This window comes from Vanellus vanellus (assembly GCF_965231255.1).
Source record: "Vanellus vanellus genome assembly, chromosome: 1".
In the NCBI taxonomy this organism is placed as follows: Eukaryota; Metazoa; Chordata; class Aves; order Charadriiformes; family Charadriidae; genus Vanellus; species Vanellus vanellus.
In genome coordinates, this window is record NC_138905.1 from 176,016,516 (window position 1) to 176,160,694 (window position 144,179).

Sequence of the window (144,179 nt, forward strand, 5' to 3'; positions counted from 1 at the left end):
GGTTTTATGACTTGACAGAATTACCCTGTATTAGATGTAGTTTAAGCAACACAATGTATAGATTTTGCCTTTTTATTCACGCATTTTTCATTCTGACACCATCCAGGACATTGACTTGCTCTCTACACACTATCTGAGAATATCTTACCCAGAACTGAGAAAAACCTTTTCACAATGATTAGTACAACTGAAATAAAGGTACCTACAAAAAGAGGATTTAAACAGTAAGATGAGTCTTCTATCTCTACAGTTATTCCTCCCATCTGCCATACCAGACTGTATGCATTAGATTCATGCTTGGGGGAAAAAACAAACCAAAACAATCACTGAGGTAAGATCTCTATGCAAATACAGGGAAGACATTGCTGCTAGACCTCTAGCTGCATTTGCAGAAGCCATAAAAATATACAGTAGAAATGCGGACTCGAACAGTTTCAACAAATAAAAACATTTGGTGACCACATGTCAGAGACCATCCGCTGGATTTGATTGCTGTGCCGTTGGTCCAAACCAAAACACTTCAGTAAGTAGTCCTGGCTCTCAAGTTTTATCCTCAAGCTGACTCCTTCTACCAAGCTATTCTGCAAATCTGCTTTTTTAATCTTCTGGGTGGGAGGGTGTGTGTCTGTGCCTGTGTGTATATACACATATTTGTTTTTTCCTGGAAAAAGGCAAAAACAAAAGCCCCCAAATAGTTTTCCAATATCAAAAAATGTAACAGATACTTTTAAATCACAACAGAAGATAGCTTTGGACTTTGAAAAGCACACTGTAACACAATCATAAATTAAGTTGTTAGCACACACAACAGTATTCAGATAAATTAGGCTATTTCACTACCTGTTTAATGGCCACGGCAGATATGAGCAGCAGAGGTATCTTTAGTTGCCATCCAGACATGCTAGGTTCTCTTCCCCTATCACTGCCTATCGGAAATGATAAAAACCTTATCTTGCTACAGAAATCCCAATGGTGAAACACCTCTCTCCATCAACACTGGGTAGTGTTAGCATGAGAAAGGACTTCTGATGTGCTGCAGTGTCCCTGCACGAGGAACAGTTCCAGGACTACAGGTTCCTGCTCGTGACTCCAAGACTGACGCTCTTGACAATGGTATCAGATGAAATTAGTAGCTCTCAGAACATCTGACTTTAACAACTCTAGATCAGTTATTAGGCGAAGAAATTCAGCTCCCAAGAGGCCCCATCACAGCTTGCGATATTAAGAGTTATTTGGCCCAACACCTACTTTTTCACTTCAGTGGATTTGTCAAGGTTGCTCCACGTGCTTTCCTACAGCTCTGCTGCTTCACTCCAACAATTCATTCAGGCACACGCTCTCTGCCCACCCTCCCTCAGACGGGATCTGTATATCTGACTACTTGGCGGGGGGGAGGAAATAAAATATTCAAGCATTATTTGCCTCAGGGTACTCTAACTAAAGATTTACAGACTTTGTGGGTCAGGTTTCAAGTTGCTTTAGCAAACAATTTCAAACCATAGACATTTACCTGAAGATTAGAGTTCATTTAAAACACAGAACAGGAATCAAAAGCTGAGATGTTTCACAAGAAAACGGCACACACCCTTCTTTCCTCTTGAACTCTTAGAGGGGGCATCCCCCCTTAAAATGGTGAAGGGTGCTTTGGGGGAGAGGGACCATGTCTCTCCCCTTCATTCACAAGGATGAACTTTGGTGGTGGACTGCAGAGAGGAAGAGGCAGACTGCCCTCCCACATCTCGAGGCAGGAAAACAGACTCGGCAGTCTGGGATATTTAATAGCTGGGGGAAGAACGCTTTGGTTTGGAGGAACAGCTTTTGGCTCACTTAAGTTATAATATGGAACAGAAACGCAGTAAAATAATTTTAACCCGGCTATTTCTAGCTTTGGCAAACGCAGCTCTACCTTAGAGAAACTATTTCTAAGTTGCGTTGTTTCAGTGGTTGGTTTTTTTCTGGTCTCAGTGCGCAGCATCTGCCCAGCGGAGGTGCTAAATAAAGGCTGAGCTGCACGTGAGTTTGACCAGCACCAGTTGTTACCGTCGGAGCTCAGAAGACTCCAGAAGTCCCAGATGTAAGAACCCAACACCACTAACCAGTGCTGGGTTCTGGATAAGGGACACCTGAGAAGAGCTCGGGTTTTGCACAGAAAATAACTACTCTTTCCTCAAAAGAAGATGACCTTGACAGCCAGCTCTTCCAGAGTGACGAACTCTCTCCAGCTAGAGCAACCAACACCAAGGCAAGCAACATTATCTCCCCTCCCAGTTCACCACAGCACACAAAACCCAAGAGGTTGGGGACTACACTTGAAGAGGTCTTTGCACCATAAAGACTACAGACCTGCCTTGTCCGCATTATCATAAACTATGACTCAACATGAATCTGAATTAAAGAACAAAGTCTTTCATTAACTAACACCAGGTATCAGACGCAACTTTTTGTTGTTATTGCTCTTAATCAAGTTGTTGGGGTTTTTGTTTTTGGTTTAGTCTTTTTGTGGGTTTAGGGTTTTTTTGTCGGGTTTTGGGGTTTTTTGTTTGTTGGTGTTTTTTTGTTTTGTTTTTTAATAGCGTAAGAACTAGGATCAAACGTTTGAGCTCCCACCAGCCAGTGGCTGCCATACAACATGGAGATTCCAGCTGGGAACAGGCGGAAGAGGGACCTGACCAGAACACAATTTTCTCTCACCAAAAGCTTCAAGAACAGATGGGGTGAAAACTTTTGATGTTTCGGGGTAGGGTTTTCCTCCCCCCTCCCTGAGATCTGACAAATACAGCTGCTCATTCCCGTTACAAAAACCCCTCAGCTTCAAGGTTTGAGCTCTGGTCTTCTGAGGTGTGTTTTTTTTTTTTAAATTTCAGAGCCCAAAAAGCTCTGTATTGAAATACAGAAATACGTTAACACAGATTTCATTAGCAAAGGGAAATAGTAACAGTTTACAAAGAGATTTTTGCTTGTTCTTTTAAATACATAGTAGCTGGTGTTTGTATGCTTTCATCTTCCTCTAATGTTAGGGGGAAGCTGTCACACAAAACCTTATCAAAACATAAGAACTTCAAGTTCATAAATATTTGGAAACCTGCCTCATCTTCAAAATTAATTGCTTAATCATTAGGACTTAACAAGTTTCACTCTCAATCATGTACACACCGCTGCATTTCAACCAAGACTCACAAAACCTTGAGACCATGTCTCATTACTCGAAAAATACCTTTACTCTCCTCATACAACAACGGAAATGGTTGGTCGTGGCTTTTTAATCCGTCTGGATTTAAAGAGTAGAGAAACACAACAGACTCTCTGAAAGGGAAACCTCATTTCACAGAGAAATAAACATTTACATTTTCCTTCAACGTTATGGAATTCTTAACATCCTGTTTATCAATACCTTCAGGTTTTTAAGTTACTTGATTTGCAGTAAAACGTTTCTCCAAGGGGTAAGTTTAAAAGGTACTTTAAAATGAGAACAGCTTTCATGTATCAGAAACAATGCATAGCCACACAAATTAGCTGGGGAGGGGGGCGGGGAGGGGGGAAAGCTGAACATATGTTTTTTCCACTATACAAACAGCGCACACTTTACACTTCCATCGCTTCGCCAGCGCTCCCATGTGCTACTGGCAGGCACAGAGGGAACCTTTTGTAGGAATGGTACAACCAGCCAGTATCAAATGCAAGTTAATACTAAGTAAAACAAATCCCCAAATCCTTAAAATAGGATTTTCAACGACAACATTACACATTAGGTCACCTCCACGAAACTATTCAAAGCAAGCTTTGCCAATTTAAAGAAAGCAAGGCAAGAAACATATATGCGAGAGAGGAATGCTTTAATTAACCTGAACTCACAGCTAGCTCTTACAAAATTGACACTTGGGGAAGCCAGGGCTGCTTTAATTACCGACCTTCACGGATGGCACTCACAGAATTGACACTTGTGGAAGTCATTTGCGATACCCTCGCCTACGGTGCTCTCGGTTCAAAATTGTCAATAGATTTTAAGCACTAGATGTCATCGTTTTACAGAGCAAACAAAGGAGCACAGACTCGGGGTCCTGACAAGCTGGCAAAGACGGGTGGTAAAAAGTAACGAACGCCCTTCTTCGAACGTTCACTCTTCCGAAAGTTACCGGGGTAGCAGCATTTCTGACAGTGGAAGTTTTGTCTCAAGCGACTGGGGAGGTGCGAAGGAAAGAAGCATATATACGTTAAAACATGTATAAACCGGTACGCAAAGACTCCAAGCGAGGCTGCTCAGGATTTCCAGCCTTCCTCACAACACCATCCACGCCATCAGCTACCCCGACTGTACTCGCACGTACCCACTCAGGTACAACTACGGGTAACCCCTTTTCCCCCCCGTGTTAACGTACCCCACGCCTCTGTGACTGCCTGCGATGACACACGAACACCGGATTATCGACATCAAGCGCCGTGTGCGGGCAGACACTCGTGTTTAAACACAGGAGGGAGAGAAAACGCCTGTAATTTCAGGTTACTCTCTGCCCTGAGCTCTTTCGAGCCGGGAAGATGAGGAGCGCCTTTAATTCGGATTGTCTCGGAGCGAAGAGCCGGAGAATAAGTCATTTACAAGACGGCAAGAAACTTATGAGCCTCAACGACCGGAGGGCAGCCCCTACCAGCCTTTAATTGGGATTTTTTTTTTTTGGGGGGGGAAACACCGCTGGCGATACTGTCGGGACAGATCTCCGCCAGCCTCCACGATACCTTCTTAAAACAGCGACCGGCGGAGCGGCTCACAAAGAAACCAAAGTTCGGGAGTTTTGGAGCCGCGTCCCCGGCGCCCGGCGGGGGGAGGAGAAGCGGGGTGTACCGCCGGGCCGCCCCAGGGGGTGAGGAGAGACCCCCCCACACACACACCCGACCCCCGACCCCCGCGGGGGCTGCGGGGCGACAAGGCCTCCCCGCGGGGAGGGGACAGGGGGTGACACCCCCCCACACACACACATACACGCGCGCGGGGACCGAGGGACGCCTCACCTCTACCCATCGCCGAGCTTCGGCGAAGGCCGCCTGGCAGTCGCACTCCGAGTCCTCTCTCCCCTCCATGGCCGGCAGAGAGTGCGTGAGGGAGGGGAGAACGTGGGGGGGTATGAGGGAAGCGGCGGCGAGCGGCCGGTCCTGCGGCGGGGTGGGGGCACGGGGAGCAGCCGCTGTCATTCAGCTGCCGCCTTTTAACGCTCCCCGCGCCGCCGCCTCCTCCTCCGCCTCCTCCTCCCCGCCGAGCTCCCCCTCCCGGGACCTGCCAGGCGCGCCGCGACCGCAAAGAATTTGAAGGAGCTGTAAAGCCACCCCGCCTCGTCTTCCCGCCCCCCCCCCCCCCTTCGCCCCGGTCCCCCTCCCGGGGGCAGCCGGACGCCCTGGAGCGGCTGCACCCCCCGCGGCGGCGGCGGTTTCGTCCCGCCGGGCCCCTCACCCTCCCGCCGCCCGGTGGAGGCCGCCCCCGGCAGCTCCCGCCCCGGCGCATACCAGGAATAGCTGGGGACAATCGCACCTTTGAGGGCCGGACACCCTCCGCCCCGACCCCCCGCCACCTGCCGCCCCGCGAACCGCCCCCCGCCCGGCCCGGGACTACCCTGCGGGCCGCCGCCGCCTGCCTCCCTCCCTCCCTGCGGTGGGAGCCCCGGGCCCCGCCGACTCCCGCACCTCCTCCTCCCTTGCGGCCACCGGCAGCGCCGTGAGGCGGGGGACGGAGACCACTCCGCGCTCTTCGGCGGCCTCGTCCCGCCTGGGGACGAGCTTAGGAGCCTTTTGGAAGACAGGAGAAGAGCTTTGGAAGACACGGGAGGTCCACACTTTGTTCTGAACGCTTTTCACCCAAAAATGACCTTAAGCAGAAGTGGTCGGAGACGCATGGCTCTGCCTCCACGCTTCCCTCCCACTCTCAACACCCTTCGTGACAATTCTGGTTTTGCTCATGGTTAGCCGTTGCTTTATTTCCACTCGTGTTTCTGCCCACCCCCACCACGCTGCAACAGTTTCTTGGTGACTTCCCCAATGCTGTCCTGGTCTCAGGCTGGGAGCTGATGGAAGCCCCGTCTTGGTGAGGCCATCTTCAGCCCCGCTCCTCCCCATCCCGGGTGGATGGCATGGTGGGCTCTGGGCCCCTGCGGCCACCACCATCGCTGGATCAGTCAGGATGATGATGGGCCACCTTTCTCCCACCTTGACCTCAGCACTTGAGGAGGCAGAGAGCAGGTGTGCTGATCCAACATGGCGAAACCCTTTTCTTCCAATACTGGAGTAGACCGTGGACACAGTCAGAGGAGAAAAATTAATGAAAAATCACAGAAAAAAAGCCATTTTCTGCAATATTCATGCACAGCATTAGAGGGTGGTATTTTTTTTTTTTTTTTAGGAAGTACTTGACTTTATTTTGACGTTGCATTTAATATGATCTTTTCCTACTTGAACTTTTTAATAGTATTTTTCTTTCCACCTCTTCTCTGTAAGCGAAACTGAGTCGCTGCACGTATCTTCTGCTTGTACGGCCCTGGGCAGAACATATCATGTAATTTTTTTAAAAGACTACTGAGAGAAGATAACTTAAAATTTGTACTGCACACAAATTAGCTTCTCCTAAGATGCCTACCTGGGAGCACATCTTATTTCTGCTCTGTAAACAACCTTCTTAGAATAGGAAATAAGATTTTAGGAGACAAATTCAACATACCAAGAACTATTAGACATCATTTTCTGCGGTAGGTGGGAGTTAGTGTTACTGGTGGTACACACAGGCAGGAAAACCCAGCGACTCTGGATGAAATAAGTTCCGTAGGAGATGTTTGACATTTATTGAAGTTACAAATGCATAGAAATGATGCAGTTAGCTCCTCACAGTGGTACGATTTGAGACATCTATGCTGTAGAGCCAGTGATGAACGAAACAATAATCAAAGCTGTAATTTTGAAAAATTTCCTACTCCTTTTTCCTGCTCCAAGCCAGATCAGCCACAAGACAAATGAAGAATCTGTCTTCTTCTTGAGTGGGAAGCCTGAGCATCAGAAAACAACCCTCTTGTCTCACTATTTAATATTCGTGACTACAAAGGCTAAAAAAAAAAAAAAGTCTAAAGCACGTATGTGCTGCTGGCTGATGTTAAGTCTGAGTTAGCTGTCATTACTAAACATTTTTCTGGAGAACTACTGCAGCTTTTCCCAGATTTTTAAGGTCTGCCTTTTCACTGCAGATAAAAATATGATGCTTGTCCCTAAGTAAGAGGAAGTAACTACGAATACTATAAAAGTTTAAATTTATTTGAGAATAAAATTCTATGAAACAGATTTCAAAAGAGGTCACGTTTAAAAAACAGTTTCCAAGTTCTCACTTATTTCTGGCTGGTTTATTTCACTTAGTGGCAAATCAAATCACTTTTCTTGTGAATCAAGTGTTTAATGTTTTAGATCAAATAATTCAAGTAATTTGAATAATCAAGTAATTTGATTAAATCCTCCTTTTAGTAAGTTGCACAACCATAGCAGCTTTCAAATCAAAGTTATTCACTGAGTAAAAAAAGTTCCACTGTGCAAATTTCTTCCTCAAAGTACATTTTAAATCGACTGTCATAGATAAATTATCCATGAAAGCCCAAAAAACCAAAATCGTTAAATATTCCGTTGCATTAACAAGGTAAGTCACCAGATTCCTAGATCAGAAAAAGACTCCATATACCAGAGATGACTGCTAATTGTTGGTGTCAAAAGTAGCAAACATAATATTGTTCTACTCAGCAACTGTGTGTGCTCCCAGGGATAAGTCAAGCAACAGTTTACGTCATATTCTTCTCATAGAGAGTTCTGCAAATATTTGATATAATAATAGTTTCTACCAAGGCAGGCCTCTTCCCTTAAGGAAAAACTGTATTTATTTTTTAAACGTGAGCTGTTAAGTGTGCTTGTTTTCTAAAACTACATTTCAATAACAGAAAACACTTCTTTCTCCTTTCCTTTACTGAATCACGCAGCCATGACAAAGGAAAGGGCATTGTACTGGTTATTAAATTCTTACAGTTTCTCAATAAAACGCTTGTAATAACATGGGAAAACTTACACCAATATACTTAAAAGAGCTTGAACAACCCCAAGTGCTTAATAGCACACCAGCTCCACTCAGCTAAAATTAATATAAGCACTGAGTGTGCATCATCTCTTCACTCCTACACGCGCCATTTCCATAGGATGATGTGTATGGCCAGCCCAGACTGCAGGAGCTGAAGAGGGATTTCCTGGCAGTCACTAGCACTGCGTGCCTGTGGCCAAACCATGCTCCACGCAAAGATGGCAAGGCTCTGGCAGGGCCGCACAAGTTTGGAAACACAGCATTATTTTCCCACGAAGCTTGAGCTAATAAGCACAGATTTTGTAGGTAAGGCAAATGTCTGCATGGGCACTGCAGAGCCAAAAGCATCGTGTGGTCTCGCGGGGCTCATCAGCCCCTGGTCAGGACTTTGCTGCACTATACAAGTCATCTGAGTGTTTGTACCTCACTCCTTGTACCCAAGTTACACAGGTTCTGTTAACGCCAGAGATATTCCAGCATCCTGTAGATCCCTTTGCTTCCTGTGCTCCTCAAGGTGGTGGCCAATGCGTGTGCCAGAGCGTGGTTTTATAAGCACTGCAAGGCCGTTACATCATACATGTTAGGTGAGAGAGTATTTCTGCAGTGCAGTCTTTCATATTTTCAATCTAACAATTTGTGCAGTGAGCAGATACTGTTCAGCATAAAAACTGGGGTGCTGCCTCTTCCTTTGTCATCTCAAACTTTTTGAGAACCTTTCCATGAGCAACGTTCACTAAAAAGTACCATCATATATATTAACAAACTGGAAAGTAACACTGAACATAAAAGAAAATAGAAGGAAACCTTACCCTGCAGGACAATTGATTGGAAGACTACGTAAAAAACACTGAGTAAAACTACCATACTGCCAAAATACTAAGACTTCTTGTAAGTTTTTACTTAAGATTCAAGATGTATTTTTCCAGTGTGACCATGAAAAATCCCACCCCAAGTTCTAACCTTGATTTCCTTTGTCATGAATTCACTTTAGTCCTAATGCTCAATTAAAGCTCCAGTTCTGAAGTGATTTTGCAATAAATAACTGCACAAAAACAGAGCTCCTCCATTTATTACCTAAACCCACCAAAATCTTCTGAACACTGAAGAGCATATATAGTGTGAATATCTCCCTAAAGCAGACAATATTTCCCCAATGTAGCTAGTTTAACAGCTTTGAATTGAACATCCTCTTCCTCCCTTTCCTTGCCCTCTTCCCTACCTTAAAAGCACCTTATCTATATTAACTATGCCTTACTTTAAATTTAATCCTCCAAGTCACCTTTAGTATAAAATATGCAATATCCAAACTGAATTGTGACAACTTTTATTTGATTTTTTTCTGACATTGGCAGGAAGACAATGCAGCTGCTTTGGTTACTAAAGCCTTCGATTTTTATTTAAAGGCAAGTTTCAGGGCTTTATTAATGAGCATGGCAACATAAAGCAAGCCTTAACGATGCTGCATTTTACTGGGGTGAAAAAGTGCTCAAAAATAGAAGCTCATTAGTGTTGTTCTGCCCCCTCACTTTTCCAACCAGCTCACTTATAGAAAACAGACTCTTCTTGCTAGCGGACTCTCCAGGTGACATGTTTTAGACAGACGCTTCGACTTTTTCTTTAGAGTGCAAAAAGATGTTCTTAAGCGATAAGACAGACTCCCAGGGCTCTTTCTTTTCTATACAGAAGGAAAACTCAGCCAGACTGCTTCTGGCATAACCCCATTCGTTTTTCCTGCAGTGACAATGAATGAAAGCACCCTCTGGGACATGGAGGGTTCAGTTTCCTTTGGCAGCGATCTTGATTGGAAGCAAACCTGAATTATTTTACTTCAAAGCAACAAATAAGGAATATTTTTCTGGAATGTACAAACATGGACATTAACCAAAACTAACCTTCAAAAGAATCCAAAAGCATAAGATTGCTTAGCCAAAAAAAAAAAAGAAAAAAAACCAAACAACCCCAAAAAACCAAACCATAACAACCAATTTGATACTAATTCAAGCGTAGAATGGTCAACAGTACCTTAAGATCCAGTGGGTGGGGTGGGAGGGATGGCACAGGGGAAGGGTATCACATAACATTCAGTAATGCCACCTGACAAACTTACAATAGATACTCCTAAAGGGAAAAAAAAGTATATGACCATCATGACTATCTTACAAGATATAGTCTGTTCTTGTTACACAAAACTTCATCACAACAATCATTACTTCTTTATCAAATTATTTCAGTTAAGTGAGATACTTCACATTGCTGTACTCACCTGTGTGTGCCCTCTGCAGTCCTACCATTTGAACTAGTATTAATTACTAGTGTGGCTTTTCTGGGTAAAAAAATCCATGTTGTTTTTCCACATATACAAATAGCCAACACTGGTTTACCTAAAGTTTTTTTTTTAACAATTTATTAACATTATTAGGCTTGAGAAACAAAATTAAGTTTTATTCAAAATGTAAAGATTAAGCTAATTTTAAAATGTTAGTGCTCACCAACAGTAAGAAGAAACAGTCCTTTTTCTGCCTTTTTTCTTCCATATATTTATTTACAAATAATGCACTGAAAAAAATGCCTTTGTCTTTTGAGGCACCTGCAAAAGTTCTAGTAATATTCTTGTATCATTACAATTAAAAGATGGAGATAGCCTCATATTTCAAGTTTTTACCCATTAACATACCACATACTCCACTCAAAATATTATCTGTGAATGATACAAAGGATAATCCTGATCTGAACTAGCTCATCATTATTATGGTGCAATATCACAGACAGTAATTCCCAAAACTTTTAAGGGGGTGGAAGGGGAAAAAACCACCAAATAGAAGTCTTGCACAAAATGCATGCGTGTATATAAATACCCAAAGTTGCTTTAGGAACAAGCAGCAAGATATAGCAAGGACAAATGCAAAGTTTATTCCACGTATGCTACAATTAATCAACATGTTAGGGAAGTATCAAAATTTGTACTATTAACATATGGCAACAGTTTTATTGTTACAATACATTGCAATAGATTAGCTCCACTGGAAAAGGCTTTTAAGCTGCAGACAGTGCAATTGCATTAAATCTTAATTCTTCTGGGTCACGTTCCATGAATTTCTTGCAAACTTCTATTGCATCCTAGGGGAAAAAAAAGTAAAAAACAAACAAACAAACCAACCAACCCAAACCAAAACAAAACCCACTATACTTATTAAAAAAACCCCACAACTGAAATATGAAGACATGCTCTATAGAAAATATGCTCAAAATGGATTTTTCCATAAAGGTTTACTAAATAGTGTGACAAATCTACATAAACTGTATGTCTGATCTGAGTTACCACGATTCAAGATTATTTACAGTGTGCATATGGGCAGCGTAAGAGAGCAAAAGTCGCATGCAGAACCTTAGCAACAATGACTGGAATATTCCTTTGTGCAACAGTTGTGTTGCTTGTCTGACTTTCTAAATGCATCTCTGAAGTTTGCCTTTACTGGTGCTGCTGCATTCAGAATTTTTTCCTTTGTCTCAAGATGAATCTAAGATGTGTGGGGTAAGCAAAAGATTATAAGTAATTCCTTCATCTAGCTTTAGGGTGCAATCTGGAGAACACATGTTATCAGTAAAACAGAAAAAAGCCACATATGAAAAACAGAAAGCTTTATCCAGCTTCTCCCCCTGCCCAAACAAGCACAAATTATATGCAATCTTTACAGACATTAGTATATGCTACTAAATTATAAAAGGTTGGGGTTTTTTTGGTCAGTTTCTTAGTTTCTCCGATTTCTTCCTTTTGTAAAGCTAATTCAGTCTGGATACCATTAAAGTCAGATCTATGCATTGCCTTCTCTCATCATTCTGTGGGGATGACAGTTTATCCTCCCAATTCAGTGTATTCCTTCCCAATTAATTTCTTAACTAAACAGCTCCTGACACAAAAAGCACCCAAGAGAAGCCATGAAATTGAAGAAGAATGATTGTTAGCAAGTGTCAGAAAAGAAATCAACTTCTGTCTAGCACAGCACCTATCAAACTATAACTAAACCAAAGAGAATGAAAAATTATCCTAAGTTTTCAATCTGATGACTTCATCTCATGTACAATTTGAAAGAAGCAGAGATATATGAAATTCTCAGCACAGAAGAAAAATCAGTCTGATTGTCTGTTATGGTCAACCCTTCCGACATTTCTTGTTACCATGTTATGATAGTCTGTCATTCAGTCACAACACAAGTGCTCTGAAATACCTGTTGTAAAACTGAGTAAACCTAATTTAGTCTCACCATCCCACTCGCTCTATTCCTTGTCCAACCATAAATACATCAAGACTTTTGTTTAAATATTTTTATAAGTATTTATTTAAAAATTTTGTGTAAATATAGCAAGAATTTTGTATAACACCATTTAAGAAGGTTTTCTATTCCTACCTCTAAAAAAGAATCATCACTAGTTTCCCCGTGGTTTATTGGAAATGGCTTGCGCCCATCTGTTGAAACACAAAGCAGGATTGAACAACACATTTATAAAATTAGAAAAGCTTCATTTTTCCAGTTAAAACTATCTGAACTATTTTTTTTTTTACTCTTCATTTACAAAAATGCTACCCCATTTTTCATAAAAGAATCCCACATGCCGCTAGCTATTCCCAGGTCTCTCCTCCACTGTTGACTGCTTCAACAGGTGTATTACGTACAGTCTATTACATTAAAAAAAATCCAATCAAACCAATTAAATACTTTTTAATATTTTATTTGAAAATTTTAAGGCTCTAAGTTGTGATTGCTTTGGTGCTGGTATAGTACTTCAGTTTTTCAAGCAGAGAAGTACAATTTCAACTGCACTTAATGGATTTACCCAGACAGGCAGCTGTACGTCTGTGGTCTTTGACAGCTGTGATCAGGGACTCCACAACAGACCAGAATACCAAACCCACCAGTTTGAAGAGTCTGGCATAACTGAAATGTTACTCTCACTTAAAATAAATGAGCAAACAAACCAAATAACTTTAAGTACTAAGTGCTTTCACAGCATTCAAAAATGGTTGCTATAGTTGATTGGTTTTCCTCCCATTTGCAATATAAAAATGCTGTAATTCTCAGCATTTTAAAAATAATTTTATTCATAGAAATATGTTTCAGGTTACTTGTGAAGAGCTTACAGTATGAGAACATACATCAGGATATTCTAAGTATTTGCTAGACCAAATTCCCTTTTGTCTCTGTCCTCCCTTTCAAAGGCTCTTTCCTCCCCAAAAATTCCATCAAAGTTGACAATAACTCCAAACTACATTTTCCACAACTAAAAATAGATTCGATGTTAGAAAAAATTTGGATTTACATCAACAAGAGATTGTTCATTATTGTAACAACCATGATTGAAGATACAACAATGCAAAACCCTCAGAACATGCCGGGGAAATAGAACTGAATGCCCTGTACTGTTGCAAGCTAAGTTTGATTCGATTATTTTTTATTTTTTTTAACATACATCTCAGCAGAACAGCATTTTAATTTCATGTGCCTATAAATAACGTGTTTTCTATGGCAAAAACATCATAAGTATTTAACATTCATGCTCTTCCTTAGCATCTCTGCCTGCCAAAGCCCACATGCTGGCCACAGTGACTGAAGCCAGTGAATTAATTGAAAAACCTTCTCCCATTTTCCTACTTTTAAGTATTTTTTTGCTTTCTTCTGCTGGTACAGAGAGAAGTTATTTTAAGAACAAAGGAAATAGTAGTATTAGCATTCCACTATACAGTGGAGCAAAATGCCTCTTTTCTTTTCTTTTAAATTAAAGAAAAAAATTCAAGTGGGTTTTATCTTGCATCGTACTTATAGAAAATAGCTAAACATGGTAATCATAGTCTGTAGTGTGCTTTTTAAACACTGCAAATTAATTCACAATGAAAAGGTAACATGAAAACAGTAGCACACAACTAGAAGAGCAGCGAGCCATCCATCACGCCTTAAAATTTAGAATCATAAAATATTTATATTGCATCCTACACTAGTTGCCTTACTATTTGATCTAGCTTGCTGACAGACATACAGCATCATAAAAATACAGAAATGTGTGCCTATTGTTCATGACCCGCCACTGATAATATCCCTTAGATCACCTTAATATTAACATAAGCACTTCTTATATACTACTTATGGCCCAGGTTATGATTAGTTGTCACCTGTTAAGGGCATTGCTTAATTACACGTTGATTTTCAAAAGACGAAAATGTTCTCACCATAAGATACTGAAAAAATTATGTTAGGAAGGACCAGTGACTTGCAGTTTTTTAATCCTGATTACTTGCTAGTTTTCTGAAGTGCCTGCAGCAAAACCTAGTTACCCAGCAACATGTTTAAGATTGGAGTCATTAGAGAATATCTGAGTAGGACTTGGTGCTACAATCTGAAGAGGGAAAAAATAGCTATAATTCAGAACAGACTACTGTTTCACAGTTAACTGTCTAGTGACCACAAAAAGGTAGAAGAAAAAATAACCAGCCTATAGCAAATGAGTTATATTTGTATCTGCTAATATTCTGACTACATAATTTCAGTTTGAACTGTATCACGCTATTTAATAATATAGCTAAAACTTCTCAAGTGGCATACAGTTCATTTATTAATTCTCCAAACAATTCAGGGACATAACAGTACTTTCCTCTCTGAAACTTTGAGTGTTTATCAATTCTTTCTTGCTTTCTGTCCTTGTAAATCATAAAGGAAGTTTGGAGGCAGCCTGGTATTCCATACCATTTTATCTTAATAGGAGGGAGTTGAGGGAAGGAGAATCAAAAAAAAAAAAAAAATGGGAAGAAGGCTGCAATTGTTTGACAGAATTCCCTGCCCCCCAGACACTATGATGCAGTTGAAAAGAACCTAAGCCCAACGTTAAATCAAGTAATATCTCTCAAACTTTGATAGTTAACAACAGTACTACCTATATTTGTTTCAAACAAATGGAGAGAGAGAATAAAAAGTGTTCTTACCCAATTCGTAGAGATGACCACCTACGTTAACTAATGCAATAAAGTGAAGATCTACTTTTTCATCTATACTTGGTGCCTGCAAGACAAAACAACACAAAAATAAACTGTGTTCACTAAAATTCTTATCACAATAAGATTAATGAGAACATATCATCATAATGCGCAAAACACCTGGCCAAGAGAAATCATAAGTGAGAAGCACATTCTGGATCTATACAGAAATGGCAGAAGTCACACTGCAGAACATTTTGGAATATAAAGAAGCTTTCTGCAAATGTACAGACCAGTAAGAATCCTTTCAGTAAAGTATCTGGAAATATTTCCAATTATAGCTCTACATAAAAGCCTTCTTTTCCATTAATGAACTAGAAGTAGTATCAGCTTAAATATATTAACATTAAAAATAGATATTCATGTAAACAGCAACTCCTTCACTAACCCATCTCCCATAACAAAGTGATGCAGGGCTGACCACTGATCCCGTCATATTTTAAAACTGAAAATATTCCCTTGTTCAAACAAATTTTTCCTCCTAAGCCATGTATAGGACAGTTAACCTGTTCCCTCCTCACAGGCAGTTGAAAGAAACAGATACTCCCGAAGTACAATTCACACATCTTAGGTGGGGAGGAAGGAAAATAACCAGACACGTGCCTAGAGCTCTGTTTGTCTCAGAGACTTCTGAAATGTCAAAGTGGCATCATAGGCATCATCACTGCATACCAAGACAGGACTGAAGTGCAGTGACAGATCCAAGTGACATGACACAAAAAATGGTTGCAGTTGTCAAAGATCTCTGTAGCCCGATACTTTGTTGCCAACTACAGCAGTAGGTTTTTTTTTCTTCTTTTTCAGAAGAAAACAGGGCCTGCACAGCATGGTACTCTGCCAGCACACATTCCCAGCATATGCCCAGCAGTGGTTTTTGAACTTCTGAGCCAAAAGTTGCATCACCACTGTTGTGTTCAATAGCAATTGATAGCAACTGAGTCTTATTTCCTCGTCAGTCCACAATGGAGCCCCAATCCACAGTTTAAGAAGATACTGCTTGAAGGAATGGAAAAAAGCACCTCAGTTTTTCTTAAGCTATCAAGAATCTGACTTCCGTGAAAATATACTTCATGCAGTTTTTTTTCCAAATTGTAATTACTGTTAGCCTTATATTAATTTCTTGAAGTGCCCCAAAAATCTAAGAATTTGCCAGAAACAGATTAGAGTGTAAAATGAGTTGTAGAACCTTAGTCGCATCATGTTTTTGAGACTGGGTTAAAAGTTTCCTTCTCCCTGATGGCCATAAAAAAAGGATGATCTAAATTGAAGAAATGTAGCTAACAAGCAGAACAATAAAGTGAAGGACAAGAAGTCACCATAAGTCCTTCAATACATCAAGAATGCCAAAGGACACAGCATTACAGAGGAACTGCCAAACGCTTACAGAAATTCTATGTAGTAAGCTCAAAAAACAAACAAACAAAAAAACCTGAAAAACAGAAACCCACACAACCTCCCCGCACCCTCATTTGAGATTCATCTCCATGACCAGTTAAAGTTTGAAAGACATAAATACCCTGTTTCATCTCTGTTTCAGAGGGCCTAGAATGGAGCAAGAGCATTCCTGCTGCTGAAGATTAGGCAGCTACCAAAGAGAAGAGAGGACTTCCGTACCAGAACTCCAAGGAGTATTTTTTCCCCTATGGCATAAGGAATTGCATTTGAGAATTTGGCTTTACAGAAGGCCAAATAGAACCAGGGCTTAGAAAAAAACCCAAGCAAAACAAGGATCCTCTAGAGTTTGGCTACCCCAGTTGTAAACTTCCAAGGACCACAGGATTCTGTAACTTCCTGAAAACCGCACAAGACAGTCACTGACAACCAAAGGAATAACAAGGTGCCATCGATCACCCAACAGTTTAGAGGCACCTAAACCGTGGTGCTACAAAAGTGTTCAGGAAAGCAAAGCTGAGAGTCCTTGACAAATCCTACATTGCCACCTAATCCCCGTGTAGAGATATGACTTCAGGGCAGGTCACTTACCAATTAAACCTACCAACTGGGAAATCTGGTCTTAAGGAATTTCAGGGTTAGGGGAAAGACTACTGCCAGTTAGTCTCACTTTAGGAAGGAAATGGCTTGGCATTTAAAAGCTTGCATCTGAACATACGCTACCTGGGCTCAAATTGACATTACTAGAAAAGCTCAAAGTATCACTATTTCAGATGTTCAAGATTCAGTTTTGATCACATTTAGAAGAAAATAGTTGGCCCTTTGACCATTTTGAGGGTTGTGTTCTTTGTGCCAGCTTCTAATAAATACCTTTTCTATAGAGGGACACTTGTCATGCGTAGAATGCTGAGCCTATATACAGCTAGAAGATGGATAGGGAAGCTATCAAAAAAAAGGACAATTAACTTTTCATAGAATTCACTTGAAGACAGTGCTGCTCCTATAGAATCCTGCTGTGTTTTTGCACACGCCTGTTCTAAATAACATGCTTCCATTAAGTGCTGTTGCCACAACCTGTGAGAACTGTTGTTTTTACATTTTTAATTCCCCAACTTCATAGAAAGAATGAAAGTGCCACACCACTATTAAAGTTCCTACCACAAGTTCTAATGTAGACAGTCTCCTTCCCTTGTGATTCTTTTCATCTTATGTAGATATTAGTAAGTTTACTACCAAGTAGATCTATTAAATTTCTTGAAAAAATAGGATTTCAATCATTTTTGAACAGACAATTATTTACATAATTATAAGCAGAGAGAAACAATATGGTCTGAGTAGTCAAGATGACCTAAAATTCTGTATTATACAAGTGTGTTGCTTATGACTGAGGCAAACAAGTAACTGGATTAAACTTTCCCAATGTGATGAATCCGATTCAAAATTCCCCCACTCCTCCTTGCGGGGGGGTGGGGGAAGACATCCATTGCATATGTGTGCATGCATGCACACACACAGACGCTAACACGAAAAGAAGCCTAGCCAGGCCAATTTCTACTTCACTGGGAAGCTCTAGGAATTCTAATACTTGGAACCAGAAGATTTTAAATTTCAAAGGAATGAAAAGAAGAGGGAATGTCAGCTTCAGGGAGATGTCTTTTGTGGTCTCCTTGAAAAGCTACACCTTTGGCCAAGTTTTCAGCTTCTAATAAACAGTCTGTGTGAATGCTTAAAGGAACAAGAGAACACAGCTTTAAGAAGTCTGACTCCATGTTCATCACTAGGTAGTGTTTTCAGAACAATTACAGAGGATTTTCTCTTGATTATTCTTCTTGTCAAAGACCACAGTAACCTGAACATCAATCAAGTGTTCAGATGACCCGTTCCTTTAGATTTTTTTCACTTAGAAGCCCACTCAATGTGCAAAATCAGGCAGCAAATTTGAATGACCGCATGTATGAACCACAAGGAAGGAAAACGACACAGGAGTCTAAATAAGATTATTATTTCCCAATCCTGGTTAGACAATCTATGGAATTCAAGAATCATTTTTCAAGTCTTCCAAAGACACAGTGAAGAAAATTTATATTTCTTTCCCATCCAGAAAAGACAGAAAGAAGACAAATACCAGCATCTTGAGTAGCTTACAGAAGCTTATGTTATGGTTTCAACCTTAGCGTAAGAACTAAGTTTTGGTAGTAAGGGCTACTGGACATCACTCTTCCAATTTATCTCTTCAAAAGAAAAGAAAAACAAAACAAAGCAAAACAAAACAAACAAACACCCTGAAAAATAATGACCAGCAGACTTGAAACTGATCTGAAGAGGAACAATGCAAGAAGTTTAGTGCTCAAAGTGATGGTTCTGACAATATCTTCTCAACTGTAATCTGTTGTCAAGGTGTTGAGATAATGCTCAATGATCATAATAGAGCATATGTTCCTGAATACCCGGTCACATACACAAAAGTGACAGCCAAGGTTGTTATACCCTCCAACATACCACATTAAAAGCACCTAAATGACGAAGCCCTGATTTTTCAGAGGATTTGACTGCCTTCTCTGCTAACCTGGACATTCAAATTAAATAATAAACAATTGCTGACTGCCATGAGAAGTTGCTTTTAATTGACTTGTCTCAGGTCAATACCCATTCGTTTATGTTATCAAAACAACACCTCTACATTTCTTCCTCTATTCTTCACTAGCAGATTTCCAGTCAGTGGTTTCTAAAATGGCACTTCCCAAAGTTTTTACTATACAAATGATAACCCTTCCTACTCCCTCTTTTTGTACTGAAAAATTCCTTGATTTTACCTTTCATTACTGAATGCCACTCTCTCCTCATGAACAACAATAGTCTTCTTTCTTGTTGCTGCACTAACCTTCAGAACCTCAATGTTACACCCCTATATCACTGTTTGCCCAATCATATCAGCTGGTCTAATAAAGTATATTTCATCACCTACACAGTTTATCTTGCTAATGCACTTACGACCGTTATCCCAATCTAAAAGTCAGTGCTTAGTTTTCATGCATTTGAAATCTTTTCATCTTCAAATGTTGCTAACTTAGAACAAAACTGTTCATCAAATTTGATGTGCAGATGGTTCCTTTCCCTCCAAACTGTATTTCTGGGACAAACATACAATTGGGGAAAAAAAAAAATTGTCTTGCTCTCATAGACATACTGAACAAGTCCTCACCACATCCTGCTTAAAATTTATTTATGAAAGACCACATTATAAAAACAGGTTCAGTGTTACATGACAAGATTTCAAGCAACCTCTTCCAACTAAATCTTGTATTTTTATTATTTCCTTATACTTCCTCTTGAGAGAAAGGATTGAAGCAAGAAGTCTCACAAACCAGTTTAGTAGAATGCTTTGTATTACAGGTAATGACTGGGAAAGAAAAAAAAAGCACCATTCCTGTTAAGTCAAGAAATTGGCATCAAAAGTCTGTCAGGTTCTGGAAGAAGAGCGGTAAAGACTGATCAGGAAAAGACAATATTGCAGAACCTTGAGAAATAAAAAGTTTCGAATGCATCTAACTGAAAGATCACGACAAAAGTAGCTAAAGTCTAAGAGAAGAAAAAAACCTTCGGGGTTTACTATACAGTTTCTCTCACAAGGAGTTACAAGAAGCCACAGAAAAACATATTCAAAAATGAAGTTTACACAACAGGACATTAGGTATGGTTTGGATTCAATAAATTTTGAAGTAAAGGAGAATAAAGTGATGCAATTGCTATTGGGTAGATTAGGCATCTGTAATTTCCATTCTGAAGCATGGAACATGCTTGGGCAAATGTACTGTGTAGGCCTGTGAAAGGCATTTGAATCCTGGTTAAAATACTGCAATTAAAACAAAGACCACTGGAATGATGATCACAAGTTTCAGCAAGATTATTTCTGGCTCATTCTCACAGAACAGTTACGTCTCTATTCGTGCTCAATATACTGCAGTGACTTTATGGTATTTGAAATGCTCTGGAGTTTCACAGTTGAACATACATAGCTTAATTTAGATCAGGTATCCCTTGTACAGAATAATGAAAAAGAATTTCTCTAAGAAAGGTGCTGAGAAACTGTCTTGAGTGCCAACCCAAGAATGGACAAGAAGTTCCTTTGCTAAGCAGACACGGTAGATATGCTGTCTCAAGCTTATTAACTCTACGTCCCCAATTATAGCTTGAACATGCGAGTATCCGGTGAAGTACCATTCCAAGCTGCAGGAAAGTAGCACCTGATTTCAAATGGGAGGACGTCAAGCAAGAAGGTAAAATCCAGAGATGGGCTCTAACAATGACCAGAGTATCTGGATACAGAATGTTAATACAAACACAACTCTCCCTTTAGATCTATAAGCAAGAGGGATTATTTAGCAGTATGCTGCTCTAAATAGGTATTTCTTGAATTTTCTTAAAGAATAGGAACTTTAGTCTGACACAGAAAGTAAACGGGGAAAAAAACAAAGAGCATGTTTTCCAAATTGAGAAGTGTTGGCAAGAAAAAAAGAATTATGAGATTAGCTTGACACATCAAATGCAGCAAAACGACCCTAAGGCAAGAAGAGACACTAAACTAAAAGAACATACGAGGTGGAAGGATTAAGAGATCATTACAAGGACCGAGGAAAAGTCAACAATACAAAAGAAGTATGTTGTTCCCTATAGGTTAAAAATTTGCCACATCTACTGCAATTTATCAGGTTTGCATAGAACATTTCAGGACAGTATTTTCAATTTTTTTTTTTTTAATTATATGTTCTTAACTCATCTGGAGACCTACTCTAAAAAGTCAAGGGAAGTTTTGAAGTAGGGAAAGGGGTTTTATGAAAGGAGCATAAATACTGCCTCCCATCATTAAGAATTTTGCTCTTAATTTTGAAACAATCTTATTTTCTGACAATATTTAAGTAGTAGAAATGTACTTAAAACTACAAGAAAGTTCAACTGTATTTTTAACAAAATATACAGGTTGTTTCCTCTCTCCCTTAAATTTAAGTGCATAGATTTCTTAATAAAAGCAATACTAGAACATTTTCATACAACACAGACCAATTCAGCCATCTCACAGAATGATCAGTGCTATACTAATAATACTAATATTATTAGTATAATGATATTATACTATTATATAATAGGCATTGACAGGACAAAACTTGAAGGACCAGGTAGTATTTATTATCAAGCCAACTGGACAGCTTTAATGCCCAAAATGCTGTCTGGTTTTTTTTGCATATTAAACTAATTTACAGGTAGTTTGTGTGGGTTTGAATCTTCTTGAAAAGCTATGTTATACAAAAGTGTAAAGATGAGAACAACATTTTAGTTACCAATAAATATCAGAATATATTGTATTCAGTGATGTATCTTTGCATATAGAGACTTATAGTTTTAATCTGTCAGATGGAGACAGTCAAGATCTCAGGTGAGTTAACAAGTAATATTTTAAATCTATTTTTAGTGGCAAGCTTCTGTTTTGCCAGATACAGTTGTATTGAAGGCCACATTTTTTGAATGAGTTTTTGGAATGTTTTCAAAGCAAATGCTCATGGCTAATGGATGAGGAGTTCATTTTTAGAAATTTTCTGAAGTAAATAAAACAACCAACTTGCCAACAGTGTTTTTCAAGTATAATCACAACAGATTATGCTGTAATGTCCATCCTTGGATAAGTCATGGTTTATTTAGTGTTGAAGTAAACTCATGGTCAATTAATGTTTTTGTTCTAGGCAGGCACACTCAAGCTCGTCTCCCTCAATAAGTCTTTTGTTAGCAACAAGCTTATATAGGTCAAATTCATACAAGAGCCCAGTTTCAAATTACAGAAATATGATGTAGAATTTTCCAAGTTTTGCTGAACAGACAAGAAAGTCCCCAGGTAAAATGTCAGGGATTTGCCAATGTTAATGGCATAAATATTTAATGGAGAGAAAAAGCATGCATTGGGGAGAACTTAACTCTGTGCTAAACTCCATGCCTCCTCAAATCCCAAGGTATTTAACTAGCTCCAAATGATAACATCAAGAATGTTTCATAGTTCTGAAGATTACAAGAGAATTAGATACTTAATAATAGCAACTATTACTCACATAAAGAGAAAGGAGTCTGGGAAAAGTTCTCATCTCGAGATATTTATCAGGATAAAAATATAAAAGCTATAAAGAAATGGAAGCTTTGGACACTAATTTTTAATAGCAATAAAACATTAAGAAGGCTTTCCATATCTGGAAAGACAGATCTGTGTGAAAAAGGAAATTATTTGGACCACAGTCAATAATTATTTTACCTCAGTAAAAACATCAAAGAAGAATTTCTAGTAACACAGGTGGTCATTACCAAAGAATGATAAAAACCAAAATCACTGTCCCAATTTTGCATTTAAGACCATTCACTTCTACATATCAAGATTTTATGTGTGCACTAAAAGTGTGATCACTCCTTAAAAGCAGGATGAAATACCCCTAAACCACTCTTTCAGTTTAGTGTTTCTGATGGTGGTCATAGGACAGTTTAGAAATATTAAGTATTCTGTGCATGCAATTTTTTCTGCATTTCCAAGATATATTTGTGCCCTGTGAGTGAAGAAAGAAAAAAGTATAAGTATGGTATTTGATGATAAGCTTTTCTTATTAGAATGTCTTCACTACTAGAAGGTATGCCTATACACTGGATAAAGAAACAGATGTCAAGTGAGAAAGTAAGGCAGCCCCTTGGGATTACAGGAAACATTTCATCTTTACTGAAATACTCAGGGACCATTAAGCAAGACTTAGAATGAAAGAAAAGGAGACTAGGTTTAGGATACGAGAACATAAACCAGGTCTCAAACACAGAAGAAATAATAGCGTGTGACAAAGAATTAGAAGCCCCTTGGTTTAGCACATCCAAATGAAAGATCATGAAGATGAGGTGAAAAGAAGAGGCTGGATGTGGAGCCTATGGCGAAAAAAAAAAAAGTCCACTTCATGAAGGGTAAACTTCATCTATGCTTTGAAAATGATTTGGCACGTGTATTGAATCAAAAATACCTGGACAGCAAAGCATGGAGTGATGTACTTTTGCTGTCCGACATGGGGGAAAGAAAAAAAAAAAAAAGAAAAAAAAAAGGAAGAAAGAAATCCTAAGAATGGTTGAGAAAAGACCCCAACAAAAAGTGATGCCTTGAGGACCGAAGCTACATGGCAGAAGGCCAGTCGTGTCAGAGTAAGAAAAGACTGAAGATGGACTACACTTACAACAGAATGAAGCCCAACAGATGGAAGGCGTATCAAGGGCCGCCAACGACGAAGACGGATTGACGGACTGGTAGCCTTTGCAGGACCTACATGATTACGTTTGGCCCAGGAGAGGGATGCAGAGTGACACAATGGTGAAGCCTTCGTTCTGCTGTTGCTAACCTGAGGCTGCGATGAGGATGGTGGTGAAGACAGCGAGGACGATGACGACTACATAAACATTAAAAAAGAACATACTTAGCCCACTTAAACTTGAAGTAACATACCTAAAAAGGCAACTAGCGGACATCTTTGCAGTTATTATACTGTCCTTTAACTGCTCAAATCACACAGATAATCATCAAGACTGTGTTGAATTTGAATGAGAAGACAAAAGAACAATGAAAATAAGCAAAGACATGGTCCAAATCTGAAGTTTATCACCAGATAAGCTAGAGGTTATTCACACCCAGTGAACTTCATAATATGAACTCAAGTTAACTGACTCATTCAAGAGACAGACTCTCGGAAAGTGAGGAGGGAGGGGATTTAAATATCATGTCATGGAAGGAATAGTTGAGAACAGAGAGTGATCAGTTTTGTCTACAGCTACAAAACTGTAAGCAACAGTTCTTCGGTAATTTGGGAAAGCTAGGCTGTGCTACTCTGGGATTTAAAATTAATCAAGTAACTACAGTAACAGAACCCAGAGTTTCTCTACTGTTTCATGTCTAACATAAAAAGAAAGCAAAGGAAAAGGGAAGCTTACCGTGGTGAGGTATGCAACTTCCTAAGTTTTTCACCTATTCTTCTAAAATAGCAGGCCAGTGGCAGTATTGCCATTAACACTCAGGATCCCTTTAGTATCCGTGGAAGCAGTAGGACTATGTTAAACCATTCAAATTGTTACTATTAGAAGAAAGACCACAGAAGTATTAAAAATGACTCTCAGCTGCAACTGACAAAGTTACAGTAAATATATTTAAGACCAGAAAGGACCATTGTGATGATTTAGTTTTGATCTTCTGTCCCACACAGGCCACAGGACCAATCAAGTTCAAGTTTTGTTTGGATCAGAACATACTCGCAAAACAAACATTCAAGCTTATAAATTTTTTTACTACTGAAATAAATCAGAACAAATTTCAATCAATCCTGTCTATAGCTACAGAGACAGTAACATATCCATACAGTTTACTAAAGGCATTAGTGCTAAATGAAAAGGCAACCCTTTGTAGTCCTCCTTAATGATCACAGCAAAATGGAACAATGGATTACATTAGTTTATCTGGCCATGATGTCAAACCAGGGGCTCACCTTCAGCTTATCATCCACCATTACTTTCTCCTCTGAGCACATATAAAAATCTCCAATGTCATCTTCAGTCTTTCAGAGAACTCCTCACCTTCTGTCAGGAAAAAAACTTTATCTTTTGTGCTGATTACACAGCTTTTATTTGGCCTCAGAAAAAAACCTCCTGTGTTTGAAGCTAAAATAAAGGGCAATCCAGATTGTCCTGTGTTGATGTCTTGTTCTTTACTCTCTCTTGAACTTTTCACACTGCTTGTAGGTTTTGGGGGGGTATTTTTATGTTGTCTTTCATGTCACTGATAGTTCTTTAACAGTACAGGTCTTAGAACCAACCCCTGCAGAGCCCCACTAGCAAACATACTTATTCATCAATGATACCCCACTTATCTGCACTGAGACCTGCCAGCTACTTGTGAATCCATTGAAGTTATGCAAGCAGAACAGAAACTGCAGGTTCTTAAGGTTTGTCCCACATTATGCATTGAATTGAATGATTCTAGTAGACATCAAAAACTGAGCATTAGATAGCTTCTCTGAAAAAAATTATTTTCACTCTTTAATCGGTGCATAAGTGCCTGTCAAAACCATTTACTTTCTTTTTATTATTTTTGAAGCAATTAATCTTTCCCATTCATTTTGTTTTCCTTTTTGTATCAAAAAGTGGGACAATGAATTGGTTCTTTCTGCTCCCATATTGCTGACCGTAAAGAACAAAGACAGGGATAGGAATTCTTCATGAAAAGCAAGAATCAAGTACAGTAGAAATTGCAGAGCTCAGAGATAACTAGAGTGTTATCAAGTCTCCTAACCTGCCCAGAGAATAGTTTTCCACAGGTTTGTCACAGGTTGGATGTGTTGTTTGTTTGTTTGGTTTTTTTTTCTTCAATTAACTTCTGATTTTTAAACATTCTGATCTACCCCTAAATCTCAGTAGCTCAGCAGCATAGAAGAGGACAAAACCAGAAAACCTCCACCCCAAAAATGTAACTATATGAAGAAAGAGGAATTTAGCAATGGCAATACTTCTACAAGTCGGAGACACAAGAGTTAAATGGCTACTATAGTTTATCTGTACTACTGATTGTTTTTTTTCAAGTTCTTCACTTGAAGAAGTGATTTAAAATGAGGCATTTTACATTTAGATAACATATCAGATGGCTTTAAAAACAATTTATTCTCAGCTTGCCTAAGAAAATTCCAGAAGATGACTGATAAAACATTGCTCCTAGAAGTCCTCACAGTCCATGGACCTCCCTATGGAGGAAGGAACCTCTAAGATTAGAACCTGCTGTGGGGCAGAAATTTAAGAGTTTTGCTGACTAGATAGTTCACGATAAAAGGCAAGACACACTACTTTATGTTTTACAATTTTGTAAGCTGCTGCTATTAAAACAGACAAGATTGTTAGTCTTCCTGGAATCTGCAATATAGCGACTGTTTACTTAGAAATAGGTAAAAAAATGAAACTGGAAAACTTGTTGAGAGTAGGAATTTACTCTGGCTTTGATGCATTCCATTGACTGGAAGCTGTTAAACTGTATACTTTTGCTCTGAAGAAACTCTATGTTTAAGCACTCCTAGTGTAATTACTATGAAACAATTAATAAGACTTTGAACAATACCAAATTTAAGATTTGTTTAACAGTACAGGGATCACCAGAATATTGAAATACATCTTTTATAAAACATTTTTTACCTGTTACAATTCTTAACTTTTACCTTTCTTAATGATTGCAGTTATTTCTTTTCTCCCTAGCTAATATTGCTAAAATAATGAGAATATGTTAAAAACACCCCTTGCTCGAATGTAATGAGACCAGAAAAGACTATAAATTCTCAAAACTGAATTTATAACCTAGAATGCAGTTTAAGGTAGCTAATATTTTAAAAATTCTAAGTCAGTATTTGTCTTCATTTTAAATTCCATTCATTGAATCTTTTTATCCTTTATCTCCTGTACTAGTGGTTCCCCTAATGAGATCAACCAAGACAAAGAAAAACTTCCTCCACACTGAAAATAAACTTTTGCATTTGTAAGAGTGAAATTTCAACAGAGTATATAGGAATTCTGGAAAAGCAAAGTTAATAGCAGGCTATGTCTAATTAACAAGGCTGCAATAGCCATAAAATTCCATGCATTGCTTTAATTATACGCACAAATTAAGCTGTGTCACCTGAAGTTGTTTTCAACTTAATATTGAAAAAAAAAAAGAAGAGAATTACATGTCAATATCAATATGAAATTACTGTTAAATACTCATTTCCATATAAAGGATGCGAAGTCATATATTTCACATTTAATTTAAAATGTAGAAGACAAATCATAACTTGAGACACTCTATTCAAACAAGACTTATTAACAGCTAGAAACTGGAGAAGAGAGAATTAGACTAACTTCACAAGATGAAAAGATCACAGGAGCATATTTCTGTGCTGAAAATTGAAGCAGGTCAAACATCTGAAGTGGTAAAACAAAACCCCTGAAATAGAATTTAATGTTATTGTCATATAAACCAGTAGGCACATTATGTTTATGGTTTATAATGCAAAAAATACGTTATAAACAAGTTAAAAGCTTCATGGAATAGATCCAAAAAATGTTCAGGCAATTATCATCTGCCCCAATCCAAAACTCATTCCTATATATAGACGTTGTTAAAGCCTAGAGCCATTTAAATCTAAGATCTAAAGGAAATACCTATAAAGTTAGTCACACACCAAGAGCAGTGCTTTTGCAAACATCTACAAGTGCAGAAGTTTGATAGTGCTGAGTAGCTCATGACTTGGCTCACACCCAAACCTGTCAGGTTCTAGATGTCTGCTCATCTTATTTGGTGAACCCAATCCAGCAAAGTATCTCAGTCCACATCTAATGCATTGAAGACCCGACAGGACGAAATGGCATCTCGAAATGGCTTGACCACTTTCTAAGAGGAAATATTTATTACCGTGGTTACAAAAATTAATCTATCTTGAACCTCAAGTTCAGGGCATCCTCTCAGTGGAAAGTTCAAGCCCATGCCACCTTCCCTGTCTATCAGCTGACAAACTATGCCAGGACTGGGGCTTTCTTCTTTTCCCCATCTTGAGGTCGTGTCTCTATGTAGAAAGAAATGCTAGTTGCACTGGGACAGAGATCAAACAAGCTTTAAGTGCACACCAACATCACTGGAAACTTGGGAAGCAATACTTTTAGTCCTGGTCCTTGTTTCATATGCACAACCCTGGGATCAGAGGCCCTGCCACGTTCTGTATCTGCTCAGTTGAGTCGGTCAGTGAGCGTGCAATAACTCCTCTCAACAAACTTGTTATACAGTTCCCATACAGTAAGCCCTGTAGGAGAGATGGGGGAAGGCTGAAGTGACAATAAAAAGTACAACTTTTCCAGCCAAATGCGCAATATAGGAGTTATTATATGTCCTGGTTCGAGGTAAAACAGGACCAATTTAGTTCAGTAACTTTGCTTTTTATCTGGGCCTCTTCTAACTACTGAAATTAACAGCATATTGTGCAGACAGTGTTCACTCTCTCAGAGTCATAAGACCAATTGTTTATAGCTGATGCCCAGGCATGGCATGCAGAGAGGCTCTTGCCTCATTACCTATTGCTATCCCACCCAAGGCCAACCAGCTTTGTTATTTGCCCCGTTGGAGGGTTGGAAGCGGAAAAGCGTAGAGGGGTCCCACCTGTGGGGAGGAGCGGACAGGACAGGTGACCCAAAACTGACCCACAGGGTATTCCATCCCATCTGCCTCATGCTCAGTATAAAAGCTGAGGGATCAAAGGGGTCAGTCTTTCTTCTATGGCCAGTATCCAAGGAGGACTCTGTTCATCTGCCTTTGATCACAATCCTGAATCCTTGTCTGGAATCCAGTTCCCAACCGTCACTGAGTCCAGTCTGGGACTTCCCCAGTGCCAGCTGGTGACGTGACTGTCATCCTGGGAGCTTGATAGGGTTAGTAGGTATTTCATTATTTCCTTTTTATTTTATTATTAATATTTCATTAAAGTAGATTAGTTCCTTCTAAACTCTTAAGTCTTTCTCTCTCTCTTGCCTCTCTCTTCAAAGAGAGGTAGGGGGGAGCATCTGTAGTTTGTTCAGTGGCCAGTTCAGCCCAAACCGCAACATTATAGCTTTAAGATTATATTCAGAGAGGACATACTTAATATCTATCATTTTTCGCCACCACCTTTTGAGGCTTTTTTGGTTTTGTTTAAGTAATTGTTCATTACTGAATTAAACACAATGTTTTAAAGGGTCTATATTACAGTTCAGAGTGTAATAGCGTTTTTCTTCCTTAGAAGTCATTATCCTTAGTGGGTTTTTCACATGCAAATTAAATCCATGCATCACACTATCTGAAAAAATTCTTGTCCTCCTCCTTCCTTCACAAGTGTTTTTAATCTTTTAACAGCATTTCAAGCTTGTTTTGGTGGTGGTGGTGAAATCTTGAAAGACATTAAGTTCCTTCAAGCTTTTATGAGAAGATAAGTGGCCAGAGAGGGAAGAGGAGCCTGACAGTGGAAGTATTCCACAGCGGCAGAAGCTGCTTCATGAACTCATCTCCAACAGTACACCACAGAATTCACACAAACGAGAGACATCATCAATATTTCAACTGCAAGAAAAGTCTTGTTCCTAACCAGAACTTCCTTACACGCAACAAAAGCCTGCATGACATGCAAATTCTTACGTTAAGGTTCATAAACTCGACTCCTCACAGACCTACTTCTTTTGTCAACATCACAGTTATCAGCATTAACATTTAGTGAAACTGAGACTACAGTTTTTAAACCAAACTGAGCTACGCCTGCTCGCTGATCAACTTCAGCACCAGTAAGTTTAATTACTGTTTCTGCAGCTGGTAAAAAGAAAATCTTTACAGTATTCTCCATGTCAGTTTAATCCATTATTAAGAATGGACAGTATCCCAAGAGTATTACTTTGCTAGACATATGGGTGAAGACAGAGCTTAAAGACAAGAAAAATGGTGAGATCAGAGCACCCAAAAAATCTTTCCAAAATTAGTGATAATTTATCTCTCTCGGAAAACCTAAATTTAAGTTCTATGGCCTATGTTAGGCAAAAGTCAAGCTAGATTATCACAATGGTGACTTCTGTGATCAAAAATTAGTGGAATTACAAAAAAGAAAATTATAAAGATTAGGGAGCTCTGCAAAACCTGAATTAACTACAATTTTTCCAATAGTTTTTCCTCCGCAAGATATTTTTTTTCTTAAATAAATTCAACAGCTTTGTTGCACATCCAATTACCATATTTCTAGAGTGCTTCCTTGAGCAAAGGTGGTTGATGCAACATCAATTCTCTGAGTAGTTTTAGCCCACTGTCTAGCTTCAGCCATATTGGTAAAATGTTGGCAGTTTTAAGGACTGTAAGTTCTTATAATTCTTTTTCCCCAAAATTAGTGGTTAACTAAAGAAAACAAACAAACAAAAAAAAAACAAAATTGATCACCAAATTAGTTTCTCTTCTGCCTGAGAGAAAGAGGTTGAGTGTGAACTCAACCATCACCTGTCACAATCAGCCTGCTAAAATGCCAGTGAGCAAACACACGGCTAGAGCCTGCTGCTTGCTGCCCCTTACACAGAGAGTGCAAGAACAGTGCTGGAAGCGTTATGGATTGGAGAGACGCAAAAAAAAAAAAAAAAAAAAAACAAAAAAAAAACCCACCAAAAAAAACTTAAGGTAGCGTGTCGGTAGAGATGTTGGATGCAAAACTGTAGACACATTTTGTTGCTGTCACTTGTTATTTATTTCTTGTATACTTGTTATTTAAATTCATGGGCAGCTTTATGGGTGCGAATATCCTCTATAGTTACATTTCATCCTAGGAATCAGGAGTTCCTTTGTACAGATTTTACAGTTAAGCATAAGACCCAGAATAACAATTCAGAGCAATACTGTATTAATACCTTATTAGTTATTTGCTCAGTAAAGCATAGAAATGAGATTGATGCATGTCTCTGAAACACTGACACTTTAAATACCAGGGCAATAAAATGAGTCAAAGACTAACCAAGTATAATTTCCAAAACATTTCACATGATTCTAGTAAGCTCATTTTTACACTTCTACTGCGTAGGCTGTAAACGAGAAAAAACTATAGCTAACATTTTTAGGCAACTTCATTGCCTTTACAGGAGAGATTACATGCTTGTTCTGTAACGCTAAGCTAAACAAAACTCATCTTAGAAACAGTTATATAATTGATTTTATATTTTCCCAAGATGCAAATGTTTTTTTACAAAACTATGGATCATTCAGAAGAAACACTGAGGAATACGGACTATTTAAGAAAAAAATCCCACCATATGTTCTTGGCAGGAGCGAAAGGGAAGCTCCTTTATGTTTCTTCTCTAACAATAAATTGTAATGCCCCAGGGAACCAGAGATCTTTGAAAGTTCAAGTTTTATAGCAGTTGAGAACAGAGTGCATTGACTCTACTTAGTTCTTGCCAATGTTAACGACTGTTACTGTGATCAAAGTCTAACTTAGCGCATTCCAAGCAAGATTATAGTTCTCAGGGAACACTAAACAAGTTTACAGACTACAGTTTGCAGTTATGGTTTGAGTTAAGGAAGAAATCAAGCTGTGGTAGCTTTTTTAGTGGCTGCCAACTTCAATCTATGTTAAAAATATTCCTGATCATACTTGTGAACAAAAAGTATATCTAAGTAAACATACTGATGTGCACAAGTATATCATTTTTTAGTGAACATCTGAGGCCAGTTCTTAGTTGTGACTTCTATAGTGACAAACATCAATTTTGATTTTTAAAGGCTAATGTTTCCACCATCAATATTTTTGATAGAGGTCTAATGAGGTGCAAGAATGTTGTTTTCATTTGAAGTGGCAGCTCAGATGCAGCACCTCAGTCTGCTCAGTTCTGAGCCTCATTTAGCCCAACATATAGTACTAGTAGCCAAAGCTGTCAGTTGGTAAATAGATGTATGAAGTGTACTAAAAAAAATAAAAATCAACAAACAAAAAACCACAAACAGAAGTTACAGAAACAAAAGCAGTATTTTCAGAGCTCCCTGAAATAGTTGACATATTATTTCAGTTCTGTTTTCTTCTCTCTTCCATAATAACTAGTAATTGAAACAGTGCAGGTTAAACTTCATTTAGTTGGGCATTCTCAATAGCCTCCAAGGAAGAGGAAAGAAAAAACAGGAATTTGAGAACTCCCAATTTTCTCCTAAGAATTTAGGCAATGAACAAAATCAAAAGCTTATTGTTCTTTAACCAATATCCAACACAGGTATTTCAAGTGGCCATTTCACTTGTATTTATTTGCTTGATTGAAACATTATTTTGAGCTATGCTGTAATAACGTTTAAAGAAGTAAACTTCCCAAAGACCACAAATCACATTCTGCTAAGCAGTAATGCATAAACCATACTAAAACTCCCCTGTCCAAAAAAATTTCAACCTCAAACACCAAAGTGGTTCCATATGCCGCAAGTACCGCAAGACATAATAAAACGTTTGCTCTATCATTTGAACTTTATAACAAAAAGTGATATGGAAAGCCATGTGACAGCAGTTAGTGATACCTTGATGTTGCACAAACAGCCTGCCAATTACTTAACACCACAACTATTTAAGCATTTGCTGTCCAAGACAGCAAAATCTGACCTATGTCTAGTGTGTTAAGCCTTCTCTGCTCTTTCCAGGAGTGTGCTTCTAACACCTCTGTGTCAGCATTAGCTCCTACAAGGCTACAGGATGAGCTGTTGAAGGAAGCTGTTTAGGAAGCGGATGGAAGACAGAAGAAACTGTAGGTAATCTGACAATACAGAATTATAGCAACAGACATATACAGCTGTCTGAAACTTCAGATACTATTACCAGAATAGTATTTGAACAAGATTTAAGCACGTCAAAGCCTTTAGAAATGCAGAAATTGAATACAGGTTATTCTCTAGATCAAATTCCTTGTCTAAAGGCCAATTAATCTTCTAAAAGGTACTTTATATAGTATAGCTTGCCATTTTCCTTACTGTAGAATTGAGTTGTAATGAAGCATCGTTGCAAAGAAGTGCATATGGATGTCGGTAATATGAGAGCAGAACAAAGATATCTTGCTACTCACATTATTATATTCACATATTACAAAGGTCATTTATTTCAAGAATCAGTACAGATAATATTTTCTACCTAGAATAGCTTCCCTCAAGCTGTCATACCATATCATTTTTTTCATTAGGTTAAAGAATTTCTACTGGTTTATTTCTGTAACAAGTGTGCCTTTGCGTTTTCCCTCTTTCCCACTCTCTCAGAAAACTATACAGTAACTTTTTGTTATTAATGAAAATGAGTAGGTAGGACACAAAATGAATTTCTTCCCCAACTCCAAATTGAAGAGGGCTATTTCCTCTGCAAAAGACTCTAGACCTGGAAGTATCTCTCATGTAATGATGTTTTCCTGTTTTCAAAAAATTCTCCCCTCAGATTTTCCAATGTGTTACTTGAAAATAGTTACTATGATTGTTTTGAAAGAAAGCAACCCAAGACAGTAATACAAAAATGTTATATATGAACCTAAACCTGATCAGTGCTATTAATTGCTACTTTTCCTCCCTCGGGTTTTGCCATAACTTCTTCATTAATGATCACTGTAGATTAGACAGCTAATGCAGATGCTCTAGCGCTCTGGCATCTAAGAACTGTTTTGCCTTTATAATATTTTTGAAGGGTTGTGGTTTTTTAGGTTTGGGTTTGGTTTTGTTTTTTTTTTTTTAATAACAAAGTGCCAGAAATGTTAAGATGTGTGGTAGTACAGGGCTTCAGCAGTTCATGAGCTGATGAAGGAGGAACAGGAAGAACAAAAAGAAAAAAAAAAAAAAAGGCAAAACAAACAAACAGAGAAACTCTGCTCAGTACAAAGGAACAATGTAAGGACCAGCTTAAAAGTGTGTGCAGTTCTGCAAAGAAGCTTGTTGTATTTTCCACATCTTCAGACATCCTAGACAATATCAACAAAAGTATATGTTCAGCAGAAGACTCATGAAAAAATAAAAAGGATCTTGAGCAGCTGGCAACTATTCTGGTCTCAGCAATAGCTGCCTTTAAGGAGCTATCACATAGAAAGGAGAGTGAGCTTGATCCATGAAGCTTTATCCTAAAGACCTAGACCCTTTTTTTGGCAGCTTTGGATACAAAATACCTGTCACTTGAGAAAGTGTAAGCTTCAGCAGCATGAAGTTTAACAGAAAGACTGTTACCAGAGTCTTACATTAATTGCCCTCATTATGGTACTGGAACATGGGACCAGAATCAAACCACCCTTGAAACCCCTGAAACCAACACCATGCTTCTCCTGTGGAATTATTCCCAGATCTTACTGCTTGCTACTAAAGTGCTTTTAAACAGACCTACATTTTTTACACATAGAAGTATACATAGGACTGCTTTATCTATTTATTTGCTTTACTGTAGCAAAAGAGTGAGCCACGTAGCCACAGAATCCAGGAATCTTAATACAGAACTTGAATCAAACCTGGGCTGAAAGATAACCCCAATTTACAATTCTTTTACTTTGCAAATCTGAAATATATTAGCAAAATGAAAAACTGCTTAACTGTTCTTAAAGCTTAATCTCTTTGAAAGAACAACAAAAAAAATAACTTCAAGAAATATATTTAAGTAATTTAACGAAAACTCATTAAACTTCATTAAAAACCTCACATATTTTAGTACAAAGAACAACCTCAAAATACTCAGTTCTAATCCAATCTATAGATGGCCTGTAAACATTTTCTATATAAAATGGCTAGGAACACAGCCTCCCCCCCCCCCCCCCCCTTTTGAAACTAGGCAAATTAATCACAGCTATCAAACTTGGGAAGACTGTTAAAGCACCAATTAAGGCACAACACTGTATAGCTATCAGCTTCTATCCGTTTACTTAGGAATTCATCTTATGCTTCATCTAAATTGATCACACGTTAATGATAAATCCCAGAAGCAAACTGACCACCGGAATTGTTCTCTTCCAGCACTCACTAACTCGAATGCAGAATCTAGCAGTCCACTAATATTAAAGTTATACAAATAATACCTTGTCAGCTACAAATCAGTGCTTTTTTTTTTTTTTTTCAAATACAACTTTTCTTAAAAATCTAAGAAATTAAAATTGAAATAATCTGATTATAGATTATTCTAACAGAAACAAATCCTACCCACTGGACAAGACAAATAGATGAAATACAGAGAAACTATAAAGATAGCATTGCTTTACTCTGTTACTGCTAACCTTTTACTTCTAGATAGACTTGCTTTATTTCAAGGTTTGAAATACCCATGTACACAGAATAGAAACAAAAGCAGAAAATCCACTTGCATATTGTAAAAATCAAGCAGCCACTCAGATGCCTTAGCAAGACTGTCAAGAAGTGATCAACAAATAAAGGCTTTACTTAGAAGCATTACAGGCTGAATCCTCAAAGAGAAATCAGAGACCAGAAAGAAATAAATATTATCAAAGAACCTGTCTGCATTCCTTGCTATTTTTAAGTCTTCCACATCTCAAGATTCCAGAAAATTTTACTTTTATCACATAATACTGATCTATGGTGTGGTAGTGGTTTTAGTATGAGGGAGAGAAAGAACAGCATCTTGAGAGCAGTTACATGGTTTCTTAACCAAATCAGCAAGGCCAACTGTCATACATCCCACTGCTGGAAATTACTCTGTCTAACACAATTGAGCTTAGGCAACATTTTCAGAAGAATTTGAGTGGAGCGTAGCATGCAATACCTATCTAAGGGACAGAACTAACCACAGACCAGGCTATTCTTAGGAAGCAGGCAAGCCAATTAAACATCCTAAAAGAGCAGGCCTGCACATTTTCTTAACCTTTAATTCTGTAGGAGCTCTGGAAAGGACTTTTTGCTCACAAAGCTACAGCACTTACTATCATTAAGCAACTATATAAGTCACTGTATTCAAAGGAGAGATGTCTATGAAAAATGCCCTTGTTGTACAGGGTCAAACCAACAAGAATCACAGGAAAGCAAACATGTCCCTTTCCATGCTCTGAAATGAAGTTTATGTTCTCAGGAAAGTAATCCTAATGGATACGCAGGAGGAATGGGATGCTCTTCTCGTGCGCTTCAAAGGTGCTAGAACTTAATAACTTACTCTGCAGGACAAGTCAATATCCTTGTAAGACATGCGTATGCTACCTTCAGTATCTTCACGGGCATGCTGTCCATCAGTTCCTCCACCACTACATGGAGAGGTATACAGCAACATTTGTAAGGTACCATTGGAAGGAAAAAGATTAGGAGATTAACTGACTCCAACCCTCAATTACACTTCTCAGCATATTCACATTTCAGATTTTGTTTTGCTTAAAAAGAACTGTTCTTTAACATAAAGCAATTCCCCTGTACAGATGAAAGGGGAGGCCTTGCTGCCAATTTAACTACGCTCTGGCAGGACAGGATCTTCAGGCAATTGGATGTTCCAGTAAGACAACTTGTTTGTTTCTTCCCTCCTTGGTTGATGGATCAGATTTATATGGAAAAATGGTCCTAGGACATGTATTCACCCACTGTACTATTTAAACTTTGGAAACAGAAGGACAGGAAAAAGTTATTTTACCAGTCTAAGGAATATCCACATTGAATTACTTCCAGATTCAGTTATGCAAAATGGAATAATGAAGGAAGCAAGGAAGGTAGCAAGGAAGCTACCTATTCAATATTTGTGCCTAGACATGGTTGCTAAGACAATCTTGTAAATTTTTATTATGAAAAAAATATCTTTCCACACAACTACTAATCTTTTGTATTGTGGTTATCTTGATCAGGAAACAAATTAATTTGTGGAAGTTCAAGAAGTTAACTGTCCCTTATTTGGAGATTCCATCATCCCTTAGATGCTTCCTGAATCTTTACGAAGACTCTCAGGAACTCTATAGCCCTTGCATTTTCTTTCCCAGTCATTCCATAATTCCTGTCAGAAGAATGCACAGACAAACCATTCCCTGGATGAATGTCACAGTATACATCAAAACTACTAAAGAAGTTTCTCTTTCACAAGGATATTAGGAAAAGATTCAATCTTCGGCAACTTGTGGGAATGATCTCCATAGCCTCTCTCTTACTGAGCTTCCCTAAAGTATCTAGAGAAGGACTCGTAAAGAAAACAGACCAGATTTTTTTTTTTTTTTTTTTGAGTCTCTCGTTTAGAAAAGGAAGAGAAATACAAGTTTGTTGTAATGTTTATTCTTGAAATATAGAACCTCAATTAATTTAGAGACAGAGATAAGAAGAAAGAATGGTGGATTATTTTAATGAAAGTATCACAAAGGATATATAAAGTATCTAAAATAGAGATAGTTAAAACAACTCTCTCAATTTTTATTTCCAGGTGGTGGGGCAAGGGGGAGCAGAAAGGACTGCTTTGGTTTCTCCCGCATTGTTTAGAAGGCACTGCACAAGCCATAAGAAGAAAGAAAATGTCACCTACTGTACTTAAAAAAAAAAAAAAAAAAAAAGAGAGAAAATGGATAAACCACTGGAGTCACAGCCAAACAAATGAGGGTGCCTTGCTTTGTCAAACAAAGTAGTGCTAGCAACAATCTAATCAATTTTCTTTTTGTGGAACAGTTACTGGAATCTGAAGCGGAAAGATGGAAATTCAGCAACGGCAAGTGTAGGGTCCTGCATCTGGAGAGGAATGGGGGGTTGGACTAGATGATCTCCAGAGGTCCCTTCCAACCCTGACCATTTTGTGATTCTATGAAACTGCCTTAGTATGACTGAAGCAGAAGAATATTGGATGTTAAGTTGTGTTTATTTTAAGGTTTTGGATTGGTTAGCTTTTTTGGGTTTTTTGGGTTTGTTTTTTTGTTGGGTTTTTTTTTTTTTTTTACATCACCCAATCTGTTGGAGGATAAAAGCTTATAAATGTACGCATTAGTGAGAATTTATCTGAATTAGTATTTGTAAACAAAAAGCACATACACAATGGCAAACCAAGTACTGTACTATTTCTTTTCCTGAAGTAAGCTTTTCAGACTGTTTCACTTGTACGATTACTATGGATCTTACAGTCTTACCTACAGATTTGCAAAATCAAAACCTCAACTTTCATTAAAAATACTACTACTGGCTGTTCTACTCTGAAATGAATATTGAAAAGATCATCCGTGTTATGTAAAAGCTAAAAAACAAAATCAAAAAACCCAAAATAAATAAAAACCCAAACAAGCCTCACATTTGGTTCCCCCCACAACAATGCCACTTGATTTTGTACCCCGATTGCCCTAATGACACAATATGGCAAAGTAATAATCTCCATTTCACTGTAAACCTGTAATGTATGGTTGTTTTCATTTCAATTATATTCAACTCAAAGTCGTTATTAACAAAGATTTTTTTTAAAAAATGAATACCTCAGTCTGACCTTCATGGGCACTGGATTCATGAGTGACACGAATAGCCTAAAATTAAAACATATTTCAATCAGACTTTAAATAAGAGACTTTCAATGTTTTAAGAATCATTGTATGCTCTTCATTTTATCAAATGCCATAGATACAACTATTTTTGTTCAGTGCTTGTAATAAATAAATTAAAAAATTAATAAACAAATCCTGTCTACTTCCAAGGATCTAAGAAGACTAGTATTTCAGTTTCATCACAGTCAATTCAAATCAAATACCTAACAGTTTGAAATAGCACTTTTACAGACACAAAACACAATATGCAAGTGTTTTTTATGATATATCACTTCTTAAGCAGACAAAATACTTTAGATAGAAGCTCTGATGAGACGTTTTGTGTCCAACATTTCCATAGAAAATGTCATCGAACCTCTACTGTTTGTGTTTGTTACTACTTCCCTCAGCCACATGTTAACACCCTTATTCCTGAGGGCTTCACAATAAGCTTAAATTGAACTCAGGCTTGGAAATCATCAGGATTTTCATTTTGAGAGAGGATCACCATTACCATCACAAGCAACAGTACCATTCTCCCCTTTCACCATTGGCCAGATGTTTCTGCGGCATCCTTTCAAACAGCAATAATGATCCGGCTAACCACATTATCAGCTATCTTATCTAATTGTTTGGGGTGGTGGGAAAAAGAGATTATATTTCAGCCAAATCAGCATGTTGTGTTTGCCCCAAACTGCTAGAGCCAAAGAGAGATGACTAGAAGGCACAAATGAAAGGAAGCAACAGAAGGACCATCCTTTCAACAATAGCCCCAGATCAGCTTAAATTGACCATTAAACTGCATCCTGAACCCACCAAAAAGATTACGCACACATTTCTCATCCATTTCAAAGTCATTTTAAACTAAGCCAGTGAATTAAAAGGGATGAGGAACATCAACAAAATCCATTCTGCTGACTGCGCTATGGGCAGGCAGGAATACTTAAAACTACCAAAACAGGGTTTTCATTGTAGCAACTGCCTGATCACAAGCTCACATGTAAAATCAAATTGTTTAAGTGCTTCACTGGATCAAGTCCTAAGGACAGTAAACTGCTAATGCAAGTAATGCTTATACCATTTTAAATAAAAGTAAAAACACATGATACTAACTTCATAAGTTTCTAGATATTTGGCCCTCTCTTCAGGAGTCATAGATAATGAATCTTCTAGGAACTTTTTCAGTGAAGAATTAGTTTCTTAAAAAAAATAAAAAAGACATAATTAAAGTCATGCTTTTTAACTCCAACTTCATTCAAAGCTTACAGAATGCTTATATCCAACAAAAGATTTAAAGATATAACTGCATCCTATCTTTAAGACACTGAAGGCTGACTGCAAGAGGAATTGCTAGCTGCTGCAGTTTGCAACATTTTGAGTGCTTTAGTTCATGGATTAGTATGACACACTGGTTTTATAATTGTAGGCAGAAATGCTCTTTGAATACAGATTGTCCTTTATGTATGGCTATATTCAGAGAAAGTAGTACAAAATGTATTCTTCCCTTCATGCCTCCCCACAGTTAAAGAGAAAAAGGGAAAAGCCAACCAAAAAAACCCAACCAACCAAAACTTACCAAAGTTCATCTTATCTCTGTTGTTTGCAATAGCATGAATTAGCCCAATTGTTCCACAAGCATTGTTAATGGTCTGCTTCATGAAATACACTGATGATTTGACATCTTGCCCCTTAGCTTTTATTCTCTCTTCTTCTTCTGTTCTGAAGGTTTCATACTAGAAGGAAAGTTACAGACATTTCACAAATAGTACAGATATATACTGGCTATATTATTCAAGCAAAAATAATTCTAAAAAAAGCAGCAGCTAACTAATAAAAAACAAAAACTCAACCTGTAATTTGAAACACTTAACACACACGGTCAACAAGTATACGTAAACTTACTCAACTGAACAGCTCTATATTGTTTCTTAAACCAATGCCTTGTCACTAGTCAAAACCCAGTCACACTTGAAACATCATTTTGAAATATGTTATCTAACATGATTTCAAAAATGTTAAAAATATTTCCTTGATCTGAGCACCTGTCACCGTCTCTCTTCAATCCAGCAAAAAGCTATTAAGGACAGAGGTCTCAAACTGTTCTCAAGCAAACGATAATACTTCAGGTGTTTAATCAGCATGAAGCATTCTTACAAGTTCCATTTTTACAGTTCATTTTTCAAGGAATATAAAATAAGATTTACATAATGCTCATGGCCTCAAAACATGTCCCTCAGAAGCCATATTCATAAAGTATTATTTTTCTGTAGTAAAAGAAATAATTTAGTTTGATTGAACAATCTAAACTACTTGTTGTCATAATTGACTACAATCTGTTATACTGTGCAACAGTGTTTCTTTTGTGGTTGGGTTTTTTTTGTTGGTTATGGTTTGTTGAGTCTTTGAGGGTGCTGTTTTTCACTTTTGTGTTTGGTGGGGTTTTTAAAAATTTTTTATTTTCAGATTTTCATCTCAGAAAAAGAATGAAAGAAAACTGCAAGTGTTTTAGACAATGTTGTTCTTTCTTCCTCCTTTGCCTCTTTTACTAGGTACTTTTGTAGACAAAAATATACTTAAGTAGATGGGCATTTTACACAACTATGCCAAAGGTAAAGTTTGAATGCATAATGTTATCAAGGAACTCTTCCTGAAAACGCATGAGAAATTTCTCTCAGGCTATGTACCATGAGTGACAAAACCCAGAAATGTTTCCAGCATCATGATTCCACAATTGCCGCTTGTCTGAATGTTCTCAATAGTCTAAGTAATAGCAAGAGCATTTATAAAGCATTTTAATTTGATGCCACTTATCTACAACAAAAATACCTTAATTGAGAAAAAAAAAAAATCATAGAGCATAGTCAGACAAAAGTTCAGATTAGAGAAGGTAAGCAATATAGCTGCCATTCACTCCCAGCCAACCAAAATAAACTCCATGGCAAAAATAAATATACAAATGTTGAGAATACCGAAAATACGATTTTGAGCAAGGGTTAAACGAGACCACCTCAAGAGGTCCCTCCTAACCCGAGCCATCCCATGATATGTATTCATTGGACCATGCCCAAAATGCCCAGCACTCACAGTATTCACTGTCTAGAGCCTACAATACAGGCTAAGAAAGTCATTGACCTTTAAACTGAACAATAACCCTAAGATTATCTGTATGCTAACGAGTATTTTGCCATAAAAGTAAGTTCAAGCAAATTGACATATAGGAAATACAAAAGAAAGGAATTTCTAGACAGAAGAACAAAGACATGATAGAAAAGTGTTTACAAAGGCAGCAAAATTAACTGATGCACACTTTCATAAATGAAGACACAGAAAACAACATCACAAAAGTGACAGAAAGGAAATTTCCTGAAGACAGGTGAGGACAGTTAAGAGTTTGCTTAAATTCAAAACTATCAAGGTGGCTAAACTCAAGCCTGAAAAGGACTGCCTGCATAGCTGTTTTGGAGAAACTGAGAACGCAAAGGTTTATAGGACCTAATGAGCAAGAGGACTGACCTCGTCACTCCTTTCTCTATTTAAACATGTTTTGTTATAGAAGGTAAGCTTTACTAGCGAACTGCTTTGTCCTTGTAAACCACGTGTTCTTTTTGAGAGACACATTAAAAGGAAGAAGTTTGGGCAGATTCACCTCAAACTTTTTGGCTGACCTTATCACAATCATGAAGATTTTTATAAATTGAAAGATCAACATAAGTCACTTGTTTCAACCTATATAACACTCAAAAGAGATGTCCAAGATGGATGTTTCCTCTATGTAGAAGCATACGATGACACAAAATAAACAGACTTGAAGATTTAACCAAACCAAGTATTTCAAAGTGTAACAGAGGAAGAAGGGGGGGAATTCTCTCTCATCTTAGAAATATGCCCCATCTGCCCAAGAAGCAAAAGCCACATTGATAGTGATGACTGAACTAAAAGTGGATAGAAGTTTGGTCAGTGCACCAGTACAAAAACTCAAAAAGCAGTTGCATTTGATACAGTCCCACACCCTACCTCTTATTTTGCTTATGCTATTGTAACTTTCTGCTAAAAGTAGCAGAACTAGGCCATTTCACAGTGCATATTTTAGAAAAGAAAGCCTTAAATTGTCTGTAATAGAAAAATGTGAGGTGTATTTCGCTGTGCTTCTACATTAGCTTTTCCCACTCCAACTTTAAAAGAAATTGGAAATACACATGTAAGGTTATCAAAAGAAGGTTCTGACGGAAGCGTTTTATTGTTGTTTTTAATTAAAGAGTCTCCTGAATAAGGTTTGAATTTCATCTTAATTTTATTATGACACCAAAGTGCAAGACTCACAGCATTCATTCCCATTTCATTTACAATAAAAGCTGTTAGCTCATTATTAAATAAACATTTACCTTCTCTGTTATTGGAAAGAGAAGTAGCACTGCACAGACAGGTCTTGGCACCATGCTAAGCAGTTCTGGTTCCATACCATAAACATCTACAAATTGCCAGTCAGGATGTATACCTAACTGCTTGAGAAACTGGAAAAGAAAAAAAATAATAATAATATTAAATGAGTATGCTCATATACCTATCTTTTTAGAAGCATAACAGAGTATTTACAATATGAAATACATTGCAACAACCCATACTTTCCAAAATTTAAGAACAATAAGGGAGAATAAACAAGATTCAAGTTTTAATAAATAAATAAATCATAGTGCTAACAAACAAATTTCCTGTGTTTTATTTATTTAGATAGCTTTACAAAAGGGAAGTGAAATCACTATATACTAAAGCATTAAAGCATTTTAGCCATTCTGAAAGTGTTCTGTCACAAAATAGAAGAGTACCAAATCACAGTATCACAGTATGCTAGGGATTTGAAGGGACCTCAAAAGATCATCTAATCCAATCCCCCTGTCGGAGCAGGAACACCTAGATGAGGTTGCACAGGAAGGCGTCCAGGCGAGTTTTGAATGTCTCCAGAGAAGGAGACTCCACAACCTCCCTGGGCAGCCTATTCCAGTGCTCTGTCACCCTCACTGAGAAGAAGTTTCTTCTCAAATTTAAGTGGAACCTCTTGTGTTCCAGCTTGAATCCATTACCCCTTGTCCTATCATTGGTTGCTAAATATGCACTTTAACTAGAAATCGTGGGTCAGAGAACGTATGAATAAACTTATGATATTATTTGACTCCACAAGTACTTCAGAATACCTGACACCAGTGCTCATATTGGAGCTGCTGGGTTTCAGCAACTCAAAAAAATGGTGATCTTCGATGGCATTTTGAGCAAAGAAAAAAACAAGGTAGAGATTTTAGTAGGTGTACCTTTTAATGTGTTCTACATGAAAAATCCTTCCAGACTATGATAAGAGTAACATATTTTGAAATAGACAAAGATTAAATGCCAGACAATAACGGTGAATCTTGAAGTAATTCTCAGTTGCTTCTGTAGAACTTCTGAATGACATCTAAGGCAAAGGCTTTCTGATCCTCTTCCCTACACTATAGCTATATGTCACAATACAAAAAGTGATTTTATATATTCTACCTAACATTAATCTACTTAAGAAGGAAGGAGAGACTGTAGCACCTACTAAGCTTTGACAACCTTAGCCTACAATTGGGTGCTCACTTTTTAATCAGATATTCTTCTTTTACTCAGATAAGTCATGTACCACAACAGTTGCAGACTTAATACTGATATATGATCTAAAACAGTTTGAACTATTTGTGTTATCAGGGTCCAGAAGAACTTAACCGAATTCAGAAACTATTGTTACTATACACACACTGACCATTCATAATTATAAGAAAAAGCTAATGGTACACTGTGGCATACACAAATCCTATTTTGAAACACTACTTCTACTGGTAAAAGAAATACATTTTGGAGAAAAACTTAAAGATGTGGTAGCCCTATGTATTTTCCAAAAATACACAACTTACTATATTTCTGCTGGAAAAATCATATTCTAGAGGAAAAGCTTATCCAGTTACCTGGGCCTTTCAAGTTTAAAATAAGGAAAGTCTGCTGATAAACAGCTGCAAATTTAAATGCCTGAAAAAACATGCAGCAAGTAATATTCCTCTACCCCCTCTAATGAAAAAAAAAAAAAAAAAGAACTCCTAAAGCATTTCTTTAGCCAGTTCTCAACAAAACTCAACTCTGCAGTTCCCAGTACTGTTCCCTAAAGTGATACTGTCGAAGACCAGAGTAATTTGCACATTATCTTTATGACAGGGGAAAGATTATTTTAAAAGCTTCATCATACTTCCTGCCCAATGCTATTTGAGGAAGTCTATTTATTGATATGTTTGCAGTGAAGATGCTTAAGAATCATGTAAGATGATAAGCCCAAATGAAAGGCATAGATGACTCTTCTTTCCATAATGTGAGCAGGTTTCCATAGTGAGCAGTTTTACACATATGCACAAGAATTCAGTAACAGTTATGCCATGTTTGAGTAGATTCATACCTATATAGGTGTAACTGAATGAAATACTCCAAATTATTCTTTTATTAAAACAAAACAGGAGAACATACAACGAAATACAAGTGCCTTCATCTAATGTGAGATCCCTTCAAATACCAGTTTCAACTTGCATTGGGCAAGAGGCAAGGTGGTTGTCTTTCAGGAGACATAACCAAGTGGCTGACTCTCAATATTTAGTGATAAAAAGGAGACAGTTTCTACAAAGGCTGAATGTATGGGCAACGAGTATTTATAAAGAATATGGAAGATTTGCCCCCTTGTAGAAGATATTCCTGTGTTACAGGTAAAAAACAATAGAAAATATACATACCCTTAAGTTTATTAAGAGAATGAAGCTGCAGTTTGCAGCCAGTGTTTTGAGGGGGGGGAAACCCAAACCACCACCACACTTTACCATTTTAAATACATTATTCTCTTTCTTTTTACACTGCAAAACATGACAACAAAACCAAGGGCAAGCAAAGGCAATTTAAGTTTGAAAAAAGTTTAAAGAAGATATTGGAAAAATTAATATGGCTTTCTGTGTATCTACAGCAATAGCCTATACAGTTCACAGAGCTAGTTCAATATTTGATTATGGCTGCATTGCAAAATACAGAGATTTTCTTTTCATAAAGCCATGTAAACCCTTTTCCCCATTTTTCTCTTTTTCTTACGCTACCTACTAATAATGAAGAACATAGATTGACCATAAATTCAAATAGAAAAAGGAGGATGAGGGGGAAAACAAAGTGTCTTTATCAAGCTTTTAAGGAAATTTTGTTCCCTCATGTAGAGATTTGTGAGACTGGGCACAAGTCATAATTATGGCTTTGCAGAACCTACCCCTTTTGACTAGTTTAAAGAACAAGGTAGTTTTGAAGTACAATAAGAAAATTCACTCAGAAGATTGCTTATGTAATACACCAAGCTCTTTTGGTTCTGTACCACCTTTAAGTCTTGCCAAGGTTGGGAAGAAGGCCAAATTATTATCTTTTAATGAAAATGGGGAAAAGGGAAAGTGTTAAGTATTTACTAACTTATGAAACAGAAGACAGTATTTTTTGAACTCCTATTCTAACCTTCTAGGTTGTGAAGATAATTACCACTTTGTGAATAGCAAAAAAAAAAAAAAAAAAAATCCGAAGGGGAAGGCAGTACGTGTATAGGTGTATTAAAATATTACTTGTACTCCTAGCACTTTTCTTACAAAGCCAGTAACTAATCTTTCATCATTTTTACTGCTGTTATTCAGCACTGTTGGAAAAATCATACTTTTTCAATTGCATTACTTATTATTTTGCAAGATTACATGAAATCAAGGTACAAAACCCCAACAAAATAAAAACAACACTCACTTAGAAAAAGGCCCCACAACCAGAAGAATCACATTAAGCTACTGGACAAATAAATGATTTAGGGTCTCCTGTCCTGTTCTACACCACTGAGGAAAAAAAAAAAAAAACAACCAACCAAAACAAACAAACAAAAAAACCCCCACAAACACCAAATCAACAAAATGCTCCCTAAACCCGAGAATAGCTACTCAAATTCCTGAATGAAATATTCAACATAATTAAAACTCCAGATATAGAGTGCCTTTCATTACTCATGTTACTATACTGCCTAGAAACTTTACAATCTAAGAAATTATAAGTTTCAATATACAATGAGAGCAATGACCAGAAGTGATGGTCAGCACTACAGAGAACAGCAAGAGCATAGGCTTAGTATGACAGGCAGTGATCTGAACACACAAGCAACCTAACAACTTTATTGTGGAATCAAAAAAAAAAAATAAAAAAAATTAAAAAAAAATCTAAGGAGAGACCCAAAATAAGTAAAGGAGATATCTCAGTCTGTCACGAGGGTTTCATTCAGGCCTGGGAAAAAAAAAAAAAAATGATAAAGACATCTTTCTGAAAATTTATTAAGTAGATGATAAAAACCAGCAACATAAGCTCCTGTGTAAAAGAAACTGACAGATAGGTAACAGACAAACAATAGATGGCAGGATGGGAAGAACCCTTAAAACAAATATATAGAGCTTATTTTTAATGTGGAGACATGCAAAGAAAAAAAGGAGTTCAATCAACGACACAGCCAGATAAATAATCTTTTGCAACTATGTTCTGAATGGATAAAAGCAAGACAAGACTGTATTTAGCAAGGTCAGGGAGAAGAAATTTTGTAGGAATAAAAACAAAGTTGTTAGGAACCAGGGAAAGTTCTTTAGAGGGACATAAAATAGCAGCTTTATATTTCTCTAGACCTGCACAAGAGAGTATTAGACACTCTTTTTCCGTCACTGCTTATCACATTGCTGACTATTCTTAATTTACGTGTCTTTGAGCACTTACATTAGAAAAGAAAAAAAAAAAAAGACACTTGGTAACATTAAAGAAGTCTTACAGGGGCTCAGGAGTAACAACAGCAGCAACACCAACAACAAAAAACCACCACACACGTCTATCTAGTTTATTAACTTGTTCAGAATTTTATTTTTACTGATTGTTGTCATATTTTCAGTTGTCTCTTTACTTCTTGTATTAAAGTACCTTCCTGAAAAACACTTCTTGGTTTTTCACTGGTCCAGCTAACCATTGGACAAGAAGTCACTTTTGAAATTACTTTCCCCACACCACCCGCCTTATCTGCACGTCTCATGAACTTCTCCTTTCCCCCCCCCCCCAGTATTCCAGAAGGCCCTTCTTTCTCACCTGATTATTACTGTTTTCAACTAGCTAAGGGGGAGTGCAGAGAAGATGGAGACAGACTCACCTCAGCAGTGCACAGCTGAACAATGAGAAACAACGGACATAGGTTGGAAGTCAGGAAATTTGACCTTGATAAGGAAAGCATTTAAAACTAAATTTAAAAAATAATTATCACAGTGAAACACTAGCACAGGCTGCCCAGGAGGCTGTGGAGTCTCCATCCTTTGAGGAATTCACATCTCAAGTTCCTGAACAACCTGTGTTGAAAAGTATATAGTTGGACTACAGAGGTTTCTTCCAGCCTACCCAGTTCTATTCTAAATCACCACAAACTGTAAATCTATATGTCTAAATGTTAGTTAATAGCAAAAACATTACAATAAGCACATTTAGGCATGTTACCTATGTGGTATAACCTATGCTGTTTACGTTGTCAGTACCACTGCTTTAATGTACTAACTGTTAGGCACTGAAAGAAACACAGAACAGTCATCCTTAATACATGACTTTGCTTTGAGGTACAATGGCTACCTTTTAAGGTTCGTGAAATTTATTTACTTAAAAGAAAAAAAAAAAAAAAAGAGGAGTTCATGCGTATTTATTTATTTTTAAAGAGCCTCAAAAGTAGAATGGAAAGCCAGTGGACAAAGGCAACCTAGCAACATCTTGACCCAGGCAACTTGACTTCAGCAGTTTAAAATAGTACTCCTGCCAACACAGTTGAGCCAGTAGGAAGACTGGATTTATGATGGAGATGTGGAAAGGGTAAGTGGGATAAGAAAAAGTAAGGGTACAATTTTTTTTCCACAGAAAACTTCTGAAGCAGCTAATGCACAATTTAAATATCGTTTGAAGCTATCTCTTTTCCACTTCATCACTTGCATGTAAAAACAAAAATGAGGACAAACATTGAAACAAAACGGACTTTGAAACTTAGGTGCAATTAAAGTTGGACGTTATTTGCAAATATTCTAAATACTAAGGCATTATACTCAAGACTGAGTTTTCCACATTTCACTGTGCTATTTGTATACAAGTTGGAACCTCGAAAACACAAAACTGGCAAACATTTCCAGACACTCAGATACAAAAGTCAAAGAGCTTTTGTGGGAAGAACTAACTGTTGTAATCCTCTTCTAAATGCAAATGCAAACCAAGACACCAACAGAGCCTACATTTTATTGTACTTTTGCCCAGTGGATTAAAGCACCACTGTATCACAACAAAACCACAGTTAAGACTTTCTTCTGCAAAACCAAAACTTGCTTATAGCTTTAGAAAACTGGAAGAACTACATCTAAATAAACCAATTAAGACTATCAATATTTTGTAACTTTTTCACTAAAGCACAAGAATTTTTGGCACTTTGTTAAATTGAAGCTAATCTTTTTCCCTAGAAAGTAATGAGACTGCATAAAATATCACGTGGAATTATCACCAAGAAAAAGAAAAAAAACAAAAAACCACAGAACACATATTACAATTTAGATAAATCCACAAATAGATGGTTGTATTCAGCCCTTTAAGTATCCAATTCTTATTAAACTAATCTATATTACAAATATAAATATACAGTATTTTGGTTTCAATTCTTTATACATCATTTCTAGAGGCATGTTACAAAAAAATGATTCAGAAATAAAATTCCTTTATAGAAATAAGGGAGCCACCCAAACAATATTTTCTTGTTTGGGCATTAAAAGGATATATTTCTTAATTCTTTCATTATGACATTTATGGAATTAAATTGAAGGGATCATTTTTCAATACATATCAGAGAAGGCATCTTTCAGACCATTAATCGAAATGACTGATGTGACAAGATGGTAGCAGCTGTAGAAACTTTAGTTATATACAGCAGGTCAAAAGGCATACCAGAAGCAAATATGTGGCTGTAACTTCCATGAGGTGCATTATTCTTCTTTACCAACTACTCCTCACTTAAGAGTGACCACAATATGGTGCTGCTCAAACAACAGATGCTCCATTATAATAAACTTACTTGGGAAATTCAAGATTTATTACAAATTCTTTAATATCCTCAAGCACTGCATTTCAGGACCTCATAATAAAGTTCAAGGAATACAGCCCATTTATCATCACAGATTTTTTACATTTTTTTTTTTTTTTCAAAATTAGCAATGACTGAGGGGAAAAAAAGAGAATGCTTTCAACTTATTAAAATATGTGAGAAGTCTCACACCCACAAAATTTTTATCCTTCCAATTGTGTTAGTTTCTTCAGGGTGTCAGAGCAGCACTGACTTACAGTTAGTGCTCCTGATCTTCACAATGAGAGGTATATATTTTTAACATATCCATCAAGCAGTTTTGAAACTTAATACTCAGTATGCCCAGGCACTGACATATATATTGATGTGCCACGAAAAACACTGTTTCTATGATCTAAATTGTTCATAGTGGGCACGAGACAGACCAATCTGCTCCAAATAAGCTATTATACAGATTACTTTTGCAGTGTGCTAAAACAACAATTGGATTCTGATGGTACTTTAGGCCAAGGAAAATGCAGGAGTGGGAAACAGCATCTTCAATGCAACAAGATAACCTATCACATGAACCACTATCACTTGTTTTCCACTCTGTAGCACCACATTCACTTAACTTATTCAAGACAATACGGGTTTCCTTGTTAGAATTTTCAGTTTATGTCATTGAAACAGAAATAAGAAACTGAGTAAAACAAGAGCATAGTAAAAGGCCAAAAGTGGCAAGTACAAACACAGGAATGAAATACATTATTTTCTTAGCTTTCAATTACTGAGGAATATACAGAAACAGACCTAAGTCAATATTTCAACTATTCATATAAATAATGCTCTAAACCCCAAAACAAGTTACAATTTTCCCTTTGCAACACGTCTATCTATTTAAACTCAGTAAGAGGTCTATATAGCTTGAGATACTTTAAACTAGAAGAAGCCATTCAACAAGTCATCTCACAGTGGACATCTACAATCCCTTGAGATTTATCCTTGTGCTTATTCTTTCCTATGTTGTGCCCCAGCCTCAACACTTCCCTATTGTTGGCTCTGTGGAAGGCTTTCTGGGGTATTCTCTTTACAGAAAGACACATACTGAGTCCTGGTCTTCCACTTTCTGAGGCTACGCTCATAATAACAGGCTGTTTTCCAAGCGTGCACACTATCTCCGCTGTTTCCATTCTTCTAACAGAAGAGTTAAACTCCACTTCCCCATCCCCCAACTAAAAAAAAAAAAGAAAGCTTAGCTAGGCGTTTTCAGAAGGACATCTGTTTCTTCGCATCCAACGTCCTTTCACTCCAACACAGTAGCTCATCTACAAGTACTACCACCCAACACACTTCAGGAATTGTGGGCACTGCCTTTTCAATGCCTTAGATCAGTAGGGCTTTCTTTTGGGAAACCTTGTGTGACAGTGTTGCAGAGTTCATGAAACAGAAAGAATTTTTAGGTGAAGTTTTTTTTCCTTGAGATACTTAATTAATCTCTGTATTTGCCCAACACCCTTAAAAAATGCGTTCCATAACTGGGTGAAGACTAGCTGTATCCAGTTTCTGCCATTTGTTCTGTTTTGTGATCTTTATTTGTGACTTTAAAGCCACAGCTGTCAAGGGTGTCAATGGACTAAAATTATTTTCTTTACGTAGCTGATTCTCAGTATCTTAATGGCTTTGGGGAAAAAAAAAATAGGATTAAAGGCCTGAAAATAATGCTGGAAGGTAACTAAGAATCGGCAAGTAAGCCCTATGTAGCAAGAGAAACCCAAACCACAGCCAACTCTCAATAGTTCAACTTTGAGCTACTTGAAACCAGTACTTGAGCTTCATAATCAGGTGCAGTCAATTGCTCTATCCTTACCTGGATATAACAAAGGCATGAGCTGACATAGTACCTTACCTAGAAAGTAAGATCACACATTTCTCAGAATGTGTGAGATGAAGAAAGGGAAGAGAGACCATGGGAGATCAAGAAAGATATCCACCAGTACTATTTTTTTGTTTATCAATGCTTGCCAGTGAATCAATTGTGGATTGCGAGCCAGACCGAAGCAATGTCATTATGAAGAACAATCAGCTTGTGTTTGATCTTTTCACTCGAAAAATTTGTATTCGGTCTTCTTTTTTTTGTTTTCTAATGGTAGAAGAAATTGAGAACAAGATACACAGCCAAACAACATCTCGTAAACAGTGGGCAGATAAACCCCATTTTCTTGCTTTCTCTCTCCCATTAGTAGGGAAAGTCTCCTAAAAGATGCAGGAAGAAGGGTAGCACATCAGGCCCCCTGCTGAAGGTCAAACAGAAGAAACCATTCCCTGTCATCACTGTACACGAAGTGGAGCTTTGTAAATGCTGAATCATCAACTCTGTCTGTATCAGAGGTGGACTAACAATTCATTCTATCAGACTGTAGAAGTGGAGTGAGGGAAAAAAAAAAGGTATTGTGACAATTAAATCAGCACTGTATGGTACATTTAACTATGCTGACTTCTCTTTTAAAAAGATCACTACAGATAGTGGCTGTGGTATTCCGAGTGAGTCACTGACATCGGAAATCTTTGAAGTTAAGAAAGAATATTCCTGTTTTTCCCCACAAGCCAGTTTCTGAACCTTTAAATAATTCTAACACGTAAGAGGGATCCTATATATACAAAGGGTTTAGAAATTTCTAGACGTGTATAACAACATAAATGCTTTCAGACAGAGAAAAAGTTTCAAGATATTTTGGAAAGATTTCACTTACCTGAGAAATACCAGTTCTTCTCCATTATTATCTGAATTTTTACCACAAAGATTGAAAGAGTCTCAAGTTTGCAACTTAAATTTGAAAACTAAAGAGCACACAGTATGGTAAGAACATATTAAAAGCAAATGAACCTGCATTTAGTGCATTGCCTTTCTAGTTACTATTAAAAAAAGGGAATGATTGGTATAATAATCAAAATAGGCTAAGCACTTGTTAAGTCATAATGACAGTTCTGACTACAATCTAATACTTTAGAATCCATGCATCTTACAGGTAACTGGAATTTGGGGGGGGGTTAAGAGTTCACTACCACACTTTAGCACTAACAGAAGTAGTATGTTCCAAGGATATTCTAAGGCTCAAGAAAAACAAATAAAACACAATTTTTAAAATAGCAAAAAAACCTCACCACCAAGGAACACAGTTACATGCCTGTGTAAAGAGATACATGTATTAAACTATTACTAGACATGTATATTACAGCTATTAGAGGCACACCATTGTTTTTTTAATCCTGAAGGATTCTAGAATATTTTACAGAGCACAGCAGAGTACCAGAAAAAGTCTGTCCTTGCAATTAAATCAACAGTTTTTTTTTTAAATGTGTTTGCAACTTCATTTGAATCTCAAATTACTATTATTGTTGTTTTAAGCAGGATATGAATAACTGGTGACTAACACCCATGTTGTTATACAGTTTACCAGTGTACTGATGAGATTAAAAGAACAATGACTAATAATGCAAGGTGTATTCATATGCAACACTGACAATTATTTTCCCCCCCTTTTTTTTTAAATACACCTCTCAGTCTAGATAATAACAACCACTGCTCAGTTAAGCTACCAAAATATAGCGAATGAGGAAGTCTAACTGGTCTAAAGTGGACTTTTCTGTACAGAAATATTAACAAGAAAATCCTTGCAGAGTAAAAGTTCCTGTAATCCATGATCATCCACAACTGATAGATATCATCTATCATCAATGAAAAGCCAATGGGCAAGAGAGAGAGGTTTTGAAGAGACTTAGAATTGTTCATTTAACATTCTTCAAGGATTTTCTCCATATAATATAAACACGTAGTGATACAAAATAATTCAGATACTTGGAAAATGTCACTAGATTTTCCTCCTCAATTTCTACTTTACATCTGACAGGATTTTATTTGTACCAAGAGAAGCTCATCTCAACATCTGTAAAGTGAAACGTTAGAGAATTTGGAATTCTATGTATCGTTTATTCAGATTTCTTCCAAACTGGAATTTAGTCTCCAAATTTCAAAATTTAAAAAAAATCTAAACCATGAGGAAATTATAGCATACATTTGAGAAAAGCTCCCAAGAAAGACTGTTAATTTTAACTCACGACTGGGATTAAAAACTTCTCAAATTGCTCCACAGTAGCAATACTGTGAGAATTGTAAAATTATTTGTCTTAAGAAACTATAAAGCCAAGTACAAAATGACCCAGCATCAAATAACTCCTCACTCTCCTGCAGATTCAGTAAGTATATTACAGCAACAACAACAACAAAAAATGCATTCTTTGCACACAGATATTCCTAATTTCCAAAGTATTACAACACTATATTTTTAAGAATGTCATCTTACTGCTGGAAGCTTCAGAGTCTTTTGGCTTAAACACCATATTTAACATTATCAATAGGCCTGCTAGGATCAACATCTGACCTCTAATGCTTGCTAAAGATACTCAAAATTATCACTGAGAATATGATGCAGGGTTGAAGTACACGTGATTTCTTTTCAGCTAGTTTATCTAGCACTTACATTGTTCTGTGGAGTAGAACAAGCTTTCTTTCTCCAGTGTGGATTCTACTAGGCTAATAAAAACAGCAACATCATGCGTATATTGTCATGAATAAGCAGCAAAGTGCAAATATAGTAAAATGACATTATTTCTTATGGTCAGCCAAAGAAGAAAGACTGCAACAGAGTGATGTAAGCAGATACGCACAAAGCTACTGTGTACAAGACCAGAACTGGCACACATTATATATAAAGACATAATCATGTTTTAATCATTAATTAACAAATTTAAGCCCACCTTGAAACACATCAGAGATTATATTATACTAAGAACCAGACCACTGACATTCTCTTTTTCTTTACTGTTTTTTCTTCCATATAGTATCTTTACGTGACACTATGTACTCAGAGGTATCAGGAGGTGCCAGTAAGCTCCAAAATTAGAAGACTCGGCACAGAGACCTGCGGGGGAGGAAGGGGTTACTCCCGGTGGAGAAGCAGGAGCCTTTACTACCTGAAAATGAAAGGAGATGGGCCTAAAGCTGCAGAGACGCTAAAGGTTACCTCAAATAAAAGCTGCTTACCTGATTCGTGACCTGAAAAGCAAGCAGAAAACAGAGAGGAGTTAAGACCCCGGTTAAGATCCGCGGGCTAAGACCTCCCCCGCTCCCTGCCCCCATCCCTCAGCCCGCGATGCCGAGCCCGCGGCGGTCCCGATCCCTCTCCCCTCCGCCATCCTTCCTTCCTTCCTCCCTCCCTCCTTCCCAGCAGCAGGCAGCCCTCCCGCGCACTCGGCAGCTCCCCCCACCCTCCGAGCCGGGCACTCACGTCGGGATTGGCCTCCAGGGGCAGCCAGCGATGGGGTTCCATGGCGGCGGTGATGGTGTTGGTGGCGGAGGAGCTCCCGGTACCGGCACTAAACCACGCAGCGCGGCACTGACAGCGCCTCACGCCGCCTCGCCTCAGACCTGACCCGGGACCGCACCACCGAGGCGAGAGGGAAAGGAAGGAGGGGAGGCGGAGAAAAAAAAAAAACACACAAAAAACCAACCCTCTCGCCTACCCCACGTACACCTCTGCTCCGAGGAGGTACACACGACGATGAACGCGTTTCCCCCGGGTGCTGCCGGTCAACGACGGACGGAAGATTTCCTGCTTCACACCCTCTTGGCTCCCCCCCCAACCGGCAATAGGCTCTCCCAGCGGGGCAAGGGGTGGTGCCTCGGCGGTACCGGCCCCGGCCGGGCCATCCCGGCGGGGGGGGGGGGGGGGAACACGACCCATTTCTTTTCCCACCTTAGGAACATAATCATACCACTTCTTGGCCTTTCGGCACAGTGTACTATTCATTTTTCATATCACATATCATATTTAGCGTTACGCCTTCTTTCAAGTTTAACTCGGGGGGGGGGGAGCTAAAAAAGGCAGGAACATGGCACTTCTCGGCCCCAGGGCCTCTCCGACTGCTCTGTCCCACCGCTCTCCACAGACTGCAGCGGCCCGACGCGGCACCGAGCACGGGGCCTTGTGTCTTCGGACATGGACGCTTGGACAAGGTTTTTCACTGAATGGTTTAGGTTGGAAACGACCTTAAAGATAATCGAGTTCCAACCCCCCTGCCATGGGCAGTGACACCTTCCACTAGACCAGGTTGCTCAAAGCCCCATTCGGCCTGGCCCCTCCTCCAGGGATGGGGCATCCACAGCTTCTCTGGGCAACCTGTTCCAGTGCCTCACCACCCTCACAGTCAAGAATTTCTTCCTAATACCTATTCTAAATCTCCCCTCTTCCAGTTTGAAGCCACTCCCCCTTGTCCTATCACTACATGCCCTTGAAAAAGTCCCTCTCCAGCTTTTTTGTCAGCCCCCTTCAGATACTGGAAGGCTGCTACAAGGTCTCCCTGGAGTCTTCTCTCATAGGAGAGGTGCTCCAGCCCTCTGATCATCTTTGGGGCCCTCCTCTGGACCTGCTCCAACAGATCCATGTCCTTCTTATATTGGGGGCTCCAGAGCTGGACGCAGTACTCCAGGTGGGGTCTCACCAGCACGGAGTAGAGAGGCAGAATCACCTCCCTTGACCTGCTGATCATGCTTCTTCAGCAGCCAAGGATACGGTTGGCCTTCTGGGCTGCAAGCACACATTGCCAGCTCATGTTGAGCTTCTCATCAACCAACACACCCCAAGTCCTTCTCAGGGCTGCCCTCCAGCCATTCTCCACCCAGCCTGTAGAAGCCCATGAGCTGAACCTCCCGGCCAGCCCAGCACGTGCCCAAAAAGACCTGGGGCAGTGGGAAGCAGGTGTTTGAGCATACATGTACATCAAGGGTAAACAGAGAGCGTGAAGGAAGATGGATACTTCCAGTTTACAGGCAAACCAGAGTCCCATGAGAAAAGGAAGAAGTACAACATGAGCAAATGCTCTTCCTTAGGTACTGTAGAGATGAGAGTACCAAAGTGCCAGGCAGCCAGAAAGGTTGGGTGTTGGAGATAACCATACAGTTGAGGGACTGGAGAAACCAGTTAATAGATAGACTTTCTCCTGTCAGCCTGAAGAGTTTTTTGAAGAAGGTGGTATAGTTCTTTGACCTGTTGATGCAAATTACACACCATCCTGCAAATGTTAAGTTTATGAAACGGAATAAATTACCTAATGATGTTTTTTATTTTATTTCCCCCCTGTTATCACTTAGCAGGACTACAGTGATGCTACGTGCCTGTACCTGAAGCTTCTGTATTGACCTATCAACAACACTGTAGCATATATCTTCAGCAATCCAGTCTACTTGTAGCTCATGAGATTTGTCTTCTCGTTTCTATACCAAATGTCTCCTCATACTAAGTTCTCAGCCCTTACCTAGCTAAGAAATGGGCTTGTACTGTCAGATCACCATCACAGTCTGCATCTACCTTCCTCTGCCATATAAAGCTTCATAGGGCGCGCTTACAGAAGGCAGAATTTTCCAAAGAGTCACAGTTTAATTCTGTGGATGGGCAGACAAGCTGAAATCACTACATACTTCACCACCTTCTGTTCCAAATTCAAAGACCTAAATGCATGTTTACATGTTGATGAAAAGAATCCCAGAATAACTCCAAATTTCAGCAATTGATCCTGTAATTACCAAACCACCAAGATATTCACTTCACATCTCTCTCCAGATCCTGGAGAAAGACTAAAAAGTAACATAACAAGTATTAGTCATACTGCTGAAGGCACTACTAAGAGACTTGACGAAACTGTAATATAAAACAATATGTAAAATTGTCTAGATAACGAAGTATGTAATAGTTACCAAAGAGAAGAACAAAGAGATTGTTACATCACATCCTTGCTATCACAGACAGATCTTACCAGTACGTATATTGCTAGTGTTTTGACAATCATGAGGTCATAAAAACACATACTACTTAAAAACATTTGCACATTTAATTAGATACTTTAAAAGGGAGAGGCCAGGATCAGACAGACAGTGAATGTATAAAGCTCATAAAGACACACCATGTTCCATAATAATGACTTTTTTCCTGAAGTATCTTCTAAATTATTTCATTAACATTTATTGAAAATACATAGTTTTAAACTAGCAAGCGCTACTGCATGACAAGTTACGTTTCACTACTCCGTCACAGAGTCTTACAATAGATCTAATGAGATTGTAGCACTACAATATAGAAAAAAAGCTAAAAGCAAACATAAAACTGGTTTACTAGAGAAATCTAAGAACATTTGCTACTTTTAAAAGGTGAAACTGGTGAAGGACCAGTGTTGTTTTAGGGCTCCAGCCACACCCCAAAGTTACTTCAGTAAGTTCAGCATGCAAAGTTTATTGAACATGGTTCTAGCTGTAGTTTTACAATAAATGGCCATTTTTCCATTAAACCGAAGACATAGTTTATCTACACAAATCAACCACGAACTGCAGAGTTTATTTGCAGGTGTACAGGCTGATTCCACGACACACCTGTACAAAGTACTGTCACTATGTATCCGTTCAATACACATGTGCTGTGAGCACACAGAACAATGCATGATTTATGTACCCGACACCTCAATTAAGAGCACCAAGAAAACCCTGATGCCAGTTAACAATAAACCAAGCAAACAACTTGTTGCGCAAACCAGATGCAACTTGAACTGGCGCTTCCGAAAGCCTCCCCAGACGATTCTCACGCCAGTGCCACTTCCCAAGCCATCTCTAGCATAAACATCCTCACAGGGGACTGCAGCGGGAGGACACAGCCGACCTGAGGTGAAGCAGAGCTAGGCCCTGAGCCACCATCTGCAAGCAGCCCTTTCCACCCACTGCTTGCAGACCCAACCGGCTCTCAAAACGCGGTCCTGGTTTAATTTGTATCTATTTAAGAAGTGATTTCCTTTGAGAAGGCGGAGCCCACTTCTCCACCCGCCGCACCCCGTGGGCCTCACGCCCACCAGCGCTGAAGGAGGGAATGCAGCCCGCGCGCGGGAGCAGGCTCCGCCCTCCCCTCAGGGGAGAAAGACGCATGCTCCCTGCTCGGCAGCCAATGAGAGCGAGGTCCCTGGACCTGCCTCGCTCTGGTATCGCTCGGAGCCAATCAGAGGAGCGAACGCTGTGTGGCGGAAGTCGGGCCTCGGCGGGTGCGCGGCGCTATGGCCGTCGGCTCTGTAGCGGTGCTTGCGCGGGCGTTGGAGGCGCTGGGTGAGGGGGCAGGAGGGTGTGGGGTGTGGGGTGTGGGGTGTGGGGTGTGGGGTGTGGGGTGTGGCGCAGCGCTCCGCTCCCCCCTCCCCTCCCCCCTCCCGAGGGCTTAGCCGGTGGCCGTCCCGCGGAGCCACCTCACCCAGGGCCCGGCGCCAGCCGTTCCCGCTGGCGAAGGCTTGTGGTGGGTCAGTGGGGGCCTTCCTGCGCTCTCCGTGAGCCGTCTGGGGACTTCGTTGCCAGGAGGCAGCCTGGATGAGGCAGCGTAGCCTTAGGGAGAGCAGCGGTTCTATGCTGCTGGTTCCAGAGGGCAGCCCTGGGCGTACCCCGTCTCCCGGTGTGCTGAGGAACTTGGTACGGGTACTGCCCCGGAGCGTCGGGAGAGTTATTCAGGGCTGTCAAACTGTGCAATTGCATAGACTCAGTCTGGAACTTTTGAGGCCTTATGGAGTCGCTCATAGTAGGCTTTATTTGGGACGCTGAGCAGGTTATGTTAATGCAATTCAAGAGAAGCTCCCATAAAGAAAGCTGTGTTTTTAAGGTAAATGCATGCACGGTGACCTAAGAATTCTTCAGAGAGAGGTTAGATTTATTATGATAACACTTTAAGTATTTGCTTCTGATGATTACTGCTTGTGTTTTTCAGATGCTGGTGGTGCAGCAGATAAGATTAATTTAATACCTCAAGACTTTTTTGCAGAACTGGTAAGTAGGACAATAAATGAGTTGTGGAAGGGCTTCTGGCCCTCTTTGATTCTAGAAAACCTTTTTGTTTAAGCTCTTCTGTGTTTTTTTTTTTTTTTTGTCTGTTGCTAAGGGAATCTTACGTATGAGGTAGGTTAGATTTACGTGACTCATAAAATGGACCAGTCCTGCTAAGAGCAATGAGACTGCTTTAAATTTATGTCTTTATCACAGAAGACACTTAAAAATGTGTTTTGCTTTTCATCTAAATGAGATATCAAGCTAGCTTGCTAGAAAACATTCAGCTTGTTTACTGTAGTGTGCACTTGAACAGGATGACTGTTCAATTAGTATGAAAATGGTGTGTTAAGTAGCAATAGCTAGTGAAGTAGTAACTAAAAGTCTTGACTGAGTTTATTTGCTTTTCTTGAATTTGATGTAATGTTAAAATCAGTCATTTCGATGGCTTTATTCTTCGCTCTGCATTTGAAGCATCTTCCTGTTGTCCATTTTTGCATTAACCATTTTCTTTTTTGTTTTTTAATCTCCAAGTATTCAAACTAGCTTTGTCTTGTATATTAAAACATGCATTAAGAATTTTTTCAAACTTACTTTCTTTACAGTGTGAACAAATAATTCAGCATCTGAACCATAAGATCCCAGGTGTAAATACAGCTGAACTGTGTCAGGTAAGTTTGGATACTAGCACTTATAAACAAGTATATTGACTGTATATGCTGTAAAGGATAGATTCCCCAAGTCTTTTTTTTTTTTTTTTGTGTATATATATATACACAAAGAGGTTCTTATTAACGCATAATTTATTATTATTTGTAATTGTTTGAACATTCTGTTTCTAGAGAATTCAGACATCTGGAGTTGAGATTAATGTTGGTGACCTGGCAAAAATAGCTAATGTTATTTCTTTTCTGTTTAGGTAAGCACAAAATAATTTACTTTGCCTCATGTCTTATTTCCCTCCGCCCCAACTTAATAGTGGTATTAAAAAGTGACATCATATGGGGGTATAAAATGAACTGATTTAGGAAAAGGGCAAAAGTTTGTAACTCTTGGTACTCAAAAAAGAACTTGTGGGCTTAGTCCATGTTCTTAAAATTGTGTAGTTAATTAATATGTAGTATCACTGTTTGTAATAATTAAAAAAAAAAAAAAAAAACAAAGAGAGGAAAAGGTTTAAGATCCTGTCTGCAAGCTTTAGAACTAATAGGAAAATAAAAGGGGAAGTTAAGCTCAGTTCTAAAGTTAAGCCAGCTAGGCTTGTGCCTGGAAGAAGTTTATTCTCAAAACTTCTTTTTTTTTTTTTTTTTTTTTTTTCTTAGAGATTAGAAATCAGCCCTTCCTGTTTGAAGGGCACACAGTTTTATAATGTGGAACTCTACCATGATAAAGGTAGAGTTTTTAGGCAGTATTTTCAACTGTTGTTTTGCTGTAAGTTTTTCTATTTTCAGAGCAATAAAATTTTAAAGATCTTGCTTGTACTTTTAGTATCTATTATCTAAACATTTTATGTAATGTTAATGTGACTGAAGAAAACATACCAGTAGAAATTTAATGTACTACTTCCTCTATAAAATATAACCCCTTAAATTATATTAGACCGTACTACTTGGAGGACCAACTCTTTTTCTCTTTTAATTAATGTCTCTTCTAGAGCAGTGGATCTGCATGAACAAACCTAGGGTGTGTTGTTTTTGGGTTTTTTTTTTACCTGTTTTGTCGAGGAAATTGAGTCGCAATTTTCCACTAGACTAGCTAGCTTTTCAGTTGAGGGTTTATTGCATCATTTGACTTCTGTTAGTAGCAATTATGCCATTACCTAGACGTCCTTACTTGCCTTTTGGTGATACTTAAATTACCTCTCCGAAATGTTTAATTAAACTGCCTTGTTTCTAAAGTAATAATGTTGTTTAACTGCTCTATGCACACATCTTTCACTGAATTATGTCTTTTTTCAGTTGCAACAGTACTTGGAGGCTGTGATTATTTTTGTTTTAACGTTGCGTGTTGTGCAAGCCTAGCAAAGCTTGGTCTCTGCTTAATAAGATACATTAAAAGTCAAGTCATGTTGGTTTTTGCATGTGGATACAAAAGATTAGTGAAATAGTCTGGGGGGAAAAAAATAATCACAGGCTGCCTAACTATAATCACAGGCTGCTATAGACACATAAAGCAGAAATTAAAAAATTGCCTATTTGGGGTGAAGTGAGAAATTTTATTAAGTTTGTGGAGAATGGAGTTGATGCGGTATTGTTTGGATATACCTACAGCACAGCAGCTAGAAACAATCTCTCTACGGAGGAACTTGTCTCCACTTTGGGCAATGCAATCAGTGTGCTGCCAAAACATGCAGTTCAAGTTATTCGTCACGTATGGAATGAGCAGGGCGCATCCATTAGCATCTCAGAAGATGCAAGAAATATGACCACAGTGGGGCAGGTAACTAAATGATAAAGTGCACATCTTTTCAGAAGTGTTGGTGCTTCATTGTGTATGTTATTTTGTCAAGCACGTGGTGATATCTTGACTGCCTAAAGCTTTCCTCTCTCTATATATGTTGCCAAATGTCTACCCAGATAAAGAAGCATATGCAATAAAGGTTGTCTAAATGCTGAACAGCTTACTAATACTGTTTGGATGATAAATGCACATTTCATACCTTTTTAAAAATTAGTGCTTCATAGTATTATTAGGGAAGGTGAGTGGCAGTCAGTGTAGCAGACAATTGTATTAGTGGTTTATGTAAATCTCTTTTAAAGGTAATTTAAATTATTCTTTAGAGTTGATAACACCAGTACCTAATTGTCTTATTCTTTGTCTTCCTTAAGTTTAAACTTTTTAAAAGATACTTTCTGTCAATTTCAAGCATTCCTTTTTTTTAAAAAAATAGCAGAGTGTATTTGTATTTAAGATCTTTTCTTCTAACAACAGCTTAAAAGAGTATGGAATTAGGGGGAAGAAAAAAAAAAAGTTTGTCTTGATAGTAAGCTTCTAAAGGCTCTCTTCACTTTATTCAACACTTCTCCCTATCGTAAAAAGTCTAAAAATGATAACTTACCTGTCTGAAATTGATTTATGGTGTACTTTGATTTATCTAAAATACAGTTATGAAATGCCTTAGTTTTTTTCCGTTATTGCAGTTATAAAATTTTTGTGCACTGACTGAGGTTTTTCTCATTTTTCCACTTGATTTAGAAACTTCTAAAAAGAACATGAAAAAAGCACGAATGATACAGAAGCCAAGGGAACTTTGTGGCTCAAGTTCCTCTTACTAGAACTTTAAATAGACTGTACTTGACTATTAACAGTACTTGAATAAGGAAAACAGATAAGGTGAAATAACTTACTACATTGCTTATTCCTTCACTATGAAAAGGAAGGGCAGATCACTTTGTATTAACAATAGTATCTGAATGTGTGTGTTTGTTTCCCATTTGGGTAGGAGCTCTAGATGTCCTATATTGTCTATAAAACATAATCAACAGAATAGCAATGGTAGGCTAGATCTTTCTTTAACACTGTTTTCAATTTTCTTCTCTGTAGTTTGTAGATATTAAATGGAAACTGGGAGTTGCGATGAGCTCTGACACCTGCAGGTCTCTGAAGTATCCTTATGTTACAGTGACGCTAAAAGTGGCAGACCCTTCAGGACAAATAACGGACAAATCTTTTGAAATGACGATTCCACAGTTCAAGGTCTGTAATCGGTGTTACTTGATTCAGTCTCTTAAAAACAGCAGCGACATTGCTGTGAAGAAGCAACTGTATACTGTGATGCATATGGTTCTGTTGCTTATTTACTAATGAAGTCATTCAAAGATGAAGCATTAAATAATTATTTAAAACACCAAAGGTAAATACTTATTTCATAGCATGTAGTTCTACATCACTTACCCGAAAATATTAATTTAGCAGTAATTAATTGGTTCTCTTACAAATAAGCTAACAATTGAAGATGTAAAGACTTTTGGATCTGTCTTGTCAGCTGTCACTCTGCCTTATTAGAAATGAATGGAATATTCTAAATCTATGGAACTGTTCCCCAGCCTCAAAATCTAAAACTTGGGTTGAGCCTAACACTTGCTAATAATGAGGAATGGAGGTCAGTCTGCTTTGTCACCACTGGCTGTTAATTGCTATGCCTTCATCTATGAACTTATGTAACTTTATTTAATTTTACTTAAATGTGGCACTTCTGTTGTCATTCCTGTTTAAAGGGCAAATACATCACCTAGAGTATCATACAAGCTTCCAAATAAATAAATCCTTGGAGTTGGATTGGCAGGAATTTGAGAAGAATATTCTGAATCCTTCTGTTATGAAATGTTGTATTCATTCTGGTTGAAATCTATTTAATAATTTGCTGTTCGACTACTATAAGAAATGGATCCTATACTTGAGAAGCCTGGAGCTGAAATAATTAGCTGGGACTAGAAATATTTGCCTGAAAAGGTTTTTTGGTGTTTTTGTTGTGGTGCGAGAACTACATTTTATTTTTCTTTCATGGCATCTTCTGTTAATAGGCAAACCCATGCAAATAAGGCATCACCTGTGTAGATTTAATAGTGAATGTGCCCACATTGCCAAGCAGCCCACCAAAAGGAAAGCAGACACTTTCAGTTCAAGCTGCAAATTGTAACTGAAGGAAAGAGGGAATGTGAGAAATATGGATTGTGACTTCTGTCTAACGTGCTAGTTTGAACTACAGTTTGAGCTTTTCTTCAGGCAACTGAGATTTATCTTAACTCTTGCTTTTTAGAACTTCTTCAAACAGTTCAAGGAAATGGCAGCTGTTCTTGAAACAATTTGAAGAGAAATCTTTTACACTGAAATTTCGCACAGACTTACATCAAGCAAACTTTCCTTTCTGTACAGGGAATAAAGTGCCATTGTTCAGCAAGGTATGTATCCTTGTACCTTTTGACAGGTATTTGTCAGCATCGTCCTTGCATTGCTGTGAAGATTTCTTCGCTTTTGAGTACTTGAAGCCAACTCTGCAGTGTTTGTGAAAATGTGTTCAGCTTTGTTCATCCTGGTAGACAGAAGATCAGGATGTGTATGGAGAAGAATCACTGTAGACTTTCTAATATCCAAGAATAAGAAACTACACATTTAACTCCGGAGTGTGGAAAGACACCTGAAAATCTTGACTGGGAAGATACTGAGAGAAGCGTAAATCCCCTGTTAACACTTTTGTCTGTAATAAATGAGGTGCGCTTGGACTCAATATTAAGTATAAGGAGTATATGAAGTTACACATAACAAGCATACAGTTATTCTTGAAGAATAGTGATGTTGAGTAGTTAGTTGCGGGTATTTGCAGACCTGGCTTCTGGTCGTCTTTTAATAACTGGGGAATGTACGTGTCCTAACAGCTTATTTATTTCAAATACTTCTTTCCCACCACCTAGGCTTATAAAAACTGAGTTAATGCATTAAGATGTTCTGAAGAATTTATTCTCTGAAATGTAGCCCAGAGGCTAATTTTAAATAAAGGTAGAAAGGCAAATTTAATTCAAAAGCTTTTTAATTTATTTTTGCCTTTGCATTTAATCCAACTCTAATCTGTGGCACTCTGCTTGATGTTTTGATCAGCGGTCTGCTTTCTGATTAAATTAGAATATTGATGTAGTTGCCTCACTCCAAGCTCTTAACTAGAAGAGTCAAGAGGAAACTTGAAAATTCAGGCTGGAGTGTTAGCCAAGCACACCAGGGAAAGTACCACACTACAAGTCAACAAGATGTCTTTGCCTGTTGTATTCTGTGGCAAGAGTCCACTGGACTGTGTTGTGTACACTCGCTTTCAGAGAATGTCCTAACCAGCAAAATTTTTGAGTTTGATTCTAAAGAATGGGTGAGTTTCCAAAGGGGGAGTGATAAATCCAGTGTGCTTGCATGCTCTCTTTTTTTGCTTTGGTTTTTCTTGAGTTTTCCATAAACAAAACACAAACTGAAAGTATAGCGGGATGTAATAAAAACAATACTGTTACATTTCAAGATGTGCTGGTGTTGTAGTAGAGCAAGTAAATTTGAAGAGAGACAATTCAAACTTCAGTCTGCTTATCAGTCTATGCTGCAATTTCAGAATGGTAGAGACTGAGAAACAGCTTTGCTGGGACAGATCCTCAAGTGATTTCAGGCTGCCTTAAATGAGAACATCTACCCTTCTAACCCACTTAATTTTTTTTTTATTAACTTTTTTAGAAGATGGCTGAAGGTCATTGATACAGGTTGGGCCTGCTTTTTTGTGTCATGAAAACAAACTGCAGCACATTATGCATGCTGCATACTGCATTCTTTCAATAAACAAAGATACACCCCCACTATTGGGCATTGTGCATAGGGCATAAAAACTACTTGGAGTTGCTTAGAAGCCCAAGTAAGTGAAACAGTGTTGGCTTTAACAAAAGATAGTAAAAGTTTTGGGCTGTGGACATTGATGTGGATGATTACTTCTGTTGTGCTGCTGAAGCCTGAGGTGTTTGCTTTGTGGCTGGGGAGAGCAGAATGCTCTTTTCTGGGGCCCTCTCAATGGTCACAAAATGGTCTCAGGAACAGGTTTCCTGTTTTGCCTTTTGCGTTGTCTGTCTGCAAGGGCTCAGGGCTGAACATAGCGGGGGAAAAAATTCTTTCTGTGAGTGGAAAAGTGATGTGAGCAGCTGATTTTTTTTTTTTTAATTATATTTTAATTTGCAGAAGTTGGGGTGTGACGCTGCTATACCTGGAAAACATTGTCATGCTTTGGCTTAATGAATTAATTGGTTTACATCAATGCAGGAGTTCCAGAAAAAGAATGTGGGGTGGGTTTTTTTAGTTATTAAAGCTGGAGCCTTACAAATACTTTCCACTTGTTCTAACGCACTTAAGTTCTTCATATAGCTTGAAATATTTGTGCCTTCATTGGAATTGGATGGAAAAAAGAAAAAGAATTAATCATGTCCTAACTTCTAGAAACAACAATTTAGTAGATACTGGAAGGTAATAAGGAAACTTTCAGTTACCATTTTTGCTTGATCCATGAGCAAGAGGAGAAAGTTTGCAGCCTTTGAAAAGTCTAATTTACATTTTGTCAAGTGAAATGTTCTAGAAATATTAATGAATATTTTTGAAGTGTCCCTGAACTCCAGCATGTTGTAACTCTGTCTGGAAGATGCCTGGGCATGTGTGCTATACCAGCACAACTGTCTGAGAATTTTCAGAAGTGTTTATGGACATCTAGGAGATGTGATTTAAAAGTTGGCTATGTACTCAAACTTCTGAGACTTGTCCTGATAGCTATCAGAAGGAATTCCTATACTGAGTAATGGAAGAATTAAGTACTTTATTAATAAAAATAAAAACCAACTAAAAACCTAACAGTTTTCAGGGTAGCAAAATTAACACGTTCAAACAAGCTGTTGAATTGTTTGTCTGTATGTGCAGAAACTAGATCTTTTCAAAGAGAATCAGGAGTCCTTGCCTGTTGCTATTTCTACTTGTTGATTAATATGAAATTGTATAATATGAATATTTTTCTAAGTCCATGAAAACAGTCATTAAACATATAGGTAACAAAGGTAAAGATGGTCTGTATTTTGTTTTAAGCCTGCTGCATGAAAGTTTGTCTCATAAATACTATAATGGGTAAAGTTCAGGACTAGACTATGACTAAACTTCTTTCCTTATTAAATTAGGATGAAGTTCAGACATACTCAGTCCTTCTCTGTGATGGGCTACCAAGGAGCTGAGGGATAACTGCAGGCTGCAAGGAATACTTGTATCAATTACTTACAGCTAGACAAAATGTTGTATTGAACCAGGAAAAGACAGAAGACATATGAGACTAATGAAATCTTCAGGAAATTGCATTCAAGTGGTTTTCTTTCCTTAACTGTATTTAGAAGACAAGTAAACAATTTTTCTTTTCAACATTTGCCTGGAACAGAGCAAGAGGAAGGAAGAGAGGAAAAAAGGGTTTTATACAGTAAACAAACCCAAGGGAGGCAATAAAGAAAGAATCTCTTGGCAATGACTGTCATCTTCACCACATGACTTTTTTTTTTTTTTTTTGCATTAGTTTCAAACACACCAGCCCACTTGCAGAAAGATATTTTGTAGAAAAATGGAGCAAGGCCCACAAAAAGAGTGCACAAATGGCTGAAGTAATTTTTGTGTTCTATGGTTTTATATATTTAGCTTCTGCACGCTTTGGTCTAGTCATGGCCAAAGAAAAGAGAGTGTCTCTGTTAGCTTGTTCCTGCTTCCACAAAATTGTACTGCCTTTCTTTAACCTCATTTTAAAGGTATGTAACCTTGTTCACTGTGAGGCTGCCTATCCCCCTTTATTTCTTACCTTCCTGGTTTTACACCTTTGCACTCTACTTGAACACCTGAAGGTATGTTAGCTTGGACCAATTGAAAACAAAGGTAGAGAGATGATAAATTTGAGGAAGAATCAAGTTGTTTCTTCTTCCTGATTGACCTCTTCCCTATAATATTTGAATGTTTTATTACCCTCTTAACTGTGGGTATAATGAGAGCGTAATTTCCAGTCCTTTGCAGAGGCATGCAACGTTCTTCTGTTTAGCCCTTGTGGGTACTAGAATAACGTACAAAGGTGCCTCAGTCACTTAATTTACTTGCCACAAAAAATGCCCCATCTTTGAAGAACCTTTGCAACAGGGGGAGGCACTTAAAATGCAGCAGTCTCTACCTTATGGTATGTTATATGACTGTTGGTTGGGCTGCTAGCTTACTGGGCATTCACTTAATTAGGAAGTCAGATCTGTGCAGGTCATTACATGACATAACAAGTGCCTTGACCTGGGTTGAGCTTGCATGGTGTGCTGCTCCAGTCCTCCCTTCCTGACGCTTGCTCACCTCATAATCAACTGGGTTTGCTTGCCACCTTGCACTTTTGGCCAAATGATGGTAACCTTACTTTTGCTTCTGCTGTACAGCATTGTCCATACATACTCATCCAGTTCTGCTCCGGGTGCTCCAGCTGCTCATAGGAAGCATTGCTGTTAGAGGAATGATGCTCAGCACTCCTCCTACCCAGTCCTGGATGCTTCGAAAGACTTCCCAACTCTTGTTTCCATGGCTCTTCTGAAGGATGGTGGAGAAATGACTTGCCATTTGAACTGAGTTACTGACATATGTCTCTCTGTTAGTTATTTATGACTTTGTCAATGAGAAAGTAAGGAAGCTGAAATTAGCCTTCTCTGAGAAGACAGCAATTTTAGTGTTTCTAAGTTTCCTCTCCCTGTACTGCATTTTCCTACTATGGCTAATTATGGTCTACCTGCCTTACCCGTGGGAACTTTCTGTCCAATGTGTGTAAGTGCCATAGTTTCCAAGTACTCCATTAGTGTTTACATTAGAAATATTGTTATATTTATAAATTGGAAATTTTGGTGTCAGTTTTTATACTTCACATTGAGCTTTGGAACAGTAAGCTTTAATATTCGTATTAAAAAAGAAGGAAAAGTCTATTATTTCATACAATAAGTTTCTGTGCTATATAGTATCTTAAGAGGAATTTGTCATAGCATTGGTCACCAGGTGGCACTCCTGCATACAGTCTTGATACATGGCAATCCTTTGAGAGCGTGTCTCACAGTGGGATAAGGACTTCTGGTTTCCTCCCCTGTGTAGCTTATAACTGGAACTGTACCCATTCACGTCACCACAACTTCCATCCTACTTCTTACATTGTAGGGAAATACTCTAACTTTGTTGTTAATAATTTAAAAAGATGAGTGTAAAGACTTCCAGTGACATAAACAACATTCAGCATTTTAATCACAGAATATATACCATACGTTGTATACTTGCAATAGGTTAAACCAGTAATTTAATTATACTAACATTTCTGCATTATGAATTGCTCTTTAAATAGCATCATGATACATTTCTATTGGGGCCTATTCTTGTTTTACATTTTTTCTTCCCTGTTTATATATCTCATAGATTTTTCTAGATGTGTATCTTGTTCCTAGAATAAGCATTTACATTTCTCTATTTAAGGTTTTTCTCAAATCCTTTTTCCATATTCTGTTATGCAGCCTAGTTTTCAGTGTCTTTATGTCATACTTGGGAATATACTGCTCTGCCTCTGAAAATGGCCCTGTTGCTGAATTACCCCGTGAATTACCTCTAAGTCTGAAAAATAATGTTCTGATGTTCTTGGTACCACTGAAGCTGCAAAGAATTTTTCTGTTGCCCATTAAACGTGGCCAGAATGTCATCGCTACTGTGTCTTAGGTATGTTACAGTTCTTTTAAAAAATACACTCATCTGAGAGCTTGGCCAATTTAAAGCAAGACAGGCTTCCTTCCCAGTCATGCTTCTGAACCAGCAAGTACTGGATGCTGCAGCCACACAGGAAGCTTGAGAGGAGTGTTAAAGTTTACATTTAAAATGAGGAGAGGAACGTAAGAGCGCATCCTGCATGAATCATTGGTGCGCTATGGAATGCTACTTCTTGCAGTTGGGAATGCAGGAAGATGAGAGATGCTCAGCAGTTGACATTGTCAAGACAACAGATGTCGATTTACCTAGGAGAGAGTCAAGGACGATGAGAAAGAGGATTAAGGGGTTTCCATCTGTTGGTTTTTTTTTTTTTTTGGCAGCTATGCTAGCACCATTCTTGGTATTGTGCTGGGACAAGAAGTGCCCTGTTCATGGTAAGCTGTACCTTCTCTTATCAGGCATACAGTACTGAGTTGTGAAGTTGCAATAACAGTTTCATAGAGATACACTGTTGAAGTCTTAATGGTATTTGCATTTTTCTTTTGAACAAATATAATTTATGACCTTTGAAGCTGAAGTACTCTTGCCTTCCAAAGCATCTCTACTCTGTGTTATTTCTGTGCTCTACTACAGATCTGCTAACCTTTCCAGCAGAAAGTTCATCACTTGTAATAATATATTTGTGGAATAATATCAAGATGTTCCTTTTTACTTTTGGCAATGACAAGAAACCCTGTCTTAGTTTCCATTGTGGAGAGTGGGAGGGCACCAGGATCCCTTCCACATCACAAAAAGAGGTAGAGGTAGCGAGTACTGTCATGGAGAGAAGCAGACTCCAGCAACCACAGTACTCTCTTCCTCATTTTTTTTTTCTCTTTGTATGTTGCTGCACAGGTTGGGGAAATAGTAGGGGAGTAAATGTCTCCTTAATATAAAAGCAGAAATAATTGGGAATGTGGAAGTTCTCGTTGCAGAAGTTGCTCCATCTCCTGCAATAACTAACTTTGCAACTGGCCTGAGCTACTAACAGCAACTAACCAAACTGTATTATCTCAACAAGAGGGATTTTAGTAAGCTGATCTGATATTCTTCTTTTGGGGGGGGAAACCTTAAAAGCAAAAACAAAAAAAAAACCCACCAAATTGTAAATGTTCCCACCTGGCAAGATGCTATGATCACACGTAAGCACACAGGACTCGAGATTAAAACTTCGTTTTAAACAAAAAGCATTGTTGTTCTTCACTGGATTCAAAGTCTGCTGTGCCAGAAAGTTTCATGGGATGACTATTATAAGAAAAAAACGACAAAAAAAAAGAATGTTCCACAATCAAATGCTTCTTTGAAAAGAAATATAACAATTTGATGGATTGTCTCTCTTAATCAGTACTACATTAAATTGAAGTTTTTTCAATACACTAAACACAGACATAAAATGTGGTGGGTCGCCTTAAGTTCTAGAGAAATTTCTAGCTAGAGATTATTCTTTTATGATCTTCGATCATTCCAATTCCCCTAAATCTGTTTTGGAGTGGTTCTTATTGGCAGAACAAATTATAATCTGTCATTACGATCAAAAAAGATTAGTGCCATTTGAGAAGGAAAGAAAAAAAATCACTCACACACCCCCCCCCATCAGATGAATTTTTCATCATTTTTTTGTGTACAAATTGCAGTGAGTGTCTCCTGCTGTTGACATGTCTTACTCAAACCTTTGGCATTACATTTTAAACTGTAATAACCTCTATACATCCTGCAAAATACACCATTTTAATTATTTCTAGTGATGTTTTTACACACTTACTAGAGGAGGCACCAGAGTTTCTCTAGCAGCTAAAGTTTAAAGCCTTGTTAGTGTGCCCAGTCTACTGAACTGACTTTCTAATACTTCAATTATATTTCCAAAAGTTAATTCATTGGAGTCTTCAAATAAGACTGGGTAGTTTAAATCAGTAAAATGTTTTCTAAAGCAAAAATACCTGTATCTCAGATCTTACTAAAAGGCAGTCTGAGAGTAAAATAAAATTTGACTAGTTAAAAATAATGCAAACATGGTAGTGGACCTTGAAATCCCAGAGATTTAAGTGACAGCGTTCTTCAAAAAGCAATAGGATGAGAAGCAATCACAGCTAAAGGGAATGTTACTGAAATAAAGTACTCCAGTCCAAGGTGGTTGAAGTTATGCATAAATTACGGGATTGTGAAGTCAAGTCTACAGCTCCTCTAATAACTTAATATTTTTTCTGCAATTAAAATTGTGGCTAGAAAGCTTAAGGGGATGGATAATTACTCGCAATTACCAGCCTGATCATGTGAGATGCCGAGGTCTCTCCGGTCCTGAAGAAATTACTGAGAACTGTGGTTGCTTACCATTTTGCGGGTTGAAATCCTGTAACACTGAAGATGAATTAACGATACAGATATGATAGATGAAATGGCTGCTGTGGTGCCATGTGCAGAAACACTATACATTATCAAGGTATTGTTTTAATGAACAAAACATACTTCTTTTAATAAACAGAAAGAAAATACCTATTTTGTTTGGAAAAATAATTTTGCATGTAGTACTCCATTGGCAAGTGTATTGAATACAAAATGTTCAGAGGTGTTTACTTACACTTAGTTAATTGTATCCATGTATGGTCACTTTGGTAATATACCTTATTTTGAGACTTTTCGCATTCAATGCCTGTTTAGTCAACAGAGATCAATGGCAGGTTATCAACAATTCAAAAAAGTCTGACTGGGTACGTGGTTGCTTTTATTTGACCAAGGGAACATGTATTTACGGTATATGGTACAGCAGTTATTGAGCATATGACTTTATGTACTTTCGATTTTCCAGTATAGTTTTCACTTTGAATTTTACAATTTGTTTCAAGAAGCTTGGCCAATAATAATTATAATAAAAAAGTGATTAAAAAAAGTTGTGGCTTCTCATCAGAGGCTTTGCCTGTCATGCCTCTGCATGGGTGCTGCATTTATACTTCTTTCCGTTTGGGATGACCTGGAGAGAAACTGTTCTTTCAAGAAGAACAGACATGTATTTTCAAAGCTCTGTGGAAAGTTGCTTTCTTCTCTGTGCCGAAGTTTCTGATTCCCGTTAACTGAGCTATAAGGATTATGTTGTTTAGACTAATTCCTAACTATATTGTGCAAAGAATTAGAGGATGATGCTTTTGTTACCATTATAGTTTTAAAAATTACAGGAGGAGCGTGTCAGGCAGAGGTCATGGGCAAAGGAATACTGTGCTCAAGATGAGAGAAATTAGGAAGTTTTAACTTAAAGGTGCGTGAAATCTTATAATAGAAAAAAATGAGAAAAAGGGACGAACTTCAAGAAGAAAAGTTATGTAACTGAAGGACCGAGCTTCTAATGAAACACTATTAATGAGATGTGGGGATAAAAAGTGGGAGGCAGATTAAAGGATAAGAAAGAAATAATGGAGTAAATGGATAAAGGTAATGGACAGCTAAGAAGGATTACTATGAAGAATCGATTCAGAGAGACATAAATAGCTGAAGTGAGAAGAAAGCATCAAAACCTTGGATTAACATCTAAGAATTTGATTTTGAAGGTAGTTAAAATATTACTGGTAGAGTTCATATAGATTAATTTTGTCTTAAAAGGGATTTGTATAAAGAATTCAATAATAAAAATAAATCAGGTCAAAATAACCAGATCTTACATCATATTAAGCAAATCACCCAACTGAAGGAGAAACCAAACAGCTTTGCGTAACTGGCACAATGGTGACAATTTAAGAATTTCAGATTCATTTTCCACATTTTGTTCCTTGCAGTTCTACCTGGTAAAATCATTTACGTAAAAACTGAAGTATGTCCTTAGCAGCTGAAATCCCGGCTCTGTAGCATCTTCAAGTGAAGGCTTCTTATTCTGTTTGAACAATGTTAGAACATCAATGGATCTGTTATTGCTTAAAAGAATTTCACGGAATCACAGAGTTTTCAGAGTTGGAAGGGACCTCTAGAGATCATCTAGTCCAACTCCCCTGCTAAAGCAGGATTGCCCAGAGCACATTACTCAGGACTGCATCCAGGCGGGTCTTGAAAATCTCCAGAGAAGGGGACTCCACAACCTCCCTGGGCAGCCTGTGCCAGTGCTCTGTCACCCTCACCGTAAAGAAGTTTTTCCGTGTATTTGAACAGAACTTCCTGTGTTCTAACTTGTGCCCATTGCCCCGCGTCCTGTCACTGGGAACCACTGAAAAGAGCCTGGCTCCATCCTCCTTCAACCCACCCTTTAGATACTTGTACGCCATAATAAGGTCTCCCCTCAGCCTTCTCTTCTCCAGGCTAAAGAGTCCCAGCTCTCTCAGCCTTTCCTCATAAGGCAGATGCTCCAAGCCCTTAATCATCTTAGTTGCCCTTCGCTGGACTCGCTCCAGCAGTTCCCTGTCCCTCTTGAACTGGGGAGCCCAAAACTGGACACGGTATTCCAGTTGTGGCCTCGCCAGTGCAGAGTAGAGGGGGAGAATGACCTCCCTCGACCTACTGGCCACACTCTTCCCTATGCAGCCCAGGATTCCATTGGCCTTTTTGGCAACAAGGGCACATTGCTGGGCCATGGATAATTTACTGTCTACCACGACCCCCAGATCCTTCTCCTCAGAGCTATAATTTCAGCCTTTTTTTTTTTTTTTCAATGTATTCTCATGATTATCTTCACGTTTCCTGATTATTATTAATTATTTGTATCACCACAGCAACTAAAACCCTAGGTGGCTGTCCGCAACCTGGTTTTGGTAGGTTGTATACAAAGATAATCAAAGGGATCTAACAGTCTCGGAGACGGTGTTCAGAGCTGTGTCATGATTATCCCATCTAAAACCACTGCAACAGAATGTACCAGGGGGTTTCCCTGCAGTTTTAGAGTAAGCCCGGCGTTCGCTTCTCCTTCCTGATAGTTTAAATTGGTCTTCACGCTCAAGTGACTGAACGGCAGCTTCATGCTCTGGATGAACCATCTAACCAACCCTCCCCAAAAGGAGTGCCCTCTCAACCCCCGAGCAGCTATTCCTGCTTCCTTTGTGGCATCAGCGGTATCCATATGAGGGCTGTCACTTAAATTAGAGGTGGCTCACAGAACTGAACTGGCAGAAAATGAGCAGTTCACCGCAGCATCAAACCAGTGCCAGGGGCTGCTGCCGGAAAGAGGACGGCTCTTCTTCCAGGTCCGCTGTTGAGAGGATGCTGGCAGCTCCCAAACTGTCACCCCGCAATGCCGGAGCACAACATCTCAAGTAACGTTCTCAGCTTAAAGGGGTTAATGCAAACAGTGCAGACTGAGGGAAGAGAAATTTCTTAGTTTTGTGATCCACAAAATTTGGCCGCTATTATTCTAACGTAAGTTCAAGATGTTAATGTGTGTGAAAATAGTCAGCTTGGGAAAGCAATTCCATTCTGGCTTTAACTTGTACCATTCTAGCAAATATTAAAGCCGGTGTCCAGCCTACACATGACTTTTTGCATTAGCTGCCCCGTTCTAAGAAAAGTTCATTTTAGGATGCTGCAGGAGGAGGTATATTTGAAGTCTTTCCAAGTCAGAACATTAAAACCTGAAAATTACAACTGATAAGCCAAAATGTGTTCCACCAGGTGATTAAACTGGGAAAAAGGAGAGAAAAATACTTTGCTCAGAAAATGAGAATAATTACTGGTAGCGCTATTAAAATATTGCTAAGGCGACAGTTTTCGTGCCAGTTCAGGCTGTTGTGGGTTGTGACCTGCTGTGCGGCGTGACCCCTCTCTGCCCAAATAATCCAGCACGCGGCCTCAAATTAAAGACTAGCTCTGCAGCTCAAACTACAGATTTTTTTTTTTTTTTCTAGACAGGGTTAAAACGGTTGCCGCAAATAGCACGTTACTGGGAATTATCGCCGCTGTTAGCTGGAGGTGTAAACACAAGAACGGTCGCGAACATCGACGATTACAAAATGGATACGGATGCCGTATGCCTGGAAGATCTTTGTCCGGCTACTTTCCCAGGTACAGCCTAGTTACGAACATTTACAGTAGGTGGCGGATTTTCCGTTGACAGAAGATATGTTATCGCGATAGCGGGGGGGGGGGGGATAACCCCAACAGCTCAAGCAGAAAAAAGAAAGAGGAAAACAGTATTTTTACATCGGTCTTCATTAAACTCTGACTTGGCAGTGACTCGGCAGGCAGCTCCGGCTGTAATACACCCGTGGAAGTTTGCCACAAGGCTGTTTGGGGTTTGTTTTTGTTTTTTTCCAGAGGGGTGGGGGGGGGCGAAGCGGGCAAAGCCGCGGGGGGGGCTGCCCGGGAACCCCGCTAGCTCCGAGGGGAGGGGGATTCTCCCCACCGCCCCTCCCGCCTCGCCAAAAGCAAAACCAACTCGGAAGAAAAAAAAAAAAAAAAAAAAAAAGCTTCGGATCTTTTTGCTAACGGGGGCGGCCCCGGCGGCCTGCCCAGCCCAGCCCCGCTCCGCTCCTTCCCTCCGCCGCTCGGCGACCTTCCTCCCCTTGCGGACCTCCTCCTCCTCCCTCGGCGGTCGGTCTACGTTCCGGGGCGGCAGGGAGGGGGACAGACACCCCCCCCCCCCCGCCCAGACCCCGGCAGCACCTGGCGGAGCGGAGGCCACGTTGTATTTTTGTTTGCAGCCCGCGGCGGCGCCGTCCCGCCTCCCCCGGGCCCGCTGGGGTGGCCGGGCCGCGGAGCCCGCTCGGGGCGTAGCTTCTCCGCTCCTCCCCGGGGCGGTGAAGAGGAGGAGGAGGAGGAGGAGGATGACTCGGCCGTCCTTCCCCTCCCCGCGGGCTGACCCAGCGCGGGTGGGTAGGAAGGCAGGGAGGGAGGGAGGGAGGCAGGGAGGCGGCGCGGCTGCAGGGACGCGCCCGGTGGGATGCGGATTTAGCGGCGGCCCCGGCCGAGCGCAGGCCCCGCCGGCTGCACCTGGCACCGGAGGCGGCGGCGGTGGTGGTCGGGGCGGGGAGGGGAGGAGGGGAAGCGGCCGCGGAGCCGCCGGGCCCTCCGCTTGGGCACCCGCCATGGAGAAGCGAGGGGAGAGCGAGCCGCTCTCCCACCCCCTGGAGCCGGAGCCCGAGCCCGAACCGCAGCCGGCGCCGGCGGGGGAGAAGCGCTTCAGGCTGTGGTACGTGGGTTGGTCGTGCCTGGACAGGCGGACCACGCTGCCCATGCTGCCCTGGCTGATGGCAGAGATCCGCCGCCGCGGGCAGCGGCAGGAGCCCGGCGGCGCCCTGGGCAGCGGGGTACCGGCCCGTGAGGTGCTGCTGCTGGTGGGTTCCCCGACGCTGCGCTGTGTGCCCGCCGGACCCGCCAGCCCCGGCCGATCCACCGGCGCCGGCCGCCCCGCCAGCCCCGCGCCCGCCGTCTTCATCTTCGAGCACAAGGCGCAGCACATCGCCCGCTTCATCCACAACAGCCACGACCTCACCTACTTCGCCTACCTGATCAAGGCGCAGCCCGACAACCCCGACTCCCCCATGGCCTGCCACGTCTTCCGGGCCACCGACCCCAACCAGGCGAGTGGCGGCGGGGACAAGAGGGACCGAGCCCGGGACTCCCCCCCATTTCCCCCCTCCCCCCCCCCGGCTTCGCTTCTCGCCCCGCAGGACGCCAGCCGCTGCCCACCCGTGGAGTGTGTGTGGGGGGAGTCGGTGTGCTCGGCAGGGCTTGCTGGGCGCTGCGAGACCGTACCCACATCCCCACTCGCGGAGTGGGAGGCGGGGGGGCAGCCTGCCGTGCCCGCTGTGCCGGGGGCAGCCGTCCCGGGGCTGCACCGCGCCGAGCTGCCGGGGCGGCTGCAGCGCCCTCGGGGGACGCGGGAAGAGGGGGAGGGAGGTGGTGGAGGGGGACGACGACAGAAACACACGTAATCCCGCGTGGCCGTGGGGTGCTGTGCCACCCCTTGCCCTGCCGAGGGTACCAGCCTCTGCGGAAGGCGGGTGGGCTTGGGAGATGGAGCCCCTTTCTGTCTCCTTCTCCCGTGGGGCCACCTGGCGTTCCCCGCCACAGCTGGGTGAGGAGGGCGCAGTTTGGTCCGGGGACAAAATGCAGAATTGGTGTGGAACCGGCCTTAACGGCAGCCTGAGCGTGGGACTCGGGTAGGGGGGATGGTGCTTTCAGGGCTCCGCAGATGATTACCTCCCCCCCCCCCTCCCCCCCCGCCCCGATGGCGTGGAGACCATCGTTGGTGACCAGTGGGCCCTATTTTTGCTCACGGGTCACACTAAGGACACCCGGCCGTGCTCAGGCACACTCAGGAGTGCTACAAACAGCCCTAGGTTTGGGTGGAGACATTGTTGATGAAGTGCCAACTGAAGGGGAAAAAAAAAAAAAAAAAAAAAAAGACCTAACAACAGTAGGACTGTATTTTCCTGACTCTCTAACAGGCTTTGGCTCGCACATCAGATGTGCAGCAGACTGCCTTCTCCTCCCTGTTAAGAGTATGTGAGCGATGGAGGTTTGACGAGGAGGTTTGGTCGTTGGTTTAGCGTGGTGAGAGCAAGAAGGTGTCCTTTCAATGACAGTCCTTTGGTTGAGTCAGTTAAGACACCTTCCCCTTCAGTTTTCACAGGCGTGTAGGGAGGAAAAACGCATGCAGTTGGAAGTGCTGGATTTTACTGAAAATTTTGGCTGACTTACTAGAAGTATTGAACAGTTGCTCGGATTTCTTTCGGTTTTGGGTTGTTTTGGATTTTTTTTCTTAGTGAAAAGGGTAGGAAGTATTAAGAAAATGGAAAAGCTCTTAGTATATTAATTTTTATTTTGAGCCAACATGCTATCAGAGATTATAATATTGGAGGGATTTAGGTTGCATGCATTGCTGTGGCTTGAGCCGTCATCAAAGGTAGGACAGGAGGTATCCCAAGTGGAGGTAACTACGCTTAACTTGTTGGCAACTGCTGTCACCCTTGTGCTCTGCCAGGAGAGAGCACGCAGAAAGAGCGTGAAATGGAGGGGATCGTGTCTGGCAAGGGAGGAGTGAAAATGTCCTTTTAGGAGTCTCACCATATGGACTGAAGGGAGTCAAGGTTCCTGCTGTTGGCAGATGATGAATCAAATTTATTTCTGGGGTAGATCTGCTCTGGTACCATGACTTTGTAAGAAAACCTCATTCTGTATTACTCTTGTGAACATGCAAAAACTATGTATATTTGCTTTTGGGAGACTGTTTCTGATTAAACCTTTATCCCTATATCTTCCCTTCTTCCCTCACGGACAGAAATGTCCTTATGTGCCTGGAATTAAATCAAATTAATACTATAGATAAAGGCTTTCCTATTGAAGGAAGTTATTAGCATGAACGAGTTCCGTTTCACAAACTACTGTGATATAGTCTAAATTTTATCTGGCAAGATTTTTTTTAGCCTTGTTATCATTAATAAAGAATAAATCCCTCACATGAGGGTTACTCAGCACGTGATTTCCAGACAAAAAACCACGATAAGGGTAGTAGATGCACAGCCAGTGATGTGATTCACAAGTGCCTGACTAACAGGCAGGGTTTTTTTAAGGTATCAAAAGGAAAAGAAGGTGGAACTTTTTTCCTCCTCTGAATTTTCTTACCAATCGCTGGGGCTTGGTTGGCTAAGTGTGCGCAGGTCTCTAGCTCTTGATCTGTGCTTAAGCCTAGTCCTGAGCGGATGAAACCAGGCTGCAGGCTGCTAGCTCTGCAAATCTCCTTTTGAAGTTCTTAATTGTTTTTTATAAAATAGAGCCTGTTCTTGTGCACTTCCAAGATCTTCAAGTACGTGGTCCTGTTTCATATTGGTTACGTGAGCTTCATGGTGCATATTAGCTTAGAAAGTATTTTTCACAGCTGTTATTTTAAGACGACCTCGTTTTCCATCTTGGGCCGTAGTCACTTCCAGCCAATGTAAGTTGGCACCGCCGCTGAGAGGAGCGATCCTGTCCTCTTCAGGCCTTGACCTCTCGTTCCTTCCTCTCGGCTTTTTCCTTGTGGCGGCACAACTCTTTGTGCAGCCGCAGGGCGAGCAGGGTCAGGGAATTGACTGGTGGTAAACTCACTTTTCCCCCCCACCTTTGCTGGATTAGTTCCCAACCTCTTCCCTCTTTTGCTTTGCTGTGCAACCCAAATACTGGTCATGTCAGCGCAGGTAGGTTGGAGGCACAAGGTAGCAGTGAGTGGCCAAGAAGGGGAAGGGTGGGATGGCCTTTTCAGCGGTTATATTGACTTCAGACTAGCCGGAGATGACTACAAAGCCGTGGTGTTACCCGTCTCGGTGGTACGAAGCTCAGCAGCACGCTAAACCACTCTGGAATGAAGGAAAGGTGCAGGAGAAGTCTTTGAGTTAGAAGGCAGCTAGCTGTCATTTTTAACGGCGGATGTAAATGATGGAAGTGAGAGGATAACATTTGAATTCCAAGAGATTAGTGCTAGTGCTGTAATTTGAAAAACAATGTAGGTGAGAGTGAAAATTTTGGCTTCGAGCCTGGTGCTTTTTCCACCAGCGGTATTGCACAGTGTCTAGGATGCACGTGCGTTCACTATGAGCACGAGAGGGGCTGTTATTTGCAGAAAAAAGCAATACTTTCTGCCAGTCCCTGCAAATTTCTTTAGCAGATGACCAATAAAAAGCCAATGGTGCAGTATGTGCTCTGATAACATCAGGTGGGAAGATAACATCTTTTAGTGTTACTTGCTGTGACCGAAGAAAAATAAGAGTGAGGTGGTACGAAACATCTTTCCATTTTATTTGAAAGCCTGCGAATTGTGGGCAGAACTGAAAAGTAGGAGACAGTGGATTGACTTCTGTTCTGGAGTAATACTTTGGCACCGCGTCAAACCCAGAGCTCAGCCGTCGATACAGGGGTGGGTGCTAAGATGTTATTAGGGGGACTCTCTTTCTTTTGCCCTTTAATTACAAGGGGAGAGAAAACTTCCGGAGCCCTCTGACTGGTGAGAATGGGAACAGAAGTTTTTGACTATTTTCCCTATTATAGCGTTTGCCGCTCCTCATAACTTTTCAAAGCAGCAGCCAGCTGAAGTGGATGAGGGTAGTTGTCTGTTTTAGTGCTGGCTAGTAGCTTCTGAATAGCAGCCAGAGATTTGTTAGTTTTGTATTGCTGTCATTTGAGAATTATCTAGGATGCACGGAGTCTGTCTGCAGACATCAGATGACAGCATTGTCTCATTTTATATTTGGCAGGTTTTCTTCACAACTGCAGGAACAGATTTTTTTTTTTTTTTTTTTTTAATCAAATCTTGGGGTGTATAAATATAGCAGGCATACCCTTCTCCCAGCCACCAAGAAAAGCCCTTTTGATTAGTGTTTTCAAACTCAGCTTTAACACATTTTTACCATGAAATAATGATTTTATTTTTTATTCTGTAAACCAGGTTTTAATTGTGTGAAACAAATCAATGCTGTTTGACAATTGCCTTGAGTTCCCTGGGGGAGAGGCTTATGGTCTGATCTCTTTCTGCACTTTTTTTGTGTTCTCTTTGTTTGTTTGTTTTGTTTAATTATTATGCTGGTCTAGACTATGTGTTTTCTTCTTGAAACATGAAAAAGCCTGTTTTGGGGAATTTATTTTTTTTTTAACCTGAACTGGCATCCTGAATCTAATCATACTATAATTGATTCTTATTAGTTGAAGATAGTTGTCTCCTCCAGTTAAGCAAGAACTTGATGCATTTTGTGTTTCTTTCAGAAACCTTATAAGCAATGATCCAACTATATTGTTATGGGGTCTCAGAACTAATCCACGCTGGCTGCGGAAGAAAAATGCTCCGGTGCGCAGACCTTAGTAGGGTTTAGCTCTTGTGTGTATCGTGTAGCTGCGGCGTTCTGCTGTGTTAGAGGGGTGTTAGGGGGGACTAGGCTGTCTCAAGGCGAAGCAGAAACAACGAAGCATTTTGCTGACAAAGTAGAGCTACGATAAGAAGTGGAGCAGTGGAGAGGGACGGAGACAAGAGCCGGCCGGGGGCAGCGGGCTTGTAACCCAGATCCCTGCTCTGTCATCGCCGCGTGGGCTAAAAGTCAAGAACGTTTGTCTCTTCCAAGAGCGTGTTAATTGTCTGTTAGATGATATGTTTCAGTAAAGCAAGGCCGTAAGGCGGTTTGTTCTGAAAAACAAGGCATCAGTACAAAGTCTCTCATTTTAGCTATTCAAAGGAGGCTTTTATGCTGTGATAATATCACGTTCTGTAAGGCTTCTTATTGAATAATCTGTTAGAAATGTTTGAAGATGAAAATATGTGAACTTTAAGTTCGTATTTCTTTTGTATTTTGATGTGACATAGGAGCGCGGTCTAAATAGTAGGAAATTTTTAGCACGTTAAGTACATATGCACAGCATTGTTGCGGTTCACATAAAAATGTTGCGTGGGTTGAGTCATCTGATAAGCTGTGTTTTGAATAGGTAAAACAGACGTGATAAAAAAGATGGGCTCTGGGTTTTGGAGGATTCTGCAAGAAAAGGGAGAGAGAGATGCAGAGTTTGATTGCTAGATCGACTCAAGTGCACTTTGATTGCAGAGGAAAAAGGTAATGCTGTTTTCCATGAGGAAGATAGGTTGTCCTGGTTTTATCAAGAAAACAAGTCTTAGAGAGACCAAAATAAAATGTTCTCTAAGTTTGTGTGGGTCAGAATTTCATTCATGGGTTGAGAAACTGAAAAGCGATGACTTGAAACAAAGCGTGGATGCTAAAGGCTTGCAATGAATGCAGAATTGTTTGGCGAGTGGCCTCATTATCTCCAGCCTACATGGGCTGTGCAGCCTCAGATGAAAAGTCTTGCGCTCCCTTTTTTGTTGGGTTTTTGTTGTTTGGGGTTTTGTTTGTTTCTTTGTTTGTTTATACAGTGTCTGACTTAAGATTTGGGAAGTGGAGTTGAAAGTTGAGAGTTTAAGGTTTCGTTTTTGTTTTCCTTAATGATAGATTTGGCACTTTATTTTTGTCTGAAAATGAGAGTGCTTCTCACTTTAGACTTGTGCAGCTATCTTTTTAAGTTCCTGTTTTGAATATCTTGTCCATGATAATTTTCTGCCATGTCCCAAAGAGAAGAAATAATAAAAACATTAAAATTGTTAACTGTTTCTAAATGCTCATATGTAGCCTTTCTATCCCCAATTAATGTTTAGGAGTGGAAAGAGAGAGGATGGTTTTAAATGCTGTCATATGTGCTGTAGGAAGAATGCGTTCATTTTTCCTTTTGCAGTTCCTGAAAAGCACCCCATTATTTGGGGAGTAGAAATGATGTTACGGAGAATTGTATTTTTCGGCAAGGCAAAATAAAATATAGAATGATAAATGTAGGAAATTATGTGAGCTCACTGAGAGTGGCTGTAGGTAATACAGTGATCAGATAACAAGGAAAGGAGCTTGTATGCATCAGTGCACACCCAGCCAAGGCTCCTCTTCTGATTATCTGTTCCTACTTTCTTCTGTCCTGTTTTTCAAATGTAGAGGCAGTTCCTTTTAAAAATAATTAAATAGAAAACTGACTTCCAGAATGTTTGGCTAGCTTATATATGTGCTAGCAACAGGGAGAATCTGATTTTTAGGGACGGTAAGAATCTCAGACCAAAATGCTTGAAGTTGGTGTTTGTAAAAGTAAATCCTAAAAAAAGACTCAATTTCTAAATGATTATCGCCGAATAGTAACGTGACCGACTCCTGCCCCTATCTGCTCTTTGCTAGAGGTTGGTATAGCACTTGATGTGCACAGCTCACCCTTCCTTGTATCTCTTCCATCCGTCTTCCCCATTTGCCTGGAACTCTCTGAGCATCTTGAGTTTCTCTGAGGTAAAGTGGTGAACACCGGGATATATTTTGGAGGCTGATCATGGAGATTGCTGTCTAGGCTGTAGGTCATGCAGAATTTTCAGCAGCATTGGCATGGTCCCCTCATGGCACCAGCTGTCATCTGCCACCTGGTTTTGTTTCCTTTGTGGTTTCAGCTACTATTTCAAGTTCAGAGGCAAGAAAAAAAGAAGAGTTTGTTTCTGTGTGGCTTTTATCATTTGTCCCATATGTGAATTGTGGCATCATCTACCTTCAAATTCTGGGCTGTTCTGTGTCATCTTTAGAGACCACAAGGAGATGACTGGGTAAAAAGACAAGACCTACTGGAAGTCTTGTGTAGGTCATTAAATAATGCAGTGTTTGAGAGCAGCTGGAAAGCAAACTTGAGGCAACAAAGTGAACTGGCAGAATTCATAAGCAGGATCTGTGCTTTTCTGTTTTGTATAGGCTGTAATATAATATCTGTGACCTTATGTTCTGACACAAATAGGGACATCAAGACCATACACGATAACATGGGTTCCAAAATAAATTAGAGCATCACTAATGCAAGACAGTGTATGATCCTGTCATGAACAACTATACCTGCCCTGAAGAGGTCTTCAAAGTGCAAAAAGGCAGTACAGAATGTCGGGGAGGGGGCTGAAAGGACAAAGTGTGGAAGCGGTTACCCCAGGGTCGCAAGAAGTATGTGACCTCCCGTTTTGTGATCTGTTTTGGGTGCCAGAGAACATGCATCCGTTTTTGGGTATGCATGTTTTCATCCACAAACATGTTTTCTTTTCCCTTTCCAGGTGTATTAAATAGGTGAAAAGTGGTAGATCAGCGAGGAGGGCAAATGAACATACTTGGTGGCCCTGTAGATCTGAGAGTAGTCTGGTAATTCAGTCTTCTTCTTGGCGTTGGTCAGATTACGCCTGCTCGTGCTGCAGGGGATCAGTTCTAGTAGTATAATTAGGACTGCAGGGGCAAGGACATAAAAAAACCAAACAAGCAAACAAAACACACGTGCATCTGCTCATTGTAGCCCATATCAGAGTCTTAACTTTCGTATTTTTAGGAAAGTTAACTACGTATCTTGACTAATCCGGTCAGTCTTCCTTTTGAGCGGGGTTGTGCTTTACCAGCACAAAACCTACCGTGGTCTGAAGCTGCGCTCCCTCGCCTCCGCCTCTCCGCAGCAGCCGTGCCGCTTGACATGAACGGCCTTACGTCCCGCTGCTTGAAGCGAAGCCTGCTTAAAGCCATCCCTCCTGTAAGTGGAATCCACTGCTTGGTCCTCCCCCGCCCCGCTGCGGGAATTACGGCTTCCAGTGAGAGGTTAGTTACTCGGCTCTCTTCTGGAGAGGATGGTGCTGCTGGGTTTGTCCTCTGCTCCCCAAGCAGACTCTCTCTCGGCAAAAAAAAGGAAAACCATGACAGCAGCGGAGCCTCTAAGTAGCATTTCACCCTTCCGAGGTGAAATGTTGTGTGTTGGCTTCAGCTGCAGTGCTTAAACGTGGCTTTTGTATCCTTTTACGTGATTTTATTTACTTAAGTCAACTGATCAAAACCTGAGATGTACTTCAAAGGCAGTCGAACCACGAAGACTGTTCGGACAGGATAGATGGCATATACAAAGGACACGTATAACACATCTTAAATTTTATTTTTCTGTTCAGAGCCTCTGAAAGATGTCACAAACCGATAAGCAGTTGCCTAGATGCTTTACAATGCTCTTCAGTTTGGATCATTTGTAAGAGAGGGAAAATACTTCAGTCAAACCACTGCAAAAAGAAAACTGGTATTTTTTTTAAAATGCGCTCTCAATGCTATTTAGAAATTCAGCTTAATGCTTTGGAGGAATTGTATCTAATAAAGCACAATTTTTGACATTATAAGTTACTTGTAATAGTGAGTTGTCTTCATCTTCGCTCAAATCTGGTTGCTTTTGCACTGAATCCATAATTTCCTTTTTATTGTTTCATCTTTTCAGAATTAGATAGGCTTTTAAAATTTATCCCTTCTGGGAATTTAGAAGGGCAATCTGGTATGGTTTTTCTTGTTCTGCATCTCTGGAACCACTGAAGATTAGTGGGATTCTACAGTATTGGGCACATGGCACTTTTCTGATGGAATAATTTAAAAAGCAAACATGAGACAGATCCTTGTTCAAAAGCCTATGTGAAAAACTTGTGGAAGCTATTAGATAAGATAAAAGCAATGCCATAAAAGTGGCTTTCTCCCAACTCCACCATCGCTGGCACTGTGGTTTAACCCTTCCCATTATAGCTGACTTTATTTAGAGTGTATTTCAGTCGTGCAGTTTGTTTTGGGGGTTATGCTTTATTTCATGACTTCTCTTGGCAAGAACGTGTAGATCTGCGCAGTGCTGTTTGGAGATCCTTGATGCATTGAAAAACATGTTGTGGGAAGTCGGAATGTTATCCTCTGGGGCATAGCAATGACTGCCTTCCAGACTGTTCCTAATTTTGTTTTTCCTAGCAAGATTAATAAATATTTATTTTTTTTAGGATGCTGATGTTAGATATGTTTCATGTACTCTGTGACCCCAATATGGGTTTCCTGTTATGTTCATTTAAGAAAAAAAAAAAAAAAAAGAAATGGAAAAAAAAGTGCCATGTCCCAGGAACTTTGGGAGTAGTCAGTGGTCTGTGGGTTCTTGAGTATTTCTGAACTGGGGTAAATATTCAGTAACAGAGCAGTGACAGACTAGGACGTGCAATGCAGACTCGTTGAAATGTATTTTTATATGCCTTCTCATAGTTTGTTTCTTTCTTTGCCTTGATTATTCTTAACAACTGAATCTCAAGTTACGGTAGGATTTCTAAATAAAAATAGAAGTAGGGTAGTACATATTTGATAGAGCCGTTTTTGCCAGAGAGGAACCAGTTGCTTTCTTTAGAACCGCTCGGCTGGAAGGGTAGAAGCAAAGCAGCACTTAAACTCCAGCTAAACCCTGTGCTGAAACCTGACGTGTGACCTTCAGGTTGATGTCCACGGTGGGCTGCAGTACACACGCAGAACTCTGCGATTCCTGCCCGCCGCAGCTCTGTCACAGCGTGCAAAATTACAGCTTCGGTAGCTTAAGGTGAAAAAATTCATTCCTGCTAGTGCGCAGGTTAGAAAGAGAAGGGTTGGTTTGTACAACCTGCTGCCATACTCGGCAGTGGAAATAAATGGAAATAAAAATGAGGACTGTCCTCAGCGTCACAGTACTTTTGTGGCAATCTAAGCAGTTTGGAATACAAATTGCCAAACAAGCTGTTGTAACTGTACTGAAAAACATAATTTAAGATGCTTAAATGTTGCTTTAATGTGCAAATCCCATAGCATCTGATAGGAGAGCTTTCTATGGAAAATACTGCTCTTCCTGTAACATTTGGTTTAGGCTTGTGTACAAGAGTTTATTTTTTTATCGAGAAAGATTTTTTTTAAAAAATATCCCTTTTGTAGAAAATAATTCTGTTCTGACTTTGTGGTCGTACTCAGTGAGAGTTCCTTAATTTTCTGTGCAGCAGGACTGCAAACTTGAGCAGTACAAAACAGGCTGTGAAGAGGATCCACTTTTTTTTTTTTTTTTTTTTTTTTTTTTTTTTTGTAAACCAAGTACATTATAAATAGAGGCAAGAAGTTGGCTACTCTTCAGCAGCACTTTTTTGGACGAACCTTGCCAAAGGAGAAGATCAAGTGGGCCTTTCAGTAAGAGCAGCATATCATACTTTTTATCTGAATTATTCATGAAGAAACACACCCGGGTTATCTGTGGCATATGTGTGCGTGTATTCAGATTTAGCCTTGGGGAAATTTGCTGACCTAAACATGGGAGCAGAGGGGGAGCGAGGCAACATGATTAAAGCCAGCTCAGAAGGAGTGGGTTTACATCCTGGCACTGCGCCTCGGATTCCCCGTCTGCTTAGTGCTGGGCAGAACTATAAATACGATCTGCAGTTTAGTGGGGTGGTGTGAAGTTTACAAAACGAATACGTTTCTTCCATAGTGACCTTCTGTCTGCAAAATCACCGCAGAAGAAGTCGATGTAAACAAAAAAATATATATATATAGCGAGCACATCGGTCGATCTGTATGAATGCTGGGTTGTGGTGTGGTTTGTTTTGTTTTGTTTTTTTCCCTTTGCTCAATATGCAGGTTGTCCTTAAAATATACAGCATCACAGTTGGGAGTGTGAGAAATGTGGAGACCAGCCCAGACTGCTAGATTAATGAGCTTTGTCTTTCTTTATGTAACCAAGTATTTTGCTTCTGTATGTTCACCCACTGTTCTGCACTTCGTCTGTTTTACTTAATAACATGCTTTTGCTAGTTGTTGTTGTTGTATGGGAATTTGAAAGGGAACATTCTGCGTTTAGTGAAAATTATAGGTTAAAACTTCAACAATACTTTTTAACGATACCGTCAATAGTAAGCTGAACAGAAGCTTAGCCATAGTGCCTTTTTGCTTCTCATCTGAGTCTGAATTTTTGTGATTTGACAAGCTATTTGGTACGCTTCTGCTCTGAGTTCTCACATGACCACCATAAAAAGGTCAGAAGACAATTAATATTTGATTTCTGCCACAAAACAGAGTGGATGCTTCAGATGAGTTCTGTTATTTCTGTAAGTGTCAGCCTCAGGCAAGCCAGGGATGTACAAGTGTAGGTTGCCATTTATTGCATCATGTTATAAACTGGAATATCATAAACTTTCCCATTATGCTAAAGTAAATTTCATTCTGATACTTCTTTTCAACACGGCAGTACTAATTAATTGTTTGCCAACCCAGCCTATAATATTGGGTGGTTTTTAGCTGTTTAGTCCTGTTGTTATGCTTTGCAGTTGTGCTGTTAGATTTTATACACGTAGTATGCCACCACCTGAAAAACTCCCGCAGACTTCCACTGGCTTTGATGCTCATTTTGCAGATTTTAAAATTCTTACTCTAACTCTGTGGTGTCCCACGTGTTGTTGCCATTCTTGTAGAAACACAGCACCCAGCTCGTGCATGCCTACACGGCTATGTACGTGATAGTTAACACCTAATAAGATAGAAACACACTGGTAAAATGCTCAATTCTGCTATATATTTTAGCCTTTTACACAGTGATTTGAAGCGTGCTCGCATCTACGTCATGCTTTTTAGTGGGGTTCCTGATTTCAAGTAATATGAGGTAGGATGTAAGGTTTAAACTTAGGATCACCTGAGTTTATTTATAGAAAATTCAAGCTTTATTTTTGTGTAATGCTCTTCTTTCCATTGGTTATAAAGTATTGAAGTGTGTTACCTATTATTACACGTAGAAAATGCTTCCTTTCAACCCAGTACTGGGCCAGTTTGTTGGGAATAAAGAGTAGGCTTCATGGTGTCCTGTTACAGAGGTCAATTAATTCACTTGAGCGTACTGCTGCCACGTGGGCTCCCCAGCCACGTTACAGGGAGCAGCACACATAAATTGTGATGGATCACTGCTCCTGGAAGGGCGGCTGTTCTGCACCCGCAAGAGCCCTGCGTGAAACTATGCAGGGTCTGCTTCGTGCTTTCATCCCGGGCTTAATTGCTTTGGGTTGGTTTCAAGGGACTGACTATTCAGTCAACAACTTAAGACTCTGTCGAGAGAACTCTGTTCTTAAATAGGAACCAAGTCACACAAGTCGTTCTGCCCCAGTTGCACGGTGTTTTCCTATAGGATCACCAGCTGCTAAATGTTCTCCTATAGGGTCACTAGCTGCTGGAAGATTGTACTGCTTTACTGATCTGTAGCACATTTTGGTCTTTATAGTGCTTTAAGTATCACCCTACTGTCAAATATAGCAGTCTCTTGCTATTACTATGTCATAAAAATAATAGTCGTGAAGTTTCTTGTTTCTGCTAGTACCGTTCATATTAAAATGTCAAAATATCTTTCAGCTCAATTGAATAAGCAGGTGGATAAGGATGTGACAGGCTTCTAATTCAGCGTTAGTACATGGTGCTACTGTCATTTGGAGCCCTGTAGAGACCTAAGAAAACATAACAATTTTTATTGGCACATAGACCGCTGGCTTTGTTAGCTGTACACACCGGGAGTGTTCATCCAGGGGAGCACATTTCTTAAAGGGCTGTTTTCTCGAGTTGGTGCCTGTGAATGGCCACGGTGACCACGGTGTGAAGATAATGGGGAATCTGGTACAGAAATCGGAGCTGCCCACAGAACAGTAAAGAACGCAGATCACTGCAAGATTCCTTACTGCTTGTCAAAAGATGCATTGATTTTCAAATTTGCAGGCTTTTCCAATTTTTTTACCATATGCGTATACAAGGCTACTGCTTATTATTTTCTCATGTCATGTCTCTTGCTCGTCCATTTTTCTCAGCTCCTTGAAATTGTCCCAATCCAGGGTTATAATCTTTTTTTTTTTTTTTTTTTTTTTCAGGAGTTGTCTGTACTGCATGCAGTACTGTTAACCATGAAGAGTCATGATTCTGACCGTAGGGGAAAAAAGATAATAATCCCTTTCCCCCCACTGCTTCCCACAAGCCTGCTGGCCCCAAATTAAAACTTGAAAGAAAAAAAGCCATTCATTCTTTTGATTGCATGTTGTCAGGAAGTGAGCTTTTCAGATGTAGCTGTCAGGATTATTAAAATTTTAACTGTTCATATTGCTAGTTCCAAGTTTCAAATTGTAGAAATATCACCAAGACTGGCTCTTATCTCTTCTTTTTTTTTTTCATTAGCTTTTTTTTTTTTTTTAAATGTATGCTTTGGTAACAGCTGTTTATTGAATAAAAACTTGAACAGAAAATGCTATGTAAAAATATGCATGCAAGAGAATAATTTCAATTGAGCTATTCTAATGTTTTTACTTGCTCAGAGTTTCTTTGCATTTAAAGTTTGTTTTCACCTACACACCCTTTTTTAAAACACACGATACACCTGGCACGTGTTTATTTTTAAGTCAAGACTGCATATGGCCGATGAGAAGTGAAAGTTAGCTTCCTTGGTGATCGAGGCAGTTGTATCATGTATCGGAGAGAAGGTATGAATTACCAAAAAAAAAAAAACCAAAACCCAAACAGACCAAAAAAGTCCCACGCCCTCCTATGGAGGGAGAGGATGCAGTGCTGGATGGTAAAAGGCTGTAATATTAGCAAAGTAACTCCTGGAGCGTGACATGGACAGCTGAGTCATTTCTAGCTGGTACTGAGGCAGATCGCCGCTGAAGGATGCTGCTTATTGCACGGCTGCTGCTGCACAGCTGGTAGATTGCCTGGTTGAGAGCAAAGTAAACTGGAGCCCGGTAAGAACTGCTGTGAAAAAGTACACTCCAGATAAGTGTACTTTAATCTCTGGAACATTTAATTGGTTCAGCAGCATTTTCTAGTGCCTGACGTTTTCAGATGTGCAAACGTAGTCATGACATTGACATAATTACCGGTTTCTAATGTGTTCTTCTCTATGAATCCACTAGCAGTAGTAGCAGAGGACGCTTTCTTTTTTTACTGTTAGTACAGTTGCGGTTCACATATGAAATTATAAAGTTAGTATTTGTCCTTGAAAGTCTCCTGACTATTAATTCTCTGCATCTTAATGTAGTACAAGGCTGCTATTGTAGGTCAGTACGCTGGTCTTGTATCTATCTAATGAGGTTTGAACGTGTTTAATATGAGCCTCAGAGTATGCTTTCCATGCAACTATGTAAAATTAATCCTTTCAAAAATTTGTACTCAGTTTGTGGTCTTTGAACATCATCTCCATTGGAAGATTGTTTTGTTTTGACAGATTAGTTGTTGACAATAATTTTTTTTTAAAGCATGTTTAACGCCTCATCGTAGGCATTCTGGTAACTATCAATCAAATATTTTCATATAGAAGGTACTGTTTGATGTTTGATTTTAAGACGAAGAGGGCTTCTGCCTTCCTTAATAATGCCTTTACCTCCCGACTCCCAAATGTTTTTTTCTGAGCAAGGTGACTCAGAACTGAGCATCAAGAATAACTCGCGATCCTTTCCCCCAGTGCGCTGTGGCAAAGGGTGAGCAGGTAGAGTTTTTAACGAGCCCTCGGTTCTTTCAGTGACCTTAAAGAAGCTGGCGAGTTCACAGGACTTGAAACCGTGTATCACACAATTTTGGAGTGTCGTTTCTGAGATGATATGGCAGCGTAGCTTAAAGTTAGGGGGAAAAGAGGGAGCAATTCCCCTTCTCCATGAGGAAATTGTCACGCTTCCACGGGTGTGCTGGTGGTCTGCTGGAGGAACGATTAGCGGCAGCTTGAAGGAAAGGATAGCTTCTAGTGTACTGCGTCATAATTGGGCTCCTGAGTAATTAACCAGTGACTCTGACAAATATATTCCTTTCACTTCTTGAATCATGTTATTTCTAACACCAAACATGGTTAATTGCCAGTTTGCTTACAGATGTAGCGCTCCAACTTTGCAGAGTACGTAACTATCTGAATACCTTCTTGGGCGTTGTACCTCCCATTAGCCATGTAACCTCTTGTCTTTTTTCCTTTTGGTGCTGTTTTTCCTCTTGGCTCTATTTTTTTAATCCATCTTGGATGGTAGTTGATCAGAGGGATTTAACGTCATGGTTATTAATTTGTTTTTCTGCTTAACAGAAATCTGCATATTTTGAATACAGTAACATGAAGGAAAAGAACCCAAAACACAGTAGTAATTTATTCAAGTAAATTACCTCTAGGTCCCCACAGATTCAAGTATCATAGAGAGCCATACCCATGACCATGTCTCTTGACCAGGGAGCTCACAGTGCTACAACAGGTCTTCATCCCCCATTTCATCTGGTCCCTTCTTTCTGTCAACCTGGACGGTCTCAATCTGTAGCAGTGGTCTATATGACAATATACGTGAGTGCATACTTCTTGCTACAGCCCAGGGAGTATAAACTAACAGATGGCATCAGCTAAGGAAAGAGAAGATATTAACTACGTCCAAAAATAGCATATTTTAAAGGGTGCTGTTGCATGAAAATGTGTTTCAATAGCTCAAGCATGGAAATTCCATTCATAAAAGTATTATTTCTCTGTGCCACTGTGGTTTTTTTTTTTTGTAGGTTGGAAATAAATTTATCAAATTAGACTAGATATAATCTTTTAGAGATGAGTAAATTTAAAAGAAAGTACTGATGGTGTGGGGGTTTTTGACTTTATGTGCAGAATGCTTATTAGGACTATAAAAAAGATCAGATATTTTCAGGAATAGACTGAGTCACTAGCAATGTTTAATAGTCCAGGTTAACAAATATGCCTCTCTCAAGCCTTTGGGGAGTTCTAATGTTTGTGTATTTCTCCAGCTTGTCTGTGAAGGATGATTTTGTCTCCGTAAAATTCCCGTGCAGCTTCTATCTTTATTATATTTCCTTAAGCATAAGTGACTTTCACTTTCCTCTTTCAGATTCTGAATGTCTAATGATGGAATACAAGAATTGCACCTTTCACCGTGCAGCCTAAGAATTCCCCAACACAGTGGTATAAAGCGGAAACATCCGCGCCTTACAAAACACGCTACATAGGAACATCTAGACCTTGTAAAGTAATTTGGATGTGATCAAGCATAACTGATTTTTTCTGAATTTTTCCCATAAAGGGATCTGCAAATACGGTACTGATGGCTGCTTTGAACAACGTGAGTCCTGTTTCAACAATTGTCGACCACCTGTTTGTGGGACTGATCCTCTTAAAATGGCCAGCTCTCTCTATATTATGTAAATAAGTTCCTTTCCTTCAAGCCTTGCCTTCTAGATCCCTTGCTGAGAACATGCAGCAGGGATCATATATATAAGTTCCAATGAAGTACCTTACTTCAAATTATTTCCCAGCTAGCAAATAACCTTTATGACCTCGCAGTCATGCCGCCATGCTGTGAGCTGCAATTCCTGGTTGAACTCAGGACACAATTGCCTGGTGTTAACAGCTGGGCTGGCACAGAAATGCCAGTTATTGCACAGAAACACATTATTCTGCTAATACCTATATACTTAAAAGAAGAGGTGATTCTTTCCGAGCTTATTTCTAAAAGGCACAGGCGTTTCAGCTGTTCTTGGACAAGTCTAGGTGACATCAGGGAGTTGGCTCACGTGCATGAATTTGCCAGAAATCAGCTGTAAGCCCCAAACTTGGCTGGGAAGGTTAATCTGAAGAGCCACCATAGTTAAGTCTTGTTTCCACATGAAAGCTTTTTGTAAATTTTTATTTTTGCCAAGACCTTTACAAAAGTTCTTTTACTTATTTGTTAGCTGCTTCGAAATGTGCTTCAGTAGGAGTGTGTCTAGGATGTCACCTGTCCTCTTCCAGACGACATACTTCACTTTACCACAAAACACCAACTTTCAATAATTACAAAATGTTCCAAAAAGATGTTACCTGATTTCCCACAAGCTCAGGTACTCAAGAACCTGCTATTTGATCTTTCTTCCAAATACTTTTTTTTAGTAGATTGCAGTTTTATGTGACATTCTGATAACTCTTGGGATGCATTGGAAAAAATGGTTTTAGTAGAGGTGTGCCGTAGACGTTAACGGTGAGAGCATTGCTCTTTCACAGAGTCCCTTTTTTGATTGCAGGAGCCCCTGTAGATGGCAGAAGGTACAATGAATCTGTAAAAAAAATAACCTGGCCACAATTTCTTGTATACTTAGTGTTTTTACCAAATGTTACAAATATTTGGTATTGTACATTGATGTACTTATTAACTGCTTCAGAGGGTTTTCCCAGCTACTTATTACCATAGCATCTGAATGTTTTACAAAAGCATTATTAAATTTATTTTCACATTTGTGAGAGAAGGGAAGAGATGTCTAAATTTGGGGGGGGGGAGGGGGAATTCCCAGGAAAGGATTTTGTAACTGACTAGAAACAGAAAATATCTATTACGTGAATGCTCAATTTAGAGTCTTCAGGAACTGTCTTATCAGAACAGTTGATATATTCAGACCTCATAATGGCTTCTGTTCCAGCGGTGACTTCCCAGCCTTCCAGCTCATCAGACTCCAGGGCCTTAAATCGGTCACTCGGACACTGAGAAGTGCCCAAAGTATTGGACACTTAAACAAAGTCTGAGCACTTTGCCTGGCACCACGGGGCATCACAGTGGTAGGAGGAGACTGACGATCTCCTTTACTACGATTTATCTTCTGTAACTACAAAGTCGTCTTCTCTGCTTTCTGTTCTTCTCAGGCCATGCGCAACAAACTTTCTTATACATGCAGCAAGTCTTCCACTGCAGTCCTGGTTCTTTCTGAGATCTTGTCCGGTTTTGATGTGAATGAGCTGCGGGTCTTGCAGAGGAAAACGCATCGGTCTTGAACCACCTGTCACAATTGTAATGTATACACAGGAAGCCCAGAACAGTTGCACAATCGCCGCTGTGTCTTGAATGTTGACTTTGTAAGCAGGGTAGTTGTACAGTGTTTTTGCATGTATCACCAACCTCTCAGAAAAAAAAAAAAAATTAGAAGAAACTGCCAGAGCTTCATTAAAAAAAAACACAACCCAACACACTGATGCCCACAAAAATTGTAAAAAACCTCACGATATCCACTGCAAATGTCTTTCGCTTTTGAGCTAGTTGGATAACTGATGGAAATATAAGACTCTCATACCCTGTTGCTAATGAAAAAAAAAAAAGACATTGTTGATTTTCCCTATGTGTTTATTGAGAGAAAACATTTCAGATGCTGGAGTGAGAATTATAATGGGTACTAAATTCTGCATTCTGCTTCCAGCTCATCTTTGCCTAATCCTATTCTTTTGTCATCGCAGCTCCTTCCCAGTTTGCAGGCTGCTGCTGCTCTGCCGTGCTCGTTTGCACTCAGTGTGACTCTTAACTTCTCGGGTCTTTTTCTGATCTCTGTGGTTTTGTTAGTCTTTTTGTATTGGCAGTCCCTGGTCTGACACAGGTCCTCATCAGTCTCTCTTACTTGCTTTTACCTTGTTCCTTCTGTCATGTTTTTGACTGCATTCCATGTTACCCTTTCAGTTCTCCCTCTCCCCCTCCTCTCCTCCTATCCCCTCCCTAGCTTTGTTATCCAAACTCAGCTTTTCCTTCCCACTCCCGAATTTGTGGACTCAGTCATATTGCAAATCCACTGTGAGCTGTGTTTGCAAGCAGAAATTGCTAAAGGTTGGATGAAAGTATTTTCAGGGTCTGGTCAGCATCCAGGGAGTGTGACCGCTTTATATATACGTTTATTACCGAATACCTGTTAGCCAACATTTTGCAGAGATTTATAATTTGGATAGATTTTGGTGGAGACAAGAATCTCAGATTATATACAAAGATCAAACTGAAGAGTTTGTGTGTCCGAATACCTTGGAAGAGTTGCTTGCAGTGATTTATTGTGTTTTTTTAACAGGAGCCAAAACCCAAAGAAAAGCATAACATAATAGTTCAGTAACTGAACTATTTTGAACATGTCAGTCCAGAAAGCTTGGAAAAGTTGTGATCTTGGCAAAGTTGTGATCTCTACCAGAGCTTTGAAGCATGAACTATTGGCTTACCTGAGCATCCTTTCATTCCAGGAGACATAAACAGTCTTTCTTTTTAAAAGCATTGATTAGGGAAGAAATAATCCAAAGCGATGCTCTTCCACAGAGGAATGGGCATTATTTTAAATTGTCAAATGTGTCATTGAGTTTTTCATATGGATTTTCTAGGGTGGAGGTGCAGGGGTGTGTGTCTCTTTCTGTAAGACATTTTCAGCTCAGAAGTGATGAGAATTTTACCAAAAATGTGAGGGGGGAAAAAAGGTATGAAGATGAATGTGTTATGAATTAATTTAGTCTCAGACACGGGTGTGTGGAAATGAGCGATTACGTATGTTAAAAACATTCAGATTTAGCATAGTGAATGTTTTCTTTTTTGTGCTTTGGGTTATAATAGAAGAGACAGCATTTTGAAAGGAATTAGGAGAAATTAAAACCCTACTGGTTCCTGTTATTACTTTGAACTTTAGACAAAGATTTCCATCTCTAACACCAAACTTGTGCTACTGCTCTGTAGTAAAGGGCCCCATCTTTCCCTGGCTGATGCTTACAAGTCTGTATTACAGAATGATAAACCAGTATTTGAAATTCTGCTGGTCAGTAAAATCAATTGAAAGCTCAATTCCTTCACAAGAACATCCATCCCAGGGACGTGGGTTAAATAGGGTCAGAATTTCAGCTCAGTCTAAAATACAAATGCTAAATGTGAGGTGGGTCTCCGGAAAGAGTTGAACAGGTGGGAAGATGGGTAACTTGCCTTTTTGGCCTCTCGTTGGAGCCCAGGTTTCTGACACTGGTTGGTAGTTTACCCTAATCCAAGCCAAGATGATGTATATTTTCTGAGATGTGGGAAAGAAGCACATGCTCACACCTTATCGACCTGCTAGATACGGCAGGGTGAAAACAAGAAAGGGGGGAAAATGCACCACCCTGCTTTTTTTTTTGTTTTTGTTTTTGTTTTTTTTTTCACTTAAAAGACAATTTTTTACCACTGAAATCCACAGATGCCTTTTGTATTTTGAAAATACAAAACATACAAGTTATTCTTAAATGCAGTGGAGAGAGAACGTTTTTCTTTGAACTCACCAGGGCATCGGACCTTGCAGATTTGGTGGGCAGATGGTTTCGCTACAGCAGTGTTAGTGCCTGACTTCTCAAAATTCAGCTTTCTGCAAGCAGCACATTTCTGCTGTTGCTGAAATTCACCTCTTCAGAAGCACTGTTTCCATTCATGTTTTACAAGACCATTGTGTCTTCTGATGTGTTTTAAGCGCAGGAGCACGGTGGTTTCCCTCCAGGTGGACTGATGGACCAGTAAGAGGAAGTGGAGAGGAACCTTAGTCTTTGGGGGTAGGAGAGGCTCTAAAAACTGAGGTTTCTTTTTGAGCTTCTCTTGAGGAAGGCTGGAAGATGGTGAAGCTGTTACCTGATTCTTTTCCTCCTCTCTCATATTCTCATTTCTGAACAAACACCAGGGGACAGAGCATCTTCCTGGCACAGCAGCGTTAGGGTTATGAAGAAGTAAACCTCTGCAGGCCTGTTGGTCATCCCTTGTACCTGAAGAGTAGACAGTAAAGGCAGAATACTTAGACTATATATTGTATGCAGCCTGGAGAGCTGGTGAAACCCTTGTGTGTGAGGTCCAGTGCTGAGCCTGCTTCCGAAACCAGAGAGCCCGAAGGAGATGCTTTTCAGGTCAGAGTAAAACTAGGAGGTAATTTCGCAGCTTAGCCATAAGCATCTCAAGCCAGGAGTGTGATGTATGTTCCCCTGATATTATGGAAAAGGTTGATGAGAATACAATCTATTTCCATAATATTTCAAACCAGCAAAACTGGTAAATTAGAGATGCTAGGAAATACTGGAGTTAATGAATCCCCTGCACAGTTCAGTAAAAGTAATTTCATTTTAAAGAGAACGGCCTTCCAGTAGCATTAAAAGTAATTTCACAGCTTAAATGAATTCAGTCATGCCTCTGTAGTAAAGAATGCATTACCCTTTTTATTACCATCTATGAAAACTTCTTTTAGCTGCATTTGAATTCAAGACACGATGGTTAGGCTGGTCTGTGCCTAGTTGAAAGCGACTGATCTCATTTTTGAGAAGATATTTCCTAATAAATACATCTGTTTATCAAATGGAGTTTCAGAAGGGAAATGATTACTCATTTACTGAATTTAAATATAAAGGGCAGCTTTTTATAGCCTAACTTTTAGTAATTGCTCTAAATATGCAGCAGCTACTTTTTAGAATATGTTAACATGTATTAAGGGCAGATATGATTCTCTTTGAGAGGAATAGGACTGTCAGCTATTAAAAGATCTCCATTTATCTAAAACTAAATGTAAAATTCCCTGATATCCCTTTGAGACAGATGCTGAATATTTTGAAACATTTTTTTATCATTTCTTCAGATTTCCTCAGGTTTTCAGTGACTGTAGCACCTAGGCGACCTGTTAAGACAGGGGTAATCTGTCCGCGTGTACTTCAGTTTCCCTTTGAAGTTTCCAGCTATATTTATTGGTAAGGGAATGGCTGCTTTGTCTCTTCACTCTCATCATAGAGTAGACAAACTAACATTTTTTAATTACTATTGGGTATTTCTGAATTTGAAACAATCAGTTTGGAGAGACTGAATTTGAGGCAAAAGCAAATTTGGTGCCCTGTACCCATTCAGTTTTCAAACTTGTTTAATAGGTTTAAAATAAACAAGGTTTTATTTTTAAGTATGAGCTAAGACGCCAAGGTCAAAATTCTTTGCCTACTATGGGCTGAGGCAAATGGGCCTAACATAGACAGAGGTCTGTTAAAATACATAACGCGTTAAATGAATGGACAAGATTGTGGACCATATACTTTATTTTATAATTAGGCTTTACAGAAACAGCTGATTTTGCTTGATGTATGGCATTAACACGCCATTTCTTTCAAGTGGAGGTTATTGTGTGCCTTTATAGGTCCAGCTGAATCGCACTTGAAAATAATTTCAAAAAAATGTAATCTAGTTAGATGCAAACTGACCAAAAATTCAGAAATAAACTGGAATTCAACTCTCTTACAGAGAGACCGTCGTGGAATCTGGCTTCTTTTTGACATAATGTTGCAAAGAGTAAGCACTGTATTAAAAAACCCCAAAACAAACAACAAACCAAAAAACAAAACACAGACTGGATGAAGGTTGGTCCTTCAGTCTTCCTAATGTTTGAAGAAGGTCGTAGTTGTGCTGCAGAGCGTGTCCCTTTATGTCACGATATCTTGGCAGATTCAGTCCGGCATCCAACCAGCATCCAAAGCACCGTATCCTCACCCCTTCAGCAAGGATGTGGCCATTGACTGGGAACAAAAATTGTCATGAGTCTCATTTCTGGGTTTTTGCATATCTGTATGTATATACCTCTACTATAGTATATGACGAGAGGAGACATTCATTAAGACTTCTTCAAAATGATGGGGGTTTTTTGAGATTGTTACTGATCCAATGAGGTTTATGAACCTTTGGAACAGAGTATGTGATGGGAGCAGTTGAGTGTTCAACGGTTACTTACCAATGGGTCGTTTGAATTAGGATTGCAACAGGAAGGAAATTTCCATGGGAAATTGCCTCACGTACCCAGCAGAATACCAGTCTATTTTAGTTGCTCAGTGCAAGTTTTCGTAGCTTTAATGTAATTTGAGCAAAATTGCTCTGTTTTGCACAAATAAGCTGCACAAATTGCTCTGTTCTAGTTTTCAAATCAAAGGTGAGTGTCAAATTTGTCTTTACAAAGAGAAATCCATTGAGATTGTTTCTTGATGTCAGAAAACAAACTAGGTTCTTAGTTGGTACTTGTGATATTGGAGACCAGGAATGTTTTTCAGTTAATGATTCTGTTTTACTCTGTCCATGGCACAAGGTCTGAGTTCACACCACCTCCTACATCCTTTTTTTTCATTAGACATAGGGCTCCCAGAGCAGGAGGATAGCAGTGCCGCACCCCAGAAGACACCTCGGTCTGAAGACCAAGTCTACCTCATTGTTCAAAGGGCGTCATGGAACAAACCCACCTTGCAGAGTTAACACTGCCATATCAAAGCCGTTTGTTGCATGCTACAGAGAAGGGTTGGAATCTGTCTTTGAAAATCAGGCATACCAAAATAAATCCCTTTTCCTCAGAAACTGGAATTGCTTTCTTATCGGAAGATTTTTTTCTTCTGCTTTCTGCCTGTTTTTGAAAGCAGATGTTTGGCAACTGACCGCTCCCAGTGTGGAAAGATCCAAGCTCTGTCCCAGATCTGCTGGTTAGTTGGAGCTGACGCAGGTCCCCCAAGCGCTGGTCCTGTCCTCTGAGCAAAAAAAAAAAAGTAAAAAAAAAAGTAAAAAAGTTAACATATATTCTCACTTTACAGTGGTTCAAGGTTGACCATGTAGCACCGTCTGTTTTAGGGTTCCCAGTCTGTGTACAGTACTTGAAGCCTTTACCGGGAACGTCAAAATACTTTTGTAGAATACAACCTCCAGGCACCATGGACAAGTATTGTGTTATGCAAGAGCTATTTCTAACGTATTAAAGATTAACATCTATGCAGAAAGTTGATCAGGAATAAACATCCTGTGCTGATAAGGTAAAAATCATTCTCCATTTAATAACCAGGCCTGTTTTTAAGAGTTCCCAAATTAGATCTAAAGCATGTGTTTTTTTTAGCCAGGCATCGGTCCATGGAGTAGTCAGTCAGGAATATAATTTTTTTTTTAAGAATTATGTTGTTTACAATGACTGATCTTTTTTCATTGAGTTTTCATCTTCATTATTAAGTTAAAAAGGTTAATCTGTTCCTTAGCTTTTCCATTGTTGCACCTTTAGTTACAAGCACAGGTAATTATTCAGACTGATGAAAATATTGATTAATCTCAAAAATATCAAGTTAATTGAACTTGCAAATATTTATTAAAGGAAGCGTAAGTTTGCCTCAGATCTACTTGTTAAAAAACCCTGTTATTGATGCTTTTAGTTTTGAAGTCAATGCTTTAAAGTATGAGCTGTGCAATCCTGTTTTGGGGTTTTTTTTTTAGTGCATGTAACATACTTTATTTTAGGTTAAACGTTTATTTTAAGCTAAAGCAGACATTTAGATAATAAGCGTCAATACTGAGACAGGTAACTCACTATGATAGTAACTATAGTTCTAAAGATCTAGAATTTAAAAATCCCATAAAATTACATATACAGAATAGTTTGTTCTACCAGTAACATCATAAAAGATGACATTGCTGCTTGGACTGTGAAAAAAATTTCATTTTTTCAAAAATTAAAAGAAGATTAAATAGGGAAAAATTGGACTAAGAAAAAAATGTAGTATATTCCTTGGTGTCGCTTGAGACACCTGATTATTAGAGAGAAAAGAACCCAAAATCTAAGGAAGAACTGACTGTAATAAATGTTCTGTAGCATGTGTATAGGCTGAGAAACAAAGACATTATTCATTTTTGGAACATTAATTTGCATTTTGCAGTTCCAACTAATCGGGGTTCCTTATTGAAGTTTAAATTTGACATAAAATACAATAAAAACACATAAACCGATAAGGAAACAATAAGGAGATAAATAAGAACGCCAGTGATGCATTTGGAAGGGTTTCCTCTTCATACAACTTGACAGCATGATTATAAGATTTCTGAATGTTGTTGCAAGTGTCAAAGCTCTGAGATTCCACAGTTTGTAACCAAAAGAAAATGGTCGCATATAATCAGGGAAAGCATGGTGCAAGACAGCTTGAGTTTGCTGAAGCTTTCTTTGGCTGCGTCTAGCATCTGACTGCACGGAAGTCATGGGGATGCTTGTTTCTGGAGGTTGCTCGAGCTCTCAGCATCTTTGCTTTATGATTAGCTGTTACAAGTTCTCTCATAGTCAAAATAAGCTTCTAACTCTCGGAAGTGGAATAGGAGATTGTCATTTATACTCCTGAGGTTTCTTGGAAGAGATTAGATATAACCCTGCTCCTTAGCATACGTTACAGAAGCTTTAGTGTTGGCCCAGAATGGTGGACTCGCTTTCTCTCATGGGCAGCCTCCTTTAAATGCCAGAAAGTTTCAATTGCTTTGGTGATTTTTTTCATCCTCCCAGACAAACAATCCGGGCACTTCCAGGGCCACCTTTTTCCTCGCTGTTTAGATGTAAAAGAACACAATAAAAATGAGTTTGCAGAAGCAAATGGGAGTAGGAGGTGCTTGGAAGCGGTGGCCCTGGGGACATTTTCCCTGTCCAGTATCAGCAGGAGAACAGAAAACCACGGCAAGCATGTGTTACATTGCCTACTACACCAGCCTACATTTAAATCTTTTCCTGTTACCAGCCATACGCTGCTTCTCCTTTGGAGGAGTTTGAAGTATTGGTAAGGACTTGATGAGGAAAGTGCCTTTGGAGAGTCACTACGTCTGCACTTGGGGAAGGGGAAGAAAAGGGTCAAATGTAGCATCGTTGGACATTTCCTTTCAGCTTCTCCAGTGCAGAGGCGGGCTGCAAGGCTCTCCTTCTGTTTTGAATTTCCTAATATTTCTAGCAGTCAGCAGGCTATTGGCTGGGGTGTTGCTGTTCGCATGTAATTTAAGCTACCGTATTTTGATTGAAGGGGAAGGATGTAAATTCTTTAAGTTTTTTAAGGTTTTCAGAAATTAAACCTGCTTTAAGAGTGATGATAATGGCACAGATAAAACATTTGCATCTCAGCATAGCCTTAGCTCGCTATTTTGAATATATTTCTTCGACTGTTTCTTTCAGTTGCTTAACTTTCATTTTACTTGTTCAACGGCTGTCAGAAAGGTTCCCACACTGGCTGAAGACGTCACATCAGCCAAATACATTGGAAGGTGTCTTGAAGTTTTTAATCCCAAATCCTATAAAATGGAGATAAATGGTGAAGATGTTTCTGCTATAGTAATTCAGTTTAAGTTATTTATACTTCATCTTCTTCTATATTTAATTATGTTGCAATTTAAGTTCCACTTGGAGTACAGCTACGAGGTGACATATGATGCTTTTAAGCAGTAACATTGTGCTGTTCTTTCCTGGAAAAATTAGCGTATCGGATAAATTATGCCATAGTTGACAGGCAGGATTAATTCTGACAGTAATCTTTAAAGCAATGTGGTTGGAAAAAAATTTAGCAATGTGCATATTTGCTGAAGAATCTGGATTTGCAGATTATTACATGTGTTACGAATTGCAAATTAAGACGACTTGAAAGCTTCTCCGCCTCCTGTGCCTGCAACTGTGTTCTTCGTCTCTGTGATCTGAAAAGCTTTTCTCCTACTAGATTAGGAAATGCTAAAAGGGTAACTCTCAGTTTGGTTAGCTACTTGTTTTGTAATGCAGTTCAATAGTATAACTGAATAATGGCAAACGGCCAAAGCATGCATTTTGCTAGTTACCATTAAAAAAAAAAACAACAAAAAGGGCAAGAAAGCATTTCTTTGAGAACAGGAGAAAATTGTAAGTTTTTATGTTGTCAGTTATAATGCTTTTATTTTAAAATAAACTTGAACGTTTCTTGGGGGGAGACTGAACTGTAGGGAGAAGCGGCATGTGCTGCAGAAGAGCTAATCGAACGGCACCAGGAACTGCCAGAAACGCCTTGGGAACAGCTAAAGAAATGAGAGCAGTTCAAGGTCTGTTCACATCTAAGTTTGTGTATCCAGTGATTGATTCACTGTGGCTCTCCACAAGAAAGCTACAGACTAGGAGAAATCCAGACCTCTATTTACAAGAGATGCTGACATTCCCTAACTTCAACCCTAAGATTTTAGGACGGTTCCTAGTTTGCTATATTTTACCACATTATTTCACATGTTCTTGTATGTCTGTAGGGTATCATAGAATCATAGAATAGTTAGAAGTTCCAACCCCCCTGCCATAGGTAGGGACACCTCCCACTAGACCAGGTTGCTCAAAGTCCCATCCAGCCTGGCCTTGAACACCTCCAGGGATGGGGCCTCCACAGCTTCCCTGGGTAACCTGTTCCAGTGTCTCACCACCCTCAGAGTGAAAAATTTCCTCCTAATATCTAGTCTAAATCTACCCTCTTTCAGTTTAAAACCATCATCCCTCATCCTATTGCTAAAATCCCTTATAAAGAGTCCCTCCCCATCTTTCCTGTAGACCCCATTTAGCTACTGGAAGGCTGCTATAAGGTCTCCTCAGAGCCTTCTCTTCTCCAGGCTGAACAACTGCATGCATAATTTTAAAAAAACTCCTAAGTGGTTTAGCACCTTCCGTCCAAGCTTATGTTTCTGAATAGGACATCATCTTAACAGCTCTGTAGTCTTTTCTGTGTGTTGTAACTACAGCAGCGCTTTATCTACCATGAGTTGAAAAGATCATATAAGACAGGTCTAGAACAGCAGGGGCAAAACAAAAATAATCAAACAGTGTAATTTAAATTTAACTAAGGGCTTCAACTCACGGTTGCTGAATATTTGAAGAGGCTAATTAGCATTTTGATTAGATAATGGAAACTTTGGCATAGGTTTTTCTTTGGGAGGCAGTGGCTGAGAAAATTAAGACCTTCATCGGCTGCCGTGTTCCTAATGCATGGTCAAAGCCCTTGTATGTTTTGCCATTAACCAGGCACGTTCATGTGTTTCTAATTGAGTTGTCAGCACAGAGAAAGCGGCCCGTGGACCTGTTCTGCCTCCCAGTTTAGCAAGGTTAGCCACGTTCAACCTGCAGGTTCTGCCCTCGGTTACCCTAATGAGACTTCAGACAAAAGTGGCAGCTATAAGGGAACAGAGTGCGACTGAAGGCAGAAATTTGTTGTTGGATTTTATTTGTCAGAAAAAAAGTACTCCCCCCTCAAAAAAAAAAAACCCAACTAAAACTAACAATGCAGCTTGATTTTTAAATTTTAGACTGAATTAGGGAAACCACCCATGAAACCAAAAAAATGGTTAGATTAAAAAAGACAGATTGTCACTGAAGTACCGGAAAGTAAACTCTCTCTGCCATTTTTACATAAGCTTTGTTTGGATTAACAGAGTGCTTTAACACCTCTCTTCCTCCCTTCTTCGTTTTAAGGAAAATCAGCTGAGACGTGAGGTACAGAGTCTGGCAGTACAGACACCTGCTAATGTAAAGATGGAACAGTCGTTGTATACAAATCCTACACGTAGTTGATGCAGTGGTTGAAAAGCGGTGAAATCCTTGCCAAGTATGTATCTGTAAGCTGTATGGTCATAGTTGATCATTAAAAGTCCAGAGCATATTTGGAATAGCTTTTAAAGACACTGGTCAAAACAAGACATCTTACGGTTAGATTATGGGGTTATAAAGTAAAACAATATATAGGACAAGCAGAAATAATTGTAGGGTAAGGTTCTAAAACGCAAAATGTACTTCTTGCTACAATGAAGCAATAAAACACTGCTTCTCCTGCCTAAACTCAGGAGAGACAAATTTGAAGCTAATCAAATCAGAAACGAGCATTGTAAGTAATCACAGTATTTTTTCATTGTGTCCAAATCTGAAGTTTGCTTTCTAGAAAAGCAAGATAGAATGAAAATTACTTTTATTAAACATTATTATAAGGTAATGACATCTGAACTGTCTCTAATCTGAGCTCTTTCATCAGAGCTATTTGACCTTCTGTCACATCAGTACAGAAAATTAATTTTTTCAGTGTACATTTCCTTTTCCTCTGCTCTCCCAGTTATTCATCCTCAATTTTAAGTCTTTCTACACAAAGTCACTGATAGCAAGACTTTGATCATCCTCAGCCTCTTGCTTAACAGTGTTATAATTAGTCTGAGAAAAGTGTTTATTTTTATAGGATTGTGTTTTTTTTTTCTGTTCTAATCCATAAACTGTGACAGTTGATAAATTTCAGAAGTTGGTGCTAGTTTGGGGGTTTTCTTTATAGAAACAGGTCCTGTTGAATCATCACTTGTTAATCCATACCTAGCAAATAAAAATATACTGGTTGTGTTTTAAAATGAATCTTTTACAAGTTCGAGTTTTCTGTACAGTGTATCTGTGAAATTATGAACAAGTACGTAGTGGCTCAATCTTAAATGTTTCTCCGGGCCTGCTATACCTAAATTGGGATGCTGTAGTATCTCTCCTATTGTAGCACAGATCAGTGGGCACAAAGTCGAGAAATAAAGAATGTAACAGCCTATCCATAGAAGATTGTATACTGCTTAGTGGAAAGCTTTAAGCACCCGTGTAAGAGTTTAAAAGAGTTAGATTTTGTGGAGTAGAGAGAAAAAGGTTTTTCCTAACAAGTGTGGCGCAGCAACTTTTGCTGGTAATTAAATAGAAATATTCTAGCTCAACAGGCTGATTTTTAGAAAGCGTTGAGATTTGGTCATTTTAATTCGTGAGTTTTTGTAGCACCTTAACTATATGTGTCAAATGGCTGTAGGAGTAGCAGCAAGATTTGTTTTTAAGCAAATGAACACTAGGAGTACCTCTAGGAGGAAGTTCTTCAGACTTCTTCAAGTATAAGTAAATTCATATCTTATTCTTTAGAGCACTTAGAAGCTCAAAAGACCAACTAAGGTAAAGGAGAGCTTAGTAACACACATATATGGCATATAACATTCTAAGACTATAAGACCAGTTAAGCAAACTTATCACCCTGGAAGAAAATTGAGGTCCATTAGGATCACTGAATAACCAAGGCAAAATAGTTCTTACATCTTTACTGTACTAGCAAGACATGGTTGGAAACTACAGTATAGAATAAGTCAGGAAGACCCATGAGATTATATTGTAAAAGTTGGTATTTAAAAACGTGCGAAGTATTACTCAGATTTAAACTCTTAATTTTAAACTAGAAAGTGGTAGTATATTTAATTTCATAATGACTTAAACCAGATTCTGATTATTATGTTAAATTTATTCCTGCCTCAATTTAGGAATGTAACAGTACATCTTATATCAATAAATTTTAAGACAAACTTCAGGAGCATCACTTTCTGGTTAGTTTATAACAACCAAACACTGAAAGTAATTTCACTTACAAAAATGAATAGTTGTATTTTGTATAGCTTCTAGATCAGTGAACTAAAACGTCATATGTTTTCAGAATTAATTGTGGTACCTAAAAAGCTAAATAAAAATCCTCTGTGTAAGAGGAAAATAATGAAATAACTTCCTGAAGTACTACCTGAAGCAAACCTCGTCTGTGGTAAATATTTTCTATAAGCCTTTGAATGTGGTATCAGGTGTTTTCTATGTAAAATTTTGGCCCCGCCTCCTAAGTGCTCAGTTGTTATTATTCTTGAGGGGAAACAGAGTACGTAATATGAGTTTACTTCTAGGAAAAGGAACTGCTCTGTGTTAAGTTCTTACGTGTGTTTCAACGGAAATTAATGCTCTCCTTCGGTATGTTAATAAATACAAAAGACCAGCTTTTGTAAAAGTAAGGGGTTTTTTGTATATGATTTTCATTTATGTTGTAGTTAAGCATAGGTTTTATGAAGCTGTGAAAGGTAATGAAGGGAACCAAAGAAACTACTTGGGTTTAGTAGCTGTTTTAATCATGCAAGTGTCCTATTTTAAGGTTTATAATACTTTATTAGAATGTCTCCAGAGCTGACTTGCATGATGCCTTTCTTCATTCTCTTGCCCTGCTCACCCCAAAAATGTTCTTTTATCATTCATAATGTGTCAGTGTTGTATGTCTCTCTTATTCCCCTTATCTGTGTAGTGTTTTCTTTTATACAAACTTGATTTTTTCCCTTGTGAATAAGTAGCTAAATCCTGTTTTTTGTTAATTGCAAAAACTCTTGTGTAGAATAAATCCACAAATACTAGCGCTTTTGTGCTTAGGATTTATATCTAAACTATTAATGCTGCACTGAAGGACTGCAGCTACAAAGCTGTCTGTCCTAAAGCCATGGAGATGACTTTTATCTGCTGCATTGGAGTTCCTATTTTCCCATGCAAAATGTGTACTCTAGTCATAGGTTTATCATTTCCTGGGTTTTTTTCTACTTGTCGATGTTTTTGTGCTTGCACTGTTAGGAGACTTATGTGGTGTTGCCTTAATAGTAAAACTGTTTAGGATAATGGTGGCAGGATGGGCTCTTCAGGCATCTTGCCATGTGGGTTGCACTTACAATGTATTCTGGAATAGTCCCTTTGGGAAGCAATTCTGAAATAGCTTATCCTTCAGTAGGAAACTCTGACGAGAATAGCTACAGTGTTGGGACATCCATTATTTTTGGTTGAATTTTGTGCTGGATAAAAGCTTGGGTGTGAGCAAGGAAAAACCAAAGGAGGAGTGCAAAAGTCATAGGATGCGTGTCTCTATAGATTTACAATTTGCTTAAATACAGAGGTCGCTAAGTGCTTCTGCGGCGTGTGGTGTTTCTGTATCTGGTAGAGCTGAGACGTCAGTGCTGTGAAACCAGTGCCTCATAGGTCTATGAATATGGGGGAAGTAAAGGAAAGGAGGACTAAGGTGCAGTCTTCTTTTGATGTTTGTTTAGTCACGGGAGAAGACAAAAGCGGCAGCCAGGAAACAATTTCCCCTGTAGTACAGTGACATAGGCTGTAGCGCGCCAAGTTATGCATCAGGCTGTTACCTTCTTGTAACCAAAAAGTACCTGGTACCTTCACTCTGTAGCTGGGATTTCAAATTGAGGCGTATGTGGCAGATAATGGTGAAAATCCTATGGCTGTACTTTGTATTTCACAAAGCACTATCTTTTTGAAATGACACCTCCGTCACTGATACAGGGTGCATCTGTTCACCAAAACAGCATTTTGGTGTTCAGATAGGAGCAGGGCTTAGCTCTGTTATGAACCCGCTCCCATTAACCTCAATATGTTACGCTGGAGTCCTGTCACTCCTGGAGAACAAAACTGCCAAAACAGTAAGTGTTAAACGTATTGATACTGAGAAGCATATGAAGGCATCGGTAGCTGTAACATTCTTGGAGGATAATGACATTATGAACAGCATGTGCCGTGCTGGATGTTGTAGTGTTTTGTGTGAAGTACAGTTTTGAGTGGCAGATTTAATCTAATTACGGTGAAGCTGATAGCATTAACAGTTGTGGTCTCTCTTGCACAGCTGAACGGCTAGAGTCAGCGCTGCACTGCAGTGGGAGCTGCACAAGCATAAATAAAGACACGATCTTGTCCTTGAAGAGCTTCCCGTTTGAATTGACATACATCCTGCTGAAGGCATCTGCTCTGGGAAGTGGTTCTTGACTCCAGCACCAAACAGATGGGGAGTTTTGTGTTCAAGGTTGCTCAGTTAGCTCCCTCCAGAGAGTATTGGTTGTGTCCACATTGCCTGGCATCTGCTTAGGGTTTTATCCAGGTCCCTTGTGGAGTGGTCACAGGGTCTCTGAGGATAAGTAGGCGCTTTGCATGGCTCAGTGCTTTGAACACGAGGTTGGAGTTGGCAACCACAGGAATGACACAATGGCATCGTGCTAAAGTGATCATATTGTGTCCTGGGAGTTGGCCGAAGGGAGGATAGGGGATGATTGAGGGTGGAAAGCAGCGCTTGAGGGTTAAGGTTGGAGGTGCAAGGGGAGAAGGGGTCAAATTTGATGCAGTCTCACTGTTTTCCGTTATTGTAAGGGTGCCCTGCAGCAGATAATCCTTGGCTTAATGCTTCATGTTTGAGCAAACCAACCCGGTAGGATGATGAGAGTCAACAGGGTGCTTGGGAGCGAGTTTGTATGCGCAGTGTGGGTGAGCAGGGATGAGGCTTGGACTGAAATCGGAAGCAGCTGGCAGGCTGAGAGGCACCAAACAGCATTTTCAAGGGATTTTGTTTTGATGGCCTTAAGAGCACCAGTGAAAATACTTGGCCAGCTGCTTATCCCCAGTGAACAAGAGAAAGCTGCTAAATGACTTGGTATGAAGAAGTTGACTGCTGAGGACATTTTTTTTTTGAAAGGAAAGTAGGCGTGAGGAGACCTTTTTGACCGACTGCTGCATTTCTCTAGAAGAACTTAAAGGCAGTTGTAGCCACTCAGACTGGTAGCATGAGAAGCAAATAATTGAATTAATTACAGAAAAGTTTCTGGGTGCATGGGGACAGCTTCGGGTGAAGTTAGTTGCTGGGAAGCTGGTCACATCTAACAGCAGCTGTGTCCACTTACCTATGTAATCTAAGCAGTCTTACTGCTGAAGAGGCAGTTTCTTTCTCCATGAAGAAGGAGCTCCTGTGGAGAACAAATGGGTGAGGCTGGACCATCTCCCTCAGTCTGATGAATGTGGGAGTTTCAGCATCTGTTTTTATAGCTTATTTCCTTTCAGCTTACGCACGAAGTAGGACATAAAAATTGTTCCTTTTATTGATGCAAAATAGAACATTTGTAAATCATTGTTTATATTTAGCAGAACGCATCTTTAGGAATAGCCAGTTTATTTTACTTAAAGAAAACGTAAGTATCCATTTATAGTGTTATAACTTATTTCTAGTATGCAGGAGTATGACAAAAGTCACGTGTTACTGTAAATTACTTGGGTTATTCTTTGTGTTAACTAAGGAGTTTGCTAATGCATCTCTTAATGATTGAATGCTTCTATGACACATAGATTTCACTGTCTTTGTATTTAATTAATGAGAAAAACCTAGACTCTGAATTTCAGAGCCAGAAATATCTCCCTAGTAGTATCAGGAAATGTTTCCACAATAGGGTTGTCAAATTGCCTGCTCATTAAAAGCGCCATGATGAAAAAACCATGGTGATCTTTTCTGCCGGGATCTGTGGAATTTCACATTGCCGTTCAATATTGCTAATGAAATCACTTCCATGCCAGACTAAAAAGTTTCAAACTATAGAATCACAGCCTGTCCTTGGGTACGTTATGGGACTTGATTGCTGACACTGCTGATGTTCTCCTATTCTGTATGGTTGCTCAGTATTTAGTGAAGCTTTTTTTTTTTTTTTTTAAACTACTAGTCTCTGACTTTTAAGAAAGGTCATTGTCCAGCAGTAACAAACATAGGCATGTGCTGTGATGCCAGGCACTTTTCTCCTGGGTTCTCTGATTCGTGTTTCTCATAGCCTGCAGGAAAGAATGTGCCCATCGCTGATCATGAAATTACAGCAAATGCAAAATACTGGTATGAGATCTTCAGATCATTAGAACTGAACTGTTCTCTAATAATTGTTGCACCTAATTGACGCTTATGATGTTTTTAAGGGATTTTCTGCTGTGTTGCCTTGATACTATGACTTCTCTGGCTTATCAAAGTATGTAGGTAAGTGAGGCTCAATGTGCTGCAGGAGAAGCAAGGTCAATATTGAATCCAAGCTGCGGCTTAAGAATGTTATGCAAATATTGGTGTAAAAGACACTTGGGTCTGAGCTACAGGCATGTAGGGGGGAAGAATCCAATAAAATAGGCATTATTTCTTAGAACATTTACAAGGTAGATGTCTTTCTCTCCTTTGCTTTGTTACAGTTATAAATGACGTGACTTGCCCTGTTTCACTTGATCACACTGAAGAGCAAAGGTGGTTCATGCTACTTCAGTGGTTAAGAGTGCTTATAATGTTTACACAAACTTCCTGGACACGTGCTTCTGCTATCCATAATCTGGTACACCACAATTACAACTTTGGTTAAAATACCCACTCCTTAGGAAGCTGGTGGCTGTATCTATTTCATTGACCGCGCTGATGAACTCATTTCACTCTTCCAGCAATTTCCATTTAAAGAAATGTAAATAGAACTATTTCATTCACAGGCTTGGGGTTTAAGAAGTTCAGCAGTGAAACTCATGGTAAGGTGCTTGCATTACATGCCCTAGAACAACGTTAGAGGAGATAACAGGGAGAGAATTATTATTATTTCAGAAAGGGCTGAAATAGTCTGGGGAAAAAATATCTTGTGTTTCTCCGCATCAGTGTGTTTAAAGGATGATTTTTGCACGCTTCTATGTTATTTCTACAGTCTTGAAGCTATATTATAAGACTTAGGGTTTTGATAAGATTTTATTCCTTCCTTTCTTATAATCCTGTACCAATTAATTGTGTTTTTCAATTGACTGCAAGGCCTGTATCTCCAGTAAGGCAGGGGATGGCTTTTTTTTATTTTAATTTTTTTTTTTTTTAGTAATTTCATTTAAAACAATTTGATGTCTGTTCCTTTATAATGTTCAAAGGGCCTTAAGCAATGTGCATATGAAATGAGTGCCAAACTTGCACGTGTTCCCCTTTTTAGTGCTAAAGTTTAAAAAAACATTGAAATTGCATGTAGTCATGTACAAGTACATGCTTTCGATGTAACTTGGCAACTGTCACACTTAAGTTTTACTCAGTGGTAAAACCTGAAGGGTTTCAGCCTCCAATTGTGCTGTTTCATTTATCAAAAATAATAAAACCTCAGTTGAAACACATTCTGCACTTGTGCACCTCACGCTCTGTATCTGTTTTTGAGAAGCTGCTTGTATTTAGTATTTCACTACTGGAGTCCTTGCATTAATCACTAATGCAATAAACAGTTACAGAGCTGTATAGCACTCTGTAGAAAAATGTAAGTTCTTTCCTGCCTTGCCCCCTCTCCCACCTTACTCCTGAGCATCCTCCTAAAGCAGAGCTCCCATCCTGCGTCCTCTCCTGCTGCAGCATCCTCGTGTCACTGCTCCTGTAAGGTGTGTCCTCCTCACCCCATCCATCTGTGTCCGGAGCTGGATGTGGGAGGTGCGGGCTCGTGAGAGGCTTCCCGTGCTGTATGAAAGAGGCGCCTGAAGCAGCTGCTCACAAGGGTGAGCTGTGGCTGGATATCTGCTTGCCTAGTTGCTTTCAACAAGCGAAGCTTTGAAGTGCTTCAAAGAACCCAGTGGTATGTGTACCTTTTGATAAAAAGGATGTTCAGTACAAATAGGAGAATATACTGGAATATTAAGATAAGCAAATTTTGTGGTTGTGAACAATGATTCCTAGGGGAGAGCTGGTGGTGACCAAAGTGTACCTAAGCAAAACCGTACTTTCACCCAGTTCATAATGGCTGAATAAACAAACAATCTTGATTAAAAAGAAGGTGGACCAAAGCACACTAGTGACTGTTGGTGTTACTGCCCTGTACTAGAAGAGACAAGTTATGGGTAAAGCTAAAGTCTTTGTGCTACTCAATTTTTCTAAATGTCAGATCAAATGTGTCTGGGTTTAGTATTGGCAGTAAAATCTATAAAACCTAACAAATAATGGGACTAGCCATATCTTTTTAAGTGGATAACCTTCCTAAAAATGTTTTTACTTATGTTGAGCTCTTTTTTTTTTTTTTTTTTTTTTTTTTCCTCTGGAAAAATGAGGTTAGGGTTTTGGCAGAGGGGAGCTGTCTAACGTAATAAAACTTAGTTCATCTCATGCCAAACACCAGCACTTGATATCAATAATCTTTGACTCAAATATTGCTCTTGGGTACATTTATCGTTCTCATTGTTCCCTAACACAGCGGGAAAAACAGTCTTTAACAATTGCGAGCAGAGAAAATCTGCACATAGTGGGAGCTGAAACAGTTCTTGCAGTTGTGTAACAAAACCCCAAAATGTTGGCAATGCTCTGGACCTGGAAGGGGATTTTTGTTGGTGAATGCTCGCAGTGGTTTCAGGCTGGTGTGCATCGTTCTTTTCAGTCTGTGTATGGTATTGAGTTACACTGCATGTACAAAATGTAATCCTTAAAGGATGTGTTTTTTTTCTCCTCCCCGCCCCAAAGGGAGTAACTTGTAGGGAGCGCATGAGTGGTAAATTGTGACAGCATGAAGATGAATTTCCCTATCGAATGACTGGCAGTATAAACCTGGGTGATACATTTGTACTGTGTAGTCAAATCAGGCTTTTCTAGTGTTCTGTGGTGCTAGCCTCTGCTTTAGAATGTGCGTGCGTTTTAAGGGGAAAGAAGATAAAGGCTATTTCCCTTCTGTTTGTTCCTAGTAAGAGTGACTAAAGCAGAGAATATTTTCTTTCCTCCTGTACCCCTCTCCCCTTCGTTTTAACCACAAACCATGCTTAGATACAGCAACATCACTTCCTAAGACAAATAGTTTTAATTAAATTTCGGGTGAAGATCCTTCTGACTTTAAAGGACAAAGAAGATCATTTGAGAAACTAAGATATTTCTGTGGAGAGCACAGGATGATGTCTCCCCTGCTCCCAGTTAAAGTAACCTAGTTGTTTACATTTGGGAAGGTAAATCAAAGCTCTTTTAGATTTAGGTACATTGTTGTCTTGATGCTGTATGAAAGTGGAAGATGATGAGACTTTCATATCTTTAGGAAGATATGAAAGTGCACGTCCCTTATTTCCCTCTCTATGCGTACTCTGTCTTCCCAGTCTTCTGTGGAGGAGATGTGCTGGGTGGCAGCCCTATTGCTGGCTGTCCTAGGTGAGTACCTAGGATCCTCGGACCTAGCAAATTGGTTCAGAGCCGCCTTTGAGTAAGTACATTTCCACTAAACCCAAGCTCTCATCCATTAAACTGCAGCACTGGTGTGGAAAGCCTTCAGACCAGCCCCGAGACTGTCAGAGGTGCAGGTCAGAGCATGAGATGCATTCCAGCTCTTGTTTAGACCTGTCCGCTTTGCAGCAGAGACGCGGGGAGAAGAGCTCAAGTGCTGGCAGCTCCACAGTAGCTTTGCCATAGCTTTGCCGTAGCTTTATCTGCACGTCTACTTGGTGCACATGACCTCTTCTGTTTATGTTGATGGTTTTGGAGAGACTGCCAGACTGAATCACTGGTGTAGCAATAATATTTTATAACACTGCAAGATATTTGTTCCCTTGTCTCATTACCATTTTCAAGAACAAGGTCAAGGTAGGGAGTTATGTGCTGCCAGGTAGTGTCTGCCTACGCACCAGAAGCAGCAGTGCTGTTCTTCTGGCAGAGCTATAGTTTGGTAAAAAATAATGAAGTCTTTTGGAATATTTCATGGCATGATAGTTGACACTTAAGATGACTAAAATAAAGGGATTTTCTGTTGTAGGAGGTATGGTTGACTGGGTATATGCTTAGTCTGTTTTATCGGTCCTTTTAAGTAGGAGTTGTAAAGAGCAACTTTTGCCCACTTAGCATCAGAATGGGCTCTCAGTAAAGAACAGATCTTAGTGCTGCTTGTGCAGCTTTCCCCAAAGAACTGGGAAAGAACATTTGAAGTTAGTACAGGTAGCGTTACACTTGATGAAATACTTCGATAATGGCACTTATGGGCAAAGAATCAACTGATACGGTGTAGCTTGCTTTCATGGGACTTTAGCAATACCTTGTTTCCCAGATAATGGCATTGGAAGGTGTTCAGGTTGCCTTCACAATGCCATGCAACTTCCAGCAAACGGGTTCTTTCCTACAGGTTACTTCATTGTCATCATTTGCAGATGACCCTCTCTGGCGCCGTTTGCATAACTTCTCCCTCACACACTTAATTTTTGTTGTCAGAAGTCAAATTGCCAAAGATGGTCTCTCCTACAAGCTAACTAAAGCTAAGTCCTTTGCATGATTTGAACCTAGATTTTTTTTTTTATGTTCTCCTCCAAGTTTAGATGAAAAAACAACTTTCCATACTCTAGTAGTTCAGACAGAGAAGGTTACCTGCAATTTGCAAGGGTTTATCTTTCACAGAACTCTTAAGTCTCAGTATTTGGGTTTCTCTTTTCAGATCTGGTACCTTTTGCTTTGTCTGAAATGAGAAAACAAAAACAAAACAAAACACAAAACGCAACCCAGAAGTGTTGAAATAATAGCCTTAAGATCCTTTGTATGTCTTCCTCAAGCCGGGGGTGCTAAATCGGAGAAGTTGACTTTGGGGTGCAAAAATGGCTTCTTTGTAGGCATAACTTCATCATCTCTATTAACTGAACTGAAAAGTTGACTCTACAAAATCATAGGATAGTAGAAGGGTAAAGGAGGGTTTACTTGTACAACTGGCAACTTTGTAGACAGATTTTTTTTTTTCTCCAACTTGTGAGCTAATTACTTCTATAGTAGACAGTACTCTTTTCTATGCTTTCGTAGAAAACTGTCAATGCAAGGCACAGTTTTGGTGAAGCTGGTCCACTAATTAGGATCTGTCATAAAGAACCTTTGGCAGAACCTTAAATTTTGTTTTTTCTTAATCAGTATTGTTGCCCACAGTTAACCATTTGGACATATCAGGACCACCTTCCACACAAAAGGGAGTATGTATCTCAGACTGATTTTAAAATATGTTTAGTTGCTTTCTGTGGGCAAGGGTCATCCAGATAACATTGATTAATCTCTCAAACTTGTGCAAGGATTTTCTGGAAGCTAGAGACTCCCTGCTCTAAGGGAAAGACTGGAGGGACTTTCTGCAGCTCCCAGAGCTGTCAAAGTTTAATAAATTGTTCAGTAAATGCACATGGGCTGATCCTGTGGCGACTCGCTAGAGCTTTGTTGTGGGACTCCCAGAGGATCCCAGGCTTGCTAGACACAATTCAGCTCGAGCCTCCTTACGGTTAGCAGGATAAATCCTAAACTCTGCTCGGAAAGGATCCAGAGCTGGTAGCAGGGAGACTGCTCCCTCTGCAAACAGTGCCTCTTTTCGGGCTTACGCATTAAGAAAGAAACTAGCTTTTAGTGACCACATGAGGGCGCGGTGGAGGTGGCAGGGCAGAAAGTTGCTATGCTTTACTGTGGTATAGATGCGTGACCCTTTTATTAGGGCGTACTTATTACCAGAGACGGAAGGGGAAGCCTTTGAAATGCGTCTGTCAGGTAATGCTGAGTGCGATAGGAAATGCCCTGCCTTCCCTGATATTTATCCTTTGGATGATAATAAGTAGTACCGCTGCTCAATAAGCAGCTCAGATGGCAGTTGCTCATTTAGCTGTGCCGCAGGGTTTGGCTAGAAGGTTAAATTCTGGCTAGAAGCCAAAGCTGAAGTACATAAGTTCTCAATAATTGAGTAGTTGGATATTGGGAAATGCCCCTGGTGCCTTAATCCATTTTCTAAAATGGTGTAACTGAGGAGTTTATGAAGGATTTGCTTTTGGAGGAGTAAGTTTCTTAATGGTAGGAATTAAATTTTCACTTAACGCAAGGCAGCGAGAGAAAGGCAATAGGAAATAACTAGGAAGAGAATGGTAAGTAAACAACCAAGATGAAGTCAAAAAAGCTTTAATCTGTTCAGTATCATTTGAAGTAACAGACTGGGTTCAGTAAACTTGGTTCTGATATGGTGCTCATTAAAAGTGAGTCTTTCCAATGACTTGAGTGGATGCCAGACTTGTGTTGTTTTTTTTTTACCTTATTGTTACATATTTAAATAAACTGAAAAATGGAAGGCAACAGAAGATAAGCTGTGTTTACTTGTCTTCAAAGGCACTCTTGCCTAGTTTGGGATACTTAGATAGTAACGTTGGGGTTGGTGTATGGAGAGGTGATAAAAAATGGAGCTCCGTGTGAGTGGATTCTTGCTCTGTTGCTGTTTCACTCAAGTCTTGAGTTTACTCACCTGTAGGTACCTACACCTGGGCTTAACAGAGATGTTCAAATTGCCGTTATAGTTGGTAATGGTCTAGTAAATTTGGTCTGTGGAGTCTGGAGTGCTAGTGCCTGACCAGATGTTGGGAAGGTGAAAGGCACTCTGCAATCTTAACTGTGTTTCTGTTGTCTGCAGTAGGAATTTTATTTATTCAGACTCATTTCAAGGGGAAAAATCAGAAGGCTGTTTGGGGATGGGACAGGGCAGGATAGGATTCAGCTACAGACTGAAGTTCTGTCTCCTACATCAGATGGCTACTGTTATCTCATTCATGTGTAGTAATAAAATTCTTCTCCATGTTTTATTCACCACCCACTAAATTATTAATCATTTGTTTACTCAAAATAAATAGTCTTGTCTAAAGCATGAGAAAGTTGTGTTTTGATCGACAGTCACAGGAATACTGTATGCATGAATTGCTCTAGCTCATTTTGTCAAAAATAATCAGTGTAAGACCCAGACTAAGTATTGAAATATTACATAGCTGTCTATGATTTGAAGATACCTGACTAGTCAAACACAGTAGTTTTATATCGGTGTCTTGTGTGCTATTTGGAGTCCGTCTTTCTGTTGAAAACAAGTATGCCGAAAAGTCAACTTTACTAATTTTTTTTAATATTGAACTTAGTAGTTCAATACTGACTGTAGCCTAAGTACTACTGACTGTAGCCTAAGTAGCTGTGGCATTGTCTTACAGGATAGGAAAATCCTTGCTGTCTCTGCCAAGGTTTAAGAATTGTTTCTGTGCACGAGGGTTGTGTAACACTCCTGGAATTCAACCATTTAATCATTTCAGTCCTTGAAGACACACAACAGATATTTCAGCTTAGTGGTATAACACCCTTGAAAATACTCCATGGAAGGAGGTGAGGGATCTTCTTGTGTATTTGGAAAACGTGGAGTCTTTACGTCTAGAAGCTGTGGATGTGCCCTGTGAAACAAGCTAACAGCGATGTGTTAGGCTCACTGCTGACCTGTTGGGGATGCAGCTCTGTTTTGTTGCTCTTGCAAAGTCTACCTGTTAAGTCTCCGGTTTGGCTTCAGAGGCAGTATGTAAGCTAGGGAAATGTTCAGTGATTTCAGTATTCTTAAACAGCAGATGGTGTTGAATGACATCCTGCAAAGTATAAATATGAACAGGTCAAGCTTAAACACACTCAATTGGTATAGCATTGGTGATAATGAATAGTGTAGTCTTTGTGTGATCTTAGCAGCTGTTTGAATCATTCGGGTTCATGCTGTAGAGAGCTATGACGGTAACCAGTGAAATGGTGCAATGTGTGTGTGGCTAAGAGGGTGTAGGAAGGAGGTGTTGAATTTGTGGAGCAAAGTGATCTTCACCATACCTGAAATGGCTAACACTGTTTTAGTGTTCATGTAAAACTAAAATACAGCTTCTCGTTCAGTAATGTGAAAAGTTCTGCGGATTGCTGCAGAACGAACACTTCTGCCATTCCTTGAGTTACAGACTTTCTTGTTTTGATCCACTTCCTTCTGCTTTAAAGAGATAAAGTTTTATTGTAAGCTGCTGGATAGTTCAGAAGATCCTGCTAGGCCTTCAGCATTTCATGGAAAATGAACGTGAGATTGTCCGGTGAGATGAAGCAGAAATAAGAGGGAAGGGAAAACGCACAAATAAAATGCACAATAAGAATTTCTTTCATATAAAGCATTTATCAACTTCTTTTCTTTTTCTTTTTTTTTTTTTTTTTATTTAAACAAGTCTTTTAGTTTTCCAGCTTATCCTGTGTTCTCAGCTAGTTGCTGGGCAAGAAACAGCATGTTATGCCAGCTGCAGCTGATGTTTGCTGTGCACACACTTCTGTGTGTGTTGGCCAGCTGAGGAGAACAGATGCCTTCAGTACATGCTTGACAGTTCTCCTCTGTGTGGGCGTCTCTCTGCTTTACGCAGCCACTTGCTCACTTTCTCTTCTCCACTCCCCCCTTGCCCATCCCCAAGAAAGGTCGTGCTTAAGGTGGTGAGATAGCAGTCAAATTCAGTGGAAGATGTGGGCCTTAGATGCTTAAGAGAATGGGGAAGACAAGAAGGAACTGATGATGCAATTTCAGAAACCTTTTTTTTTCAGCCAGGAAGTGAGGCTTGAAAAGTGCCTGTAGATGGTCCTTGATGTTTCACATGGGACCTGTGATTATTCCTTCCAGTCCCATGGCCTGGGCATGCAACTCCTCCATCGTGAGAAGCCTGCCAGCACACTGTGATCCCTTACCAAGGCAGATGGGGAACCTTCAAATCAGCTGTGGAGATCCCAATAAGGTCTTTCACTCTGTTTTCTAAATAAGTAGGTGTTTCCTTCCAAACATTCTCTCCTTTTGCTGTCTAGGAACTGGAGAGCTCTATTTTCCCCTGAGAAGATCAAATAGCTGAAGCGAGGAATGAAGCTTAAGCACTGTACATCAGGTAGCTTCTAGCCAAAGAAAGCCGCTGAATGTATGTTCTCTCTCTCTGTGCTTGAGGGTGTAATTTCTCAGTATTATCCTTCCATCCCTCGTGACGCTGGGGACGGGACACAGCTGCTCATGTGTGAGCAGCATTCTGTATATTCCTGGCTGTCTCCCAGAAAATGACTTCAGACACTACCTGTTAGCAGGAACTGAGACAAGCTCTTACCTCTGTGAGTGACAGGGCTTGTCTAAGACCAGAACTAAGTCAGGCAATGTGGAATTCCAGTCTAAGTTCTGTTTCCAAACACTAGTTTTATGCAACAAGGAAAAAAATGAGCATTGCTGTGTTCTATTACACTGCACCTTTATTTTAACAGTTTCATTCTGTGAAATGATAAATTATAATGCTTTGTAAACAGAAATCAGCCTTGTTTCCTGCCCTGGAATTTAACAGGAACCTAAGGGTGTGTGAAAAATAGATGTATTAAGTCCTGGTTGTCGGTACAAGCACTTGTTTACCAGAATGTAAGCAGTAGGAACACCACTGTGAATGGTTAAGTTGGCTGTGCTTTCAGCAAGTTAAGATGCGCAGATGCAGCCTCCTGTCTTGCCTGGTTTCTGAATCCTCAAAACACGCTTTTGAGAAGAACTGAATCTTTTCCCAGCCCTATTGAGTTGGACTGAAGAACCATAGTTAGGCAAATAACTTCCTTCCTAACAGATGAAGCTTTTTTTAAGTTGCTCAAGAGCCTGTTATTAAACAGGAGCTGTGGAGAATTTATTTTGGCTTTGCAAAGCATTGGAAAAAGGCTGGGTCTTGGCTTTTTTGTGAGATGAGATGAGCAGGCTTTCTTGGCATTCTGCTCTGTATTTATGAGGCCGTTCCGTTAAGTGGAATATACAAATGGGCTGATGTCCTGTCTGTTGTTTGTCAGCCACCACAGATCGCATTGCGCTCTTCATGCTATTTATGTGCTGTGTAATATAAATCGACTTTACTAGGGAATGAAGTATCTGAAATCTAATTTTTTGAAGTATGAAGAATCATAGAATGGTTTAAGTTGGAAAGGACCTTGAGGACCATCTAGTCCCAACCCCCCTGCCATAGGCAGGGACACCTCTCACTAGACCAGGTTGCCCAAGGCCACATCCAGCCTGGCCTTGAACACCTCCAGGGATGGGGCCTCAACAACCTCTCTGGGCAACCTGTTCCAGTGCCTTACCACCCTTGAAGTGAAAAACTTCTTCCTAATATTCAATCTGAACCTGCCCTCTTCTAGTTTAAAGCCATTCCCCCTCATCCTATCGCTACAGAACTTGATGCCTAAAAATAAACTTTGATATAAATTGAGTCTGATTTTAGAAAACTGGAGGTTTTAATTTTTTTACACGATTCTCACAAAATTTTTGATGGTGCTTGCTACTGCTTTCAAGTGTTTCCAGGCAGAATTCACTGTAAAGCACCTGTATATCTTATCTCTCCAAGTGCACTTTCAAGTTGCATGGTTGCAATGTTTTCAATTGCTTGGCGCATAAAGACTCAGTTCTGTATTTAAAAAAAAAAAAAAAGTATTTGATGGTGGCTTTTCCCTGTTGCTGAAATTTGAGAGAGTGGCATCTTTCAAACTATATTGGAAATGTGTAGGAAAATGATGCTGGTATGAGTGACTTCAGAAAGATTAACAGAGATACTAAGTGGGCATTGCTGGGTCACCTTGTGTGAACTATTGTAGGTTGGCTAGAACCTGGCTGCTTTTTGGAAAATGTCAGCAAGCAGTTGAATGTGTGAATGACACAGGTGAAATGTAAAGAAAGCTTTATCTTCTGTCTTCTTCCTCTTGGGAAAGATGGACTTTATTATTTGGTTCACCTTTCGGGAAGAGAGAGTTTCCCCTACTCCTTTCTGGAAGAAGAGAGGGGGAAAAATGTGCAGATTTAACTTAGTCATTATAGGCTACAAGACATAATAAAGGTCTACGAAAGATTTGGCTTTTGTGGTTTGTTTTTGTTTTGTTTTGTTTTTTAAGTCGGGTGGAATTAGACAAGATTTTAAACTTAGGCTGTAACAAACTCCAAAATACTTGCACTCTGTCACGTTTTAGCAAAGATTTTTTTTTGTTGTTGTTTAAATGAGAAACTAGTGGGAGAGTCCGGCATTTGAGCAAACTGGTTTCTGTTTGCTTCTCCTCTCCACTGCTAGCAAGTAAAATGTTCCAGCTTCCTAGTCAAACATGTAGGACAGAAGGACTAAAAAAAAGTAATCTTCCCAAGGAACAAATGAGCTACTTCAGCTGTCAGGGGTTAGGTGAGAAAAAGTAACCTACTTAAAAGCAGAAAACAAACCACTCCACCCCAAAGAAACCCAACAACCTCTTTTGACAGCTAAGCTGCTGTTGTTTAAACATTCTGATAGAGAAAAAGTTTTAACAGAAGTGGTACTAACTCTCATGCAAAAATTTTCCTTTTTTTTTTCTTTCTCTACTGCATAGCCTTTGCAATTACTTTATAGAAATCTTACTGCATACATCAGATCAGATGAACCTAGGTAGGCATTTAAAACTCTGATCTTGCAGGTGGATTTGAGTGGAAGACCCTCTGTTCTTTCAGAGACATGTTGACTAGAAATTGTTGATAAGCTATCTGGACTCTTCTGGATGTGGCCTTGAGAGAGCTTAAAACCTGCATCTCTACAATAATGAAGAAACAGTGCTAGGGCAGGGGAGAGTTCACTGTCAGAAAGAGCAGAGGTCTCAATTTTTCATCTCATTCTTGAGTGTCTCAGAAGAGCAAGTTTTTTTTCACCCAAGCAGTTAGACTAACAAATTCAATATTGTAACCTTAACCTTTTACTGGCAAACTTACTTGAGAGATCTGCCAAAGAAATGAGATTGCACTTGTAAATATAATGAACGCTGTAGTAAACAAATTATTTTCTTTTTTTTTCCCCCCCTTCAGAATAAAATGAGGAATACTTTAGTAGCTTCTGCTCTTAAAATTAACAGCACTTGCAGGGGATCTTCACTGAACCCTGAGAATATAGCAAAATAACAGGAACGAGGATAGACATTGTAGCCTCTCAGCCACACTGGTGTTCCTTTGCCGAGTATTCTAAAGCCCAAGGTGCATGTTGTAAGGTTTATTTACTGCACTTTTGCTTGTGGGTGTTTCTTGTCCTCTTCCTTGATGACTTCAGGACCTAATTTGAAAAAAAAAAAAAAAAGTTTCACTGTCTGGTTTCTGGCTGTCTATATGGGAAGCTCTTAGCTGAGCCACTCAGTTTGAATGGGTCCGTTGATGTAAAAATGTAAAAGTTAAGATGCAAAACTCTTAAGTTAGAGTGAAAATAAAGCAGTGGTGTGCACCTTGAGGCACGAGAAGAGGCCTGGAATCAAGACAGTGCTCTAAGCAGCAGGCGTGGAGGCAGCATTTGTTGTGGCCAAGTGTTAATTTTCTGGGTTAATGATTGAAGTCTGGCCCCTCAGTGTGTCTGTCAGTTGGCCACCAGTAGCAATGGCACATGGTAGGACCTGTATTAGCTTTTCAGTTCAGTGACCATTACTGTGTTGGTCATCCACACTATGCTGTATAACAGTCTGAAAAATCCAGGTGTGAAACCAGGCTGTGTTTGCAGGGGGAAAACAAACAAAAAAGTTTATTTAGCAGCATGTGGATAGTAATGAAAATCGTGTAAGTTTGTCTGGTTTTTTTAACCATCTGTGCTGGGTTAACCTTGGCTAGCAGCCAGACACCCACCCAGCCGCTTGCTCGCACCCCCACCCCAACCAGATGGAGGAGAAAATGGGATGGAGAAGCCTGTGAATTGAGGCAGAGATGGGGAGACTGCTTACCAATTGCCATCATGGGCAAAACGGGCTTGATTCGGCAGAAAATTAATTTCATTTATTGGCAATTAAAATAGATTTGGAAGTCTGAGAAGGAAAGACAAAATCTAAAATACTAAAATATCTTCCCCCTCAGCCTCCCCTTCCACCCCTTTCTTGCCTGGACTTAACTTCGCTTCTTCATTTCTGACTCCTCTATTGCCTCTCCCCCCACAACCCTGAGGGGAATGGGGTTTGGGGTCAGGCCGTAATGGCTCCTCTGCCGCTCCTTCCTCCTCTTGCTGTTCCCTTGCTTCAGCATGAGTTCCCCACAGGCTGCAGTTCTTGTCCAGGAGAACCTGATCCAGCGAGGTCTTTCTCCCTCTGCCTGTGTGGGTTGTTTTTTTTTGGCCCTTACTTAAACCTATTTTCCCTGAAATGCCACCATCTTGTCTGTGGGGCTCAGCTGTGCCCTGGGGTGGGTCGGTTGGAGCTGGCTGGAACCAGCCATGTCCGGCACAGGGCAGCCCCCGCCTCTCCTCATAGGGGCCACCCCTGCTACCAACACCTTGCTGCCTACACCTGATACACCATCCCATTTTTAATTAGCTGAGTGGGGCTTGCAGGCTCCTAACCCTCACTGTGGCTTTTTGGAGAGGAAGGAATAGTTAGAAACTGTCTACTTCAGAAGGTAAGCTTGAGGTCTTAATTATTTGGACGTATCCCCTTTCCCTGTATGGAGGATGCAGGGTTTCTTTCAGCCCTATGGACTAATTTTGTAGGTCCTCTGATAACTCTGCTTGACAGTGGCTGGCACTAGGTTGCAACAGTGGAAAGCATGAAAGCTGAGGAAATTTTAACTCTTCAGGGAAAAACATGAAGGGTTTGCACTCATTCTGCAATTTGCATTCAGAAGAGGGGGGGACACAACCCAATCAACAACAAAACAAACCTCAACCAAGCATCGGATCCCTCATTTGTTCTCGAGCTGTCTCTGCCATCGCCTGTTTTCTCCTCCCTCGTCACCTTAGGCTATGAAAGTAAATGCAGGACTTAAGCACAGTACGTAATTTGATTAACTTTGTATTAATACGCAATGCAAGCAGCATCCATCTCAAAACGTTTGGCTCCTCAGCTAGTGCTCTTCCAGACTTGTGGGTGTGTGGAGGCTTTCCTGAGGGGCTGCTGATAAAATCCAACCTGAGTTACAGCAACCTGAAACGGGCTCTTTCTGTGGTGCTTGTAATGGGGCTTGGGACACAAGTTCATGTCCTTGGTGGAAAAGTAAGGCTGCCTTAGCACAGGGTACTTTATCACAGAAGCACGATGTGTGTTTTGCTAGATAGAGCAGGGTGGTGTTCAGATAAACGGTGAAATAATATAAATACGGCTTTGTTCTTAACGTTGTGAAGGGACCTGTTGTATTATAAAAAGCAGCTCCCTCCCATATTCAGTCTGGTAGATATTTTTAAATTATCTAGGGACTTAAGAGCTCTGAAACTCCATTTTAGCTGGTTTATGAGCAGCAGCTGGGTAGAGTCTCATAGCTGTGGTTCTTGGTCTGTATTCGAGGAAAGCCTGCTCACGAAGCCTGTGAAAGCACTGTGTCAAGCTGGGTTGGCAAAACTTGCTGGTTTTTGTAAATGAGTGTGTGGAAGTGCATTCTTACTTTTGTGAGTATAAGCATGCAACGAAGCCCTGTAGAAAAGTAACAATCTCCACAATCATATTTGTATGCAACTATAATGATAAATAATTAGGAGTAAACAGTTTTGATGTGATATCTTGAGAAAATTCTGGGGAGGTGGTGATGGGGAAGCTCTTCAGCATCTCAACTTCCAGGTGTATTTGCTTCCTTCCCAGCTGCACGTAGGAACCCTTCTAAGGACCAGCTGTTTAGGGGGACTCCCCTTCTGGTAGGAGTTTCATCTGTCCTCTTGTCACCACTTGCGTAATTCTTGTAAATTTGAGACTTTCTAGTCATGCTGCATATAATTATAGGGTAAGAAACCCTTATGCTGTTTTGTCCACTGCAGTTTTGATAGGTGCTTGGGAGTTCTGGGGTTGACAGCAAGTGTGAGTGTGCTTTTAGCAGCTGGAGTTACTTACTCTTTCATCTCTTCCCCAAACTAATTTCATGCCTTAAAATATCAGGCCTTGCTCTGAAGGCAAACCTCTACTTGGTTTGAGAGGACTAGTACTGTATCAGTAATTACATGCTTTTCCTGCTTACGCCAATATCACTAAGCTGTTAGCTGCATGAACCTAGTTCTAGGTACGTTCCTTCTGAGAACAGCAGAATCCAAAGCACTGTATTATTCCATGTTTTAACATCATAAGTGATTTGTAAAAGTTTAACTATCGTGTATTCTGGTAAGAACAGAGTATCAGGATTTGACAGCTCCTATAGCTGCAGGTCCTTTTTCCCCCCTGAAAAGAATGGCGAATCAAAACCCTGAAAGAACAAAACTCAGAAGAACATGAATAAAAAGCAGTGGGTTATTGCTTCCTCCATCAAGTATCTATTTTTGTTGTCCACATCTTTTTTCCATGCAAAGAATCTTGTAAGTTCTGAAGCTGATGCATCACAACTATAAAGCAAATAAAGGTGCTCTTTTTAAATCCTTCTATTGTACATAAACATTCTTCCAACTATCTATATGGCTTTTTTGCAGGATGAAACTGTAGGGTATTCCATAAACTGGGTAAAAGTATATATTTTTTTTTTTCTTAGAAGTGACAGCATTTACTGTAAATTTCTAGACTATGAAATAAGATAATTTAAAGTTTGGGAGGGAATCCTAATTTCTGAATGGCAAATGTGCACCCCTCAGGTGTTATTGTGGGGCTATTTGTGGAGCTTGTGCATCGTGAACAGTTCTTAAATGCTTGGGAATTCACAGCAAGCAGACGGTGTAGCTATATATTAACAATACAGGACTCTTGGCAAAAGTTGCCTGCAAAGATGACTCTGCTTTGTTTATTTCTGGTAAAATACTTCTTACAGTCAACATTTATTACAGCAGCTTGACCTCAATTTGATCTTAATTTCTAGCCTATATTCATAGGTACAAAAAACCTGAATAAAATACTAGCACTGCCAATTGTTCTTCACCAGCATCTGAATCTTACTCGGATATTTGCCATTGCAAGAAGCCTTCTCTTTCTGAAATCCTATATTTCACGTTCATGTCACTTAAGAACACTTGGTGTAATACCAGGATGTTATTACATGATGTGTATCTGTCATTCCCTAACATGTCTCTTTGAAGCGCTGCCTTAAAATTAACCTCCTACTTACCTATTTATCCACTTAAACCCATGACTGATTTCCAGAAGTGATGCACACTCAGCTTTGACACTTTGGGTAATTTTTTTTTTCTTTTAACTTGAATGACTCATTCCTTGGTTGTACCTAAAAATTTCAGACCTGTCAATCCAGCAACTTATAACAGGCTTTGTTCTGTGTCCCCATAGTTAACTGAATTTGTAGGTAACAGTCTCTTCCCCCCGCCCTTCCCCCTCCCCCCCCTTTGGTTAGCTCTTATTTCAGTATGTCCTTAACATGGATGGATTTTTTAATGGGTTCTTGAAGTGCTTTCCTCTTGTGTTCCTAACACAGAAATAGGGCACAAGTTTTAAATTTGCTGTTCAGCAGCATTTTTTACTGTATGTATAAAAAATACTATTGAGCCTTACGATTTCCTTGGAGCAACTCTATGTGTCCTTCTAGAATCCCTGTCCGCTATGGTCAGCCTCAAAGTAAGCATCATCTAACTAAATTAGGCTAACAATCATCATGAAGCTGCTACTAATGGAAAGTAATACAGTTTTTCAAATGTTACTGCTGGTGAGCAATTCCAAATTGTTTAATTCTGCTGGATTGGTGTTTATATGCGATGCATCTTTGAAGCAGTTAGACGGGCTGAAGAAGGATTGTGATAAGCACAAGGACCTTGGCGTAAAATGTGTCCTCTCATATTTCCTTGCTGCTTGGGGAGAAACAGCATGTTGAAAAAATAAGATCACGGATCAAATTCAGAAAAATGGAAATCTCCTCTTGCACAGTGTGAAACACAGGTTAATGTAGTAGAGTCAGTAGAAGCTCCTTTTACATCGCCTCATAGACTTTTCAGAAGTGCGGCACTTTTAGTATGATATTAAGTTGAACATTCAAGTCTGAGCTAGTCATTCCCAGTGTTCCCATGAAGAGAAACCAGATGTCAAAATCTATAGGATGTAGGTTCAAGCATCTGTGGAGACCAGTCTCAGCTAGGCAGGTTGCAACGCTGCAGAAAGCTGTTCTCGTATGCCACTTTGAAATTATTTACATGCCGAGTACTGGATTTGGGAGCAAACATGTCTAGTTTTATGTTTTTCTACTACTTTCACTTACAATTTTGTCCTTGGTTTTGCACTAGTGCATCATAACCCTCTTATAGTGGTCCCTCCTACTTAAAAAAAAAAACTAAACAAAAAAAGATTTCTGCTTGGCAATTTGGCTTCTGTTCATCTAAAAATACGGAGATGTTAATATATTCAGTTTTACTCGTTTCTATTCATGTAAATCCCTGTGAATTAAACTACCATCTTGGTCGATGAATTTTAACTAGGCTTCTCAAATGAATTGTGTGTCTTTCAGATTTTGCTTCTAGCTGACTGTCCATATTAATTTCTGAACTTTTATAGTTCTAATAAAATTCTCTTGATAAACTATGAATCTGTTTACACCTGGTTCATTGTATCATAACTCTGTTTTGAAGTTACCTAATTTATGCAAGATGTTAAGATTTTCTGAGAGCAAAAACAATGAAAGGAGCCAACTTGCATCCCTTGCTAGTTTCAGGTCCTTGAGAGATCATGAACTGACAGAAACTACAGCACCTGGGACTATGCCAAATGGTTTAAAAACTCCCTAGAAAATAATAAACCTAACTAGTGTTGTATATATTCCTGTTATGTTTGGTGTAAGCCTTGGAGTTGAGATTTCTGTTGTTCTTCCCTGAAGCGTACCAGTATCTACCATATAGAAATGTATGGAACTGTTTTGGAAGCCCTTGTGGGTGTCACAGCTGAAATTGGAAGGCATGCTTGCAAATCCCACCACACAAAAGACTGAGGCTTGGTGAGTGAGACATGTCTTGCCTTCCTAGATATGATGCCGGGAAGCACAGAATAGATAATATTATGAAATGTGCTTGCTTTTATTGATACAACTGGCATGTTTCCTTGCTGGCTTTGCAAAACAAGTTTCAGCCTTGACTTCCGTGAGAACAGGACATCTGGACATGACCAAGAATAAATTCCTAATGTAGATAATTCCCAGATAGTCTAAACTCGCCCAGGGGAGGGAGAGTTGATGGGCAGGAGGAATGAAATTCATTCCTCAGGGGACCTTATTTTCTGATTTCTGTTAATAGTTACACGTTCATTGCTAACTCATCAGCAAACTGACTTTCAGTTGCAGAGAGAAATATTTTGTAATCGAGGCTATTGTAAGTAAAAAATAGCTTCAGCTGTAGAATGACGAAATTATGGATAAACTGAGTTTTAAGTTCATCAGTCCAGAGAAAACTCTTCTTTTATGAAGGAACTCACATACTTATTTCTGAAACTGTAAGTTACTTGAAGCTGTATCTTGCTTTGGTCGCAGCCGAGCATGACAAATAATACCTTAGTTGAAGTGATTTAAGAAACTCCTGTGGTAATCTGAAGTAAATGGGATTTTATATTATCCTTCAAAATAACTAATTTACAACAGCATTCTAATGGGATATATCGGTGGCAAACCCACTCTTCCCTAGTCATCCCTTGCCCCATCAGCCCAGAAATGGGAGTTTAGTTTCCAGGCCAGACAGGAGCCACAGGATGGGGATTGCTATGTTATATCTAAGCATGCTTTTGCCAAGCCCTAGACACTGGGGCTGTGCTGTCCTCCTCTACATACAGGGAACGTACCTCAATATGTAGGTACCCAAGTAGAATGTGCTAATAGTACTAGTAAGATGAGGATGCAACCCAGAAGGTGAAACAGCATAGGCTTTAGTGTGCTTTAATAATGAACTTAAATTCCAGAAATCCTGGGTATATCTGTGATCGTATTGCTGGGATGTGATAAAGCCTATTCCACTCTTCCTATGAATATTGTTAGCAACATTAGCTCTCGTTAGTTAATGCAACCTGCCTATTCTGGTTGCCTGTGTAGAGTCAAGCCAATTCCAAAAGCTGGTTCCCTAAGTCTTATTGTTTATGCTCTTGGGCAGTGCTGTGCAACTGCTGGCTGAGGAGTACCTGTCACACACCAGCCATACTAGATTGAGAAGGTAAAGGTTATCCGTCCTGAAAGAAGTAGTATTTATGAGTAGCAATTAGTGAAGCACCGCAAAAGTTACTTTACCCGAGATAAATGAAAATGTTGCCTAAAAAACAAACAGAAACCCCCCATGTACCCTCAGAAACAGCTCCCTTTTTCCCCCCTAGAGTTTTATAGAACCCGAATTCACAAATGAAACAAAAAACATTCTCTCACAAGCTTTCTGGGAATATATGCAAATGGTCTCATGAGTCTTTATCAAACCCTTAGATTATTTATCGTGTGTATCACTGTTGGAGCAAGAGTATTGCCTTATGAAGCTGTTCCTCTGATGAAAGGACCTTTCTGTCTCTTTACTTCATTGACTCATTTGTCTCAAAGCTTTCTGGGAAAGCATTTCCTTTTCTGTTGACCCTGGGTCTTGGGTTGTGGTGTTTTTTTTTGTTGTTGTTGTGGGTTTTTTGTTTGTTTTTATTATTATTATTATTATTATTATTATTATTATTATTAATTAACAGTAACTCTGTAGTTCTCTTGGAATTCCTCTGCATGAAGAAGTAAAACAACCATGCACTTAATTACTTTCAGCTATTAAGTCTGAAATACTTACCCATTCAACCTATTCTGTACGGATTTACTTTTGAACAGTGCAACTATCTAACTGTACTTAATTCTTTTCGTAGCTAACATAAGCAGCTGATGAATTCTTAGTATTTTTAACAGTTAGTGATTGACAAGATTAGAATATTGTGACTCCCAGCGAGAGAAATGCTTGGTGTTTTGTGGTGTGCTGCCTTCAGGTGTGGTATCCATTATTCCTCTGTCTCCATCAGACAAAGTGGTGATTCAAGACTTCAGTGCTGGAGGAGGTCTAGTTAGGTGGAAGCTCCCTGCTCTGCCTGACACTTGGTGTCGAAGCTACTGGGAATTCAGCATCTGGATTGATATGACTTGATATGAACTTGAGGTTCAACAAGGCCAAGTGTCGGGTCCTGCACTTGGGTCACAACAACCCCATGCAGTGCTACAGACTGGGGGCGGAGTGGCTCGAAAGCTGCCTGGCAGAAAAAGACCTGGGGGTGTTGGTGGACTGAGCATGAGCCAGCAGTGTGCCCAGGCAGCCAAGAAGGCCAACACCATCCTGGCCTGCATCAGGAATAGTGTGGTGAGCTGGACTAGGGAAGTAATCATCCCCCTGTACTCGGCACTGGTGAGGCCTCACCTCGAGTACTGTGTTCAGTTTTGGGCCCCTCACTACAAGAAGGACATTGAGGTGTTGGAGCGTGTCCAGAGAAGGGCTACAAAGCTGGTGAAGGGTCTGGAGGACAAAGCTTATGAGGAACGACTGAGGGATCTGGGGTTGTTTAGCCTGGAGAAGAGGAGGCTGAGGGGAGACTTTATCACCCTCTACAACTACCTGAAAGGAGGTTTTGGAGAGATGGGAGCTGACTTCTTCTCCCTGGTGACAAGTGATAGGACAAGAGGAAATGGGTTCAAGTTATGTCAGGACAGGTTTAGATTGGATATTAGGAAGCATTTTTTCACTGAAAGGGTTATTAAACATTGGAATAAGCTGCCCAGAGAGGTGGTGGATTCACCATCCCTGGAGGTGTTTAAGAAAAGGGTAGATGAGGTGCTTAGGGACATGGTTTAGAAGTGGTGGTGTTTTTATCAGGGTAGGTTAATGGTTGGACTCGATGATCTTAAAGGTCCCTTCCAACCTCACTGATTCTATGATTCTATTCTATGATTCTATGACTTTGAAACCTCTTCCGCTGTGCTTATGCTAGGGTTGTTTACTGGTTGTTATCTGAGACAAGTTAATTGTACTGCGCGTTGCATAGGCATTTGATACTGTCACAAGATGATGCAGTTGCTCTTGTGAACTGTGAGATTACCAGACAAGCTGGAACTTGTGCAGGTGTGTATTTCCAAAGTACTACAAAACTAATGAACATTACTTGGCGGCATGGAGAAGCTGTTGAAGGGCTTATTGGCTTGCAATCCGTTTTTCTTTCTACTCCATACACACGGATAAATTGTGTGCATTTGTCTTTCTCAGCTTCTTAGTGAATGTCCTTTTGAGAAAAGGATTCTTGAACCTGGTAGTGACATTTTTTATGTCTCTGCTGCAGTGTCACCTGCTGCTTGAGACTGGTTTTGATGTCCACCTTTCTATAAGCAGGCTTTTTTAAAGGCAAGTTTGAAGTCTGAAACCTCTCAAGACTTCAGTCAAGAGTTTCTGGGAAAACATCAAGTAGGAAGAGACCTAACTCCTTGGTTTCATGTCATTGAGGAACTTTTAGCCTCATTAAGGGAACTAGAAGTTAGTGCAGTGCCCGACTTTTTCTGGACCAAATGTATAGACATGTACTAGATCTCTTAAACTGAATAGAGTCTGTAATTTTTCCCATCTCCAGAAGTAAACGCTGAATTCCTATCTGCTTACCGTTTTCTCCTTCAGTGATAGAAGAAGGTGGTTATTGTAGCAAATAAGTTATAAAGGTGGTGGCATCCATGGAAATCAGATGCAAGTGGTCTTCAACCAAATGTGGGCTGATAGTCACTTTGGGCGTCATCACGGTCTGCCATGCAGGAGTCTGAAAACTTGATCTCTCAGCTAGAGAAAAACAGACTTTCCAAGGTATGTTGATTTCATAGTGAATCAACATGTTAGTTCATATTTTTAAATAAAAATATCAAGCGCTTTGGTCTAAAACTTACTGAATTAAAAACGTCTGCTGCTTTCTTAAACATGGTGTATGCAGCACTTATTTCAGTCTTAGCACTTGCACCTTAAATCTGCTGAAATGAAGTTCGCTATCTTCTGATCTGTATTTGAGAAGTGGATAGTGACCATAAATGGGCAAAATACTTCAATGAGCTCTGCAACTGTAGCTTTTTTTTTTTTCCCCTCCCCAAAAGGAAGTGAATGCAGAGAATGTATTAATTGTTTGGGGTTGTCCATGTGACAAGCTTATCTTCTCAGGCAAGCCCTTTCTAAAATCGAGAGTGTGTTAAATATGATGGAGGTCATAAACCCAGCATCATCTTAATAATCTCCTACTAGAAATTAAGTTAAAAATGCAGACTTTTTAGAAAGAAGTTGTTCCTAGTTAATATCTGAATTTGTGCTTTCATAGTTTGGAAAACCTTGAGTTAAACCAGTTTGAAAGTTTAAGATGAACTGATGTTACAAGCAGGCTGTACTTTGGCAAGTCTTTCACTGAGAACTATGTCCTGAACCTGGAAACAAACTTGCAAGTGCTGGTTTATGCTCAAAGTATAAAAGTGTTCTGTGACTATTCTACATATTCAAAGAACATAAGGATCGTCATGAGAGTTCTGTACTGACACTTCAATGGGTTGCAAAGTAGTCAAGCAGTGTGAGTGTGAGCTGTATCATAAAGGTGGAAAAGCATTATTTTGGCTGGCCTAAACATAGTAGTGAAATACTGAATGCAAAAACCTTCTTTACTTAAAGCAATGTTCCTTTTGCGCTATGTTGTCACTGCCATCATTGAGGTTCTTTGCTATGCCACTGTAGAGTGCTTGCACGCAAGTATAAAAAAAGGCATCTGTTGTCTGCCCAGTCATCCAAACAATCTTGTAACTCTTACACATTCTTTCCTATTAAGTAACTTGATCCACCTTCTATCATTATACTGCTTATTTAAGTTTGGATACTTGGAAAGCAGCGTCTCGTGCGCATGTGTAGCACACAGAACGTGTTAGGTGATCTACAAGTTTCCAGTAGCAAATTAGATAATATGGTGGGTTCTCCAAGTGTAAGCTGTGCAACTGTGGCAGACTTTTCTGCCCAGTGACTGTATCAAAACTAAGCAGCACAAGTAATTCCTGAGTTGATCTCAAGTAAGAATTATTTAGAGAACGGAATTTTATTTTATTTTATTTTATTTTACCTATTTAAAAATCTTTCTCTCTTTAGACTATTTTAGTGGTAGTCTTCAGCTTTGCCTTCAGCAGGACTGTGATCTCCCCAATACATGGCTTGAGGTTCAATGTCAGAGTAAAATTAAGTGCATTGCTCTGTAGTAGTTCTTTAGAAACAAACCTAATTGGGTCCTGACCAATCACCTGGAAAAAAATATAGGCCATGCAAATAGGAAGAAGACTCTGTTTCCTGAAAACAAACTTTAATATAGGCAATTCTTTAATGGGTTTTTGGCTTGTTCCTCATGTGTTTTCTGTTGCCGTAAGCTTTGGCTACGCTCATAAACCTGTACAGACCATCAGAAATGCGAAAGCACTGGCTGCCAGGGGTGACTGTCAGCTTGAAGTTCTAAAAGGTGCTTTCACTGGGTCTTTCTTTGCCAGCCCCTGTGTTCCAGCCTTCCTGCTACTCGCCTTGTGTTGTGTTAGCCCAGACTTGCAGCAGAATGAATTGGAATTGATGGCAGATGCTTATTACTGCCTGCTGAGAACCTGACTTTGTGTTTTTTAAACTGTATTTTTAGAAGTACACTGAGTGCAGGTGGGTTATAGAAATTCTTAGCAATTTGGCTGTTACTCTTTTCCCATTGTTGTAGCATTTCTCTTAGCTACAAATCCTCATTTCTGTAAAACCAAAGATTTTTGGTATTCCTTCAGCACTAAGTCAGCTGATGGAGACAAAACCTTCTGTTCTGGTTTCTAAATATCTCTAGCGTAAACAAAGTCAACAAATTGCTTGTGTGACTGCATAGATTGAATCACTCAGAGCCGGTCTTTTATCTCTTTATCAGAAAGATGCATTTTTAATGGTGAAAACTTAAGTGGAGCACTGTCACCAGTGCGTGAAGCAGCAGACTGCTGTAGATTCAGTAGTACAAAAGATCTGGATGATCACTGCTGTACTAACTGGGTGGCAGTAAAAACATTTATAGCCGTTTAAAAGAATTTTTTTTCCCCCCCTCCCACCCTTCTTTCTGGTTGAGAGTAGTTCTTGATATCTGCGCTTTGGCTGGCATTTGGATGTGTTTTTGTTTAAGATAAGAACTTTGCCTCAGTGTTGAATGCCTGATACACAGCAGGATGTGATATGTGGCTTATTTTGTCTCTGTTCACGTTTCACTGCTGTGGCTGGGTTCTCCTATCTTGTGGATATGCAACTTAACACTAACCGAAAGGAGAATCATGTCTGATTGCTCCTAATTTTTTCTCACATTGCGCTGTTTTCTAATTGATAGATGTCAAACTTCTGCAGTAGTTAGCGCAGCATGGGGTGTTGATTTCTGTACGACATCCTGTTTCTCTTTTGTTCATTTTTAAGTATACATAGCTAGATCATGACTGGGACTCGTTATTCAAATCCAAGGCAGCGCGGGTCATTCCAGCCCAACGTAAGGAAATACTTGGCTTTTGAAACATAACGGTTGCTGCACGGAGCCTGAGGAAATGCTGTGGCAGTGCTGCCAGCCCTTTGTGAGAGGGGGATCTTTCTGCACTCGCTTATAGCAGCAATCTGCTTCCGAGTCCTCGTGTTCATGACACCGAAGTTTGGTGACAGTTTTGCTTGGGCATGCGTCTGCTTCTGAACTGGAGCCCACACCAGAAGGTACTGACTGCTCCTAATGTGTGTGCATGAAGTTCATTCATCTCGCGTCTCTCTGAATGGTGGAAGGGATCTGACAGTGCAGCTTGCGTGGTGATGGAGCGAGAGGGGCTGAGCTTTTTCCTTGCTTTGAAAATAATCATCTTGCTAGAACTGCTGTCATTAAGTAGCCAGATTTGTTAGGCATGTTTGTTAGATTAGTACTTCACAGTCATGCTAATGTTTATAAGCCTCGTGGTATGAAGAGGGGCTCTGCTTTGTTAATAAATTCCAGACTGAAATTTCCCGTGTAGAAGCTAGAAGCAAACTAACAAGAGCTGCAGCTTCTCTGCACGGTGAAATTCTGTCCAGCTGTGGAAATAATGGTATACAGCTATTGAATTTTTTTCTTCTTTGCAATATCTGTAGTGTTCAAAGTTTGGGTTAAAATTGAAGGCACAGCTTGGACATTACTGCAGGATGCATTTGAATGTTATCCCTCCAGTAAAAAGGGGAGCTCCCCCACTGTTCACTGGAACCTGTTGCAAATTCAAAGAGAGCTTTTTTTTTTTTTTTTTTTTCCCCCAGTGCTTCAACTTCTGCCACTGCTATTCAAGAAAGAGTGCAGTATCACCATGGAGATACTCTGCCTATTCTAGAGTTGTGACGAATTGTTCTAGTGTTATGCTGCAGCATGCATGATTTAGTAGGCTTGATAGCCTCTCTGTTTTACAACTTCAAGATATTGGTGATAACACCTCATAACTGAAGTTCTTTTTTGGGGGTTTAAGGCAGGGTTGATAAAGTTAGAATTAATGTTAACAAAAATCTAAGAGCACGACATAAGAAGATGTGCAAAGAAAGTTTATATTTGACATTATTTATTTTCTTGTAGTCCTCTCTTTGGTTTTAATCAAGTAAGATAAAAAAGCTTGCATTAGTTACATCAGTTAAACTGATATTTCCAACATGAAAATACATTTCTGTGTTGAATACGGTGAAGTTTCTTGATGTATAGTAGAATAGTTCTTGGCAGTACTATTCACATACACTTTGAAAGTGTACTACTTATGCACAGAGGAAGGTGTTTGCTCTCCATTATGTATTGACTCTGTTGTAGGTCTAGTTACAAAGGACAGAAATGGATGGAGCCCATGAACTGCAGAGCTGGAATTAACAGATCTGGGGTATTAATATATCTGTTTTCTAGCCAGAGCTAATTGCTGCAGCCTTATTCTATGCTAGCTGGCCAAATGGATGATGTACTGCAATAGCTCAAGGTCTATAGACAAGGTCATGGGGGAGGTGGGGTGAAGGGGATATTAGGTGCAAATGGAAAAGACTAGGAGACCATTTGGCTAAAATTGATGCTGTCATTAGCTTCAGCTTACCAAAACTCCACTGTCTGTAGTAAACAGAGTTTGTGATAGTATAACACTTACCACACTTCACTTAGGTTGTATATTCAGAGCTGAATGTTATTGTAGGTGATGCAGAACTTGACCAGTGTGGTCTGTTTTGAGTACAGCTAACTTTGCTTATTGAATTGCCATGTATTGAATCAGATCTAATTGGTTAGTGATTCCTAGGCTACTCAAATATGAATAACAAATTTAATTTGGATTCCCAAGTGGTTTTTTTCTCCTTAATTGGACTCATTTGATCAATCCTGTTTCCCTGGAGTGAAATATTGCCTCTTTAATGTCATTATGAAGCTCTACTTACTTGCCACAGTCTTGTATGTTTGTTTTGGTGTTTTTTTTTTTTGTTTTTTTTTGTTTTTTTTTTTTTTGTATTTTTCTTTTTTTTTTCCTCCTCAACCAAGTGTTGGAGTGTTCCTCACCCTGAGGAGCAGAACTAGTGCTACGGTCTAGTCTTGTACTTCTGGTGCTCGCTGTCCATCCTTGTCTTTTTAGTCTCTTGCATTTGTGGGGGTTTTGGTACAGGCCCTAAAGAAGAATCTGTGCTTTTCTGAGTTCTCTTGACTCTATTCAGAGATGTAGGGACTTACTATGAGCATTGTTTCAAGGGTCTTAAAGTTCACATGCCACTGTTGTCTCCTGACAGGCATGTGCAGCTCTTGACATGCTGGAGGGGAGGAAAGCTCATCTGAAGCTCTCGCATCCATTTTGTTTGGTATCAATTTATCAATACCTGACAGCGTGCCTGTAATTGTTTAAGCATGAGGTCACTGTTGTACTAGAGAAGGCTTTGTGTGCTGTTCTAAAATATTTGAGTAAAGTATAAGTGTGTTGTTTAGTCCCTTCATCTAGATAACATACCATATCTGTCTAGTTCTTCATGAAGCTTGTCAGGATCTTTGTTTTTCTGACAACTTTTCAGTTTTTTGCCTGGTGATGTGTATGCTTCTGTGTTTTAGGACCTTGCAGCTTCTGTTTTGGTAGCTCATCCTCCTCTTTTCTCTTAAGCATTTAAAGTGAGAACTTAATAGACTTCTTTACATTCTGCAGTCAATAAATACAATATATTGGACAATTAACATTTAGAATATCAGTTTAAGGTGCTTATAATGTTGATTTGCATAGACTGGGAATATGTCTATCTCTAACAAGCTTGTATTGTCCTATCACTTTAGGTTTTTTTAAAAATTTGCTTTGTTTTTTTTTTTCGGTAACTGCCTTGTTCTGCTTCATGTAATAGTCTGCTACTCCTCAACAGTTTAGGGAAACCTAATGAATAATACCTAGGCATGGCCTACATTGTGTTTTGGTTTTCTCCTTCTGATTTGAGAACTGCTGTCCCAGCATGGCACCATCATCTCCTACTTTTCTGCCTGAGAAGCCCTCTGCAACAGCTTTTGGGACGTAGTCATTTTCTCCTCCTCTGCCTAGCAATATTTGGAAAAAAGTGATAGGCCCCTAGACTGTGGGACCTGGGAGAGGCAAAGCATGGGAGAATTAATTCTTCTTGCATTGTCCCACCACTAGCACCACTGTGTTTGTTCAGACTGGAAGTGTGCTTCTGTCGCCCTGCAAATACACTGCCTATCCCCCTCTACTCAGTCTCCCTCTGACATAACTATCTTGAAGGCTTGATGACAAAAATTCTGAGTATGTTAAATAGATTAATTGCTTAAATATTTATTTTCTTCATATACAGGTGAATGCTGAAAAACTATGTGATAACTCATTTAACCTTTTTGTTTTGGTCTACTGTAACAGCTGGTAGTGTATGTCCGGGAAGATCTGCAATGTCCCAGTGGGTTTCAGGAATAAGAATCCCATTTCTCCCCTTTGGCTGCTTAATTTCATGAGACTGCTGCAGGGAAATACAAGAATGTGGAAATGCATTAATAAGTTTTGAATGTTTTGGGAGTCTGTCATCTTAGTATTACTAAACTGATTTCTGAAAGTAGTTAAGTAGTTTCATCCTGTTAATTCAATATTTTATAATCTCCATTTCGCTTATTATCTTGTCTAACTTTGCCCTGCAATTTCAGCATTAACAGGTAAAAAGCTAATATCCAAATCCAAAAAAAGTTACACAACTTTGATGGCGAAACTTTTGTGACTGGGGCTTCTTGATATATAGAGCAGCAAAATGTCAAAACCCGATGATATATGCCAAAGAACTTTGTAAAAAGCCACATTGGGATGGTTGCTATGCTTGATAATTGTGTAACTTTTCCCGTATCTTGCATTTCAGGAAAATATAGATGCAAACTCTTGTTTAGACTCCACTTGATCCCAGTTGTTTTTTGTCCAAAGTCAAAACATTAAATGAAAATATTGTAATCTGATCAGGTATGTCTCAGATTGCAGTGGCGCTCGGTTCTTGATAAGGTAGTATCACTCTGGAAGTAAAGAGGGTCAGGTCTAACAGTACAGGCTGGCACGTTGTCAATCATTGTGCACATCATCGTCGGTGTACAGTTATTCCTTACAGTAAAGACCAATAAAATCCAAATGTATGACTAATCGCCTAGCAATGTTGTTGTCTGTCTTCCATCTTATACTTGAAGCTGTTTTTCACACCGTCCTATCTAGAGAATCCATGAAACAACCAACAAGCATCTGGAAGTGGTTCTGGACCATCTGACAGATATTTGTTATCCATTGTGATATCTCTGTATTACACTGTTTTCCTTTTCATCTGTATATAAGAAAAGTATTCATAACGGAGGTTAAATGGGTCTCAATTTTTTCACCTTGTTTTATCACTTGAATTCTGCAGATAGGTAAAAAAATAGGAAAAAAAGTGAATACTGATGAGGGTGCACTGTTAAAAATAACATAGCCTGTAAAAAAAGGTTATCTAAACAAAGCAGGGAATAAGGATTGGTTGGGCAGTATGAGCTGAAACCTCTGCCCTAATGCTAGGATCCCTCTATGCTGAAGTGAAAATACTGTAGCAATTTATGTGGTAGGGAGAAGCAAAAGCTATACAGGGAGCAGGGATTGTGAAATGGTAATTGTGACTCAAATACTGGTGTATGAAGAGTACACATGGTCTGGAAAAGATGGGAATAAAAAATAAAACCAAGAGATAAATAGGTATGGTGGTGTTTTGTTTTTTTTTTTTAAGTAGAATTTCAGTTACTTAAAACTGTATATATGCTTGTGGGGCAGATCTCTGAGAGAAGAGGGGATGGATGTGGAATCCCTTTGTGGTAGAGTTGGTAGTGTCTTATCCCCAGCCTCTCTGGACATTTGCTGGCAGGGGTAGGAGGGGATAGGATGTGTTAGGAAGCTATTTGGTGTTATTAGAAAGACTGAAGAATTTCTTCTCCAATCTTTTATCTTAAAAGTGATAAGCAAGTGGCAGAACTCAGTTACTGGAGTGGAAGTGATGGTACGCTTTTTTAAAAAAATCAAAGTTGCCAGTTAAACAACCGACATTTGTTGTTCTAGTTGACTGTGCACAGAATTTACGCACTTTGAGTAGAATTATCAGTTGTCACTGTACTTTGAATGGAAATATAAGTGAATAGTCCTGTAACAGGTTCTGGGTTCTAACAAGGAAAATCTTAATTAAAAGACAGCTAGCTTGTGAATTTTGCTAAAAAAGCGAGCTAAGGGATTTAAGCTCTAGAGCTTCTTTAAGCACAGGCCATAGAAAGAATAAGAGGACTGATCAGTAGAACAAGAGCCGCATCTTGGAATATGAACCAGAATGTATAAAGCGAGAATTGTCCACGTCCAGCTGAGCTGGCATGGCTGGGAGGATGTGCACCTTGGGCGATGGTAAAGCAGCCTGGTAGTGAGAATGAGTGAAGATTAAATACGCTCTAGTATCTGTGTCATATCAGGACTAACTTTTAGCCTCCCTGAAAACTGAGATGATGATGACGATGACATCTATAGGGATGAAAGCCAAACGGTCAGTAGATCTTAGGGTAATTGAACTTCATTTTGCAATAAATGAACTGGAAGCAGATTTAAGTTGAATGCTCAATGGATGAGGCATGTGTAACGGGAGATGGGGATTAAGATGAAGTAATTTTCCACTGTGACTTGCAAAAGTATTGGCAATCTCATATGAGATTGCTGCCTCATTAGCAAGTTTCAACTGGTATCCTGACTGAAAGAAAGAGATACTGCAGGGAGCATGGTTTATTTACTAGGGTGTGACTTCAGAGTTATCTTTTTATTTTAAAATAGAAAAAATACTGTGAAACAAATTATCAAATATTGTAGATATGGTGGGAAGGTGTATGAAATACAAAAGCTGTTGATTGATTGCATTGGATTAGGCGAGTGTTGAGAACCAATTTCTCTTGTGAAGAAAATCAAATAGGTGTTCCCTCTTAATATCATTGCCACTAGTAACTTAGCCAATGCGTGTAACATGATGTCATTCATTATCCTTCCAGAGAAGATGAGACCTGGTGAGAAAGAGATTTGGTTAAGCAGAGGTAGTTGCTGTTGAAAGAACAGCTAGAACTGCTCTGATCTGCAGTTAGTGGAGTTGGACAAGTCCTTGTTTTCTTTAGTGAAGGCAAAATGAAAAAGGAGCTTGCATAGTAAATAGGTTGATACTGAAGGCAGACATCCTCCCATGGTGGTTGGGATAAAATGGAAGAGAAACCACATGGTCCTAAAAGCCTGGATGATACGCTGAAATCAGGAGTTTAAGCTGGAGAACTTTTGGCCTTTCAGGGGCTAGTAGGAATCTGTAGGTAAGAATGATGGAGGAGAACAGAGATTTGGGTGTGCTTCTTAATTGCACAATGACTGAGACAGCAGGGAAGTGTGACCTTAAAGTAAGCTATGTCATAGGGTGGATGGGATAAAGTTTTTTGTGGTAGATAATAAACAAGAGCTAATGCAATTGTACATGGTACTTTGCTAAAATTTTGGTACGCTTGCTGGCTGTATTCCAAAACTGCTAGTTGAAACTTATGGGGATTGCTGGTCTCTCTTTCACCAAACTGTTTCCACAACTGTCCCAAGAATGGAATATCTGTCTCTGCAAAATAGAAACAAAGAAACAGTCATGGCCCTATGCAAAATAAATCAGCAAGAGATGCTACTGTGGGAAGAGGACTAAAGAAAAGAGAAGGCAGTCTCAGTAAAAACAAACCAACCAAAAAAAACCCAAACCAAAATGGTGAATGTTAGTCAGTAGACCTTCTGGTAATTTTAAACCTTATGTTCTGAAACAGGTTCCAGGTAAAAACTAAGAAATTATTTGCTTTGCTTCTTGCATAAATTATCTATGCAGAATTTAGAATTTACTATTTTTATATTGTCAGCCAAGAAGCTAGTGGCACTTTATTGAAGTGGTAACTTGTGTAAGTACTTACATTAACAAACGTTTGATGTATCACTGTCTGTGCTATCTCTTTGTGGCTATTAAACAGACCTTTCAAACTGTCTCTTAGGTTCCTGATGTCATCAGCAGCATAAGACAAGTCTCCAAAGCAGCGCTGAAAGAAGATGCGAAACCAAATAAGGATAGTGAAGATGCCTTCTATGACTCTCAAAAATTTGAGGTCTTGTACTGTGGAAAGGTGACAGTGGCTCACAAGAAAGCTCCCTCCACACTAATTGATGATTGCATTGAGAAATTCAGCCTTCATGAGCGCCAGCGCCTGAAACTGTTAAATGAGCAGCGCAATAATGAGTCGAGTTTGGACTTACCCCTGTGTGAAGGAAATGTGCCGGCTTCTCCATTGGATAGCCCATTTGAGGAGCTGGACAGCCCAAATAACACCACAGGGCATGCTGCGATGTTTACAATCGGCAGCCAGACCAACTTGACCAACCTGGCTGGCACCCGTGGCTCATTTCCAGAGCGAATTTTAGAGGACTCTGGCTTTGACGAGCAGCAGGAGTTTCGCACCCGGTGCAGCAGTGTCACTGCAGTTATGCAAAGAAGGGTTCATGACACAAACCTGAAAATACAGCCACGCAGAAGACACGCAAGCGCACCCAGTCATGTTCAACCGTCTGATTCTGAGAAGAACAGGACAATGTTGTTCCAGGTTTGTGCTAGGATGAGCAATTTCATGTTGTTTTTTCCACCGTATCTCCTCTTGTGTAGTTTGAAGCTGAGACAAGTGTTGCAAGATAAGTAGTATGGATGCAGTATGGTTTCATGATTTGTCATAAATATTTATGTATCTGTTCATAAATGATTGGAACACAAGTAGCTGAATTTTCTTAAGGAAGTCACCTAAACTCACGAGCTCAGGTAAATTTTAAAAGAGGAATTACTTACAGAGTAATTACTTACAGGACCAGATTTTCTAGGGAAATAATTATTTTACATGCACTTCTGGTTCATCTGTATAGTGAGATCTAGGGCATAGCTGAAAAAAGTGAGTATTCTTTCAAAATGAGAATTGATTAAGACCTCCATGTGAACAAATCCTCTTTTTTTGTGCAGTTAAAAAGAAGCTCCCAACTTCACATAAGGCTTTTACAGTCTTCTGTTTGAGCCAGCCCCTTTATAACTTGTACTGACGTTCAGCTTGTCTTTCTCAGAGGAGTACTCAAACGTCTCTGCACTGAAGGCTTCTTCCTTCAGCCCTTACGGTTATTTCTTCTCTTGCCTGAAGTGCATTTGACATCTACAGAGCTTGTATGGAGAAAACAAAATGACAATTAAAGGAGGTGACCCATAAAGAGAAAGGTCTTTGGACCTTAAAATAACAGGGGGCTAAATGACGAGGTTTTGTCTTTCCATTTGGTTTAGAGGTCATTCTTGCCTTTTATTCTCGTGGGGAAATGCTAACTGAAGTGAGAATGCATTGCCCTTTAGAAAGCCACAGCTATCACTAGTAATGAAAAGGATTTAGCTGAGAAACTCTTCAAGCTCTGTGGAGTAAGTTTCATACGCTTGAGAAGCATCTTGGGAAAGCTGAAGGGTAGCTTGCTGGAGAACCTAATCTTTCTCATCCGGAATTATGACAAAACCAAGAAGTATCACCTTACAATCAACATAGTTTCTCAGCTGATCTACAGTACCATTTTCAAAAAAAATAATAAATCCACAAATTCTGTTTTTTATTGCAGCTTTTAATTTAGCCACGTTGTTTACTAGAGTTTTTAGTATTGTCTGTCAAACATGTGATCTTTGGACCAAAATAACTCAAAAAGAAAAGGAAGAGGGGGCAAAAAAGCTGTCTTCTTTCCAAGTCTTTTTCC

At 39.7% G+C, this 144,179-nt stretch overlaps 2 protein-coding genes across 2 annotated transcripts; one reads left to right on the forward strand and one right to left on the reverse strand.

Moving 5' to 3' along the window:
* Positions 1-10,853: 10,853 nt before the first annotated feature.
* On the reverse strand, positions 10,854-43,002 carry UCHL3 (ubiquitin C-terminal hydrolase L3). Its single transcript, XM_082487563.1, has 7 exons — positions 42,887-43,002; positions 40,081-40,237; positions 39,618-39,703; positions 38,460-38,507; positions 15,054-15,129; positions 12,490-12,548; positions 10,854-11,200 (listed from the first exon to the last, which is right to left on the reverse strand). The coding sequence occupies exons 1-7, from the start codon at positions 42,959-42,961 to the stop codon at positions 11,117-11,119; spliced, it is 585 nt and encodes a 194-aa protein (XP_082343689.1). The 5' UTR covers positions 42,962-43,002; the 3' UTR covers positions 10,854-11,116.
* Positions 43,003-58,786: 15,784 nt separating this feature from the next.
* COMMD6 (COMM domain containing 6) lies at positions 58,787-65,068 on the forward strand. The gene is made up of 7 exons (XM_082498421.1): positions 58,787-58,861; positions 59,505-59,563; positions 60,166-60,231; positions 60,403-60,479; positions 61,831-61,999; positions 63,104-63,256; positions 64,320-65,068. The coding sequence occupies exons 1-7, from the start codon at positions 58,813-58,815 to the stop codon at positions 64,368-64,370; spliced, it is 624 nt and encodes a 207-aa protein (XP_082354547.1). The 5' UTR covers positions 58,787-58,812; the 3' UTR covers positions 64,371-65,068.
* The last annotated feature ends 79,111 nt before the right edge of the window (positions 65,069-144,179 follow it).

Excerpts from the sequence above, each read along its gene's own strand:
- UCHL3 (XM_082487563.1), bottom strand. The coding sequence starts at position 42,961 with ATGGAACCAGAACTGCTTAGCATGGTGCCAAGACCTGTCTGTGCAGTG. Across the intron at positions 40,238-42,886 it reads TCTTTCCAATAACAGAGAAG|TATGAAACCTTCAGAACAGA; the intron begins GTAAATGTTTAT and ends CTTTCCTTCTAG. Across the intron at positions 39,704-40,080 it reads CAGAGATAAGATGAACTTTG|AAACTAATTCTTCACTGAAA; the intron begins GTAAGTTTTGGT and ends ATTTTTTTTAAG.
- COMMD6 (XM_082498421.1), top strand. The coding sequence starts at position 58,813 with ATGGCCGTCGGCTCTGTAGCGGTGCTTGCGCGGGCGTTGGAGGCGCTG. Across the intron at positions 60,232-60,402 it reads ATACAGCTGAACTGTGTCAG|AGAATTCAGACATCTGGAGT; the intron begins GTAAGTTTGGAT and ends TTCTGTTTCTAG. Across the intron at positions 60,480-61,830 it reads GTTATTTCTTTTCTGTTTAG|CACAGCAGCTAGAAACAATC; the intron begins GTAAGCACAAAA and ends ATATACCTACAG.